The sequence below is a fragment of the Populus trichocarpa genome, chromosome 8, assembly GCF_000002775.5.
Source record: "Populus trichocarpa isolate Nisqually-1 chromosome 8, P.trichocarpa_v4.1, whole genome shotgun sequence".
Classification (NCBI taxonomy): Eukaryota; Viridiplantae; Streptophyta; class Magnoliopsida; order Malpighiales; family Salicaceae; genus Populus; species Populus trichocarpa.
The window spans coordinates 7562506-7702812 of record NC_037292.2 but is presented as its reverse complement, the minus strand read 5'-3'; the positions used below and the strand labels follow the sequence as shown (position 1 = coordinate 7702812).

At 33.9% G+C, this 140307-nt stretch overlaps 15 protein-coding genes, 2 long non-coding RNA genes and 1 pseudogene across 41 annotated transcripts; 10 read left to right on the top strand and 8 right to left on the bottom strand.

Moving 5' to 3' along the window:
* The first annotated feature begins 7353 nt into the window (after nt 1–7353).
* On the top strand, nt 7354–8347 carry LOC7488353 (uncharacterized). The gene has a single exon (XM_002312358.4). It carries the CDS (start codon nt 7470–7472, stop codon nt 8040–8042), a length of 573 nt encoding a protein of 190 aa, XP_002312394.2. The 5' UTR covers nt 7354–7469; the 3' UTR covers nt 8043–8347.
* Nucleotides 8348–15802: 7455 nt separating this feature from the next.
* LOC7488352 (ubiquitin receptor RAD23d) lies at nt 15803–19957 on the top strand. The gene is made up of 12 exons (XM_024607774.2): nt 15803–15989; nt 16472–16633; nt 17022–17075; nt 17306–17370; nt 17483–17530; nt 17704–17878; nt 18566–18715; nt 18805–18873; nt 18968–19015; nt 19088–19197; nt 19275–19353; nt 19550–19957. The coding sequence occupies exons 1-12, from the start codon at nt 15924–15926 to the stop codon at nt 19658–19660; spliced, it is 1137 nt and encodes a 378-aa protein (XP_024463542.2). The 5' UTR covers nt 15803–15923; the 3' UTR covers nt 19661–19957.
* Nucleotides 19958–22616: 2659 nt separating this feature from the next.
* On the top strand, nt 22617–25283 carry LOC7483948 (ACD11 homolog protein). Its single transcript, XM_002312356.4, has 4 exons — nt 22617–23159; nt 23273–23445; nt 23646–23791; nt 24581–25283. The coding sequence occupies exons 1-4, from the start codon at nt 22830–22832 to the stop codon at nt 24685–24687; spliced, it is 756 nt and encodes a 251-aa protein (XP_002312392.3). The 5' UTR covers nt 22617–22829; the 3' UTR covers nt 24688–25283.
* Nucleotides 25284–25537: 254 nt separating this feature from the next.
* Nucleotides 25538–29038, bottom strand: LOC7488351 (dihydrolipoyllysine-residue acetyltransferase component 4 of pyruvate dehydrogenase complex, chloroplastic). Its single transcript, XM_002311417.4, has 6 exons — nt 27807–29038; nt 27522–27713; nt 27308–27395; nt 27124–27194; nt 26944–27027; nt 25538–25873 (listed from the first exon to the last, which is right to left on the bottom strand). Exons 1-6 carry the CDS (start codon nt 28668–28670, stop codon nt 25769–25771), a joined length of 1404 nt encoding a protein of 467 aa, XP_002311453.1. The 5' UTR covers nt 28671–29038; the 3' UTR covers nt 25538–25768.
* Nucleotides 29039–31685: 2647 nt separating this feature from the next.
* Nucleotides 31686–38062, top strand: LOC7488350 (uncharacterized). Of its 11 annotated transcripts, XR_008059855.1 has the most exons (9): nt 31686–32248; nt 33798–33880; nt 33988–34110; nt 34208–35011; nt 35169–35385; nt 35508–36523; nt 36716–37057; nt 37169–37629; nt 37744–38062. XR_008059855.1 is itself a non-coding variant. In XM_052455094.1 (7 exons), exons 2-7 carry the CDS (start codon nt 33532–33534, stop codon nt 36047–36049), a joined length of 1788 nt encoding a protein of 595 aa, XP_052311054.1. In that variant the 5' UTR covers nt 32162–32248; nt 33456–33531; the 3' UTR covers nt 36050–36556. The 11 variants fall into 11 exon arrangements, 8 of the variants coding, with proteins under 8 accessions (XP_024462881.1, XP_024462880.1, XP_052311054.1 ...); XR_008059853.1 differs by having other exon boundaries at nt 36716–37629; XR_008059854.1 differs by having other exon boundaries at nt 36716–37632.
* Nucleotides 38063–44949: 6887 nt separating this feature from the next.
* Nucleotides 44950–56923, top strand: LOC18101498 (uncharacterized). 9 transcript variants are annotated; one of them, XR_002983402.2, is made up of 18 exons: nt 44950–45402; nt 46024–47159; nt 47282–47463; nt 48063–48262; nt 48425–48493; nt 48630–48695; nt 48831–48903; nt 49333–49489; nt 49593–49884; nt 49983–50097; nt 50287–50450; nt 50566–50640; nt 50748–50928; nt 51071–51160; nt 51581–51646; nt 52060–52111; nt 52228–52255; nt 56619–56923. XR_002983402.2 is itself a non-coding variant. In XM_024607366.2 (15 exons), the coding sequence occupies exons 2-15, from the start codon at nt 45709–45711 to the stop codon at nt 51208–51210; spliced, it is 3030 nt and encodes a 1009-aa protein (XP_024463134.2). In that variant the 5' UTR covers nt 45258–45402; nt 45698–45708; the 3' UTR covers nt 51211–51335. The 9 variants fall into 9 exon arrangements, 5 of the variants coding, with proteins under 5 accessions (XP_024463131.2, XP_024463130.2, XP_024463132.2 ...); XR_002983399.2 differs by having other exon boundaries at nt 52374–56923; XR_002983398.2 differs by having other exon boundaries at nt 52228–56923.
* A 3878-nt stretch (nt 56924–60801) lies between these two features.
* Nucleotides 60802–67811, top strand: LOC7483947 (glucose-6-phosphate isomerase, cytosolic). Of its 2 annotated transcripts, none has more exons than XM_002312351.4 (24): nt 60802–60956; nt 61132–61205; nt 61287–61363; nt 61457–61538; nt 61732–61779; nt 62086–62241; nt 62321–62417; nt 62572–62614; nt 63299–63366; nt 63484–63568; nt 63848–63896; nt 64099–64171; nt 64247–64307; nt 64565–64631; nt 64937–64993; nt 65089–65142; nt 65255–65383; nt 65820–65883; nt 65977–66050; nt 66217–66270; nt 66353–66421; nt 66885–66974; nt 67140–67247; nt 67426–67811. In XM_002312351.4, the coding sequence occupies exons 2-24, from the start codon at nt 61155–61157 to the stop codon at nt 67474–67476; spliced, it is 1707 nt and encodes a 568-aa protein (XP_002312387.3). In that variant the 5' UTR covers nt 60802–60956; nt 61132–61154; the 3' UTR covers nt 67477–67811. The 2 variants fall into 2 exon arrangements, with proteins under 2 accessions (XP_002312387.3, XP_024463317.2); XM_024607549.2 differs by having other exon boundaries at nt 60859–60956; nt 61144–61205.
* A 1499-nt stretch (nt 67812–69310) lies between these two features.
* On the bottom strand, nt 69311–71176 carry LOC7488346 (homologous-pairing protein 2 homolog). Its single transcript, XM_002311416.4, has 6 exons — nt 71021–71176; nt 70835–70860; nt 70368–70635; nt 70046–70116; nt 69746–69934; nt 69311–69656 (listed from the first exon to the last, which is right to left on the bottom strand). Exons 1-6 carry the CDS (start codon nt 71046–71048, stop codon nt 69558–69560), a joined length of 681 nt encoding a protein of 226 aa, XP_002311452.1. The 5' UTR covers nt 71049–71176; the 3' UTR covers nt 69311–69557.
* A 1798-nt stretch (nt 71177–72974) lies between these two features.
* LOC112328308 (uncharacterized) lies at nt 72975–75017 on the top strand. Its single transcript, XR_002983054.2, has 2 exons — nt 72975–73570; nt 73680–75017. It is a non-coding gene; the product is annotated as an uncharacterized LOC112328308 (long non-coding RNA).
* Nucleotides 75018–75745: 728 nt separating this feature from the next.
* On the bottom strand, nt 75746–76744 carry LOC7488345 (30S ribosomal protein 3-1, chloroplastic). The gene is made up of 2 exons (XM_002311415.4): nt 76318–76744; nt 75746–76227 (listed from the first exon to the last, which is right to left on the bottom strand). The coding sequence occupies exons 1-2, from the start codon at nt 76597–76599 to the stop codon at nt 75940–75942; spliced, it is 570 nt and encodes a 189-aa protein (XP_002311451.2). The 5' UTR covers nt 76600–76744; the 3' UTR covers nt 75746–75939.
* A 4878-nt stretch (nt 76745–81622) lies between these two features.
* Nucleotides 81623–85452, top strand: LOC7488344 (aluminum-activated malate transporter 4). 3 transcript variants are annotated; one of them, XM_024607877.2, is made up of 7 exons: nt 81623–81861; nt 82414–82788; nt 82867–83004; nt 83119–83385; nt 83490–83626; nt 83724–83870; nt 84660–85452. In XM_024607877.2, the coding sequence occupies exons 2-7, from the start codon at nt 82416–82418 to the stop codon at nt 85266–85268; spliced, it is 1671 nt and encodes a 556-aa protein (XP_024463645.1). In that variant the 5' UTR covers nt 81623–81861; nt 82414–82415; the 3' UTR covers nt 85269–85452. The 3 variants fall into 3 exon arrangements, with proteins under 3 accessions (XP_024463645.1, XP_024463646.1, XP_002312386.2); XM_024607878.2 differs by having other exon boundaries at nt 81624–81861; nt 82442–82788; XM_002312350.4 differs by lacking the exon at nt 81623–81861 and having other exon boundaries at nt 82305–82788.
* A 3426-nt stretch (nt 85453–88878) lies between these two features.
* Nucleotides 88879–95244, top strand: LOC7483945 (serine/threonine-protein phosphatase 2A 65 kDa regulatory subunit A beta isoform). 3 transcript variants are annotated; one of them, XM_024607356.2, is made up of 13 exons: nt 88879–89026; nt 89243–89672; nt 90152–90398; nt 90691–90803; nt 91726–91805; nt 91956–92097; nt 92217–92297; nt 92756–92860; nt 93249–93431; nt 93921–94013; nt 94357–94496; nt 94589–94655; nt 94808–95244. In XM_024607356.2, exons 2-13 carry the CDS (start codon nt 89280–89282, stop codon nt 94922–94924), a joined length of 1761 nt encoding a protein of 586 aa, XP_024463124.1. In that variant the 5' UTR covers nt 88879–89026; nt 89243–89279; the 3' UTR covers nt 94925–95244. The 3 variants fall into 3 exon arrangements, with proteins under 3 accessions (XP_024463124.1, XP_024463126.1, XP_024463125.1); XM_024607358.2 differs by having other exon boundaries at nt 88905–89026; nt 89268–89672; XM_024607357.2 differs by having other exon boundaries at nt 88914–89026; nt 89256–89672.
* Nucleotides 95245–97603: 2359 nt separating this feature from the next.
* LOC112328342 (uncharacterized) lies at nt 97604–98777 on the top strand. The gene is made up of 2 exons (XR_002983118.2): nt 97604–97744; nt 98361–98777. It is a non-coding gene; the product is annotated as an uncharacterized LOC112328342 (long non-coding RNA).
* Nucleotides 98778–99649: 872 nt separating this feature from the next.
* LOC7483944 (probable carboxylesterase 6) lies at nt 99650–101406 on the bottom strand. The gene has a single exon (XM_002311414.4). It carries the CDS (start codon nt 101018–101020, stop codon nt 99971–99973), a length of 1050 nt encoding a protein of 349 aa, XP_002311450.2. The 5' UTR covers nt 101021–101406; the 3' UTR covers nt 99650–99970.
* A 6025-nt stretch (nt 101407–107431) lies between these two features.
* On the bottom strand, nt 107432–112623 carry LOC7483943 (transcription factor TGA2.2). 2 transcript variants are annotated; one of them, XM_002311413.4, is made up of 11 exons: nt 112244–112589; nt 111965–112071; nt 111751–111827; nt 111436–111633; nt 110699–110776; nt 110547–110606; nt 109996–110073; nt 109820–109877; nt 108494–108765; nt 108146–108391; nt 107432–108035 (listed from the first exon to the last, which is right to left on the bottom strand). In XM_002311413.4, exons 1-11 carry the CDS (start codon nt 112270–112272, stop codon nt 107889–107891), a joined length of 1350 nt encoding a protein of 449 aa, XP_002311449.2. In that variant the 5' UTR covers nt 112273–112589; the 3' UTR covers nt 107432–107888. The 2 variants fall into 2 exon arrangements, with proteins under 2 accessions (XP_002311449.2, XP_024462464.1); XM_024606696.2 differs by having other exon boundaries at nt 107919–108062; nt 112244–112623.
* A 3896-nt stretch (nt 112624–116519) lies between these two features.
* On the bottom strand, nt 116520–123529 carry LOC7483942 (uncharacterized). Its single transcript, XM_002311412.4, has 7 exons — nt 123169–123529; nt 122189–122658; nt 120912–121095; nt 120562–120786; nt 120339–120455; nt 118195–118431; nt 116520–117008 (listed from the first exon to the last, which is right to left on the bottom strand). The coding sequence occupies exons 1-7, from the start codon at nt 123223–123225 to the stop codon at nt 116793–116795; spliced, it is 1506 nt and encodes a 501-aa protein (XP_002311448.2). The 5' UTR covers nt 123226–123529; the 3' UTR covers nt 116520–116792.
* A 7204-nt stretch (nt 123530–130733) lies between these two features.
* On the bottom strand, nt 130734–132411 carry LOC18101497 (protein ASPARTIC PROTEASE IN GUARD CELL 1-like; annotated as a pseudogene).
* A 2980-nt stretch (nt 132412–135391) lies between these two features.
* LOC7488343 (lysine histidine transporter-like 6) lies at nt 135392–138794 on the bottom strand. Its single transcript, XM_024606579.2, has 8 exons — nt 138625–138794; nt 138378–138517; nt 137886–138269; nt 136369–136762; nt 136179–136284; nt 135972–136063; nt 135815–135883; nt 135392–135715 (listed from the first exon to the last, which is right to left on the bottom strand). Exons 1-8 carry the CDS (start codon nt 138646–138648, stop codon nt 135617–135619), a joined length of 1308 nt encoding a protein of 435 aa, XP_024462347.1. The 5' UTR covers nt 138649–138794; the 3' UTR covers nt 135392–135616.
* Between the last annotated feature and the right edge of the window lie 1513 nt (nt 138795–140307).

The window sequence follows — 140307 nt, the reverse complement described above, 5'->3', positions numbered from 1 at the left end:
CTTTTCTTTGTGTAGATATGTTTTAATCGTGCTCTTTATTTTCAAGATACATCTATCTATAACAACTTTAATAACAGTGAAGCCTCCATGAATTTTGAGGTAACGTTAATAGAATGTTACATGGGGCGTGATGGAAAGTTTTGTGGTGTTACTGAGCAGCGACTCTTAATAATTACATTTTAGATTTATCTTAAAAAAAAATAGCACAAAAAAATAAAACTTATAATCCTTAAAAAATGATAAAAATATTGTTCTTTAGTATTTTTTTAATTATATTTATTTTTTTCTTTAAAATAAACTTATAAAATATCATTAATTACATACCATAAAATTTATTGGATGTAATGATGCTATTTTATAGATGAAGTCCAACTCCACCCATTAAGTATAAATCAGGTAGTTTTTGAGATCTCTACATTTTGAATTGATTATTATTGATAAACCAAGCGAGTCAGTATTTTCTGCATTAAAGTCGGATAGTTTGCTCTTTATTAGCCTGACAAATGCAATAGCTCGACTCGAACTCTTTTCTTGAAGTTAATATGTCAGACTGGGCCAATTTTTTAAATTTGTCGTATAAATAAATTCAAGCGCCTGCATTTATCATTCATGAATCGTTCGAACAAGATTGAAATCTTAAAGATAAACCCCTTTTTTTCTGAGAAGGCAGGGGTGCCGTGCCATGACGTTGATAACATCAGGGGACACCATGGCTGATAGCCCTCTCATATCTATTGAATAGCAGCAAACTACGATGCCTGTTTTTAAAATTCACTCAATTAGGCTCCTGTGATTAGCTTACTCGTTATTTTTCAGTCCTGTGTCCTTCGTTTCACAACTATTTTTACCATCTGTATTTTTTCATGATGATCCCAAACATCGTCGCCGGCGGGCCTGGCCTGGCCACTCTCTAAAAGAGCAGCTGAACATCTTCTCGGTTTATAGAATTCAAACTATGGAAAATACGTGATGGAAAATAAAATTATACGGATAGCTATTCTTACTGTGCAGTTGGAGGTCTGGGGAAAAAAAAATTCAACGGTGAGCTTCATTTTTGTATGTCAAGGAAGTTCTGTGAATCTCTGATTTTTGCATGTCATTGACAAACCCACACACATGTATATACATTCATGAAGCAAATTTTATATTTATTTTATTTTATATTTTTTATTGTGTTTGAATTTCTTATTTTCTAATTGGTTTGTATTGTGGTAAAAAGAAAAGGGAGAGAAAGCTGAGACTCCTTTGTGGTCTCGATGGTCAATCAACAAGCTGGGAAAACTGTAACTTTATATTCTAGTTTTTATGTTTTAAAAATTAATATTTTTATTTTAAATTAATATTTTTTTAATATTTTTAGATTGATGATGTAAAAAATAATTTTTTAAAATTAAAAAATATTATTTTAATATATTTTAAAATAAATCTTAAAAAATAACTCAAACAAAAAAAAAAAACTCATAAACTCAGTCCTGCTTACACTTCCACTTTGACCGTATTGAAATTCGGTTGGGCTAAACTGTAGTCCTACAACTAACCAATACCAGGGTAGAAACGAGACTTTACCCTTTTGACGTGGGTTGTTTATCAGAGTTTTCGAGGGTTTTATATATATATATATTATCGTCAGTTAAGTACGAGAAAAATGAAAGAAAAAAATATTTTGTCAGAGAACATGTCATCTGCACTTCTGCAGTGATAGAAATTTGGATTTGACTAAGGCAGCGCAACCATTCCCATGGTAAATTTCCGATACATGTCCTACTCTTAGCTTTATCTAAGATGTCGACGAAAACAAAGTGTGCGTAACATGCATGCCGTGTAACCTTTCAATAACAAATGGTCCACCCATCAACCATGGAGGAATATCATTTATTTTCCTTCAAAATTGGAAAACACGAGGTTCGAAAATTATTAGAGATAAACAGGAAAAGAAAAGGTAAAATATAAGATGTATTAAGAAGTTCTGGGAGTGCTTTGCAATTTTCCTTTCCGAAAGAAGAGCAATAAGGGTTAAAGTGTCAGGAATAAAAACATTCGGATCGATATCCTGATTTTCTCTCTCTTATCCTATACAGAGGTTCTAGTTAAATTCGCTCACCTGCTTCCGGATGCGGCTGGGCTTGGCTTATTAGATTGTTTTTATCCTGTCGAGCTTGGATGTGCAAGGACGTGGTTACAATGATGATCATGATCATGATCATGATCATGCAGAACATGGACCAGGACTACGGTGGGGTCCAGGGTACTATCTCGATAGAAACTGAAGGATCAATTAAGTTTTGTCTCGGTTTTCGACAATTTGGAAGTGTCCGTGGATGGGTAATGAGAGAAGTTGGATCTGGTTGTCTACCACTCAGGGCAGATATTTTCTTAATAGGAGAAATTATGAACCCCAACAGGTAGTTGAGAACTGCAACTGGGTTCGTTTGTTTTGTAGTTTTAAATGGTTGCTTCCGAACTCGACGATCACTTTACAGTCACGTGATATACATGCCATCGTAAGGTAATTCTTCAAGATGCTTTTCACCCCTGACGCCCTCCTGCAACAGAATCAATGAGATGACGTGTCACCAACGATATTATTTTACCCCCAGCTTTTCTCCACGTGGTGCCCACATTCCACCACTTTAGTGCGTTCGGTGGGTCTGTGATTGACGAAAACGTTTTCGCCAAAACCACGTCTTTTGAGAATGTTTTTAGAAAAGAAATCAAATATACATTTATTGTGTTCATATGACTTTTTTATTTTATCGTCCCCATAGTCAAGATATATTTTATTATATCATTTTAAAAAAAAACCTTTGTATAGTACCACTTTTTATTCATGCTATTCTCTATGATCGTTTGTCAATTTCAACTTGTTTTTGTTTTGTAATATACCATTATATCATTTAATTTTGTATGTAGTTTTAATATAAATTAAGTATTTTTTATACTTTTTTTATTTTCCTCTTTTGAAGTAGACTTTTGCCTTTCTTTTGAAAAACAATTGATCAAACTTTGACTAAACATCTTACTCCTTAATCTTCTCGTATATTTAGTTCGGTGAGCACTAATATACTTGGAGAATTAACAACTGTAATAGTGGATGAATTTGTTTAGCGAAGAAGGAAAAATAAATTGGGCCAGGTTTGGACAGTGCGTACCCTATCGGCTATCGCTACTTCGCAAAATTTGCAGCTCTGTGCCCCCCCTCTCCTTGTAATTGCCGAGTTAACATTACAGGTTGTATATTGCCGATGCTCTTGGTTTTACATAGATCTTGGCAAAAAAAAAAAAAAAAAACACCCATTAATATCATTCTGATAAATTATGTTTCCAAAAGGGTAGCGATAAATTAGCTAGAAAACGAAATAATTTGATTCGATTCATGTAAATTTTGTTCATGGCTATGCATCGACAAGCCCATCAAAAAACAAGCTTCGATAAAAGAGAGGTTTTTTTTGTTTTAGCAGTAATATAAAAAAATCAAGGTTATTTAAATCATGGGTAATTTTATTTCAATGTTATAGTTGATATTTATTGTATTCCTAGTAAAATAATCAGTTTGATCTTAAATAAATTGACCTTATAGTTAGAGCATTTCTAGTACATGTTATTTAGAAAAGCTAAATTGATAATATAGTTTTTTAAATGATATAAATATAGTTTTTTTTTTGTTTTTATTCACTCTAATGGTAAAAAGTTATTCACGAGAAGTAATTGTATTTTAACATATTTGATACACGATTATTTTAACAATCAATGTGATTTGGTTGACTTGATGAGTCTAAAAATAACTTGGAAGATTTTTAATCAAACTATTATTAAATAATAAAATTAAAAAAAAATAACTAAAAATAATAAAATAATAGTTCGGATGAACTCCCCAAACTCATGACACATGTCATAATATTATAGTAATCTCATAAAAAAAACAAATAAAAAAACTAGTGAAAAAAAAATACAATTACAATAAATTAGTACTTTGGTATTTTTACAGGACATGCACAAATAATATTTTTGAAAGAAAAATAAAAAAGATAAAATAATATTTTATTTTATTTTTAGGTTTTCATTTAGCATCTCCACGGAGATGCTCTTCAAGAGGTATAATTCCTTCTTTTTATAAAAACCTTTTTAACCTTAAGCTTGTTATTTAAAAGAATTTACTCAATTTCTTTAAATACATCAAGTCTTGTCCGGGAGAGGAATTCAAATGAAAGTCGGAAAAAATTTAATTTTTTTAATGTTTGAAATTATTTTTTTATATTTTAAAATTATTTTGATGTGCTGATATTAATAATAAATTTTTTTAAAAAAAATATTATTTTAATGTTTTTATGAGAAAAAAATATTTTAAAAAGTAATTGTCACCACACTCTCAAATACCCTTAAATTAATACAATAATGCACCATTAAAATTATTTCAAAAAAATTATTTCAATTAACATCCGAGTAAGGATGGAGATATTCATTAACATCTTATGAAAAGAAATAAAAAGCGAGATAATCAGATTTTTTCCAGTTTGAAATCTATATTCTTGTATTCTACTTCAACCTAGTCCTCTTACTAGTTTCCTTAATAATTTAATAGTTTTTTTAAAAACAAAACATAGTTTATTTTAGCCATGTTTTCGAACACCACCAACTACAAAAGAAAACCTAAAGTGCACTTAAAAAAGCACCGACAATAACCATGATCAAGGGACTGGCTCATTATTTTTAAAACAAAATGGCTAGTTACAAAATCACGCTAAATATAGGGACTAGCATATAATTTACTCAAGTCTGGTGACTCCACTCTGGAAAGTAAACTGGACGCAAATCTACAACTCCCCAAAAAAAGCTAGCAGTGCGATGCCCGTTGGCTTTATAGTTGCCTATACAAGTGCTAAATAAAATTAGTAAGTATTTGAAAATATTTTTTTTATTCTACTATTTTTTCCCCAGATTGATATCACAAATATTTAAAATTTATTACTATTTAATTTTAAAAATAATTAAATCAAATATACATAAAAAAATATTTATTTTGATTCTCAAGTAAAAATACATTTTCAAGCCAAAAATCATTGTTTTATTCATATTATCTTTTTTAATAAAAACATGTTTTTTTTATTAGAAATGTAGTTTTTAAAATAAAAATTCATCGTGATTTGAAAAGTAATTTAAAATAATAAGAAAATCATATCTCCATAATCTTTACATGATTATATAAAACAAAATAAAAAAATAATTTGAGAAAATTATGTGAACAAATTACAATAAAAAATGTTATTTGATTCTTAACTAGTAACTTTTTTAAAAAAATTATGTATATTAGATTTCTTATATAATTATTTATAAAACAATTACTGTTATTGCCATTAAAAGCTATAGTTCTATTTAAAAAAATATGGCACGACCTTGTACTTGTTTAAATATAATTTTAATAATTTTATTTAAAGATAATTTTATTACAAAATAAAAGTAAAAACAAAAAAATTAATTAATTAATTAATTAAATAGAAAAGAAGTGCGGGGCCTTAAATAAACAACTCAAGTACTAACATACGTGGAATATAAAATCCAAACACCAGGCTGAAAAAAAAAAAAAACTGAGGCACGCAAAGGTTAGGCTCATGCTCTTAGTTTTTTTTTTCTTTTTTCTTTTAAATAAAATATAGTAGATGACATGTTATTCTTCTGAGTAAATAACATATTTTTAGAATATATTTTTCAGTTATTAATAGTGACCGAAAAAATTGTGTTCAAATTTTAGAATTCTTAAATTTTTTATTTATTTTCACTTTAAAACACACATGAAAATATAATAACATATTATAGATCTTTAGACAATCATTTCCAACCAAAAACATCTTCTAATCACCATAAAACATAGAAATTTAAAATCAAACCAAATATTTTTTTTTACTATCCCATCTTTACCTTTTCAAGATGATTAAAGGATAAGAACACATTCATCTCTCCTATTCACATGTAGATTGACATTTTCTTTTTTTTTGGCTAAAATACAGCAAGCCGAGAACTTTGTCTCTCTTTTCTACTTTTCGATAATCCTCTCTCTTTTATTTACATTGACAAAGCAAGAAGAAAACTTCAACTTAGCTTTTAACTCTTGACAGAAAAAAAATCATATTCCATTGCATTTTTTATATTATCCATTTTATACAGTTTAATTTAAAGAATTACCAGGCTTGTTTCATGGGAGAATCATTCTTCTTTCTCTAGGAAAGCTGTTGGTTTGTGTCATGTTTGAGACTGCTTATTATTCTAGTAGTTTTTGTTTTATGCTGGATGACATGGAAAAATTCATCAAGTTAGTTAAATAGCTTTCACTATTTGCACGGCATCTTATATAAAATTGCATTACAAATCTTGATTTTATATTTTATAATTATCTTGATATATCCAATTTAAAAATAAAAAAAATATTATTTTAAATTAAAAAAAACCTTTAAAAAACAACATTATCATCCGTATCAAACAATGAATACATGTTAAAGTTCTGATTGTTTATAGGTTCCACGAGGAAATATACCATCATGAAGAATAATGGGCAACAAAATATGAAAATAAAAGAAAAGAAAGGTGATGCGCAACAAAATTGTCCTTACAAATCTTTGAAGATTTACTAGACTTTTTCAAAAGTTTTTAAATGTGTAGTGTTCAATACACTTCATGTGATTCCTCTCTCTTTTTTACATGACAAATGTTTTTAAGGTGTAATGCTGCCTATCATCATCATATCATTGGTCCATATATACAAACTTTCCAGACAAATGCGCTATCATTACCTCCAACTTTCCTACACATCTAATCCTCCTTAAAGTTTAAATACAAAGTCCATGTCTTGGCCCAGTCAAATCCAGCCTCACAAAATGTTAATTATTCTCAACCATAATAAATCTAAATTGCAAGAGGTTCAAATGACTTGACCAAAATACCCCTCTCCAAAACTTAACCCCCAATTCAATTCCTCACCAAACAAACAAGCAAGCAACACCCCATCACCCACCAAGCAACAACCACCACCCTTTTAGAGCCGAGCCGAGCCGAAAACCACGAAGGGTCTGGAAAGCCACAAACATGCTGCGATTAATAGGCGCGTGGGTCCCATCGAGACCGGACTTCAAAACAGATTTCAAAGCAATTAGTTAATAAAATAAAATAAAGTGTAATAGTTGAAAAATGAAACCCCTGGACCGAATAAAAAAAGAGAAAAAAGAAAGAAAGCAAGACGTCCGTGATGGCCTCTGTATTTGCTCCCACCACGCGCCAGCCTTTCACATCATTACACACTCTCTGTCCGTTTCTTTCTTTCTCGCTCCTCTTTCTCTCTCTACATTGTCTCCTTATATAAGCTTCTCATTTGTTTGCCGCTTATCGCCACCTCTCACTGCATTATTATTCTCTCTTCTAAAAGCGAACCCTAGTCCTAGCGGTTTCTTTCTCTCTTTCATCTTTTAAGTTCCAACCTGTATATGGACGAACTGCTAAACCATAAAAAGCGAGTCAGGGATGGCTCGGACGAGTCGGATTTGGATTTTCCGGAGGTTAAGAAAATCAGGGACGATCTATTCGGTCTCCTCGATGACTCGGACCCCGACTCACTGGGTCAGGATCTAGACTCGGTCATGAAAAGTTTTGAACAAGAGATTTCCGCGTCTTCCTCATCCCCGGTGCCTGTCGTCGACCTGACCTCTGAATCCGGCGAGTCCCAGCCGGATCTTGGCTTTCTTCTAGAAGCTTCTGATGATGAACTCGGCTTGCCTCCTTCGTCAATCAATTTGTCGAGTGGGGAAGTCAAGGGTGGGGTAGAGACTGAGTTGGCCCGAGTTGACTCTGCCCAGTCGTCCGGGGTCGGCGGTGAGTTGTGGGGGTTTGAGGACCAGATCCCGACTTATGACTCGTTCGGGCTTGGAGTAGGAGACAGTAATTATAGCAGTGATTACGTGGGGTTCGATGACTCGTTGTTCGAGTACTCTAATGTTTGTTTCGACTCGTCCGATTTCTCGGATTTGTCGTGGCGGTTGGGTGGCATGCCGGCCGAGTAATTAAATTGGGAACTCGGTTGTCATTGATAAGAAACGATGCCGTCAACCCTTTATTTTTGTAAATTCTTTTTTCTGCTTTTTTTTATAAAAAAAACTAGAGAACAGGAATTAAATTTAAAGGATATATATTTAGGGGTAGAATTTTAAAATGAAAGATTCCGTTACTACGAGGCGAGGAATTTGTTCGTTTATTTTTTTTATGCTGCTGGGGATTATGATGTTTTCGTGAGTCTCTTGGATGCTTTTTGACGAACCTTGTTCCTATGAAGTGGCAAATAAACGGAATTCAACCACTCTTCGCTCAATCTCTTCCGTGGTTCAGAATATAAAAATCTATTCTCATTTATGCCCTCACTGTACAGGAGTTGCTTAATCTACTCTCTAGAAATCAAGAAAGATTCTTTAACAAGAAAATATTCGTTTGCATTTGGCGTGGCTGGCAATTGAAAGAAACGGTCGTTCAATTCAAATATTATTTTTCATATTGCAAATTATAATTTATTCGAAGAAAAAGAACCGACAGTTGGGTGTGGTGTTACCATTGTTACCTCTATGGTTATAAACTTTAAAAATATTACCGAGCTTTGCCTTTGAAAACGTTACCGAAACAACATTATGGAAATATGAATATTGATTTTTTTTTTCAATTTACCCTTTTATTTTTTTTCCATCTCTCTCTATTTTTTTTATATATTTCTTTTTAATTTCATTCCCAAACTATTTTCAACAAGCATTCGGGTTGTCTTGGGTTGGTAAAGTCCTTTCGTCCAAACTCTTCACTATTCTTCTTGCCTTTTTTAATCAAAAGCACCTCAGATCTATTCCAATGACTAAAAAAAACACAATCCCAATATCAATAGACATTTTCATTAAATTTGAAAAATAAATAAATAAAAACTCAATTTCACATTAAAGCATGAATCTATTTTTCACGGGCATTTCGAGACCCTAAGCTATCTTCAACAAGCTCTATAAAGATTGAAAGCTATTGTTTGAGGTAAAAATCGAATAAAAAAGTTGCTGGATTGTCGCGATTCCACGAGCTTCTCTCCCCTCGATTACACTTTATAACCCCCCCCCTCTGAAGGTGTGGTGCAAAATAGGCAATTCTGAAAATTCTGATTTTTATATGGAAGGTTCACAATTGACAACGTGATTATTGAAGGATCATAGTGAAACTTTGCTAGAAGAACTTCTTTTTGTGCACAACTTCTATTTGAAAGTGTGGTTGTGATTCTTTTTCAAAGTGTGTTTCACTCGAAAATGTATTAAAATAATATATTTTTATTTTTTAAAAATTATTTTTGATATCAACATATCAAAATGATTTAAAAACACCAAAAAATATTAATTTGAAGTAAAGAAAAAAATAAAAAAAATTTAAATTTTTTCAAAAGCGCTTTTGAAACGCAAAAATAAGGTTTTATAACCAATTTTAACAGTTCATTTGGGAGAAAATGTTTTGTGATCTGTACTTTCCATATTAGTTTTAACCAGTTATTTGACATGTCTAATTATAAAGTGAAAAGTTTATATATTTATTTAAATAAATCAATCAATAATTATTTGTTCCAATGAATAAAAAAAATGTTTATGTTTTATTTGAATCACGCTATGAGTTTAAATAATTATTTTTAACGCAAAAAAATAAATGTGTAGGTATTATTAATATATTTTTTAACTTTGATTAAAAAATATAATCGTGAATTAAAACATTAATACTTACATATAATAAAATCAAATGAAGATCACATGCATAAATAAAAACGTGTAAAATCTCAAAATAATTTTATTACAGTGCAAAAATAAGAAAATGTTGCAAGCTTTTAGTTCTGTGTAATAATTTTTGAAGAAAAAATATGTAAAGGAAAAAAGAGGAAGAAACATAAAAGAATGAATATGAAAACAAAAAAAAAATTAGTATAAACAGGTTAATTTTAAAGTGATAAATATTTTAAATATAAAAAATAAAAAATAATACTTTTTCTAAAAGACTAGTATCAAGATAATAAAGAAAAACTAAAAAATTATTAAAAAACAATAAAGATAAAAAAATAATAATAAACAAACCAAGTATAAAGTAATAAATATTTATATTATTGATTTGTAAGAATATAGTCGATGCTGAGAAAATTTCACAATGCACAGAGTGATTGGTCATGTCCTATTAAAAAATAAAATCACCGACACATAAAAAGTGAAAATGATATTTTTATCTAATCCATCTTTTTCTTTGAAATGGATCTCATGGTGTAATTAATAGCGTGCTACATGTTATTCTTTCAATACCGTTAAACTTCTTAATACCAATCCCAATTCCCTTTAATATTTTTTAAATATCTATATATTTTTTATTTTAAAATAAAAACATTTAGATTTGGTGTTTGGAAAAACAAAATAGAAAGGGATGTTCTTTTCTATTTTTTTATTCACAAAAAATGAATATTTAGAAAGAAATCATGCTATATTGTATTTGATTTATAAGGAGTTGTTGGTATGAGTTGATGGAAATGTACTTAAATTGAAATTCAATTTCTAGATATAAATGAGATCAATTCTTGTAAAAAAAAAAAAGGAATTAAAATACCATTTAACTTGTATGCCACCACGTACCTTTTTCAGTAGTTGAATGTATCTCAAGATGAAGCATTGTTTATTTTTGTATTTTAAAAATATTTTAAATAAAATTTAATTTTTTTATTTTAAATTAATATTTTTTAGTATTTTCAGATTATTTTGATATATTAATGTTAAAAATATTATTTTAAAATAAAAATAATTTATTTTAATATATTTTTCAAGTAAAATACACTTTAAAAAATAATTATTATTACACTCTCAAATACCCTTTAAACATATCTGAGACCATTCCTCTAGCTTCTTTTTTTTCCTTTTCTTTTCCTTGAATGTTCAAAAATCAAACAAGGGCTTTCATTGAAAACAATCAGCAACGAATATTTTATCAGAAAATCTCATTCAACGTTTTCTTCCCGGAAGCTTCTCTTGATGTGAAATAAAGTTGTCATGGTAGTATACACGTTGAAGGGGGAAAAAATGGATATTTGTAAAGTACATGGCCCTTTCCGGTCTGGATAACTTGAAAGCAAAGACGACTGGACTAGCATGAAAGATGATTTCTAACTAGCTTAAGAAAAATTCTCTCGAGGGAGAGGAGTGAGAGAGGGAAAGACTAGGACCCAGGAGATCGATGAGAGAACAACTGATAGAGGTTGAGTGCCAAGTTTCGTTTTGTTCGGCTTGTTTGATCAACTTAATTAGGTATAAGATTCTATATATAACATCAGCAATGACGTGTGATATTAATGGCTGAGTATGTTACACATTAATTAGTGCAAAAGGTTGGATTGTTGTGTAATCAAAGAACTTCATAGCGTTAAAATAAAAGCATAAGAATGGGCTGTGAAAGATCTTGGAAAAGGACACGCATAGAGCGTCTAACAGGACTGGCACGATAGGCTATCGTGGATGCTTCCGCAGCTGGCGAAGACGAAGAAACAGGAAAATTAAAAGCCACCCCCATGGATAGCTAGCTGATATGTTTTCGTAAGCCTCCGATAATGGTCAAGCTTTGTAGCTGAAGCTACCTCCCTCTAATTCTCCGAGCTAGGCGTCACATGACTCGTATGAATGTATTGATTATTTGAAGGTTTTTTTCTCTGGGTGATCATGCTAGGCTAGCCAGGTTTTTCTGACCAAATTGCATGTGTGAAGAGAATCCCGAAATTTAAATTTCACGTGTTTCATACTCGAAATACTTGGAAAACTAGAAGTCTCGGAAGGGATCCAGAAAGACTCGTAAGGGAAATTTAAATACTAGAAGATTATTTCTAGGCACACAAAATGAGTGTACAAATAAACTAACCAAACATCCCATGTAAGACATTAACCTAAGATGCATGATGCTTTTATAGATAAGGTTAATTATATATATAATTAAGCTAATTCTTTAAGAAATCAGTGACGACTAAAATCTAATATCTCAAACTAGATGAGTTTCTCTTCTCATCTTCCGAACCAATTACCTGAAGGCAGGGGCGGAGCTAAGATTATTTGTTATGGGGGGCCAAAATTAATATAATAAGATATAATATTTATTTTAATTTATTATACATGAGTTGTAAAACAAAACCTACATAATTTAGTTTTATTCAAATAACTTACTACAAATATATAATAACCTTTGTATAAGGTAAAAGGTTTGGAGCAATACCAAATTGAGTCAAAGCAATGAAGTTAATTTCATCTTCATAATATATCCATCACTTTAATATTGTTGGTCTTTATACCTATCAAATATAAACATACAAAGTATATAAGAATCATTAGCTAAAACAAAATATTATTTATGTTTGATAAACTTTGAAATAAAGCAAAAAATAATAAAGAATGATTCTTACATATTTATTTTAATTGTGCTCGTCGTTCTTTCATATAATAGAATTCATCGATTATCATATCAATTGTGAATCTTTTAGCAATTTTTTTTTCTATATAGACAATCAAATAATTTGCAAGAAAATCATCCTCCATCCGATTACGAAGTCTTGTTTTAACAATCTTCATCGCTGAAAAAGCTCGTTCAGTAGGCTGTGAGTTATCAATATTTTTTCTTTTTTTTTTGAAAAAAAAATTAATTCTTCTTATTTTGTTCATGGTTCAACCTAAAATCAAAACATATATTGTAAGAAAAAATTGATAATTTTAGCGGTTCTGCTAAATACAAAACATAAAAAAAATCAAAGCATAATCAAAACAAACCAATAAAATATATCTAATTAATTAAAAAAAATCAATATAACAAGAATTCAAAAAACAATTGATAGAACTAGCAGATCTAAGAAAAAAAAGAGCAAAAATGATAGAATTATTAAAAAAACCTCATCAAATTATTAACAAACATCTCAAAACAAAACAAAAATATATTTTAAATTTAAATTACCTTATTTTGTTTGATGAAAGATAAATTAATTAGTAGCTCTGCTTCAATTTTTTTGTAGAAAATATTTACTCGCGATTTATGTTTTTGATTGGCTGCAGGATTTATATTAGGGTAAATTGGTGGCTCTGTTTTTTATTTCATAAAATAATACCTTTATATTTTTTTCTTTTCCATGTAGGTCAAGAGTAAATTCAAAGAAAATCAAAAATAAAATCACACTTAATTTAGGAGGACCACCTTTTTAAAATAAAAAATATAACACTTCCTCTTATTTAATTACCTAATACAGAAAAAAAAAAAAAGTATTGTAGGGGAGGCCCGGGCCCCTGCTTGCCCCCCTTGCTTCCGCGCCTGCCTGAAGGTACTCGTACGTTTGATGAACGATCAAACACTCAATAAAAAATAACAGAGCAAGAGCAAGAGAAAGAGAGATAAATTTTTTTAAAAAATAATCATAAATAGGATATACCAATGTCTCCGTTTTTACTGGGCTTAGGGAAGCATCGGGCTCTGTTGCAACAGGCCCGTAAATCATTGTTGCTCTGCTAATAAAAAGGTGGGCTAAAATGGGCCCATTAAAGAATAGTTGCCCTGCAAATGAAAAAGGTGGGCTGCCGGTTCCCCTGATCACAAAGCTGAAGATCTGGGCCTTTTGTGATCTGATGACTGGGGAAAACTTTTCGTTGAACTTGAAATTTTAACACTCATCCTGTCTAACACGCATCATCAAAACAAACTTGATACACCTGTCTATTGATACCTCATACCCGTGTCGCAGCAAATTATTTTTCTCTTCTACGTTCAAGCATCTTTGAAAATTAAATTTACTTTCTTGGAGTAGGTTTACTTCCAATGCTATGCTTTTATGTACCATTCAAATCCCAAAAAAAAATAAAAAAATAATTTATTAAGAATGTTCTAATTAGAGTGTCGATGAGCTACCCTACAACTCGTGTTTTTTTTAGACAGTGATGAGAATAGCTTAATTTGGTTTTTTGCATTTTTATTTGGTTTAAATAATTTTTACATTTAAACTTTTTTGACATTTTGAGTGCATGAATCTAACTTAAAAACCATGTTTAAAAAAGTAATAGAAATTGAAGTTGAGGTTAGGTATAATCTAATAATATCCAAATCTTGCCCACTAAAGCTAGTTTTCATATGTTTTTTTTTTTTTTCACTCTATACACAAACTTCTTCCTTAATTACATTACTAGTTTTAGTTTTAATCAAACATATATTTTTAAAAAATCACAATTATTTTTTATTCTTAAATATATTTTTTAAAATTATAGTAATAAAAACCACTATAATACCAAACACACTTGAAATACATAATATTATCTTAAATAATTAAATAAATTACAAAACTACTTGTCTGACAATCTTAGAAGAGTTTATCTTGAGATCTTTTGGTGTTGGGACAAATTTTGTTGTCTCTCCAATCGCATAGAAAAAACTATTTGGTTAGTTAAGTTTTGTATTTTACAATAATCTATACATAATTACATTTTAAATATTAATTTTGCAGAAATTAAAATAATTTATTTTTCATTAACAAAATATACTCTTTATTTATTTTGTATATAAAATTCTATCTTCAAAATATTATTAACAAAACATATATTTTTTAAATTTTATTTTTTTTAAATCACAGTTTGTTTTTTAATATTTGTTTTTAACCATAAGCTACCAAATGCCAGACACAAAGTTAAGTTTTTCATAACGACTACACATCCTCGAAATTCCAAAACTCCGAAAAATTCAGATCCTAAACACTACTCTACTATCCTGAACACAAGCTGCTTCCATATGCTCCATCCTTACTTGCCACTTGGCAAATCTTCGCCTGTCCGATCTAATCATACCCCCACGTGTCGCCCCAGATCTTTCCCAACCCCTCACCGAAAAATATAAGAAAAGAAAGAAAATCCACACGACAACAAATTGCCAGAAATACCCTCATATATTCTTAACTTGTTTGATTTCGTGCGCCCACCTTTAGAGTGTGTTTGGTATTGCGGTAGCTGTTATGGTTGTGGTTTGAAAAAAATTGTTTTAAAAAAAGTACTTTTAGTTGTGGTTGGTTTGAAAAAATAGGTGTTTGGTTAAAACTGTGGTTGAAATTGAGGTTGAATAAAAAGTAGTTTAATGTGTTCGGTTAAGAATGATTTTGAAATTAAGGTTATAAAATAATTTTAAAAAATATATATTAATATTGATGGTTTTAAATTTAAATATTGTAGAATTAATTACTCCTATTACATCATGAAATAAATAATACTTTATATAAAATATTTTTTATTATTCCATTAAACTATTTATAATTCCATTACGTACAAAATTTATCCGATAAGAACTACAATTTTTATAATATTTTGAGCGTGTAATAAAATTAGATAAAATATTACCAGGTATAAAATTGATATTATAGTGCGAGTAAATTTAATTCACTATATACTAGTTTTTCAGGAAAAAAAATATTATTCACATCATAGTGCGAATGAATTTAATTTACTCTAAAACTAATTTTTTTTTTAAATGTAAAAAAAAAAAAAAGTGTGTGAACAGTGCAATTCACTCTTGAACAGTGTGTGCTACACTGTTCATGCTAATTAAATTTAGCGTGAACAGTGTCCACAAAGCAGCAAAATGCTGCTTTTTCCTTTCCTGCGTCTCGGACGCGAAAAAACGTGGGGCCCATACACAGTAAAATGTGTTTTTTTGGTTACCAAACGGGTTGCATCTGCGTTTTAAACAAAACGCAGACGCAACCTCGTTACCAAACAGGTTCTTAATATCGAACATCGCTCTTTTGGGTACAGTAGCAGCATATACATATATATATAAAACCCTTGCGGATCGGAGAGTAGAAACTCGAAGTCGAGAGTGGAGATCGCGAATAAGACAAAGAAAGAAGGATGAAGATTTTTGTTAAGACCCTGAAAGGCAGTACTTTTGACATCGAAGTTAAACCTGAAGACACGGTTCGCATTTCTTTTTTAGCTATTCCAATTCAATACGCTAGGGTTTTTTTAACTGCGTTTGTCTTTCTGCTTATGTCCTGTAATCGAATAGCCTAATTGTAGAATTGAATTAAGATTTTTTCTTTATTTTAATTATGATTTTTTTATGTGTACCAGTTGTTAGTTTAAATTTAAGCTGCTGTTTGAGCTAGTGTTTTTAGTAGCGACTTTGGGAATTATGTGAACTGATGCTCCCATTGTGTGAATTTAGGTTTTCTTTTCATAGTTTATGTCGGAATTATACAATCTACGTTGTTTTAGTTTCTCCTAAAAAATAACTGATTGAACGCTTCTTTTTAGAGTTAGAACGGGGTATGGGTCAATTGTATGAAGTGGTCCAATTTACTGAATCACTGATAACATTATAATTTGAATTTTTTTTCCTGTTTGTTCGGTTTTATTCCTGCTATTTGGTTTGTCATATGTATTGCTGTTGTGTTCAGGTTGCTGATGTCAAAAAGAAAATAGAAACAGCTCAAGGGGTAGCCGTTTATCCTGCTGAGCAGCAAATGCTTATTCACCAGGCGAAAGTTCTTAAAGATAACACCACTTTGGATGAAAATAAAATTGTTGAAAATAGTTTTGTTGTTATCATGTTATCGAAGGTGAGATTTGCTTCTCTTGTGCTCTCTTTTGAATCCTGTTCTCTCCACATTTAATCCGAACTTGCAAGACATGCACACACAACGCCAGCAAAGTACTTACCATGTTTTTACTTGTAGATTGATTTTTAGCTTGGAGAATAGCCATGTATCTTGTTATGTTGTACTCCTCCTGCGTAAAACTATTTATTTCATGCGTGCATTGTCCATGCTTTATATTGTAGCGAGTGGTTTAGAGTTATGTTTTTGCTTTGTATGTGTCTAAACTATTTATTTCAATGCTTTCCTTTTGCTACATTCTCCAAATATCATTGATGTGTTATATTGTGATGTTTATATTTTCAGGTTTCTTACTTGGTTTTGTTCTAATTGTTTGCTTTAAAAATATTAGACTAAGAGCTCATCCGGTGATGGTTCAACTGCACCAACTGCCCCTACCACTAAGGTAATAACATTGCAGTTGTTGTTTGTGATGCTTTTGCAACTTGCACCAAACAGCTAGTACGAGGGCTTAAATAGCACAATCGCTGCTGTGAAAAGCCCTTGTCAATTCATATATAAAGTTCTTGCTACAGGCACACTGATCATAATATTTTATTGGTCTCAATTAGAAATGTAAAAGGCTCCCTTCTACCACTCTTTTCACCGTCTTGAATTAAACTGGTGCTTATGCAGGCACCTACAACAAGTACCCCGGCATCAACAACAGCACCTCAAGCTCCCACATTGACCTCTGCACCGTGAGTCTAAGGGCTCGATGCCATTTGCTGTCTGCAAAGTTGTTGGCTTCTCTAAGATATCAATGTCTTGCATTCTGTTGTCTGCTCATTTTTATATGTTCTTACTTAACAGGCCAGCATCTGCTCCTGCTCCTGCTCTGGTTTCTTCAGTTGCTGCTGCGTACGTATTCTATTCCATCTTTAGTTAGTGGTTTGTCTTGTTTGAACCATGCAACGTGCCTTCAATCCTTTTGTTCTCTTTGAGACCTCTCTCTCCCATTTTATCTCTTCAACACAGTTTCCTTATTCTTGTTTTTTTTTCTTTTGAAAGTTTGGAATTATTTGTTGAATCAGGTCAGACTATGTTTATGGCCAAGCGGCATCTAGTCTGGTTGCTGGAAGTAACTTGGAGGTAGCAGTCCAGCAAATTCTTGACATGGGTGGAGGGACTTGGGATAGAGATACTGTTGTTCGTGCTCTTCGGGCTGCTTACAATAATCCAGAGAGAGCCATTGAATATTTATATTCTGTAAGTTGTCTATTTATGAGATTCTTTTAAAAAAAAAATTACCGAGGAGGGATAGTGGATTTATTATTTTGTTATTGGAGAATATATTGAACCATTGCTGGCTAATTATTTCTTGAAAGTGCATGGTGGGTTTTGCTTGTGCTACAAGAAGATTCAGGAGTGGGCCTAATATTGCCCTGAAGAATAGTTTGGTGCATGTTCATGTGATATTTATTTCACTGAAGGATATAACTAAAGAACTATATATGTAGATTATGTAAGTTAATTGCACGTATTCTTGCCAATGAAGAACTTTATGTGTGATGTATTTGATGCTGCTCTCTAGATCTAATTATATGAATTGCGACATGTTCCATTGCATAATATCTTAGAAGAAAGGAGCTGCTTGGACTTGCATGACTTAAACTGTTCTTTGGAATAATTTTGAATTTTCAGGAAGTGATTGAGCAGCAGTTGTTAATAAGAACAATTATTTGTTATTGATTTCTTTCTGAAATTCCTGTTGATCAACTTTTTTCTGTCCAGTCTCTTCATTGCTTTTGCTCAAACATCCAAGCCAAGGAGGGTCTCTTAAGTATGCCATTTATGTGTTCTTTTTAAACATTCTGCATGTTTGGAGTGCTCCCTTATCTTTGTGTGTGTAATTTTCATTTTGTTGTTCCCAACTTTGGTAATTGCAAATAACAGGGTATCCCAGAACAAGCAGAAGCTCCACCAGTGGCTCACATGCCTTTAGGTGGGCAAGCTCCTGCAGCCCAGCCCCAGCAGCATCCAACACAAACTGCTGCAGTTCCTTCTGGTGGACCAAATGCGAATCCTTTAGATCTTTTCCCACAGGTAGTTGTTATGTAACCAATTACTGGTCAATTATGTGAGATTTTCTGGGTGTTTTGACTCTAAAAGTGATAATTTTTTCCCGCTCATAGGGCCTTCCCAACGTGGGTTCAGGTGCTGGTGGAGCAGGAACTCTTGATTTTTTGCGGAACAGTCAACAGGTCTCTCTTTCTCCTCTCTGTCTGTTTCTTACTGATGCCTTTTGACTGATGCATAACCGATGGCAATGAAATTTTATCCTGTGATTATTGCCAGTTCCAAGCCTTGCGAGCTATGGTGCAGGCTAACCCGCAGATACTGCAGGTTCTTTTCTTACCTCTTGTTATTTAATTTTCCCTCTTAATAGGTTGTGTGTTAATTCCTTCTGTTTGTCAGCCTATGCTTCAAGAGCTGGGAAAACAAAATCCTCACTTAATGAGGCTTATTCAAGAGCACCAAGATGATTTTCTCCGCTTGATCAATGAACCTGTTGAAAGTGGAGAGGGGTAAGATTATTATTTTTGTTCTTTCCATACTAGTTATGCTATTTTGTTTCGCTAATTTGTTTTTCATATGCCTATAGGAATGTGTTGGGGCAGCTTGCTGCAGCAATGCCACAAGCTGTAACAGTCACTCCTGAGGAGCGCGAGGCAATAGAACGTGTAAATTCTGCATCATTTTTACAGTAAATTTAATCTTGTGAACCATGCTTTTTAAGATTTTAATGACTTTACCTTTAAACTGTTTTTTTATTTATTTATTTTCATTAAATTATGTCTAGTTTTTAAAGTTGCATGGATGCTTTTGTCCGCCTGAATGATTATTAATAACCTTTTTTTGACATCGTTACCATTTCAGCTTGAAGCTATGGGTTTTGATCGTGCACTTGTATTGGAGGTATTCTTTGCCTGCAACAAGAACGAGGAGCTGGCTGCCAACTACCTCTTAGATCACATGCATGAGTTTTGAGGATTGATTTGGTGGAAGTGGAGTCAATCCTTATGTCCTCTGGAAAAATGTTTCTTTTTATTTACTATTTTAACCCTTTTTATATTCCCCCAACTTTATTTTAATATCAAGTTTGGAGCTCTATGATGTGAAGTGTCTGGACAGGAACAAGATGTAACGTTCCTACCCCGCTCTCTCCTTGGTTAGGTTCTTACATCTATATTGATGGTTGTCTTGGTAAATTTGATTTTTCCATGTAAATTTCGGTTCTGTCTGGACTCTGATGCCATCTAACAAATTCACCGAGAATTCTCCGAACAGTGGGCCTAAGCAGTCCTATGACACTGCTTCCTAACGTCTATTTTGTTCTGCATGTTCAGTATTTTGCTGTGCTTGAACAGTGATGGTGTTTTTCTGTAATTTGTATTCTCCTTCCTGGGAAGCTGATGAGGGATGGTCGTGGCTAGCTATCTTGGGTTGGAAATATATTCTGCATCAAAGGATGAAAAAGCACTGTTCAACCTGTATGTTATGCTCAAGGTACCTGTAGAAAGGCTACTACTTCTGGCCATTGACAGTCTCAAAGAGCCTATCTGAGAGGTATTTTTGTGACTGCAAGGGCGAGGTATCACTTTTATAACTTGTGTACATCGATCTTGAATTGGAGTTTCTGAAGCAAGCTTCTTCAAAGGTACCTACTATTATTTATATGAAAGCTCCAACCGGAAATTAGAGTCATACTTCAGGTTCGTCGGCTCACAAACGGACTTTCTGAGGTGATATTTATATTATATTTGGTGGGGTACTTCACACAGCAGAAGAGAAGATAAGCCCACCGTATTTCTAACTTACAAGACGAGATTCTTTAGTAGGTGGACATTACCTTCGGGGCGCCATTTGAAGCTTCAACTCAGTACGTATCATCAATTTATTATGCATGATGAGTCGAGTTGAGGGTCCCAATACTGCAGTGTCCATAGTAGAAAGAACCACGCAGAAAGAGGAGCGTCCCTCGCAGGTTTTCGGTGTCTGTTACGGTATTAAGCATTCATGGGGTATTTGAGGGCTTCCATGGACATGGTCCGGCTGGAAGCTAGAAGTCTATTCTTTTGGTGTCTCTCTAATGCATAAGGTGAACGCTAGCTCTCTGCCGAGTGAAATAAATTGGTATTTTTAGAAGGAGATTTTCTAGTAGATGCAGTGATAGCAATGTTTTGAATAGCTCAACACATTATTGGATAAATACCAGTTTTTTTATGGGTTATATTCTCATGTAAAAGTTTGTGTATTGAATTAGATTATGGATTTGGTATTATTTTCATATCTTTTACACAACATATAAATTTATGTGTTGGCTTTATTCAAGCTATTTCAAGGAAGGTATCATGTATGTAAACTTCCGATCCGATGACCATGAAAATCGAAAGCCTTTCTTTTCTAGATAATGTTACGTAAACCTCAAAATTGCAAGACAAATCAGATGATTCTCTCGTAAGAACAAAATCAATCAAGACCTGGGAATTGTCCAGTTGGTTGCAGTACATTCAAGTTTTTTAAAGAACACCTTATAATAATTATTTTATAGCCAATTAATTGCCCAAACACATATTGGGTATGGACAAATAATTATTTAGTTATCGAACCAAAAATCTTGCCCTGTTGGCTTAGGATTTGTATAATTCAGTTCCGGTATGTTTTATAAAAATTACATATAAGTTGTTGTTAGATGATTGTTTTATAAAAATAAGATAACGCATCTATTGAATCAAAAATTAGATGTGAAATTGAGATTTTCTTGGCAGACACATTGGTGAAATGACGGGCTAAGCTTTATATAGACCGGTTTTAGATCAAAGTTTGCTATCACCACCTTTTTATATGTAAAAATTAATATTTTAATTTAGTCGTAATGGTTTATTTTATTCTGGAAAATTCTCAGTTAGTATAGAATAATAATTAAAATATCTTTCTAGATAATCTATTAGAGTGAGATGGAAATTTTTTTAAAAAAGAGTTTCAATTTGCTGTTGCATTAAAAAAGAGTCCCCATGTAACCAGCAAAGCTAGTGGACAAAGAGCATATTAAATAAATATTGGAGGTGTAGTTGTTTTTCAAAATGATATTTATTTATAAAAATATTTAAATAGTATTTGTTTAAAAAATATATATTTAAATAATATAGTTTTAAAAAATTTATTCTTAATATCATTATATCAAAATAATCTGAAAAAAAAACTAATTCAAAGCAAAAAAAAAATTAAATTTTTTTGAAAAATTACTTTTAGATATAAAAACAAACAGGTTAAGGTTAAAGCGATAAAAAATTGACATTTATATGAGAAGAGACAATGTGGTGGAAAATGACATGTCGGTCGGGTTGTTGATTGGCAAACAAAACCGTCTCACCTGTTTCCTATCTGTTCAGGACTTCGGAAACTTCTGATGGAATTGGAATCCCAAACACCATTCTTGGAATTTTCTTTTCCCCGTTAAAGACTCCGAGGTCCCTTGACTGAAGCTTCCCAGCACGGTGCCTTCCCATAAATGAAAAATAAAATTCCTAAAACCAAGTTTGTCGAAAAAAGGAGGGAAGAAATTAAGAGCTCGAGGGCCCATTAGGCTTTTGAAGGGGCCGTCTTCAGTCTACTTTTTACCTATAACATAAACCCTTCAAGTTTTAGCTACAAGAAGACCATGGGCTGATAGCCCAATAAAACAAATTTTATCCAGAGCAGAGAAGAGCCACCTTCTGACGGACCTTAACCTTGCAAGAAAAAACAGAGTCTCAACGGCCCAAGAAAGAAAAAGATTTGAATAATCACAGCATGATTCTTCATGATCTCTCGATTCTCTCCTGCTAAAATAGAATATTTATTATTACTGTTATTTTTTTTTTCCCTAGGCAGACCGCAACTCAAGCAGAACCTTCCCAGTTTCTCAAGCCACTGGCCTCACAATTCCACGCTTTTATTCCCTTTCCAATTGACAGAAACAGAACGAGTGAGAGAGAACCAACAAAGAAACCTCACGCAACTTTCATTTATGTCGTTGCTTATTATTCCAATTCTCCTTTAGTTTTCAACGAAAGAACTTTCTCATTCAACTCTTGACAAATTCAAAAGGCAAAATAACACCGTGTGAAAGAATAGGAATCGATCATTTATAAAAGGAAACCCACCACCATCAACAATGATGCCTCCTCCACCACGCTCTTCCACAACATTATACAGCCAACAACAACACGAAGCACAAGACGAATTTGTTGTTGAAGAGGAGGCTACGGAAGCCAACATGACGACAACGACAACAACAAGAGCAAAAACACCCTTATCGGAGATTGTAGAGGCGTTTGAGGAGCTAGCAAAATCTCTGAATTCTCGGAGGATCAGAAATTCAGACAAAGGAGCTGGAGGAGAGCTTAGATTGGATGCGTTCTCTAAAACATGCTCTTTGGTCTCTGTTCTTTTCAGCTGCCTCGGTCTTGCCTTTCGATTCGCCGAGTCCGAGTACGTTGCCAAGGTTCTTCCATTCTCCTTCATTTCTCTCCTCAAATCTTCCGTTTCTTTTTTTTAAAAAAACATTTACTTTATTTACTCTTTTTTTTTTGCCTGACACTTGATGCATAAATTCAGGTGCGTGATCTTGTGGAAGCATCGAAGGAGTATAACACTTTACAAACTATACTCGATCTAGATGTTGCAAATGGCACAGTAAGAACATCAGGCAGTCATTCACGTAATTTACGTCGAGTCAGGCAGGGTCTTGACCTTATCAGGGCTTTGTTTGAACAGTTTCTGTCTACAAAGTACGTCCATCCCCTTTCAATTTTTCTTTTCCCTTTCTTTTTTTTTCACATCCATAGCATGTTTTTCTGGTAAAATGGATTAGTTATTTTGCGTTAATGCTTTATGCAATGGATTGAATCGCATGTCATGTGTCAGCAGTTTAATATTTCCTAAGGCTCTGCGTTTGTGCATTCTAACATTTAGGTTGTTACTTTTATAGTGATTACTCTTTAAGAGAAGCAGCAACAACAGCTTATTCACAAGTTTGTGCACCATACCATACATGGGCTGTCAGGACAGCGGTTTATGCTGGCATGTATACTCTTCCAACTAGGGACCAACTTCTACTGAATCTCAATGAAACTGGTGAGTACATTTTAATTATCGTAAACCTTTGTATAGGCTAGGAACTATAAGGGATATGGTTGCGGTGATGGTTTAATTAGAAATATGAACCTTGAGGTTCCTTAAAATCTCTAGAATCTTAACATCGGGCAACATTTTCTTAAGGAAGGAAGGAAGTTTATGGACAAAATTTCGTGAACTTCTGTCTGTTTGCAAACCAATGGGAATAGGGAATAAAGTAAGCTGTGGTCAGAATGTCTGTTTCCATGAATGTAGAGCAATGCATCCAATACAGGAAAGAGAAAGAGGGCAGTATCTAAATTTATATGTTATGCAACCCCTAAATTTTCTGTAAAATCTCATTTACTCGTAAAAGAGAGAGATTGGTTGTTTACTAAAAGTGCAGTTTCTCTTTCGACTAATTCAATCAACTTGGTTACCATTTATGACTGTTGAATGCATATAAATTTGTATGGAGAACTGGAGAAGAGAGGAAGTATTTTTACTCTTCGGCTAGTCTCACTAAATAGGTCCCATGGACTCAAGAATTGTTGGCATCTTAGTTTTCAGTTCACTAAATGGACAGGTAAAATTTTTGAAAGCAATCAATCAAAATAAAAAATTATATGCTACCGAGTCGGAGAAGTTCGCATCGCGGTGCCCTTTTATGCTAAATGGCATTCTTCTATTTTCTTCACAAATGAGCTTTTTTATTGTAGCTTCAATTGAAAACATGTTACCACTGAGATCGGCTGAATTCAAATTTAGCCTCCTTGGGGAGATCTAACTTCTGTTGTAATTTTGATGCAGAACATTCAGCAGAGAAGAACATGAGAAGGTATATCAATGCTTCACTTCCAGTCATCGAGTATATTGATAGGCTTTACATTTCCAGGAATATCCGCTTGGACTGGTAATTTTGACCTGTTACGGGAATGTCACCTAATGCAAGGGTTTTCTGACTTGGCTGCATTCCTATGGCAGCTATTTCGAGTCAGTCGTTCTGACTTACTCAGGCAGTTGCTAAGCATTCTCCGGTTGACAGCAGCTGTAGTCGATATCTATTTTTTAATGGAGAAAGAACATCACATGATTTGTAAATAAATAGCTGTCTCGAAACAATAATTTTATGTGCCGGGCAATGCGATGGCCAGTGCAACACAATCGTATTGTTGACGGAATGTCTGTTGGTTATTAATCACCAACAAAATCATAAGATTATGTAATATCATAGTTAGCAATAGATCAAACACTACTTGAATCCTTCAGCAATATGTTAGATTGTCTGGTGGCTTAACCTTGAACCACCATAAAATCGAGGGAAGGCTTTGTTAAGGATGTTAAGGACACAGTCGTAGGGAAGGCTTTGTCTTCGCTTGCGTTGTCTGGTGAATCAGAAAAGCTCAATGCAAATGACCTCTTGACTGGGATTCAGAACGTAGCAAATGACTTCTTTAAGTTTCTGTCCAAGAGATGTAGTTCTGGTAGTGAATGTGAATTTTTTTTTCTCGAAGGGACGAAATCTAGTAGTTCTGAAAGTCGTATATCATGAAAACTTATAATCCAAATTGCATGCATAGGCTACTTGTGGTACCAACCTCTGAATCACATTCAGGTTTTACCGTTTCTTTTTTCCAATTGTTGTTGTGGGGGAAAATGCTTAATTGTCTTGAGTATGCCTCATAACCAATCTAAAAGAACAAATTAACTCAGGATACCCACAGTTTATCCAAATTTATACCTCAAAAGATCGATGCAAATGCTACGTTTGTGGCAAAACTTTCAACAACTAGCTTGTTATTTTCATCTTTAAAATTATACTCGACAGTATTTGTAATGAAATGCGTAGAAAATCACGACAAAAGGAAACTAAGGCACTGCAAAACCATCTTCCAGTGCCCAGTGTTCTGCTCAATAGACATGCCATCATCTCATCGAAGACCAAAGCATTGAAGCCAAAATCAACAGCATTCTTTCTATAAAAATTCATCACAGCATTTATAATGTCAGGCTCTCTGGGTTCTCCACAATCCTAGCAAAGGTCTGAAGGAAGGCAGCCAAGTCAGCGCCATAGACGATTCGGTGATCGGCTGTCACATTCACCTGCAGAGAACCAAATAATTTAGTTGGAGTATCCTACAGAATCATTTGCTAGGAAGGAAATCTGAAAGGCACTTCCACTAAAATCCATGGAGCTCTACTGTGTTTGATGTTTGACTTCATCAAACAACCAAATATGAAATAGCAATATATTTCGATTTTCAAGAATATCAAATAACATATAACCTACAAAGGGAAAGCAAAGGGACCTAATACATGACAATCTCATCAGAAATAAGATATAGTAATCTATACGGAGGATAGGTGCCAGGGACCGTAAATAATCAGAGCAACATCAAAGCAGGGCTTTTGTTCCCCTCCAGAGAGCACCCGAGCCTTTGAGATTCACTTATATGACTTTTCCCTTGATATTTCCCCCCTTAAAGAAGATCTATTGACTTGCAAGAACAAACAGCTATTTATTGATAAGTATGATGTGAAGCTATTACCTTGATTACAAGATGATAGAAAGCAAACTTAGTAAAAGGCTTAGAACACTTTGCTTGCCTTTCAAGTTAAAATCTAGTAGAAATATCATTTTCCAGTGACTATTGTTTCAACTAGCAACTGGTGAGTTTTTTCAAGAACAGTATTCCAAGAAAAAGAAACATTATGATCTCTAATACGCTATTCATGTAAATTGCTTCCTATGCCTATAATTTCAAAATTAATTCTATTTTGCATACTCTGATGATATAGTCACAAAATAATTTCAAGGAGACAACAAGGCCAACCGTTTGAACATGTGAGAACCATACAGGTATTGCACAATCCCCAATGAAGATTGAAACTAAATAATTATGAAACAAGGGTCACTTAAAATCATTTAACTAACCCAATGCCCCTGCTCCTCTGTGCACAAACTCAGACAGACCCCATGGGAAAATAGATATATCGACCACAAAAAAGAAGATTGAGAAACTTTCCAGTGCACTTTAAGTGGAAAAAAGTGGATTCCTTCTTGTAAGATAATTCAAAGATGTAAGAAAAATGTTCTGCTGTGATCTACAATTTTGTCATCCGTTTGTTTGTTTTCAGACAGAAACTTATAAGAGAATGGAAATCGCACTCACCAGCATTTTATTTTTAACGCTGAAGAATCCATCTTTATCAGCCAACACAGTTGGTTTTGATGCTCCAACAGCCATGATAGCCCCCTGAACATTGTTTCAAATTTTTTAGCAAATCTCTAAAAAAATCAGGAGGGAGTTCCCCAACTAACAGAAATAAAAAGCCTATCTATCACCACTCACGTGGCCTGGAGGAAGGATGGCATCAAATCTGTCTACTCCAAACATTCCTAAATTGGATACAGTGAAAGTCCCTGCGTACATACAGAGTTAGAATTATTGCTCCAAAAAGATTTTTAACCCGGATTCAAGCCCTTAATAGGGTAAGGAGAGACACAGACACGGAGAAATAACTCATGATAAAAACCTGAATTATACTCGTGGGGCTGAAGTTGTTTTGCTCGGGCCTTCTCCACCAACTCTTTCCATTTTTTAGATAACAAGTACAGATCCAACTACAACAACAAAGCATTTTACCCATTTGAACTGAAAATAGTCATGTGCCAGAAACCGATACAAAATCAATCATCCATGAATAAAAAGAAAATCATAATATCATATGCATTTAATAATCAGACTACCTTATCAGCGTCCTGAAGAACAGGGGTTATCAACCCACCATTGATTGCCACTGCCACTGCAATGTTAATGCTACTGTTGTACGTAAAGCTCTTGCCATCTTTACAGCTTGCATTGACAACTGGATGCTGAACAAGTGCCATCGCTGCAGCTTTTGCCAACAATGCAGTCATTGTCACACCCTTGGGTTTAACCTGAAAATAACCATAAACTCACACATTTCAAATCATCAAAAGCCAAATTCAGTAAAATTATCGTTCCAGACAAAATTAACAAAATCATTTTACCTTGTCGTGAAATGCATCAAGAGCATCAGTTATCACTGGATACCCAACCCTAAAAGTCGGAACGGAAAGACTCTCCACCATATTTTTTGAAACAGCCGCTTGCATTGTCGTGAATGGCACAATATTTGACCCCGGTAGAGGAGGAGGGACTGATGAACTCGCTGCAGCCTTAACCGTGGCAGCAAGACTCTCACTCGGCTTCGAAACAGCAATCCCCGCAGCTGCCTCCACGTCAGCAGGAGTAACCCTCCCATACGGGCCAGTTCCAACCACTTTACTAATATCCACCTTATGCTGCTTCGCCAATTTCTTCGCAAACGGGGTCACAGTCGTCTTCCTTGGCCCCTCAGGTGCAGCCGGTGTTTGCGAGATTGCAGGAGCAGGAGTGGAAGTGGCCGGAGGAGGAGGAGTGGGAGTAACAGTTTCTGCTACAGGTGGAGTTGAACCACTTGCTTTCGAGGCAGCTTTCGCCTTGGCTTCCGCAATTTCCTCTTCAGTTTCAGCTAAAAGTCCAATTGGAGCGCCAACAGGAGCGGTTTCGCCCTCGGGGACTACGATTGCGGCGAGAATGCCATCGTAGAAGGTCTCGACATCCATGTCGGCTTTATCCGATTCGACGACTACGACGCTTTCGCCTTTGGAGAGAAGGTCGCCTTCGGATTTAATCCAGGAGACGATCTTTCCCTCGGTCATGGTAGAGCTGAGAGCAGGCATGAAGATCTCACGGATCTTGGCATTGACTCTGAAGGAATTGGGATTTGTTTTGCGGTGGGAGAGAGTGGACGGGAGGAGAGGGAGGGAAGGGGAGAGGGAGGAGGAGAAGTTGTTGATTGGGGTTTTGGAGAGGAATGGAGTGGAAGCCATTGGTGGACTGAGAGAGATTGGATAGTGTGTGTTAATGGAAAAGAGATGAAAACGAAATGAAGGGAAATAGTGGAAGAAGGAAAAAGGAAGAGCTAAAGAGAGGGAGGGGGCGGAGATGACGAGGTGATGAAGTTGGTTGGATGGAAGATTTGAGCTACAAGACAGCAACCCCAGCCCCCTACTGTGTTTACCATCGCCCCCGAGCTTTTTTTCCCTTTGATTTTATTGAAGGAGATGCTGGATTGTATGGAGAATGCTTGTCATGTGATCTTATTTTCTATTTTTCCCAGTGGTAGCTTCATCTGTATAGTAACAAACCAGTAGGCAAGCATCACCCGCAATGCTCTGGGAACTGCTCCTGGAATATGGTTCTCATTTTTTATTGATTATTAATATAATTAAATATTAAAATTAAAGTCGGTCAAAATTAGGTGGATTTTTAATGATTAAGTGATGATCAATTTAAAATCTAACAAATTAAAATTCTTAAGTTTCAAAAATTAAAAATTTTAGTTCGAAAATTCAAAAACTCTATTGTTTTATTTGAAAAAACTAATTCAATGGTTGGTTTTCTTAACCCTGGAGTTAGATGGCTCCATGGATTTTCAAATAGAGTTTTGGCAATGGCATGGACGAACTATTTATATTTTCAAATATTCATCGCACACGTGGTTGTGAGTGCGTGAGAATTTATCTTTAAAATACAATATATTATTTTTTTCATAAATAACAGCAATTGGATTTTGTATTTTAGATTAACATTCATCTATTTAAGAATTGAAAAATTCTCAATTTTTAGATTTACCGCAGGTTTGAAAAACTCGTTGAATATGTTTTTCATGGCATTCTTCACGAGCTGTCCAGTGTGTTTTTTATATAAAAAAAAAATTATAGACAAATTAAAGTTTTTTGCGGAATTTTATTAACAATGGTATTTTTTTTACACGGTTAATAATACCATGAAAAAATAATAATTTTATACAGTTAAATAAATCTTAAAAACTTTTAATTTTAAGACATCATTTAGTGCAGCGGTATAATCACTGATTAGCTAAATTTTAAGATTTATTTACTTTAAATTATTTTAATATAACATGTCAAAAATGAATTTTATAAGATAAAAAAATATTTTAATATATTTTTAAATAAAAAATATTTTAAAATAAAATCTCTTAATTTCCCAAATACCCCCTCAGCTCTTAAAACAAGGCAATCCAATCGGTCGATGTCTAGGATTTAGCCCAATGCAAAGAGGCCGTACCATGGAATATTAGATGTGTGAACATGGGCCCAGCAGCAGCCATGACAACGAGTCGAGTTCAAACAGGAACATCTTTCGGGCCAGGCTTAGGTTGGTTGCATTTTGATAAAAACCCAGAACGTACACACCCGCACACAAGTTAGTGCAAGTCATACGCATTCAAATTAACACGTTTCTTAAAAAACATATATTTTGAATTAACGCATCCATCAAAAGTTTTTTTAAAAAAAATTAAATTATAATAGAGGACAGTATTTATTCATCAATCAATGTAACACATAGCGTGTTTGGGCGGCCCCTCGTAGGTTCTTAGCGTTTGGCATAAATTCGGATCCATTTTCATCTCTCGTTCGTGGGTTTGGGTTGACATGTTCAAATTCAGCGTGTTTGAATCTGGGCAATGTATTTAGTAGGATCAAATATCATGCTCGAGCCCAGCATTTGCTGTGAAATTTTTTTGGGACTCCATGTACGTCTCTTATTGTTTTGTACTAAATAAATACTTATTATTATTTTGAGTATAATACAACTTAAAATATCACAATAATAAAATTACATTCAAGACTCTTATTTTCATAAAATGACAAGATTCGTGGATTTTAAATACACTATGAGATCTTCAAAATAAAAGTTCACAATCTCTTTATTTTCTACTACCTATATATTTTCATGACATCTTTCTCTAAAATATTATTGTATATCTCTTTATAAAGTACTATTGTATTTCTCTTTCTGTATAGTTATTGATTTTACCATTGGAAAGTCTCCATGTCTATAAAAAAAATATTTTACAAGTATTAGTTACCGGTCACCTAATTTATGATATATCACTTGCTACGAATTACTAATCATTTAAACTTTTCATACTAAGTCATTAAATACATTAACTATAAAAAAACAAATCAAATTATTTAAATTAAAAAATTAATTAATTATCTAACACGTTAATCTTAATTTTCATGACGCATCAAGTACCGTACAAATTGGATCAAGGCATCGTGTTTTTTCTGTTTCCCTGTAGTTGGGTACCTATCATTAGGGGTGTGCAAAAAAACCAAAAAACCGATTAAACCGAGAAAACCAAAAAAAATCAAACCGGAAAAAAAATTGATTAAACCGATTATAATTTTTTTAAAAAAAGGAAGTGTAGTTCCAGTAATTTTTTAAAATATTTTTTTATTTAAAAATATATTAAAAAAATAAAAAAATATTAATTTAAAATAAAATAAAATAATTATTTTTTTAAAAAAATAATTTTAAAATATAAAAATAAACAGATGAAAACCGGATTTGTTATCAAATAATTACAAAAATATATTAAGATGTTTTTCTGTCAGACTTATAACATGATTCAACTGATTAACTCTGAAACGCGTGTGCTCTCATCTTCACGCACGTCAACCAACAAAGCCAAGGTGTGATTTTGTTTTTATCTCATTAAAAAAAACCTTAGTTATTTTAGTGTATTTTGATAAAAATATAATTATAATTATAATTGAGATTAATTATATTATAATTATAACGTAACACACACACACACACATAGCAGTAATAGTTTCAATAAATAAGTTATCCTCTGACAACTGGCACATAGATAGAGCAACCTTTCATTATAAAAAAACGGAAATTGCGGGCATCACTTCCTTATCTCCCTCTCTCTCAACTTGTTGCTTGTCCGTTGCTTGAAGACACAGTTCACGAATAAAGAAATAAAATACAAAAAAATAACAAGGGTATGTTAGGAAACCCATTTTCCCTCCATATCAATCCACGCAGTTCCAACCTCCACTCCTTCGTGGCACCCTCGTGGACGCAATCGTAACCGTCTATCTTCCCTCAAAATGCCTACACTACGAAACCCTTGCACCCCTCCCTTTTCAAATCTCCTTTCAAATAAACAGATAGGGAGAGAAAATATAAACAGACGAGGTGATAACTGAGAGAGCCCAAGGAGAGAAATCCTAATTCTCTTATTTCTGCGTTCTTCCTTTGAATTCCATTTCTTTTTGTTTTTGTTTCTGAGTAATTATGGTGGAGAGGTTGGTGATTTGGTCGCCGGCGGAAATGGCGTTGGTGGGGTACGTGAGCTGGGAGGAGGTGAATGTGTCGAGCGATAAAGGAAGGAGAGAGGTGAAGTATTACCTGAAGAAAAACGACGGTGGAATAGATCTGGCTATTATAGGGAAAGAAAAGAGCTTGAGGCACATGTCTTATTATTTTGCAATTAGTATTCGGTCGAATTTTTATTCCATGACCCCCCCTGTGAAGCTCAAGTCCAGAAGAGAGGTTATTGATTGGCTCAATTCAATTGTTTCAGGTACATAAGAAAAAACCTAATTGAAACGCTTTTGGTTCCTAGTTTTCTTAAATTATGAAAGCTTTGTTATTAATATTCAAAATTTCCAAGCTTTTGGTTTTTTTTTTCTGGTTTCTTTCGGTGTTATGATAGATCTCGTGGTATAGTTGTATGCGTGTTTCTTGGTTTTGTATCGCTCTTTTTCTTAATTCAATCCAAAATTCAATATTTTTCCTGATTTGCACCAGGAGGTCATGAATCTTCCCATTGTCCGTGTTTTTTTTTTTGAAGTTTTAATTCGTTAAAAAATAAGTCTGGCAGTTCAGTTTCTCTTTGCTTCCCTTGCTGCACGGTCTCTTTTTGAGCCATGTGATTTTATTTTATTTTTTTCTGAAGATGTCTACCCCTCGCCTAGGTTTGTGATTTATTTTTGCTTGGTAGAATTCTACTTGTTACTCTACCGATGTGGAGGATCGGAAATTTGCATAGATGTTTCTCCTTCCTCTATAAATTCTCTGGGATACATGGAAAATTTGTGTTTTAGAATTTCCCTAAGGATGACCTTATTATATCAAATTTTAAAGTTTACATCTTTAAGGATCTGTTACGAATCCGCAGTGGTGGATACATGTCTGTAGATGCCCTAATTAGGGCTGTTGTCAATGATGTGATGAGGTTTAATGTCTATGGTCTTTTTCTTCTTGAAGATGAGTCATATCTATTCTTAAGTATTTTCTTTCCTTAGATAGTTCACCCCCTCATGTGCTGTGCTGATCTGAGGAATGGGTGAAACTCACCTCTTACGTTTTTTCTTCTTTCCTGAATTTGGGAATTTTGCTCTTGTAGTAATCCAAAAACTTTATTTTGTTTCAAGAATCTCCGGAAATGTAAATATTTCTTTACAATTCTAAACAACAAATTCATAATTCCTTTTTTACAGTAAATATTGGAATTTTTGCCTTGTGTTTTTGTCATATCTGTATTGGAGCAAGAATTTCTATAGGCCGTGCAAAATATCTGTTTAACAGGCCAGCAGCCTTTTATTTTCATATTCATTTTCTTTTAGCTCTTTACACTTTTCTTCTTGAGGGTTGGCTGCCCTCCTTCACCTTTTTTCATGTCTGCTCCCCATGATGTGTTTTACTGCCCCAACTGTTAATTCTGTCCCAGTCATAATCACCTATTTCTGTGCTATGTTACTGCCAACTGACTATGATCTGGGCTGCAGGAATACTCATTCAATTATAAAGAGCTGGTTAGAGCATCGGATGCTTATGCTTTCAATATCTAGGTTATGATCTTTCATGGCCATGTCTATCATATTTTACACAAGCAACTGTCCTGATCATGGTACCCTCTTGTGTTGTCATATTGAAACTGAAACCCTCCTGTAAAAGTGCTAAGGGCTCATGTTTGTGTAAATGCATCTGTAACCTGGGTTTTTCTCTGATGGTATGCCAATAAATATTCCTCCTTTGATTGTCAATGCTCCTCTTTGCATCAGCGTTGTTCTTTCATTCTTTTCTTTCTTTCGTCCTCCATTGAGTTTTGATTTTCTATCAAATTTCAGGTTCACTTCCTCATGAACCCTCCATCCAAGCAGGTTCCTTGGATAACAGTGATGCTTCTCGGTTGGATATGGAAACGTTTAAGGTAAGAATGATGCTATTGACCCTTTGGAATCTTTACATATTGTCAAACTGGGATGTTTAGTACACGGAATATTTTTTTTGATTCTAACATATTTACATTCTTACTAGGATAATCAGTCGCAGAAGCTGGGGCATTATTATTCAGAATTTTTGTGGTTAGGTTCTCCATGGACTTGCAGGAAAAGAAAGAAGCATTATGAGTCTTTTTGCAGGAACGGTGTCAAAATTTCAGTGAGTGTGTTTGTGTTTTTTTTTTGTCTTTTTTATGGACACCAGATTTTTTTTGCCTTTATCTAAATTCTTTAGTGCTTTCTGTAAAAACATTCAGGTTCATGACTTTGTTTATGTCTTAGCTGAGGAGTCTAAACGACTAGTTGCTTACCTGGAAGACCTGTATGAGGATTCAAAAGGGAACAAAATGGTTATGGTACGCTGGTTTCACAAAATTGATGAGGTTGGTATTGTTTTGCCTCACAATTTTAATGACAGAGAGATTTTTTTTTCTCGTTGTCTTCAAGATCTCAGTATCGAATGCATAGATGGATTGGCCATCGTCCTGAGTCCTCAGCATTTCAAGAAGTTCCTAAATGAGGCCGTACGTACTAGGTTCAATCCCTTTGTTTGCTACAAGCAGTTTGACAATGAAGAAGTCACACCCTTTGATATTACTCAAGTTGAAGGATACTGGAGCCAGGAAATTCTTAGGTATTTGACCATTCCTACTTCAAATTATCTGGCAAATTCCCAGCATCCATTCAGTGGCTCGAGAGGGGAAGGAAATGATAATGATGCTAGTAGGATGAGACCTAAGAAGATGCTTCGCCGATCAAAAGACAATGATGGTGTTTGCACTGGCAGCAAAGAATTGTTGACTGCAAGGTATATAAACATGCAAAGCTTTCATACTAGTAGGGTTGATGGCAAAACTGGATATGCCTTTTTGTCCACAGCAGAGGTTATGCAAAATCCTCCTCAAAGTCTAAATGTTAGTTCTGAAGTTGAAGTGCTATCTCAGGACAGTGGGATTAGAGGTTGTTGGTTCAGAGCTTCAATAATTAAGAAGCACAAAGATAAGGTGAAGGTGAGATATCAAGATATTAGCGATGCAGCTAATGAAGCCCAGAAATTAGAGGTATGCATTCTTTGTCTATGTTTGGCTGTTTGCAACATTTTTGCTTTCCATATTGAAAAAGAGGGGATAGGAAGAATTCATACACTTGTAGTTATGACCTTTTAAGTTCATATTTTTACAAGTCAAGTCCTACATATGGTGTTGTTTTATGTTGTAGGAATGGGTTTTGGTTTCTAGGGTTGCTGCTCCTGACCAATTGGCTATCCGGATTAGTGGAAGGACTGTTGTCCGGCCCACGCCCCAGTTCAATAAAGGCCAAATGGCATCAGTTGCTGATGTTGGGACTGCTGTAGATGCTTGGTGGAACGATGCTTGGTGGGAAGGCATTGTTGTCCATAAGGAAACTGAAGATAGAATTCATGTTTTCTTCCCAGGTTTGAAAATTCCTTCCTTGAAATTAGATTGTAAAACTGTGTTAAGTCCTGTGTCATAGCAATATTTTGTTGTAAACTTTAACTTTTCAACTTCAATGTCTTTACTTATTTTTATTTTTCAGGAGTAAAGAAGGAATCAGTTTTTTGCTGTTCTGACCTGAGACTTTCCCTAGAATGGTTGGGAAATGCGTGGAAACATATCAAGGAAAGGCCAGATATTCTGTCACATTTATCATCCTGCTTGGAAAGAAAGCAAGTAACTTTCATATCTGATGAGAGCAAATTGGCCGAAGTTGCCATTCCTGGTTCCAGGCAGTCAGGAAAGGCCAACCCTGAATGTGGCGATTATCCTTTCGAAAGTAGACTTGATATGAGAAAAGAGGTGAAGGCGCTTCCAGATCTTTCGAAGGATAAGTTGCTTGCCCAATTGAGGTGGAGCTCAATAAAGAAGAGAAGACGTGGTAGTGGGAGTTCTGGCCATAAGATGCATCACAACAATAACGGTGGTCTAAGGTTATCAGAAGTTGTTGGATCCAATGCAGGTGAAAGATTTCTGATTCCAACTTCCTTGAAAGTTGATCACGAGAACTGCAAGTACATGGGGGATTCTCTGTTTACTTGTGCTGTTGTGCAGCCTCTAACAGGCTTGGTTATGTCTAGATGATCGATTCTTTGTTATTAGGACATCTCAAGCAGATGTTACGTTTCAGTCTTTTACAGAGGTATATGTCTAGATAATAGGGTTCAATGCCTATGATAGATTTCTAATGTTGATGACCTCGAAAGTGGATTAAGAGAGCTGCTATACATCTGGGGTTTTTCTCTATTAAGAGCCTCTAAACAATACTGGTTATAAATCTATAGGATAGGCTTCGTATTGTTGGGATGTGGAAGAGTTGACATCCATCTCTCGAAGTGGAACATATTTCCATGGTGCTTCCTGTTCTTGAGAAGAGATGGCATCCAAGCTCTTCTTCACCGGAGCTATGTATTTGTATCTAACAGTATCTGCTGGGGACCGTGAATATCAGGCAGCAACATTGGATGGCCTTATAGAGTTTTAACCCCTGCATGCACTTGTACCTTTCAAAGACTTGCAGGATGATTTCTGCTTTTGATCTGTAATCTATTATCTCTGGTAATAAAATTATCCCATTTCACCCTTTCTTCATGCTAAAGTTTTTTAGACTTTGATCAATTTCCATTTATATGCGTGGTTCAAGTTGAATGGATTGCTTGTGCCGCCTCTTTAGAATTTGGAAAAGCATCAGTTCCCTTTCGTGTGATCATAGATAGACAATCTGTTCTTTATTAATATCCTCCGTATTAGGTTTGATCTTTCTGTTAATTTCATCATCAATACTTTGGATGGGGTAACAACATCTGTTAAAGAGTGCAAGGCTGCAAGCTGTTGAGCCCAGGGCGGTAAATTCTGGGCAATTGGAATATATTTGCTCGGTCGATCTATGGAAAACCACAAGCCACTTGCTTGATTTGGCCAATCCAGTTGTGTAGCATCAAAGTTGCCGAACAATCAAATCAAGTCGGTAAAAACTTTCATATGTTTAGCCGTTAAATGTTTGACTGTTTTGGTAAAGAACATAAACTTTACTGGCTTTACTAGCGGAGCAGTGACAAGCTCGAGCAGGAGACCCATCGAACCTTATATGAGGTCTCACTCTGTCTAAAAACTCAGCTTCTAATGGCTCGCTGCAGCTTGCCAAGTTCTTCATTGACACGACTCTTTAATTGAGCTTAATAAAAGATTATAGTACTAATGCAGGTGTTTGGTCTCATAAGCAAGCTACAAAGAATAATTCAAGAGGAGAAAGTTTAGAAACAGTGTTTTGTGTGGGCCTGCCTCAGTGAATGAAACATCTTTGTCAACTAAGCCCTCAAGGCCCCCTTTCACTTCACTAGGCTTTGCAACCTGTTCCATCTTCATTCCTTGTTCTCTCTTCATTCCTTGTTCTCCGACAATTGAAGCATCTTACAAGTCGGGCTCGCTCTATCAGTACAGCAGAAGCTGTTACTAGATCTTTTTCAGATCATTTTCTATCTCCATCTTTCTTTCTTTCTCAGTGCAAGATGGGATTGAACTTGTTACCTTACTTTCCTATATGAGTATCTTTGCTGCACGGCCTCAGTAGGAGATGCCCGGAATTGGAGTCAAGAAGTCAAATAACATGCTATATTCTGGAACTGGCCTTGCCTCTGTTGAATCCTTAACCTTGCCTCTTGTTTGTAGTCTCTCTCTCTCTTCCCACTTTGATATGCTGATCTTACATTTTTTACTATTCCATTTACAATCAAACACTTATGCAAGTTCTTATGATTTGTGGTGGGTGGTTATTGAAGGTTCAGGAAATTGTTCTTTCAGCAGATATTCGATGTGCAGAATGTCAAAGGAGACTAGCTGACATCATGTCAAGAACGAACGGTAAGTAAGATTTCTTGAAACTTGGCCATTGAGATGTTGAGCACCCAAAAAAATGTAACAAATTCTTAGGGATCTTCCTGACTTCTAAATAATTGCTTTGGATGTCCTTGCTTCTTTGGGAGCGCTTTCAAGGAATTTTCTTGGAGTTACAGCGATGGCTGAACTAATGTTCGGACATTGATATTGCTTTGTAAAAGTTGCTTCCGAATATATTGTAATCAGATAGATAATTGGGCCTCTCTAGCTGCGATGCATGAGTTTCATCCAATGTTCAGTGACTTAAAATGTTCATAAAAGCTGGTACAAAAATGTCGAGGAATTAAAACATGAAACATCCTCTTTGAAAGGGCACAAAAAGTTTTTCCTGCCACTGTTAAGAAATAAATATCTTTCTTGCTAATCCAGCATCTGTTGCTTTGCGGGGTGGAGCTTCAAACTCTGTTCATAATTTTGATACAGCAATGGTCAAATTATCAATTGAAATATACACTTCCATTTATCTTGTTACCACATTTAATTTTAGGTTTTTGATGACTCTGATTGTTGGAATATTCAACTAGGGTATCTTCCCTGCGTATTTTTGTGTCCTTCTGCAATGATGGGTCCCTATCCATTTGTGCTCCAATTTACTGGGTCATTTGCCCGTTGGAGTTAGCCATTTGCCCGTTGGAATACAATGACAATGTCTTCTTATTCTCTATAAGCACAACAGGCATCTTTACTTCACTCTTTATTTTTTTATGCAGAGATAGAATCTGTATTGATCAATGTATTGGAAAAGAAGGTAACTCTCACTTGTAGGTATCCTGGTATGAAAGTAACCACAGGACAAGTCGCCGCTGTGTACAGAAATCCTCTAGGCAAAATAGCAACGATCAAGCGAATTTTTCGTTCTTACTCCCGTTGATGACATGTAAATGTTTCGACAAAGCACACAATTCTGTCATCAAAAGATCGTGACCGCGTGAATTAGCCATGTATATAATTGCAATATTGCGTTGAGAAACTGAAATAGAATATCAGATACTTCTTACGAGTATGCTTGAATTTGTAAGGGAAACAGATAAGAAAGGCAGATCATTTTGAAGAACATCAAAATTCTGAGTTTTTGCTAGATATGTGCAGAGCTTGATTCCCAATTTGAAGGAAAAGAGCACCTTCCTAGGAGGGAGTTAAACAATTAGTTATCGTGAATGTATAATCTTCTATTGTCACCTTCTCTATCTTCAGGGAAGTGAAGTCAGGGCAGGCTAACGTGAAGGTGGCTTAAATTTTGCGTAACATAAACCTTTGCAAACAAGAAAGAGATGCTTCGTATATTGTTTCATGGAGTAAAACGAAGCATGGGACAAGAGGGAAAGATACGATTCCTCTTGTACTTGTGAGGTAGATAAACAAAGCACAAAAGTGAAGTTAGGGATAACAAGCCAGGCGTGCCAAACAAAACCCCCTTCCTCAGCTCAAGTAGAATCAGATTCCAAAATGAACGCAAATAATTCCCAGCAGACAATCCAAAAGCCGAAACAACAGTTGGTCTATTATTCTTCAAATTCTCAAAAGCAAACATTCCTTGTTTTCTCTGGATGTTCCGCGCCATCAGATCAACCCATCATTGATTTCGTACCATGTCTTTTAGCAACTACATACCTGCAAAGGTAAATTGCAAACAGCGTCTTCAAAAGGATTCGTGTTTGTGTTTTCTTTTCCTTTTCATACTGATTGAAAATTAAACAGGCCTCTTCTTTTGATGTATGATTGTAGACTTGCTGCATGGTGCTAAGAATCAACCTTGATTGTAATGCTTGTTGCAAAAAAGCTAGGAGGATCATTCTCAACATGAAAGGTAAAACAGTCATTTATTTTAGTATTCATTTAATAACAAATTAACCTGTTATTTTCCTTTTCCTTTTCCTTTATACATATTGAAGAGGTAGAGACACACATGATCGAGAAGCAGCAATGCAGGATTAGTGTGTGTGGAATATTTCGACCATCTGATGTGGCCATAAAGCTAAGGAAAAAGATGAACCGTAGAGTTGAAATATTGGAAATTCAGGAATTCGGCGGCGGCAATGAGCAGGAAGAACAGTCGGCAAACGTGGATGGCTAACATATGCTCCTACTCCTTGTGATGTTGCTATACAAAATTCCTCGTGCCATCATAATACGCGTGACCAAACCACACGTCTTGCACTTGGCATCTGATGGAAAGGAAACTCAAAATTCAAGCAGAGATGTGGTAGATTGAAGAAAAAAGGAGTATGATGTCTGTAGAGATGTAAAAATGTAATTCACACAATTTTTAGTATGTACTTAGAAAAAGCATGGGTAGCGGAAACCGCAAAACACTTCATTTGTATTTAATTCGTAAAAAACAGAAATTAATCGCCTTCTAGTTCATGTGGGACTGTGCTGCCTCCATTCAAATGGCGTGTGTTGGGATTTACATGGACTGACCCCTGCAGACATGTAGGCTTCCCCTCACAGCCTATTTGGATTGATCTTTACTAGAAATGGAGCTTCAAATGCTGATGATCCTGCAAAGCAAGTCCAGTTTAAAAGTTACGATTCTTCTTCGATAATTAAGTTAGTGACAAAAATGACAATGAGCAAGTCTGAAAAGGTTGTATAACGTGTGGCAAAGTGTGTGTAGAAAAAGAGGAAGAAAAGGTTGATAAAGATGAAGTATATTGAAACAGTGTTATTAAACCCGGCCCGGCCCGGCGGGTTGACCCGGGACCCGGCCGACCCGGGACCTGGACCGGTCCGAGTTTGTAAAAAGACCGGTCAATGCAAGGACCCGGTCAAACCCGGTCGACTCGACGGGTCAACCCGTGACCTGGGTGAGAACCGGCCAAGACCCTGTTTTTTTTTTTTAATGTGGGATTTGAAACTCATTAGTATATATACTCTATGTTCCCAAGAAAAAAATTATGTTTTTTCAATGTGGGATAAAAAACTTTTTGATTTAAATACTTCAACTTAAAAGCTTAACATAATATCTTTTTAATATAGGATAAAAAACTTTTTAAAATATTCTTTTAAACTTTATTAGTTACAATATGTATAGTCTATATTTACATGGATTTTTTCTTAATTTTTTTATATAAAATATTAAAACTTTAATTTTTTAAAATTTTTCCGGGTTGATCTGAGTTGACTAGGGTCGACCCATGAAACCTGAGACCTGATCTTTTAACCGGATCAACCTCGGACCGGGTTTCATAACTATGTATTGAAATCTTTTATCTAGGGTTCATGCCTTCATGGATGTATAAAGAGCCATGAACCTTACCAGCTTGTATGAAGCGTCGGTAAAATGTTCCATCTCCTTGCTCTCTACAATTAGAAATCATTATTTGAAATACCATGGAGATTGGTGGATCACTGTTGAGATTAAAAACTGGGGTAATAAGATTTTTCACCTTTTTACATTTCAAAAAAAAATTAATTTTTTTTTTCAGATTAATATTTTTTAATATATTTATGTGTTTATGTAAAAAGTAATTTTAAAAAAATAAAAAATATTATTTTAATATATTTTTAAATAAAAAATAATCATGACAACATTTCTAAACAGCTAAAAATCAAATATTAACTTCATTCCATGAATGCCACATGCTTCAGAAACGTGCACGTATTTAATTCATGTAAATCTTTCTTTATATGTGACGAGATTCCTTGTCGGCTAGGACCTAACTGGGTCTCTGTCGCTTACCCAGAGCTAGAGGACAATTACCTAGCCAGAGTTTTTTTTTCCAGCAGCGTCAATTATGATTCCCTGTCTACTGAATTTGGAAACGAGGTTAAAATTTGAAGAAGAAAAAAATTAAATTTTATTTTTATATATTTTTAGATAGTTTGAACATGCTACTATTAAAAATAATTTTTAAAAAATTAAAAAATATATATTTTTATATATTTTCAAGTAAAATATATTTTTAAAAATGACCGTTATTATATTATCAAATACCCTCATAATCAACTTAAGACTTCAAGATGCCAACTATAAACCATTTGATAACTAAATTTTTAAAATGGGTTGAATTATTTTTTTTAATCTTAAAAAAATGTAATTATTTTAGAAAATCAAAACTTTAATACATATTGACTAAAATTCTTTTAAAGTACTCACATAGGGACATATTTTGATGATATAGTTTTTTTAAAAAAACCTATTAAGACTACAATATATTAGATCAACTATGATTAATATATGAAATTTGTGATATAGTTTTTTTAAAAATATATTTGATAATGCAATATATATCAATTGAAATTGTATCAAAATTATATTTTTTATATAATTTTTTATATCAACACGTCAAAACTAATAGAAAACATCTAAAAAGCATTAATTTTAAGGAGTATAGGATAATGGTAGATGTTATTTTTCAAAGTATTTATTATTTAAAAATATATTAAAATAATATTTATTTTTTTAATATTTATTTTTAATATTAATATATCAAAAGTAGTTAGAAACATCAAAAAAATTATTTTTGAAACATAACAATTTAAAACTTATTTTTTTCAATAAAAAACAATTTAAAAAATAAGTTGAGTCACGCTAGCAAAATATATCACTTGTCTTGAATTTCCTTTGGGTGTTGTCCGTCCTTAGGGTGTGTGGATGCCATTATGATACACGTGTACCCCTATCATGCCATTTAGATAATAAAACTGAGTTTTTTTAAAAAATATCACAACTGTTAAAAAATAACATAATAACATACTTGAAAATTTATCCTTGAAAAGAACACAGTTTGTTAAGATATGCTGGTCTCACACAGGTGACTTGAGATCTGCATGTCTCACATCACATGTGCCGCCATATCATGTCTAGTATTTATTTGTGTCTGGCGCGAGTGATGCACACGTTAACAAACGAGTATGCTGTTATATTTTAGAAGTATAGTTATTTTTTATTTTAAAAATATATTAATTTTTTTATTTTAAAAATATATTAATTTTTTTATTTTTTAAAAATTAATTTTGATATTAGTATATTAAAATTATCTGAAAATATTTAAAAAAATAAATAAATAATTCTAATTTTTTTAAAAGCACTTACAAAACCTAAAAACAAGGTGTTGGACAATACGCAGTAGCAGCTTCAAGGCTCATCTTTCTTTCATATTCTTTTTTATCTTCCCTCTCCTGCTTTGGCTATTGTGTCAGCCCATTTATTTTCCTTTCTTGTTTACCGATAGATCTTCTCCTTTTCTTTTGGGCTGTTAGATCTAATTACCAGCCTAGTCGTTGAATCTTTTTGCTTCTTCCTTAGCTGTTGGATTTATCTACATATATTTTCTTACCATGCAAAGATTTTCATTACTCTGGGAGGAGAATCGCATTTGCAACATGCTTCTTGTTAAAATTGAATTGGACATGCATGTGAGACATGCCCCTCCTTCAAAATGAATTAAACAAATGATACACGCTTGTCTTTACAAATTATACTATTTTCTACACTAAATTTGGTTAAATTTTTTAGCCACTGTTCTATTTTTCAAAAAACTCAAATAAAATATTATCTTGCTGGGCATTTGGTATATATTGTCCCCGTAAAAACAATTGTGCAATGCCTCTGTTGGGAATTTATATAATATGCACGATTACTTTTATGCATGTGTTTTTAAAATTGTGGTTATAGTGCTTTTTAAAATATTTTTTTAATTTAAAAATATATTAAAATAATTTTTTTAATATTTTAAAATTGTTTATATTAACACATCGAAATCATTAAAAAAATTAACCTATTTTATAATAGTCAATAGTTATTAACTGTAATAATTACAGTAAAGTTAAGTGAGAAAGTAATATAACTTTTTTTATAAAACATTATGAATTGTTATCTCCATATTGTTTTTTTTATATATTTTTTTTTATTTTTTTAAAATTATCTTTATTTATTTTATTTTTTAATATTGAGTTGGTTGAAAATTTAGTTTTGTAAATTTTTTTTAAAACACTGTGGATTATTACAGTGTTTCCCCACGTGATATTTTGTTATGATATTTTTTCAAAATTATCTTTGTCGATTTTATTTTTTTAATATCGAGCTGGTTAAGAATTTAGCCTTGTATTTTTTTTACAAGTAAAGTTAAATCATGTGGGGAAAGTACTATAACTTTCTTCATAAAACACTATGGATTGCTACAATGTTTCCCCGTATGTCTTTTTTTATGTTTTTTTTAAATTATCTTTGTCCATTTTATTGGAGAAAACACTGTAACTTTTCTCATAAAACACCGTGGAATGTGGATTGCTATAGTGTTTTTCCACGTGGGTTTTTTTGTTATGATTTTTTTAAAAATTATCTTTTTTTTATTTTATTTTTTCAATTACAATTACAAGCAAAGCTAAATCATGTGGGAAAAACATTGTAGTTTTCCTTAAAAAACACTATGGATTGTTACAATGTTTTCTTATATGTTTTTTTTTGTTATGATTTTTTCTAAAATTATCCTTGTCGATTTTATTTTTTTAATATTAAGATAATTGAGAATTTAACTTTATAAATTTTTTTTTATTAACAAAAAAGCTAAATCATGTAGAGAAAATACTGTAGTTTTTTTCATAAAACATTATAAATTACTACAACTTATTTAATTCAGTTTCTAAATTTTTGATCACCAACATAACCTTTTTCCTCTCATGAAATATTAGCTTTATTATAACTTTAATTTTTATTATTTATCTAGGTTTGTAATTATAACAACTTGAAGTATATTTGTTTTATATACTCGTATGCGGACATGCCATCTAGTTTTATCATGAAAACACATTAAGTGGGTTCGTTGGGCTATGGGGATATGGGCTTATTCTGTTACTGGAGCGTGTGAATATCCAATTACATGTAATGTTGTTTAGGAGTCAGTTGCATCGCAAATTTTCAATTTTTCTTAATTTTAAATTAATATTTTAATATTCTAATACTAAAAATAAAATAAAAAAATATTATTTAAATATATTTTTAAATAAAAATGAGAAATCCAAAATCTTAATCACAAAACAGCCGGCGCCACCCAGACGCTCTTCAAGGCACGCGCGCGAGTCATCGTTCCAAATCTGGAAAGGATAGTCAGCCAGCGCAATACGACGACCTCTCCTCCCCTTCAAATTACTTACACAATCAAGTCACTGTATTTCCAAAATCACCCTCTTACCATCCTAGAGAAAGAAAAATCCCTAATAAAAAAAAATCCTTAACCCTAGATTTGTTTCCCCGTCGCTATTACCAAACAATGGCGAGCGACTCCGATGCCTCACGTCGCAAGCACCGAGGATCTTCCTCCGATGACGAGGTGGAGAAGTCCTCGAAGCGCCAGAAACATCGTCACCATCATCACCGACATCACCGCCATCGTAGCAAGAAGCACGGAGGGGATACCAAGCAAGGCGGTGAAGAAATCGCTCCTCCTACTCTTCCTCCTCCGGTTCCTGTTGCGCATAGTAATAGAGCTGATAACGATGACGTGGAGGAAGGGGAAATTCTTGAGGAGGAAGGTTTTGGTGGTGTCGATATCAAGGCCAATGAATTACGTGAGGAAATAACTGATTCTCAAAATCTGGTGTGTTCTGTTTGCCCTCTTTTATCCCTATTTTTTTTAACGCAAACTGTTACTTTTTTTTTGCCTTGATTTGCTTCTTGTTTGGTCGCTGAGAAATTTAATAAAACGTGGAATCTTGAATCTCAATTCTTTTAGTATACTGCTTTTCAGAGCTACAAAATCTCATAAATTGCTTACTCTTGGGACTTTCCTTTAAAAGAGTAACGTGAAAGGTGATTTTTAATTTGAAAATCTGAGTGTCTGAATGGAAATGTTTTCTCTATGATTTTCTCCTTTTGTTACCAACTTCCCTCAGCGGCCAAACGGATGCTTGTTTTGATTTTTGGAACATGTGATGAATTTTTGGCTGGTGAGAGTCTTATCGAGTATGTTCCATACACCTATGTAAGAACCTGCTTGCACCTACAAACACGAACATGTGTGAATTGCAAAAAGAAAGACGTTTCCTCTAGGCCTTTCAATGGAGAACTGATGGCTTTATATTCATTCGTAAGAAGCTGTTATTCTGAATATTTCTGTTTTTTTTCCTGCGTACTCACATGTGTTTCTTCCTTTGATAATCACCCACACTGTTTGTCATGTTTCAAAGTTTGTCACTTATTTTTCTTATATATTTTATAGCAGGGATTTGACAAGAAAGACAATGGTTTCGTGAGTAATCAACTAGTTGTTGATAAGTTTGACAATGATGTCAGCTTTCAAAGAGATTCTAAGGCTGAGCTTCAAGATGAGTTAGTTTCTAAAATTGACTCAGAGGATCTTATCAAAGGTAGTTTGGGTCACAAAAACCATACAGATGACAAGAAGAGGCATGGGGAATCTAGATACCCTTCAAAAGGAAGTAAGCGAAAGAATAACCGGGATATTGACCCAACTGAGGGTGATGATAGCAAATTAAAGGATTGGAAGAAGTCACCATCATCTGAAAGCAGCGAGGACAAGCATAAGAGGGCACGTTCACCATCACATGATAAGTATCATGATGAGATTCATGCTAGAAGTAGATCAATGTCACGAGATATAGTTAGGGAGAGATCTCGTTCCCGTAGTGTAATTGAAGATGAGGCTCTTTTGAGAAGAAAAAGACACCATGACAGGATTGAGAATGACTCTTATGATGAAAGAATGTCTAGATACAGCAGGAATTTGCGGCACAACATTGGAGATTCAGTGAGAAATGTGGATAGGGAATGGAGTGTTAGTTACATCAAGTCTTTTGATGGAGAAGAATGGCATCACAATAAGGATGCACCGGACGGAGAGAGGAGCAGGGAGAGGGAGAGGGAACGGAGAAGAGAGAAGGAACAAGAGAGAAGCAGGGAGAGAGAGGTTGACAGGGATAGGAGAAGGGAGATGGAAAATGAGAGGAGCAAGGAAAGCGATTGGAGAAGGGAGAAGGAACAAGATAGGGAGCTAGATGGGGAAAGGAGGAGGGAGAAAGGACAGGAGAGGAGTAGGGACAGGGTGGAGGAGATAGATAGAAAAAAACGGATGGAAACAGATATGACCAAACACAAAAATATGCAAAGGGCTAGCAACAGAGATAGAGATAAGGAGAGAGAAAGGGAGAATGGTAGAGATAGGTACAGAGAAAGGGATAGAGCTAGGGACCATGACAGTGGAAAAGAACGGGACAGGGAGAGGCGAAATGACAGGGATAGGGATAGGGAGAAATCTAGGGTTATTAAGAGCAATTCAGAGAAATTTTATAATTCCAACAGTAATTTGTTAGGACAGGGAAGAGACAATCTAAACAGGTATTCTTTATTGATAAAATTGAAATGCTTATTTTAATTGAAAACAGCTTTTTTACTTCAAGAAAATTTATATCCCCAGAGCACCTTTTTGACCCAACTTTATGTTTTATATTTTCCTTCAGAGATGAAGATGACCAAGATGATTTTGAAGAAAGGATTGCACTGAAATTAGCTGAACAGGAAGAGGATAATCTTGATAGAATAAAGGAGGAGAGTAGAAAGCGAAGGGATGCCATTCTTGAAAAATATAGAAATCAGCAGTTGCAGCAGCTGAAAGAGTCTGGATCAGAAGATGCAGACAAAAGTACTTTTCCATTCCTTCAGCTTCATTTTTACACTGTACTGTGATATTTACTCTTAAGCTCAGGATCAACATCCAACTGCATGGTTTGTTGTGTCATAGATGAACATGATTTTCAAGTTGTACATGCTTGCTTGATGAGTCTCATTTGTATTTGACAACTTGCTTATTAAAGTTTCATGCTGTTTTCAAGAAACGTGATTCAGAATTGCTGTTTTATTAGATGTCCAAGTTCCACTAGTACATGCAATATTTGCAACTTAAACAACAAGAATGTTGTTTTATATGGTGTGTTAATACTCATCCAAGGGCTAGAAAAGTCTTGTTTATGTTGCAAAATGCTTAAGTTCTTAGTCTGAGTTACATTTAGGTAATAATTTTGCTGCCATCTCACAAGTTGGAATGGTGGATGGATGATTTGTGTGTTAGTTGAAAATCCTAAAAGAAAAATCTGCTCCCATTGTTGATTCATACAATAGATATTGAGCAGGGTTAGGTGCTGATGGATGTTTACACCATTCATTTTTATCTGTTTTCTCCGTATTATTACGTGTTGCTCATGCTAATTTCTTCTCACAAGAAGATTGTTTTGTGTGGAGCAGACAAGGAGCCTATAGAAGGTTCTGGCCAATCAGCAGCAGCTGACAATGTTGCTCCAGAAACTCTTGATGGTAGGACTGATGGTGCTGATGTTTATGTTATCGAGACATCATTTTCTGTGGGGAAATCACCTTTACAAAATGGAATACAAGCTTCCAAGAGGACTTCAGGAACTACAGGGCTTGGAGAGGGTTCGCCAAAGGTCTGTCCATTTGTTCCCTAATGTCATATGTTTCTACTTGGTTAGTCAAGCTTAATAATCATATAGGTGGGAACTGTATACACATTTTCTACTGAATCCACAATGGAGTTCACCATTGATTCGCTTTGCTGATGTTTTCTTTTTGGTTACTATTATGCACAGAGTGAGAGATCAGATGAAAAATTATGTGATGATATTTTTGGAGAGACTCCTGTTGGAGTTTGTAAATCGGTAAGATCCACAGTTTTGTGCATCTTGTTTATCTGTTGTTTGTGTTGTTAAACTTTCTCTGTTAGATGTGTAATGCAGTTCTTTAAAATATTCACAAGCAATTATGCTAACGATTTGTGCTTTGAATGTGTTGCAGGGTAAAGGAGATGAAAAATATTGTGATGATATTTTTGGAGAGACTCCTGTTGGAGTTCGTAAAACGGTAAGATCCACAGTTTTGTGCATCTTGTTTATCTGTCTTTTGTGTTGTCATACTTCCTTGTTAGTTGCACAATGCTGTTCTTTAAACTATTCATGAGCAATTATGATAAGGATTTGTGCTTTGAATGTGTTGCAGGGTAAAGGAGAGGGTTTGCCAATCGTGAGGAGTGGTCTTCATGACAATTGGGATGATCCTGTAGGATATTATAGTAAGTATTCTGAGATGTGATAATCTCCTCCATTGTCATTTCTATTTTCCTTTCCCCCTAGTTTTTATCTTGAGCACTGCCTAAAACATACTTCTTTTGCCTTTTGAAGATAAGACCTAATATAGAAACATGTTTTTTTTTAAGAGATGGATGTTTTTGAACTTGACTCTTCATGGTAAAAGCTATTTTATTAATCCATTTTGAAAGTGTTTATTTTCCTTTTTTTCCACCAGAACATGTGTTCTTGTTCTGGAGGATGAGACTTCACTTTACATCATTTCAGAGGCAATGATAGGAAGTATAAGCTTGTCTTCAATTTGTCACAAGCATTTATTGATCTTGAAAATTCGTGAATGTGGTAGATCAATATGTTGTTTTTGCTCTTCAAATAGTTATTTTGATTTTTTATATTATTATTTTGGTATGTAGGCCACCGATTTGGAGAAGTACTTGATGGTCGATATGAGATTGTTGCTGCTCATGGAAAAGGTGTCTTTTCTACAGTAGTTCGCGCAAGGGATCTGAACGCTGGCATTGATGAACCTGAAGAAGTGGCTATAAAAATTATACGCAACAATGAAACAATGTTAGTATTCATTTTTTTAATAATACTGTGTTCTCTCTTTTCTTATCCTTGTTCTTTTTGTCAACTTATTTTATTGTCTGCTGATTCTACATCTATGGTGCAGGCGTAAGGCTGGTGATACAGAGGTTTCAATATTGAAGAAATTAGCAGGTCAAGATCCAGAGAACAAGCGTCACTGTGTTCGTTTTCTTTCAAGTTTCAAGTATAGAAACCATCTTTGTTTAGTTTTTGAATCTCTTCATATGAACCTGCGTGAGGTCCTAAAAAAGTTTGGTCGAGATATTGGCCTTAAACTAACTGCTGTTAGGGCATATGCGAAGCAGCTTTTTATTGCTCTGAAGCATCTAAGGAACTGTGGTGTTCTTCACAGTGATATAAAGCCTGATAATATGCTTGTAAGTTTCAGTGCCACAATTATGTTATGTTACTTTAGTTAATTATCCATTGATTACCCGCTATTTAATTCACCTTTTCCTCCTCTCTTTTCCCACAGGTAAATGAGGCAAAAAATGTGCTGAAGCTTTGTGATTTCGGTAATGCGATGTTTTCTGGTAAAAATGAAATTACACCGTACCTTGTAAGCCGATTTTATCGTGCTCCTGAAATAAGTAAGTTCCATTGTTGAACAACTATTTTGGGTACTCTTGTTAAATAAATTGTTACTGACACGCTTTCTCCAGAAAGATAAATTGATATTGACACACTTTCGCCAGAAAAAAGAAGCTGATATTTCATAATATTTATAACAGTAAATTGTTTCCAAATAGGGAAAAAGTAATTATGCACTTCTGTTGCAGTTCTTGGTTTGCCGTATGATCATCCGATGGATATGTGGTCTGTTGGTTGCTGCTTGTATGAACTTTATTCTGGAAAAGTTCTTTTTCCAGGTTCTACAAACAATGACATGCTACGACTTCACATGGAATTGAAGGGCCCTTTCCCAAAGAAGATGCTTAAGAAGGTAAAATCACTCCCACCCCTCCCGATAATCATTGTTGATGGTTCTCCATGGAGGTTTGCAACTCTGTTCCTGAATTTGGCTTTCCTTCTTTATCTGATTTGACTTCTACATGCAGGGTGCATTTGTTGACCAGCATTTTGATAATGATTTGAATTTTCATGCTACAGAGGAAGATCCTGTTACTAAAAAGGTATTTTGTATGCGTAGGTCCCATTCACAGACTTGTTCGTAACATTTGTACCTTGTGGTGGTCCAATTTCAAATTGATTGATTTGATTTTTTTTTCTTTCTCTGCAGATTATGAAAAAGATTATTGTGAACATAAAGGCAAAGGATGTTGGGTCTATTATTTCTGGCTCTCCTGGTGAGGATCCAAAGATGCTAGCAAACTTTAAAGATCTTCTAGAAAAAATCTTTGTGTTGGATCCTGAGAAGAGGATGACAGTTTATCAAGCACTAGCTCACCCATTCATCACGGGCAAGTGAACCATGTTGCTGCTTTTCTGACTCCAGACATGCTGTTGCACTAGAATTTGTACATTATGACCTAACCCATTCAGATATCTAATCATTGCACATTATCTTTATATTCTGAGTTCTGGCCTCTGAGCTTTGGACAGTTTTTCGCATGGCTGAAGTCAAAACTGGTGATATGTGGTCAGCAGTACTCTTTACAGGCGGTTCATTCAGTGGAATGTACTGGTTCTATTGTAAGACAACTTGCCAAAGGCGTTTTTTCTCCTCTTGTAATCATTTTTAATTGGGCCATTGTGAAATTTCATCAAATTTGCACTTATTTCTCTGCTACAATTTTTTTTGTACTTTGGACATGGTTGCTGCAATTGGATTTGTGGGATACATAATAAGGAAAGAAGTATTCTGGAACCCACGAGTTAGTAATTGTATATGTTCTTTGAGATCCATTGCTGAAGCAGGCAGGAAGAATCTCGTTTTCTGCTGTTTTAACCTGTATTTTCTACTCATATAGTTGTATATAGCGCTGAATATCAAAACGTTTGTCATTCTAAGTGCTGCAATTATTTCACTTTTATATTTGCAGTCTGTATTTTCTCTTACCCTTTTATTTGATTTTTCTGGTCCTTGAGTGTCTAATTAAATTTTTCATCCAGGATAATCTTCCCCTGGTTTGAGGCATCCTTCCAGTGCTTAGTTGCTTAAAAGGCACCCAGGAGAAGGTACCTTGGTTTGTTTATTAGGAGCTCATTTAATAACCCGTCGAAAGTGCTGGAAATTTTATTCTTCTTTTCCTGTCATGAGCTTGAACTAGAATTCCTAGGGTTTCTTATATTTCTTTTTATGATAGTTTTTTTTTGTGCCTCTTTTGTTTGTTTGGATCTTGATGTTGCTTTCAAAGAACACGTCTGCTGTTTAATATGCTTCTTACATTTCAGTGTTGCTACATCTGGCACCCTTTTTTGTTTTGCAATATGCATTTGTGTTTCAGACATTTCAGGACTGCTTAAGCAGTCAATGTCTATATTTTTTATGTGGTCATTATCAATGGTTGTAGTTATTATTTTGTTTACCTTTACTATCTATATGCGCTAACATAGTGCATGCATCTGATCCATGGCCTGTCATTCTGGAGGCACTTGCTCCTGAGATTTGCCGCTACAAACTTGAAGTGATAGTGCATTTTGGTAAGTAATTCAGGTTTTAGATTTGGCACTTCTCTCCTTAAATAGGCTACTGGGAAGGTGTTGTATTTCCACTGGAAATGCTAATGTATCAATATTGTTTCCTGTCTTTTTTCCAGGGCATTGTGTCATCCATTTGCCGCTCCGGTAAGTATCTGAAAACTAATTGGTTATTTTGAGCTTTGTGTAATTTTTAATAACATGAAATGTTTAATTTTAGGTTTTCTTGAATTTTGGTCTCTGATGTTGCCATAGTTTGTTACAGATACTTCATAGGAACCATGCATTGCCTTCCATATGTAGTCAGTGCTCCTCATACAAAAGCTTTATCTATAACTTGGATACAAAACACAGGATGTGACAAAATACTATTGTGAAGCATAAGCTTCAGTCAAAATTGCATCTGGATAAGATATAGAAACATGTTTGAAGTATAAAATCTAGTTGAACTTGCTCATACGTTCTTTTAGGTCTGCCCTAGCAAATATTAAATTATACTTTTAATTAAGCTCAATGAACATGTTTCGAAGATATGATCTGTGTTAATCCTGAATTCATTTGTTTGAAACCCTTGTGTCTTGGATTTGGGTGATCACTGGAACCCGTGAGTTAGTATCTGGTCAAATTTGTTGTTTGGGATGATGTGTTAAAGCATCAGTCCAACTTATGTGGCATTGGACCTGAATATTTTTCTCATTATGCCTCAACCTTGACTGCTTGCTTTGGATTGGAATAAGTTGAATTAATAGTCTTTCATAGCCTACTCTAGCATCATGTTTCAATAATTACTGTTACAACAATATAAATGACAAGCAAGAGAGCGTTCCGTGTTTGGTCATGTGGTGAGGAAAGGAGGTTGTTTGGAGAAGTATTGCACAAGCTACCAGCCTTAAAGTATATTGATCTTTAATCTTGCAAGAATTGTGCACAAAAGGTCCTATAGTATTCCAAGTTCCAAGGCTTCCCTTCTACCCGCATGATATCTGACCTTAACCACCTGAGCTCTGTATTTTCCACTGTCAGTTTCCCAATTGGGTATGGGTGCAAGTACTGTTCTAGGTTTGGGTGTAGAAGGGATATGCGGGGAAGAAGGGGAAAAGAGAAGGGAATGAATGATACAGAGATAAAAACATGGATTTGAATATTGTTGATAACAAAAAGGATGCTGCTGCTATTCTTCCCCGTGTTTCATTCAGATTAAATAATTTCTATTTCCTTTTCAATTATACAGAGAAATGAGATGGTCTTTTCATTTGAACTTTTTGTCGAATTAAAATTGTTCTCTGATAATGCCTAGTCATTGTATTCTGGCAAGTGGAATGACAGGACACAAAATATGATTTAATAAAAGGCAAGTTGGATTGTTCTATTAAAACATCAGGGTCTGTTATTGATAGTAATGTACAATGGGACTAAGAATGCACAAGATGGAAGTAGAGGGATTCATTGTGTTTAATTTTTTGCACCGGGCTTGGTTTTCCATTCAAGGCAAAGTTGAGGGACATGTATGGAGCCAAGCTTGTTAAAGTAAATATTCTCTATATTTAGTGTAACTATCTTGATAAAAAAAAGGTGTGCGACATGCATTTCTGGTTTGATGTCAGCCGCTATATAGGCTGGTGGTTTTTGACAGAAGTATTACAAACATATACACTCCTTATCATATCTGTCTGTCCATGTGAATTGAATGCAAATGTTGCCATGCTTCATTCAGTGCAACCTCTAATTGGCCTTATGGTTCGAGTTATTTCTTATTTTTCTGATTTGATTTAGAGCCTAGTGTAAAAAAATTGCTTGTGGTTAATATCATTGGATCTAAGACTTTTGTTTTGAGTGAAGGAAAATTCCTTCTAAGTAGAACTAGTTTACTGCACTTTTATGCATATAGGTCATTGGAGAAACAAAACATGGCTAAGAAGAGAAAATAACTTGACATACAGATATGCTATATTTTAATTGATTTGGTGTAAAAGTTGAAATGAAGAACTTGTTCTTCCACTTCCCCTGATAATTACTCCACAGGAGCTTCCATAATGAAACTAAATTTGTTGGTGAACAGGAAATTTGATTTCTTTTGAGATTATTTTCACAAATGTTTGTTGTTATGCAAAGTACATTAGCTTTTGCCCTCGTTGCATTTTTTCCAGAATACTGGGATTTCATTTTTCTTTAATTTATATAAGTTGCATAGTTAAGTGCTTGTGTTGTATGATTTCCCTGCAAATATATTAATGCGAAGTTGTTCTCCCCATTCCACTGTCAAATTGGTTTCATTGATGATTTGCTGAATTCACGAGTGTAATTATCCAAATGCTGGATCGATGATTATTGTGCTTCAATTCCTATTTGGTTGTTCCCTGTCAAATCATTGTTTGAAAAAAGATTAATTAGCCTATATTAGAATTATTTATAATTGGTTGCCACCGAGTTTTGTGGTGCTCAGTTTGGTTGGGCATGTTGGTTCTGAATGTTTTTGTTGGACATTTGTATGTTAGATTTAGTTCTTGCTGCTTCTTTTGAGGGTTGAAAGGAGCATTTGTTTTCTGCTTTCTACATGTAACATTGGGTGATTTAAGGAATAATTCCAAGTTCAAACTCAAACTCAAACTCAAACTCAAAATCAGAAGATAAGAGGATGTTGTTGAGTCATTTTATTAGACTAGTAAAACAGGAGGGGGGAAAAAGAATTAGCAAGCAACCTTCTACATTGTTTTAGATTTGTGTTTATATTTCTCAAGCTTTATGATCTTCTTATGTTTTGTCTTTGGCATACGTAAGCTTAAAAGATGATATTTTTCTAGGTATGCAACCTTCTTGAGTATGGCAGTGTGAATTAAGGTTCATTTCATATCTATTCATATCTCTTCATCTTTTACCATTGCTGACTTCCTATTTTGGTTCTTAAAATGATATTCTAATCCATTTTTGTGTGTGGGTGTGTAGTTTATTGCTTCTCACACTGCTTTTGAATTGTGTTTGACTTAACTGGCAATTACTGTGAGTTCTATATATATTTTTTGGAATGCAGTGGAAGATAATATGATATTATCTAAGGAAAAATGAGGTTTGAAAATCTTCCACTGTTTTGCTAACGTGTCCTAGTTTTGGCTTGCCTTTTTATTAGTTGCCAAAAATGGAATGCTTTTGAATTCAGAAGTTCTTTTCCATAGGTTAGAAAAGGATGACATGGCCAAGAAAAAAGACCGAGCAGGCTTAGATTTTAACAAACTTGTTCTAGCGACTCTTTTACTAACTTTGTTTTATCATGTGATCCAAAACCTGTTAGTTGGTGTCCCCTTTCTTTTCTATTCTTTTTTTTATTGGTTTGGAGGTGGGGGATGGCTGGAGTGGCAAAAAGGTTTTCTTGCCTTGTCTTGGGAACATTATCTATGCAGGAGGTGTGTGGATGTATGTTCTATGATGCTTTTGATATCAGTTTGTTTGAGTGCTGTTTTGATCTAGTGTTATGAAATTATATGTGATAGTATCTTCACAGCAATTATACTTCTATCATGCACCATGTTTCGGTATATGCAGTGTGTTATTTCATGATACACATCAAAATTCGTTTCTGTTTGTTGAAAAGTTTTTGTAGACCAATTATTTGGCTATCGAGTCATCTGGGATTTTCCCTAATAGTTTTTTTCTGTTTTTTTTCAATAGTTTGGTAAATGGTCCTAGAAAATGTGGCGGGAATTCTTTTCTTTTTTTTTATGAATTATATCAGTTGCCTTTTTGGTTGCATATAAACACAAAGGGGTGATCAATGTGATTTATACTATTTATGTCTCAGTTTTTAATTGATGAGTTTTCTGATTCCATTGACGGCTCCTTTCATTCAATGCGCACTTATTAACGTGCGCTCAAGGGCGCTGTGGAGTTTTGTTAATTATTCAATTCTTTGGTTCAGCGATTCTTAGGTACAAGTGGAAACTGAACAATATTACCTCTTTTAACTTTTATGGCCTTGCTTAACTTGCTATGATCAAGACTTGCTTTTATTGACCTTGAAAAAGGTCTTGCCAGTAGGTGGTGTTATTCAGACAATCATCCTACCAGTGTTTGGTAGAAATGCTACTGACAGTTATCTTTCAACTGGTTGAGCGAGGTTCTTTTTATGTTTTTTTATCCTGAATTGATTGGTATTGCTTTTAATGATGAGTTATTGTTGAACTATCAAAATAAGGCGCCAAGAAATTTTGGAATTTGCTTGTATTTCAATGTTTTATTGGAAGGAACATTAGAATTGCTAATGACATTTTGCACTAAGCTATTTATGCCTAAAATACCTCCAGCTCGAAGGTCAAGTATGGTTTGGAAAATATAGGATTTGAAGTTATAGGAATGAGATTTTGAGATTCACAATCCTGTGCATTGATAAATTGTCCATTTTGGTCGATCCAGCCTCGCATTTAAAATTTTCTTAGTTAAGAGTGGTATGTTCAATCGGGAAATGGAAATAATCGTTGTAATATGTGGGTGTGCTTGAGAGGTGAGAGTTGATGTGCAGGGAAATGCTTCGATTGTTAAGAAGTATGAAGGCCTGGATTTGTCGGGGTTCTTAGTGGCTTTGGTAGAGGAACTGGATTGAATAGCAATGCGTAGAATGGTGTGACCGGTTTTATTCAAACTTGCTATCTGTCACAAGTTGACAACTGAGGGTGGGACTTGGGGTCGCTATGGCTGAAATCTTCGTTTTCTTGCAAAATACATTTGTGGTTGATTATACAAAGTAGGTATAATCAACCTCTTCCCTCTGTAAACTATAATATAGTATTAAAAAAATAAATAAGCTAACTATGCTTGTTCCTTTTATATTTTCCTTTTTGTGCAAGCTTGGAAAAATGTATCCTAGGTTTCATGAACCAGCAAATTTGGTCCATGAGAACAATCAGAGGGTCATAAACATTGTCAAAAAAATAGAACAATGATGTGTTGTCGTTATAATATGAAAACAAAACATTAAAATATGTTTTATTTGATATTTTATCGAATAATATCTTAGTATTTTGTGTCCGATGTTCATGCAAGACATTTTAAACTTAATAATAAACACTAAATTTGTATTGTTTGCGTCTATCCAGAAATGAGTTGACTGTTTCAAAGTTTTATCACATCGTGATTTTTTATTGTATTTTTTTACCATCGTGTTCATACCCACCTTCAAGGCTTCAACTAGTTGCATGTTCTTTCCTCGCCATGAAGCGTGTGAAAGAACTTTCCTCTTTTTTTAAAGCAACACTGGTTATGAATTAACTATTTTGCATCATCTTATTTGTTGATTTTTTTCTCTCTTTTCTTTGATGCAATTAATGAAAATACATATGCTTACAACCCAGCTTCGCCTTTATCTATTTGTTGCACAAACATTGTATGATTAAATACAATTATTGGTGTTTATAACCACAAACTACACATTCTTTGTATGTGTGTGTTTGTGTGTTGTACCCTTTTCTGTGTTTGATAGAAACAACATCTCTTATAACTTTTCACACGTTTTATATGAAGAGGGGCTCTTAAAACATCTCGAATGATAGTATTGTCCTTTGAAACACAGTGTAGCTATCCATTTTATATTTTTGAAAAGCTATTGTTTGACCCACAGCATACATGTAAATTACCAGTTTATTATTTACATGTCGAGCATTGATGGTTCGTTTTGACGAGCTCACTATAAGATTCTCGTGTGTATAGAAAAAATATCATTTGACTTGAACTTGATTTTGCGCAATATTAGAACTTTAGGGACTATAATTGACAATTGGGAAAAAAATCAATCTCTTGGAAAAAGAAAAAAACAAAAAACAAAAAGATGTGGAATTTAAAGAGATGAGGGGTAAAAAAGAAAGATAAGAAAAACATTAAAATATGATTTTGCGCAATATTAGGCTACCTTCGTACATTTTGAGATACAACTGGTAATGAAATTATTGGCACCACAAATCTATATTTCCCATGGAAGTAGTATATATTACGATAATAACTATCAACTTGCAAGTTTTCCGTAATATCATACTATTACTCACTGCTATATTTTTGTAATTATTCTATAACCATCGTCGTCATTATCCTTGTAATGTCATATCGCTATGCAACAACTATTCTTTTAAAAGTGTTTTTTTAAAATTGTGTTTGGTATTGTGGTAATTTTTATGGATGTGATTTGAAAAAAAGTTATTTTATAAAAAGTATTTTTAGTAAAAGTTAGTTTGGAAAAATATATATTTGGTTAAAACTATGGTTGAAATTAAGGTTGAACTAAAAATAGTTTAATGTGTTTGGTTAATAATGTTTTCCATGACTTCCCGAGCATGCAACAATATCAAGTAAAATATAATCATGAATAAAATTAGGATTGTGATTAAATTCTGTAAATGCTACATCATCATGAAATTTTCTTTTAATATTAGTGTCATTGAATAATGTTAAACGCTAGTTTTTTTGAATAAAACACAATGCTTGAGAAATTTTGTTGGATTTCTTTTAGTTTACCGTGTCGGACTCAGTCCAATGCATTTAAGTTAGGGTCGGAACCCGTCTAGGTCATGAACAGTGAAGACGCTCTTCAATGTTTATGTGAACCTCCACCTCCTCATTGTTCATGTGAATAGTGCAGCAGCTAAATTAATTCACGTGAACAGTATACACATGAGCATAAAAATTTCGTAGCGGTAACAGCCGCAATTTAAGTGGGTCCCACCAAAACAAAACTTAGTTTTTAACTTAACCAAACACTAATATTTATGGCTGGTTGTTAACTTCAGTAGCAACTTTAATACCAAATAGTCACTTAGCACATTAAACTTATACTCGATATTAGTCTATCATTATCTCTTTACCATCATAATATTACTAAATTGACCATCATATTTTATACTCCCTCCAACAAAAACGGGCACCTAGCACATCATACTTGTACTCGATATTGGTCTGTCAATATCTCTTTACCAACATAAGAATTCATAATATTACTAAATTGACCATCATATTTTATACTCCCTCCAACAATGAAAACTATATAAATTATTTGCTCATAAAACATGTTCCACCTGCAACGTAACAATATTTTGATGAATAATGAGTTCTTATACATTAGTTTTGAATTAGCATCATCGAGGCGAGAGCTCGCCAGTCATGAGAAGAAGAAGAAAAGACCTCGTTGCCATTTCTACTCGAAGTTTTGTGTCTGATCATTATATTATTATAATTATAGAAAACATTAAAATATTTAATTTGGAAACATTGTATATATGAACAGTTAACCATCTTAAATATATATTTTTTATTTGGATTTTTTATTGGGTTCTCTTCTTTTCATTTGCATCATTCTTTTGTCTACCAGGTATTTTTCGCTTTCCATTTAAACCACGACATGGTGTTTGGACTATTAACAATTTTGACCATGTTCCTTTTTTTTACCTTTTCAACTCGCATCCTTTTCATAACCGAGTTTTTTTCGCTTTTCATTGAACAATTGTAGTTTGGTTGTGTAAAGTTATATCCGATAAATTCTGAAATGGTATTTGGAACCATGAACATACAAGATAGAAAAAATATTAAAAAATAATAAAAATACAACATTAAAAAAAACATAATTTATTGTGGATTGCATATAGTTACCTACCTTTTTTTTTTATTTTATTTTTCTATTTTCATTTGATTTTTTTATTTCTAATTTAATTCTTTTAAGTTAAGTTGACTTGGAACCATGTTTGATATTTTGTTTTGGTTGGTTTTATATAGATTACTTATTATGTTAAAAATACATTTTTATGTTAAATTAATATTTAATTTGACAAAATAAAATTCAGTTTTATTGATTCAAACCATATAAAACTTAAAAACAAATATTTAAGTTTTTTTCTCAATAAATAATATCTTTAAAAAACCTTTCTACTCAATATTTGATTTAAATTAATAAATTTAATAATATATATAATTTTTTATTTATTTTATAAATAATCTGCCAGCTGGGCAGCATGCGTTACCTCGTCCCCTGAAATCACAAGCAAAGTCAAAATCCACGGCTGTTGATACATAAAGCAACACCAAAGGAGTACAAAACAGACACTTCACTTGATCCGTGCATCGTTTGGAAAGGTAGATGCTCCCTGTAATCTCTACTGGGTAGTTTAATATGAAATCGTTGGATATTGAAATGATTTAAACGAATTGAATAAATGAATATTTTTTTTAGATTTAATGAATAATATATAGAATATAAATATTATAAAATTTAACTTGAATTCACAAGAACTTAAACTAAGATATATATTTATATTATATAAATATATTTATAGAATATTTATATTTTTAACACAATATATATATATATTAATTATTTTATTTTTTATTGATTAATAAATAACATAAGATAATGAATACCATTGAATACTTGAAATCTAATGAATAATTTATAAATATTTAAATTTGTTATGTGATATATAATAATTAGGACATAAATATCAAGAAAAGAAATTCAATTCAATCATGGATATCGTGATCTTTAATTTCTAATAAAAAGTGTTTTACTGTAATTTTAAAAATTTTTGAATTTTTTTATTTTAAATTAATTTTTTATATATATTTTTATGTGATTTTGATGTATTAATATTAAAAATTAATTTTTTAAAAAATTATTATTTTAGACTATTTGTTTTTTCACTGATAAACACCCCTTAGCCGACACCTGGCTCATACTTTCACGTGACCACACTCCTTAGCCAACATCTGGCTCATACTTTCACGAGACCACACCACCATTGCCTCTTCATTTCTCTATTCTTCTCTTTGCAGCTATCCTCTCTTTTTCCCTAGCTTTATATAATCCCTCTCTCCCTCTTCTCAGGTATCGTCTATTGTTTTTCCTTTTTCTTCCTCTTGTGATTGCTGCTGATTACTTCTTTTGTTTAACTTGTATTAACCATCGATTCGATAATCGAGTTCTCGATCATTTAAGTGACTGTTTATTACACGATTTTGACTATAGCCACTATAAATTTATTGCCTACTTTTTTTTTAAGCGTCTGCTCCAGAAAAATTTCAGATGGCTTCATCGACTTTAATTTGCGAAACCCAGCCATGGAAGGACTTGAAGGTAAAGTGCTTATTACTTTCTGTATGATATAAAAGATACTTATAAAGGCATTATTAATAAATCGGGCTTTTGTTTTTGCAGTCTCATGTTGAGGACATTAAGAAGACTCATTTACGCGAGTTGTTGAGTGACACCGACCGATGCAAGTCAATGGTGGTGTAAGTTTGTTTAATGTTTTTTCTGTTTCGATTTTTTTATCTTACTGTATTGTTGTGGATTGGGTTTGTAATGTGTGCGCGCAATTTCGATAGTGATTTTGATGGAATAACGCTTGACTACTCACGCCAACGAGCCACCCCTGGTACCATGGATAACCTTTATAATCTGGCAGAGGTAAATTTTGAGTGGTTCTTTTTTTTTTGGAATTTTTGCTGCCAGCGCACGGCAGCCTCTCAAACCACCATGTGTGGGACGTAATAATTTGTCCACCAACTTTTTCTTACCACTCTCCGCACCTCATTAATGTTAGTTTGAAAGGATTCTTTGCAATGTAACTATCTAATGCAAGTCACTTTCCATTACACAGGCAGCTCATCTCAAGGAAAAGATTGATCGCATGTTCAATGGGGAGCATGTGAGTCACATTTTATTTTTGTAATCTTATTCATGCGTAAGCTTATGTGAAATTGGTGTGCTGTACTTTTTTCTGTCAAGAAATTCGCTGTCCTTTATGAATTCCTGATCTGTGATCCTGCGTTTTGTCTTTATAATGCCTTATTTAAAGACCCCTTTTGTTAGAGCAGAGGGTGTCCAACTCTCTCGATTTTACTTATTAACACTCATATCACTGATGTTTGCTAAGTTTTGTATTTGTATTTGTGTATTTTTGACAATATGGTTGTATGAACATGCTGTCTGATGTTAGTGTGGATCTGTTCAGATAAACAGCACTGAGAATAGGTCAGTGCTTCATGTAGCTCTTCGTGCTCCAAGGGATGCAGTTATGCAAAGTGATGGCAAGAATGTTGTACCAGATGTCTGGAATGTTCTGGACAAGATCAAGGATTTCTCTGAGAGGGTCCGCAATGGTTCTTGGGTAATCTTCAGTTCCTTTCTGAATTTCAGTTGATATACATGATGCTGAAGCTGTACAGTAATGAATTGAATGTTGGTAGGTTGGAGCCACAGGAAAAGCACTTACTGATGTTATTTCAGTCGGCATTGGTGGCAGCTTCCTGGGTCCTCTTTTTGTGCATACCGCTCTTCAAACAGGTTATCTGATGCTTTATTTACTAAAGCTGCACCATTCTGTTTTATTATATTATTCTAATTGCATCATGGTTGTGTTTTCTTAATAAAACCTGTTGACCTTGTTTTACGGCAAAATCTTGCTTAAATTTTATTGTTTACTGATTGCAATTTACAGATCCAGAGGCCAGCAAATGTGCTACAGGACGCCAATTGCGATTGTAAGCACTTACTGTAACTTCAAACTTCATTATTTTCCGTGTTAGTGTTATACAAGCTTCTCATCCTAAACTTGCAGAGATAGGCTTCAATGTTCAAATTGTTTTAGCAAAGGTCCACTTGCTTTCAACAATGATTATTGAGCTTTTGAAATAAATTTTAGAACTCATTGCTTCTGACCTTAATAAATAGAAGAGGGGAATAAGCCCACGAGATACTATCTAAAATCTCGACCATTTCATGTGTGAAATTATATTTAGGAGTCAGAGAAATTATGTTTCATACAGGTATTGTGTATTGCAGGGGATGAAGCTGACAAGAGCTAGCAATATGCCTTTTCTTTTCCTTTCCTTTCCTTTTGTTTTGAGAGGAGGGGGAAAAGGGAACATTCAAATGCTAGATGTATCCTAAAAGTGACATTATTGCTCATAGCGCATATCAGGGGAATGGTGCATCATTTAACTGGCCGCCCTTGAGTTGCAATACACATTATGACATCCTCTCAGAAGTGATGTAAACACACAAACGACATACTTAATGTGCGGACAACTAGTTGTAGGTGCATTCATGGTTTAAGGGGTCATCATATATGATTTTTATGATTATGTCTATGCTTACAAGGCAATTGTATCATTAGATTGTTTTACAATGCAAAATGATGTTCTTGTTTTTTTGGCATTTGCCAGTCTTGCAAATGTAGATCCTATTGATGTTGCTAGAAATACTGCAGGCCTCAAACCTGAGACTACTCTCGGTAAATAATATTTTTTCATTATTCATGTCACTAGTTTGTTGTATACCTTTTACTTAAGCACCCTTTTCTTACTTCAAATTCTAAATCCTATTTTTTTTTTTTTGTAATTACATGCAGTTGTTGTGGTTTCAAAGACTTTTACCACAGCTGAAACTATGCTGAATGCTCGAACACTAAGGGCATGGATTTCAAAAGAACTCGGGTTAGTGCAAAAATCTTCTTATTTAATTATTCTATAAGTATGCAGTATTGGGTGATCCAGGAATTAAGTTTAGATCATTTTGGCAATAAAGAAAAGCGGAGGATTGATTTCAGAGTTAGAAAAGCATGCTTGCTAAGATTGAGAGAGTAGTGCTTATAAATAGTTTGCATAAATGCTCCATGTCTGTCTCGTAGTTTTTAAAATGCATTTATAAGTCTTGTAATTGCTCCATATCTCTCTCTGACTATAACTTGGGACCCTTCTGCAACTTATTTTCAGACCATCTGCAGTTGCCAAGCATATGGTTGCAGTTAGCACTAATCTTACGGTAAAGTGACTTTATGTTGTTTGCACTCTCTCATTCTTTAGATTTTAGGATGATTGAAGTTCTATGGTATTTTAAAAAATCATTTTCACCACCCCCTTTATATCATTTTCTATAAATGGCTCTTCTTTCTTCTTTCTTTTAGAGATGCCCTTTTTTGGTATTTGGCTACCTTTTTACTCCATTTTTCTTCTTTCTAATGCAGCTTGTGGAAAAGTTTGGCATTGATCCTAACAATGCTTTTGCATTCTGGGACTGGGTTGGTGGAAGATATAGTGGTAGGTTTTATCTCTTTTTATGGATGGAATTATGGTGAACTTCATGCAGAATGCTAATTGTGTCATTGCTTGCAGTCTGTAGTGCTGTTGGCGTGTTACCTTTGTCTCTCCAATATGGTTTCACAGTTGTTGATAAGTATGGTAACTTCTGATTGTTTTAATTCACGCATTAGATTTTTCCTTCACCATTATTTTAGGGTTCGCAAGAAACAATGTCAAAAGTGCCAAGGATTCTCAATCTGTGGCATACAAAGATTTATACATAATGTACACTTATCACTTTTTTGTCCTCCATAGTTTCCCACACATCTCCTAGTTACTTGCCTAGTCTTTTTTGCTATTTTGTTAGGATTTGTTATGTAGTTGATAAAAACTTCTACTTTTCTACTCAAGGTTCTTGAAAGGAGCATCAAGCATTGATCAGCATTTCTATTCTGCACCATTTGAGAAAAATCTACCTGTAAGTGCTCCAACATCATGAAATTCTATCAAATCTATTATTTTTTTATCCCAAAAAATAGCGTATGATTTTCTACTAGTGGTGCTTAATCGCTGTTAACATGGGTAGGCTCTGGATTAAACAGTTGGTATGATATATGATTACAGTCTTTGAGGTCCTCTTAGATTTGAAGCAGTTAGTATGGTGCTATATGTCATTTGCCTTGTGACTATCTATTTGGGGGATTATCTCGACAGGCATGAGTCCTGGATGTGCTTTATGAGATTCTAAAGACATGTTGATAACTTTCTGACTTTCTCCTGCAGGTACTTCTAGGTATGTTGAGCGTGTGGAATGTTTCATTTTTTGGATATCCTGCAAGAGTGAGTGTTTCTTCACTAGATCTATTTGAGTTACCACTCATTTAGAATTCTTAACTTTACCAGTGGTCCTATAACTTGTTCTACTACTCCTTTAGGCCATCTTACCTTATTCTCAAGCCCTGGAGAAATTTGCACCGCACATCCAGCAGGCAAACCTACTTGAGCTCTAACTTTCCTTTCCCTTTTAGTATTAAATATGTAAAAAGAGAGAAAATCTGCTTATTAAAGTACTCAAGGCTTGTTTATTTTACTTAAATCTAGGTCAGCATGGAAAGTAATGGCAAGGGGGTATCTATTGATGGTAAACCACTTCCCTTTGAAACTGGTGAAATTGATTTTGGTGAACCAGGAACAAATGGTCAGCATAGCTTTTATCAACTAATTCACCAGGTAATTTTCTTGTTACGCCATACATTTGGTAGAAGTAAAATTAGGTCAAGGGATAACTAAGTTGGTTTTCTTAAATTCAATTCTGAAATTCAAATAATTTCCTAGTTCTACGAATTTATTTTTTTGAAGAAATCCCTGCATAACGTTGCTTCTGTGGGATAAACTGTTTCTGGATACATTTATTTCTAATCTTGATTTCTTTATGCAAGGTTTTGCCTTTTTTTCCTGCACATACCCTGTCATGGTAAACTTAACATCTCGATACTCATGTATATGCACCTCCACAGCCTGTCTTTTTAAATGGAGCATGAAATTTAGTTCTGCATTTTGGATGGTTTCTAATTGAACAGTGGCATGCTTTTTTTCAATGTGTGTGGCACCAACTTCAATTCCCATTTGCTGTATATTTGTTAACTCGTCCTCTTAAAATTTTCAGGGACGTGTGATTCCCTGTGACTTTATTGGTGTTGTGAAGAGTCAGCAACCGGTATACCTAGAAGGTATTTTGTCAAGATTAAGATTTACAAGGTCAACTTTTTAAGCTTTGAATTTTTAGTTATGCTTTATCTGATTTCAAATCAATTTGTTCACAGGAGAGGTTGTAAATAACCATGATGAACTCATGTCCAACTTTTTCGCCCAGCCAGATGCCCTTGCATACGGGAAGGTAGGTTTAAGCATTTATATATCTACTAAGAGGATAAGAAAAAAGATACAAGAAACTATATTTGCATGCTATAAGGGCCAAGGTATCTTACTGCTGTATCTGATTCATAGTGCAGGGGTTGTCTGCAGTGACGTCTAATTATTAATTTATTTATATTTTTTTGCAGACACCAGAAGAGTTGCAAAAAGAGAATGTTCTGCAGCATCTCATACCTCACAAGGTGAATCCTCAGACTTACTACAGCATAGCTTTACCAATTACCACTGGATGATTAATCTTAACCATTGCTTTGTCTTGCCCAGACCTTCTCTGGCAATAGGCCTTCTCTCAGCCTTCTGCTCTCTTCATTGGATGCTTACAAAATTGGACAGGTTTGTGGCTTCTGCTTGTTAATGAGGTAGTTGTGCTAATAGAGTTTTTGAATGCAAATTTACTATTTAGAAATCCTATGTTTGAGTTTGATGCTTTGGTTAGTGATTCTACTTCCTGTGGGAATTCTGCTTGCTACATGTTGTCCTATTTTTTGTAATCCAGAAAAGATTTCCCATGATATAGCAACAGCAGCGACATGTAATCCATTATTGGGAATGTCTGTAGCTGAATGTCATGTGAAAAAAAAAGTCATGTCCCACCTAGTTTTAAGGTTGACCACTCTTCCAGTGCTTATGCTTACTTGAACCTGGTATCCCTCGCTCTCCACGTTCCATTCCATGTACTCAATTCAGGTTGCCCTTTCCTACAATGCATTTGTCGGTGATTGTGTCTGTTCTTTTATTGCTTTACTGTCTATATAAACTCCTTGTGGTCTAATAGCAGAAAATCTGTCCTTTTCAGTTGTTGGCGATCTATGAACACAGAGTTGCTGTGCAAGGCTTCATATGGGGCATCAATTCTTTTGACCAGTGGGGAGTTGAGTTAGGAAAGGTATGAATTACCTCAGGAACTAGTTGTTTGATCCTTACGAAACAAACATGTTGTCCAAGAGTTATGCTCTCTTCTGAACTAAATGTTGCCTTTCCTGTTCTTGCTTTTGTGATTTTCCTTTTGGTATTCCTTGGTCCAAGTGTCTCTTTCATTTTCTTAATACAGTCGTTGGCTACTCAAGTTAGAAAGCAACTTCATGCATCTCGTGTGAAGGGAGAACCAGTTGAGGGTTTTAATTTCAGCACTACAACAATGCTAACAAAATATCTGAAGGTATGCGGAAATACTATACAGCTGACAGCAGAAACATGTTACTTTAGGAACAAACTGCTGTAAAAAAATATTCACTGTAGCCAAAGCGCTATTCTATCTGAACAGCTGTAGCAAGTTAAAGAAACATAAAATTAACCCTAATTATGGTAATGCCACTGAAATTGAGTTTTACTTGCAGGAAAGTTTGGAAGTTCCAGCCAATCCTCCAACAATTCTTCCTCGGATATAACTTTGTTCCATGACCTGGAGGTTTCAGCTTTGCTATACAACTTCTTGGAATCCTAAAGATAACATATGCAGAGACACTTTTCGCTATTTTCTGAAATTTTCCTACTGTTAAAAGGTTCCTTTCCAATACGAACAAGGCTATAATGATACCTGCAGTTATACTAGCAGGTTCTCTCATGACTCATATGGAGGCCGAAAAATGAAATTTTTGGCCCCGAATTTTCTTATTCTAATGCTCGGTGCTCCTGCGAACCTCATTGTTGCGTTTGAGCTTTGTGTTACCACATTATTGTGTATTTACAATAATATGACACTTGCCAGGTCCAGCAATTTTAATTTTTGAGGGCTTGAAAGCCAACTGATATATTCTTGAACCCACCTCCAAAACTCAAGAAAGAGGAGAAAAGGATGAATTGCTTCGAATTCCAGTAACTGCTCGAGATTAATAATTTTTCTACGATTCAATTCATTTTTTGAACTCGTAAGCTACTTTGTTTAATCAAATCAAATTTTGTTTAACCTACCCTTCGGTTCTTATTCGTGCATACAATATTGATGTTTAAAAATATGAGATTTCAAGAATCAAACACCTAACTACTTGAACAGAAAAAAAAAATTATCATTTCAAAATTTTCTTGATTTATGTCATGTTCTCTAATAGTCTAGTGTCGATTCCACCAGAGTCATGGGAGTTTTCAGCCTGTAGGGAGCCACAGTTTATTGATTGGGTTCGGCCTGCATATGTTTATACTATACATATTTGATTTATCATGTCCTTACAATATGTTTGTATTTTCTTTGAGTTACGAACTTGGTTGGCACGTGTAAATATTTTTCTTTCACACTTCTTCCTCTCCATTCTATTTCCTTTCTCTTTTTGGGATTTTTTTAATGACTCGATCAGCAAAAAAAATTACACAGAAGCATAGATAGAGAAAAAAAAATTACGAGAATTAACATATTTTTGTTGGTTATGAAAGTAGAACAAGTTAAAATAATAATAAAAAATAAAATTAAACGGTTATACTGTTTGCACCGGTGCAACCCATAAAACAAGATTTAAAGAGTCACGTTGATCCCATTAGCGCAACAAGAAAATCCCTCGGGTCATTCAAAGTGGCCCGAAGGTGAATTCAAGACATGGATATTCCACAGCACGTGCTACAGAAGGACCTGGTATTCAAAGTTCACAGCGCTTAAACATAGAGAAGGGGCTTATCTCTGTCAGCACCAGACGAGTTCGAGGATTCCAAGAATCATGATTCATGAGCATATCGCATCTGTCGTTAAGCTTGGTCAGTTCTGCTAATAGGAAGGCTTGATTATAGGTTGCATCTGTTCATTCTTCACAGTAAATTTTGGGGACCATTTGGCTGCGTGCGCGTTGTATATTTACTGAATTCTGTTAAAAACAGAGGAACCTATTAAGTGTGTATGTTTGTATTGAAGAGGATTCTTAACATGAAATGTGAAGAGAGTGCAAAGCATCCTCCATGTGGAAAACCAAGGACTCCCTGGAACCAGATGGGCACACTTCTTATTACCAATTAAACAAAAAAACAAAAAGCATGAAGACCTTCAGAACTCCTGAAGAGTGTGCTGCCTAGAAGCACTGGAGGTAAATGCCTCAGCTGCCTTGTGTTCATCAATGTCGAGACAAAATCAATCATCACTCATTTGTCCAAACACACCAATGGGAAAACATCAATAATTCATCCAGTTATGTAAAGGCAGTCACACTCATGGCAAGCTGAGATCGCTTTGTAAAAGATGCACCATTTGAGAAACATATCTTATGGATTCCCAAAAACTATTTAAACGAGAACTGGACATCCTTTCCTATGAATAGGTCCTCCATGTAAATTGCATTAATTCATATATAAAAAGTTAAAAACACTTAAACTGGAATACCATGCACCTTTTTGAAACAGCGGTCCAACATGCAATTGGTCAGAAGCGACAAATCTACTTCTTACAAGATAACAGGATCTACAAATTTTATAACCGGCTAACCCCTTAAGAAAGAAAATACCAACAACTTGTGCCTAATGCTTCATCAAATATGCAGTTCCTCCTATAAAGTTACTGGTCTCTGGTTCGCTTCTTGCCATGTTGCAGCAGGCCACTGAAAGACTGCAAGCTCACACCAACATCTTCGTCATATTCAAGTCCAAGTTCTTCCTGCAAAAACATAAATATATTTATAAAACCCAATTCCTGCAAACCAAATTGCAAATTGCTGGCAATACATGAAAACATATAAATATGACCTTAAATTCTTTTAGATCCTTTGGTAAGTTCTCAGTTATAGCATCCCACACATCCTTGAACATCCTTTTCCGCTTTCTCCACTGACTTAATTTCTCTGAATACATTTCCGCAATTGCCTTCCGCTCTTCTGGCCTGACCAAGGTAACTCCTTTGCGCAATTTTACCAATTTATCTTCCATTTCTTTAACCTGATACAGAATTCAAAAATCCTTAGCTCAGTCCATTCTTCTTCTCGGAATCAACTTCAAGGGACTCCACTAAACAATCACTTCGAAAACACGCGCCCATGCACAATTTACCTCCTTCTGCAGCTTGGCTTCTTTGTGACGTATCTGTTCAAGCGTCAGATTCGACTGCAAGTTTTTAATTTCTGCAATAGTGTACATCAACCCTCCCAATAGATTACTAACTTTTCTTAATAGTTCACAAAGAAGCTGAGACCCATGTTAGCTTCGGGTAAATCAGATCATATTGAACAGTTGAGATATGTTAAAATAGTAGTTGTTGTAACACGGAAATTCATCAGATCCAACCATGAAATATTCAATATTCAATATTCAATATTCAATTTCATTTAACAAAAACTATAAACACACTTGTTGGGTTGTGTATAGAACATACCTCCCTCAACCTCACTAATTGCTCTCTTCTGCTCATCCAGCTGTTGCTGAACTTGTGCATTTTCTTCTTTCATCTGATTAAGCTCTTCGCTGGTGGGAATATCAAACTGGTCTTGCCGGGCAAGGTATATCTTCTGCTTACCATACTCCTTAAACGAAATCTTCCCGTTATCCGCAAGATTATCTAGTGCTTTCTGTATCCCTGCCTTCTTTAGGTTAAACTTTTGCAATGAATCGGCCACGTTTTGAGAGTTCAATGGCTTATTTTGCTACACAAAGTGAATTTTCAGATTATAAAACTAAATTAAATTTGAAGTCAGATTTCTTCTAATTTACACTTGTAATTGTTATTTTCTGAAAAAATAAATAAATCAAATTGAGAACACAAGTTAAAATGTTACTTTGTTTTCTCTGCAATAGCAGCAACCGAACAAATTGAAATCTCTGAAGAGAGAAAGGGTTATTTACCTCATTCACGAAGTTCAGCACGATAGCTGCCAATTCAACAACAAAGCGAGAGAGAGAAGAGAGATGTTAGCATTAATCAGATATAATAATGGTGGTTGAGAAGCGAGTAAGGACGATGTAAGTTGAAATTCATTATGGATACTCCAGAATATATGTATCTGTTTTTAATATACAGAGGAGATTTACCTTCGGCGCTATCGGATTTCGGGGCCATTTTCGATCGGAAAATGAGAGAAAATGCGCGGGAGATGTGTTTCTGAAAGAAACCCCCCAAAAGAAAAAAGTAGTGTTGTGTTTGGCTCGGTGAGGAGGAAATCGAATAACTTTCTGGATACAAAGATAATTTGGCTTCCTTTTATTTTAAAGAGAACATCGGTTCATACGCCACCGTATGCTGCACTCTTTTAATTTTTCTATAATATGATCTCGTTTTATTTGTAGTTTTTATTTTTCTTTTTTGTGAGAAAAGGGACATCTACTAAGGTATTTGCGCATATTTCAATCAAGTTTTCAAGAATTTTTATTTTTTTGTTTTAAACTATTTTTATTTTTATTTTTTAAATTATTTTGATACAATAATATTATTTTAACATATTTTAAAAAAACAAATACTTTAAAAAATAACTACTATTATTATTACAAAACACCCGTAAATTTCCCCCATCAAAGGCTCGTAGAGAGCATGATTCTGGTTATCACAATTCTTCACCAAAATTTGTAACAGTCTTAGAGCCTGTTTGGCTCTGCGGTTGAACCTGCGTTTGATCAAATTTTAATTTTTTTTTTGTTAAAATTGAGTGCGGTTTGTACCTTTTGGATCGTTTTGATGTGCTGATGTCAAAAATAATTTTTAAAAAATGAAAAAACATCATTGACATGTATTTCGGCACGAAAAGCTATTTGAAAAGTAACCACTATCACACTACCAAACACGCTCTTATTATCCATCTTCTCCTCCAGGAATCCTTCAATTGTCTTTTAATTTATATTTGTAATTTTATTTTTCAAATTAATCATCACTCACATATTTTACGTTAATTGTCGTCTTGTAATTTTTTAAAACGTGATGATGCCAATTTAGCTAATAAGATGACAAGATTGAAAAAGGGAAAACCAACACACCGGATGCTTGGAAAAAAATCAAGAAGTTCTATCTATAGAAAAATTAAGTTTGAATTGTTTTTTTAAATGAGAACAACGTTGTTTTATTTTTTTAAATAATTAAAAAAATATAATTTGAGTTAAATTGTTTATCCATCATAAAATATTAGTTTTATCGTACTTTTAGTTTTTATTACTTATCTAGCATTGATTTATAATTATAACACTATCAAGTACATTTGTTTTATAAATCCACGGTAACACGTGAATATATCATCTCGTATCATTTTAAATTAACTCGAAATAATATATTTTAACTAATATAACCCATAAATAAATCAAATCTTTTAATTATATCATGGGCTGGTGGCTTTACAGGGGTGACTCAAACGAGCATTAAGTACATTTGTTTTATAAATCCATGGTAAAACGCGAATATATCATCTCGTATCATTTTAAATTAACTCGAAATAATATATTTTAACCAATATAACCCATAAATAAATCAAATCTTTTAATTATATCATGGGCTGGTGGTTTTACAGGTGTGACTCAAACGAACATTTTTGATTGTTTTGTTTTTTATTGAAAAAAAACACAACCAGACCCCAAACCCCTGAGAGAGCAAGCTTGATTTAGCCGAAAATTAACTCAAACCCTATAATATTAGCTCGGTTCAATTCAATTTGGTTTTTTAAAAGAAAAACCAACAAAACTTGTCATTTTTAGTGGTTTATTTTGGACTTTTATGGCCAAATATAATTTATTTTTTTATAAAACAAATGATAAAATTAAAATAAATTCATAAAATAGATCGATATCTATAAATATTCGATAACACATGTAAATATAATAATAAAAATAGAAAAACAAAATTAGAAGAACATATGCAATTATTCAAACAATATATATAATTACAATCACAAAAATTTATTATAAGTAAAACATATCCGGACTTGTTTTCTTTTATACATTAGAAACAATATAAACTTCATGTTCTAACACAAAGATGCAAATCTGAGGATGGGTTGCGGGTGAAGTCATGGAGGAGAACGAGAGATGAGGGTGGAGAGGGAAAGGAGTGTGAAGATAATTTTATATTTATACCCTTGTCAAGTTAGCACAATTTCTTATTTTTTTAGTTAAATTGGTTTAGTTTAGTTTGGTTCAATTAGTTCCAGAAACTTGACACCAAAACTGAACCAAATCCTTTTTTTTTTCCTGGTTTTTCCGGTTAATATTTTTTCAGTTTTCTAGATTTAATCAGTTTTTTTATTTTATTATTATTCCCAGACCAAAAGCGTGCAAACAATGGCAACAACATTAGCTGTAGCGCTGCTCTGCAACAACCAAAACACAGTTCGATTGAAAAAGAGCACCTTCAACCTCTCCCCATCACAAATAGCAACAAATAAGAGCTCTTAATTCCAAAATCCAATGCCCTGCAACAACAACACTTTTGTTCTCCAAAATTTCCAATTTCCTTAGCCAAGCAAACCACCCATCGTCCCAAACGCCAACACCGTCTCCTTCGCCTAAGAGAGAACCGATAACGTACGGAAAGCGGTTCAGATTATTCCGTGGGTTGTTGAAGGAGTTTACATTTTGTGGCTCTTTCTACTTCCTTATGCCCCTGTAAGTAAACTCCTCCCCCTCTTCTTCTCCTTTTTTAAAACAATGTCCCATGTCATTAAAACAATGCAATTTGTGAAATCATATACTTCAGTGTGTTTGATTAATACAGGGAGATTTTGTGGGCTGTCAGTTCGGAGACTGTAAATTCTCTCGTTGGACTTTCTCTCAATTTCTTCTTCATCTTGCCTTTCATCGATTCTGATATGTCCTTTTGGAACTCACATCTGATTGCTAGTTAGTACTTGTTGAGTATATTTTAAGCTTGATGGGTTCGGAAATGGACTTTCTGGCTAGTAGTCGGCATAAGTTATGTTGACGCCCCAGTTCTTCACCCGGTAAGAATGGTTGCCACTCGGTTCTGTACCCTTTTTTCAGTCTAACGTTGGCGTCGGTGATTTTTCTTTCATTTACCCGATGTCTGAAGGATTATTCAACTCTGCTCTTGGGTGGATTTTCATGCTCGCTCCTTCGCTGTTCACCGATTGCAAGAGGGATAGGTACTGATGTTTATTGGATGTTTTATGGGGCTTCCAGATGTTCCTTACGAACAGTATCCTTCATTCCTTTCACAATCTTGATCCTTTTTCCATTCCCTTTAAAACACCACTCCAAGATTACAAGATCTTCTAGGATGATCACTTGATTCGGCTGGATGGCTTTTAATAGCTATTGGCGGGGCTGCATGCCTGATATCAGTACTGTGGGCTCTTTACGGTCGAATGGATGGTAATTTTGGGAGCTTAACAGACAGATGTGGTTTTTTGGTTTGTTATTTAGAATCAGAGAGGTGGTTTATACTTTCATTTGGGATATGTATCTCAACATAATTTTCCAGCCGTGGCTGGGGTAGGTGAATATTTGCAAAATGCTCAGAAAAGCAAGGTTGATGTGGTGAGATATCTTATAGAGTTGTTCCAGTGGTGGGCTTGGTTGCCTATCTTCTCTGTTTGAATCTTGATGAGGACCTGTGGCCAAATGTAGTTCTTTGCTAGATTTGAGCTGGAGTCAACTTTACAGGTTTCAAACTAGTTTAAATGCGTGCATTTTTTTTCAGCATCTGAAATTTAAGGGAACTTTGTATCTCTATTTGGCGTACAGTAAAATGTACTAGTGATTCGTGTGATTATTACAACGAAGCTCAATAGTGAGTTGGAGATGCTTTGCCTGTATATTGCTCCTTCTGTTGTTGAAATGGTCAAATCTAGAAACAATATATGAAAGAACTTTCTATATTGTACGAGAGGAAGCTATGTATGATCACCCCTTTCGTTTTCTTATCATTTTTTGTTCAATGATGAGTGTTATGTTTTCAAGTTATATGAGCAGAAGTCATATGTGATCGCTCGTCTGTTACATTGTGTTATCTTTTCCTCTTTTATTGGGATGTTTTTACAGCTGAAACAAAGTTACAATTGGTGTAATGCTCAGTTTCAGAGAAATTATCTCAGTTTTTCATTTCTTGTCATGTTTTAGATTCCCTTGTGTGTGCTTCCCCTGCTCAAGGGAATTTGTTAATATTGAGTGTTGAGCGATGATAATTCTATGGAATTTTGTTGGAGCATATACATCAATTTGCGGAACATCGGATATTGCGGGACAGAACAAAACTGGGTGTCATGAGACAACCCTCCCCCAACGACACTGTTCAGTTCCCGAGGCAGGAATTCAATGCCGTGAGTTCAGATTGCACTGCAGTTTTTCCAAACATTGTTTCATTAGCTGAATCTCTTTCCAAGCACCGGTCTTTCAAATTAGGTACCGTTCCTTTAGTTCCACTTAAGCTGAAGGCAGCTAGATTTCACAATTTCTCCTGGTCACATTCAGTAATACAATGATGTAGAGTTCACCATGAAGATTAAAGATCTTGGCTGCAAATTCATTTATATTTCAAGACGAAGCATCAGTAATGTTTTGCGATGTTATAATTACAAGTCCCAAGCTCAAATAGAGTCAACAATTTCTACCAATGCAGACCTCCTTGCGTATGCATAGAGCTTAGAGAAGAGAGTTTCCTAATAGCAGCACTCCTATCAGAAAGTCTCTCCTAATCAGCTAGCAGCAGAGACAACTGGACTTTCTGCTAATATTGTACTGCAGTCCAAGTGGAATGAGGCGGAAAACGTACACCTATTACCAAACATTTGCAAATAATTTTTAAACATTTGCAATCCGACATAATTCAACTTCAACTGGGAAAAATACCATAACAAACCATAAAACGTGAATACAGTTAGCACGAACATATCTCAACTTTCAATCATACCAGAAAGAAAGATCCAAAAGGATGTAAACGAGCTACAACCTAAACACAACAGCAAACTGCAAAACAAACCCCAATTCCGCACCCCAAAAAAACGTGACCATCAATTTCATTGTGCGGTAAGATTACCACCACTTTGCTGCCACAAATTGATGATATCCGTGGCCTGATTGAGAAGTATGATCATCTTCTTCTGGGATATCCATGGCTTACTCTCTAGAGTAGCTTTAAGCTCTTCCCATGCATCCTTCCTAGGCCAAAAAAAGTAAGGACTCAATGGGACAGTGCCATGTCCAGGTATCACCTGATCAAGAGCCAGCCCGATGTTCTTCTCCATCCATACAAACTTCAGCACCAGCCTTGGCTTCTCCACTCGCTTCACCACCAACTCCGCTTTCTGAAAAAAATCAAGAAAATCAGCTGACGGAAACAGTGTAAAACACATATAAACACTCATTAGTAGAAAAAGAAAGAGAAGAATCTGGACCTCAGTTTCTTGGATGGGGATGGATTCTCCTGCTGCATTGGATGGTGGAGCATCAGCGGGTGTTTCAGCTGCGAGAGCTTCTGGGACTGCAAAAGTTGTGTATCTTTGGTTTCTTGAAACGTGTCTCCTTTCCCGGTCAAAAAATGTTGAAGAGCGTATCGGATTTGGTTTGGGATTGACAGAGATTGTGGCTTTGAATGTTTTGCAACTAGGGGTTCGGCAAGGCAATGAATAATAAGTGAACACGTTATTTACACCAGATTGAAATGCCATGGATAACATCTTCTCTGTGTTTTAGAGAGATAAACCGTCTGGAGAAGGAGAGAGAAAGACAGAGATTGGTTATGTCCTGACCAAAACCATGGCGGTCTTTCTCTCCACCAGACGAGAACCACCTGGGTTAGGATAAGGCATTTGGGATTTTAGTTCAGAGTCAGATGGGATAAAGTTTGGTGTGCAAGAGAATGGGTTGGGCTTATGGACTTGTCTTGAATTAATAACACATCTATGGAAGTTGGCCCATATAACATCAGAGCCCAGATATGGAACCAGCAACTTCAAGCTATCACTGTATACCAGATTTGGAAAAAAAAAAAACAGATGAATATATAAAATCCAAAACTTCGAAAAACATTAATGTACAGGGCTGAATTTGGACGTAATTTATGAGAGTGGAAACCTGTATGAATACTCTAATGCGTATATATATATATATATATATATATATAGTAACGTAATTGGATGAACAGTGTAAAAAATGTGTTTTTTTTGTTTTCAACGTTTGGTATTGCGTTTGTACCTGCGTTTCGTCCAAATTTGAATTTTTTTTTTTGCTAAAATTGAGTGCGGTTTGTACTTTTTGGATCGTTTTGATGTGCTGATGTCAAAAATGATTTTTAAAAAATAAAAAAACATCATTGGCATGTATTTCGGCACGAAAAGCTATTTGAAAAGCACTCACAATCACACTGCCAAATACGCTCAGCTAGCAACAAAATAACATTCGATTTTTTTTTTTACGATGATTAAATTGCATCTGCACGATCTCGAAGGTACAGACATAGTTGTATGACCACGCACCTCAGTAATAAATGTGGAAAAGCAGTGCATTCTATTTGTAGAGGTGTTTAGAAATCATTATTTTTTAAGTGTTTTATATTTAAAATTTTTTAAAATAATATTTTTTTTATTTTTAAAAAAACTATTTTTGACATTAGCATATTAAAATAATCAAAAATATTTAAAGAAATTTTTTTTTAAAAAAAAACACCTAGTTGAAATGTTGTTCCAAACGAATACTTGGTATGTGTTTGGTAATATCTTGCAAGCTTTTTAATTAAAAATACATTAAAATAATATATATATATATATATATATATATATATATATATATATATATATATCACCACATCAAAATTATTTTAAAATATTTTTTAAAAATTATCAATTTAATTTATTTATTTCAAATAAAAATAGTTTGAAAAATTTGGACCGGAGTGATTTTTTATGGTCACCGTGAAATAAAGAGGGTGGAATTAGCTCTCATAACTTTAGTTTCTAACTCAAGATTAAATGAACTCACAGGAGAAACATGACTTCGCATGAGGTAAAGGTAATGCAGATCTTAGCCACAGTTTACTTCATGCTCCGCTCGTGATTGGATTTTACCCTTTTCCGTGCTTGACAACACGGGCGGGCGGTGGAAATTTATGATAGAAAGTCGATTTTTCTAATAAATTTTCGTAATCACACAACGTATGTGGTGGGCGCCATGCAACGAGACTGGATTGTGGCAGCTTGTGCTAAAGGAACGTGATAGAAAGAAAAGGTGTCAAGTTAGAGATAGCTGGGGACAACCTTGCACAATTTTATATTTTACGGATTGATTTAGGAATGGCTACTAGGCTCGGGATTGATCTATAACTATCTATTTTTGCATTGGATAGTTTCATTGAGTATTTTATAGTTTAAAAAGTTTTTCACTTTACCTCAATTATTTTAAAAATTACACTTTGTATTCTACATTAATTAAAATTTCCAAAACAGACAAAATGATTAAATTACCCTAATATATCAGAAATTCTTTTTCTTCAAACACGATCTCTCTTCTTTTTTAACCAAGATCAAAACATGACTTAGTTTAACCAAAAAAAAAAAATCATGATTCTTTTTCTCTTTACTCTGCTATCAACCAAATATACAAATAATAAATACAAGATAAGAAATGTGCAATAAGTATATCGAATCTCTAAGATTAATGTTGTTAAAATCGTGAATTGAATTGTAAGATCGTATGATTTTACAAATGAATATATATTTATCATGCAAAATCGTTTTAAAACTCAAAACTAATAAAATCAGACTGAAAACGGCTAAAATCTGGTAAACTTGTTATTTTACTTTTGTTTTTATGTAAAATATATATAGATACTACCTCGTTTTTAAAACAAAAGAAACAAACCCTATCTCTTTAAAACTTGCAGTTGCAGCCCCTCATCTATCTCTTCTTAAGTTTTAATTTTTTAATGGAATTGTCCCTCTTACAGCTGTAATTTCTCTTTTACTTTTCAGAAGTTCACATATAAGATTAGAGAATACTATTTCCACGCATGAATAAAAAGTAAAAAGTATATGCTATGAAATTAGAGAATACTATTTCCATTATAAGATTGTTATCCCCCTTTTTTTTTTATTGCACCTTATTAATAGATAGCTTAAATTTATTCTCTTTTAAAATAATATCAATTGTTCCATATCTTACCTTGGTCACTTCTCAAATTTTGATGACTAAATTTATACTTTCCTGTCAATCTATAGAACAAAAACTTAAAAACTGCCGAGTTTGGTTGGATATGTTAGCAAATAAGCTTTCGATGGAACAATCACAAGGTGTCAAATTGTTGTATTTAGTCTTGCTCTCCATATTAAACACCCTAAATTCTGCTCCTAACTTTACTCAGATTATAATTGTATGAAGGACCAAACATATTAGATACTTGTCATGCTATATATATGTTCTTATACTTTTGAATGTGATGAGGTGAAACTTGTGTGCTGTTACTAATATTTTTTTTTTTAGTTTAACATGGGTGTCCGGGTCAGCTTGCGCGCACCTTGACTAATATTTAATGCTTATTGTGATGGAAAAATTTTCTTTCATCTCACTAGTGTTCCAATTCAATAAAATAAACATGGATGATGGGTAACTATTTATGTGCTTATAAGTGTTCTATTGTTGAATATTTTCAAGACCCTACTTGGACTTGCAATTATGTTACATGAATCCCTTAAAAAAAAACTAGTCACGATTTTATGATTTTACTATCCGAGTTTACATTGTATTTTTTGTGTCGTGTCAAAAAAATATTTTTAATAACCTTGACTAAGATTAATGCTCTCTTTAATGACCTCTCGATCATTGCGAGAAACCATGGTCACCTTTATTTTGGAGATCAAGTGATATAGTTTGATAAGTGTTCATGGCTAGTTCAAGGTTGGGGCGGTGCTTGGTTGAAGACTTGATTAATTAGGTCTATTTAATCATGAAGATGTGCGAAGAATATTTAACTTTAAAGGTGATGAGATTTAGGTTGTTTCTAATTAATAGGTATGATATTTTTTTGTGTTGTAGCATTAATACTTAATAGCCAGATTCATCTTAAAGAAAAAGACTTGAAGGTTTTTTTTTAATACTCTCTAATTGATGGGTCCAAACTTAACGGACCCAAAAAAACCTATTAAAAGCCTAAAAAAGCTCAAAGAAAACACCCAAAAAGCATGGGCTTGGGCGCGCACCCCGAGCCCAACATGCTTGGGTCAAGGTAGAGTGTCTGGATCCATGTTTCACCTCTAATAGGCTCGGATATTTTGTCGGAGCCCAACACTCATTTCAGATTTTTCCTAAAACCCTACACGGGTCCTTCAATATTTTTTATTGATTCTATACATATTATTTTGAGTAGAATATAACTTCAAATATTATAAGAGTGAAATTACACTTCAGCTCATTTTCTTAACAAAAGGACAAGATTTATGAGTTATAAATGTACAATGAATCCTTCAAACTCAAGGTTCACAATCTTTTCATTCTCAACATTTTTAGCATACATATTTTTTAGAGTTTATTTCTCTAAAATATCATTGTATTTTCTCTGCCTGCAAAGTTACTGACTTTACCTTCGAGAGTTCTCACGTCCATCAAATGAGACCTTTTGCATGTGGTAGTTACTAGTTACCTTGGCATATCAGGCACCACCTGCTACTTCCACAACTATCAGTCACCTTGGATTACTAGACATTACTTGCTACTATCTACTAATCACCTGAGCTTTCCATGTAGAACTCATCAAGCTGAACTTTCCATATCAAACTGTCAAATACCTTGACTATGAAAAATGAATTAAATTATTTAAACTGAGAGATTAGTCAATTATCCAACACATCAACCTCATTCCTAAATATTTTAGCTTTCGGAACTCATCGCAACATGATTAATTTTGGAATGAATTTTGATTGAGATGAATAAGTCGTAAGGCCATCAACTACAATTTTTAAGTTTTTATTATTCCATTTCTGCACTTAACCCTCAGTGCGTTTCAGAAATCTGAGTTGAAAAATTCCTTTTGTCATTAATTTTATTTGCAGTGAGTGTTGCTCGACGCATATGATTATTGTCCATTTTGTTTATTCTTGTTTATAAGATTCACGCCTTCAATCTAATCGTGTTGTGTATGAGTTCTGTCGTCATGTTTATGTTTTTTTTTTTTTTTTTAAATATGGAAATCTAATAAGAAATCATATCAATCTTCTAGAAATTCAAGAAAAAATGATAAGGGTGGTTGTTGTTGTTGTTATTATTATTATAACAATGACAAAGTTAAGTCATTTAATAAAATATAATGACAATTTTATAAATAATTTAATATTTTTTTGAAGTATAATTTTTTAAAAAATAAAAAAAAGTGAAAAAAAGTAAACTTGATAATATTGAATATAATTATCCTTTTTTCTTTTTACTATATATCAAGCATACCCCCTTGCTTTTTTCCCTTTTTTTTACTATTTATTAGCAGGCAGCATATACCCCCGCCCTTCTGCTTATTTTCAATTGCGTAGACAATTTATACACGTTAGGATATTGCGAATCAACTCACAGAATGACTGGTGATGAACAGGACTGGTAGTTGATAAGTAGGGATTCGAAACCGACCAGATCAAGAGATTTGAACCTTACGCTAAAGATACGGGTTTGAATCCACCCTTCAACAATAATATTATTTAATTTAACTTATGCCTCATTTATTTCTATTTTACTTTTTAGTATCTAGAAAGTCTATCCATCCTTAAAAAAAAAAAACCAGAGAGAAGAAAAGAAAGGAAAGGAAAGGGGCTATCCTCGTTTTCAGCTGTTGCTTGGATGATCCTTGCACTCTTGATCTTGCCAAGATCCTGTCAAATGAGAGATGGTCTTTATCGGGGAATTATGACAAACGTCAAAACTCAACCGCATAATATTCAAGATAGAGTTTAAAATTCGCTCCAATGGTATGCTTTCTGTCAATTTTATTTATTTATTTGATGATATTCCATTTGTCTTTAAATCATCATCAGTGATGCTTTATTTATACCAATCAAATATATAAACTTTATTTTTTTTTTTATTTTGATATACCAACAATTTTTATTGTTTTAATCAAGTAATTTAGTCAATTTTTTATTTTCTAACGTGAGCTTTTTGTTAATATTTTTTTTTATCTAAAACAAGATTTTTTTTAAATAAATAAAATGTTTTAAATTAAAATAAGTGCTCTTAAGAAAATTACTGGATGGAATTATGACAGAGAGACCATATTAACAAAATTATTTGAATAAAACAACCAGTTCCATTTAAAAAAGGATAGAGGTTAGAGGTGTCACGTGAAGATAATAACAATAATTAATTATAAAGTACTTTTAAATATTTATATAAATGACTTAAACATCGACAGAAAGAATTGATGTGTCAGCAGGGTCTCATCTCTGCTCTATATTGATCCTTTGAATTTTGTTCTATACACGTCTAATTGTCATTTCTTTTGTTTTTTTTTCCTGACTAAGAAATGGCTGCCAAAATCGGATCTCTTAGGCACAGCTTTGAAGAAAGGAGCAAGGAGAGGTTGATTTCTAGAAAAGAATATCCCGACTTTGGCCTGAACCGCTCCGAGAATGATATTGAAGAAGCTGGCAAATGCCGGTGCTTTGGATCACTATCTGATAGGATCGTCAGCTTCTGGAATGGTGTAAGAAATTCTGCTATTGAATTATATAAGATGGGCCAAGCAGATCCTCGAAAATATCTTTTCGCTGTCAAGATGGGCCTGTCTCTAGCTCTTGTTTCCCTAGTCATATTCTTAAAAGAGCCTCTCAAGGACGTTAGCCAGTACTCAATCTGGGCAATTCTGACAGTTGTCGTCGTTTTTGAATTCAGTGTAGGTCTGTCATTTTCTTTTTGACGTGGTTTATATTTTTAAGATATTGAGGTGGTTTTGATTGTGATTTCATCTTTTCCAGGAGCAACGCTTAACAAAGGATTCAATCGTGCTTTAGGGACATTTTCTGCTGGTGCTCTGGCTATTGGCATTGCAGAGCTCTCTTTGCATGTTGGAGCTTTGGGAGAAGTTCTTCTCGTAGTCAGTATTTTCATCGCAGGTTAAAGCTTTAGACCTATATTGGAAAAGAAATTTCACCTTATAAGAACTTATTTCCTATCACATTTAATCCCTTAATTTCTTGGATCATTGTTCTTGTATCTGTGATGTTTAGGATTTTTTGCAAGCTATATAAAACTGTACCCTACCATGAAGCCTTATGAATACGGATTCAGGGTATTCTTGCTGACATACTGCATAGTAACGGTGTCTGGGAGCTCATCGTCATTTTTCCACACAGCTGTTTATAGACTGTTGCTCATTGCTGTTGGGGCTGCGATATGCTTGGCTGTAAATATTTGTATATTTCCCATATGGGCAGGGGAGGATCTTCACAAATTAGTGGTGAAAAACTTCAACGGTGTTGCTAATTCTTTGGAAGGTTGGATCAAGCTTGGATATATATATTTTTCTTACTGCTGTTTAGTTTGATTCTTCAATATTATTGCAAATAATTTTCTTTTAAGAGAGTTTAACCTTCTTCAGGTTGTGTAAATGGATATTTGCAATGTGTGGAATATGAGAGAATCCCTTCAAAGATTTTAACATACGAAGCTTCTGATGACCCATTGTATAGCGGCTATAGATCTGCTGTGCAATCTACCAGCCAAGAGGAATCTCTAGTATATATGTTCACATCACAATCATACATTCCTGTTCTTTCAGAAGATCACAAAGTGAAGGAATTACTGATTTCAACTTTCTCCTGTTTTTCTCCAGTTGAGCTTTGCAATTTGGGAGCCTCCTCATGGTCCTTATAGATCCTTCAACTATCCTTGGAAAAACTATGTAAAATTAAGCGGATCATTGAGGCACTGTGCATTTATGGTCATGGCAATGCATGGATCCATACTTTCTGAAATTCAGGTAAACAATGTTGTTGTTGCTGTTGTTATAAGTATTTGGCATTTTCTCAATGTCATGCAACCAAGGACTCTGTTACGTTTTCATGCTTGGGTTGTGAATGATGCGGGGTGGGATTTGGGAGGCTGCTGATGTGAGTCAAGAACCTGCAAAATATTTCTGCGTTCTCAGTTTTTCATATTAATCCTCCTATTCTTATAAATTCTGTACCTCATAATGTTAAAATATTATGAGAAGGAAATAGCTGATAAGTGATAACACTCCTAGACGATCTGTCTGGTTCTGTGAAAAATTGTTGAAATTGCCACAATACAAGTTTATTATTAGCAACTGGTGATGTTTATAGATAAATACACATTGAGTTTAGCCCTTAACTAAGTTTCCATGGAATATCATTGGTTGCTTTGCATCCTTTTCTTTCTGGAGAGAAGAGGGCTAAACACTAGTCATTGATTGTATATGCTCGGATATTGCGGGCATGCCAGCCATTTGCTTTAACTGCATTCATTCAATGCATAAATTATACAGAGGAACAAATCGAATCGAATCTAATCTATTTTTATTTTAATGAAATTAATTAACCCTCTGACAATTTCCAGACATCTAAGATTTTACTTGAAATCTTTTCAAGTTCATTATAAAGCAACTAGTTTTCAGTTTTGTTGATGTTTTCTTGTCTTGATGCTTTATGCGACCAAGGATCTTTAGCTTGCATGCTGCAGATTGGATGAGAGTTTTCATGTTCTCTTACGCTAGTCAGTTATACCAGATTCTATAAATTTGATTGTGTAGGCACCGCCTGAAAAGAGACAAGTTTTCAGTAGTGAGCTTCAAAGAGTTGGCAATGAAGGAGCGAAAGTGTTGCGTGAACTTGGAAAAAAAGTAGAGAAGATGGAAAAGTTAGGTCCCGGAGTAGACGTGCTGCTAGAAGTGCACGAGGCAGCAGAAGAGCTGCAAATGAAGATAGATCAAAATTCCTACCTACTGGTCAATTCAGAAAGCTGGGCAGCTGGAAGACCAGCCAAGGAATTTGAAGATCCGCAGAACCTCTTGGAAGACGAAAGTAAACTAATTAGCTACCTTAGCGAAACATGGGATGTTAAGAATCAAAATATAAGCACCAGTCCTTCCATGCCAGAATTGAAAGCCTCGGATAGCGTGTTCAATCAGCCAGTATCGTGGCCCCGTCTCTCATTTACAGGTGGTTCCATGATCGTTGAACAAGAATCGAAAGTATACGAGAGTGCAAGCTCCTTGTCCTTGGCAACATTCGCATCATTGCTGATAGAGTTTGTAGCAAGGCTACAAAATCTTGCGGATGAATTTCAAGAGCTTAGCGAGAAAGCAAATTTCAAGGAACCCAGATACGGATTGGTGGAAAAAATGGCAGTTGGAGTTTAATTTGGCCCAGGTTGAGAAGCTGCTTTCAGTATTAGAAGCAAATATACTGAAAAATTGGTTGAAGATCATTGTTCTTTTCGTTCTATAACCGGGAAATTCCTTGGTGGTGCCTTTAATATGTTATGGTTTTGACAAATTGATTTCGTTTTGGTCGGTTTGATAAAAAGGACCGATGTTACTCACAGTCTCATGGCACAGTAGAATGTTTGTCCTGTAACCTATTTTGTCTCATTCATTATTACACTTCAGCCTAAGGCTATGATGCTGGATTTCAAAACAATCTCTATAATAATTTTGACAACTCAGTCCATAAAGTAAGTTTTTTTTTCTTTTTAAATTTAAAATCCGAGCACTCATAAACATGTATCAAGACACCAATGTCAAAATCATGAATAGGTTGATCATAATTGATTTCTTGATTAATTTTTACTAACTTGGCCCTACTAGAAATATTGAAAAGTCTCTAATTCACTACAAAATTCAACCCTTTCTCTATTGCATCTTCTTCTTTAAAAAAAAAAAAACGAGTCCACATTTCTCACAACTATTTCTTCAACAATACTGTTTTTTTTCTTTTTTTTTCTTGAGAAACACAATCTATTAATCTCTTTTTCTCGAAACCTTTATAGTAATTTTATTTTTGATATGAAAAATATAATCTATTTGACTTATAAGTCTGATAATTTGATTCTAAATATTAGTAATATAGTTGTTCATTTATATAATATATATTTTTTGGACATAAGAATAGTAAAAGGGTTATTTTAAAACTTTTTCAAGTTATGAAAAGATATTATAAACAATCAATAAAAAATATCATTCACATTTTATATTGAGTTTAATTTTCTGATCATGAAAAGGTGGATGTTGAAGTTTATTTTTTTATTTCATTTAAAAATTTTATGCATAATTTTATTAATAAATGTTTAAATTGTAATTTTCACCTGGAAGTATATAGTGATCGATCAAGATGAAAAAAAAAAACCAAGTCCTTCCACTAGGGGGCAAACACAATAGAAAGATAGGATGACTTTAATACTTGGTTGGTTTAGGACCTAATCATACAACCATAAAGTTCTAGAACCTAAATATAAAGTGGCGTTTATGTGCTACGTGTCATGAATGTGTGTTGCTTGTCTTTTTCTTTCATAAAAAAATGTTTAGTACCAAGGTCGGAAAGCTTCTCTAGATTGGAGTCTCCAACCTTCGATGAGAAATGGAGCCACCTTTGAATTGTTGATTGATTTTTGTTCTGACCTCTGAGATAACACAAAATATCGCAGCATAATTATAAAGGAATATATTATTTGTGGTAGCTGATGATGCATCTCCACATTTGTATATGGTAGGTTGTCTACGGTATTGTTCTAATTGAAGGATTGAAGTTATGTAATGATTCTTGTTATTGAAAAGATATCTTATAAGAAAAGAGAAGATTATGATATTGTATAAGAGATTAAGAGTTTTATTTTATTAGTTGATATGGGATAATGATATTATCATAACCTTCTAAGCGAGGAAGCTTGAATGACATAACATAATTGAAATCTTTACAAATAACATCAATAATAATACGTGTTTATATTCACATATGATATACATCTCAAAAGTATTATTTCAAATGACAAAACAGAGTCACGTAGTGTTTTATCTTTAAAGAAATGTTTCTTAAAAATAAAAAAATTATTATGTTATATAAACGATTAGAGCTCTCGTCTTCTAACTAATATGAGATAATAACATCATTCTTGTAAAGCAAATGAAAAAAAGTTTAGCGAACAAGAAGATGAATAGTAGCATTATATCACCATCTTGTTGCTTTATTGTGCATTTCGAGTGAGCCTTAATATGAGCACAAGAAATCATAAATTCAGGGAGTATAAATCATTAATTCAGGAAGTATTTAATGGTGTTTTATTAGTTATTTTTATTTTATTTTAAAAAATTAGAGAAATATAATTACGAGAGAAATCTTGAATGGATATTTTTTTTCACTTTTAGTGGATAATAGATTTCATTTTTTCTCTTCTTATTGTATTTATTTCTTTTTTTTTAGAAAAATAAATCATTTTATTCTAAAGAATAACTAATAAGATTACAATTATAGTTATTAACTATCATGGAGGCAGAGAAATAGGCATTGATCTATCTGTGCTGAAGAGGGAATTAATTCACGACTAATAGAATATTGAATTATGACATTTTCCGAGACCAGAATGACATATTTCATAAAAGACACCCCTACAAGCTACAACCTAAACTGACCTATCTGTGCTTGTATATTTGGCCAAGTCAAGAGTATCCAAACTTAAACCTGAATGTGTTATGATAATGGAAGAATTAAAAAGTGGGGGAAAATACACAGTGAGAAGCTCTCGACGGCCGAAGCTGCGTTTTCCTTGCATAGAAAGGCACAGGGAAAATCCTTGCTGACAGAAGTCCGTTATGAAATCTCCAGCTTGCTCAAGTTCCTGAGCTGAAGCATCAACTAGGTGACTTCATAAGCCAGAATTTCGAAGCCCATTAACTCCCAACACTTGCCGATTTGGGTTCCCTGGCCCAGGTTTTCAAACTTGTTTGTTGATCTTTCTCGCATCAATTTCAATTTTCAGCTTTTCCCATCAAAACACAAGAACCTTGTGATTTACGAAATAGCTTACGAGAAAAAAGAAAGAAAAAGCAGCTCAATATCTGGCAACACTTGGAGATGTGGGCGGTCTTAATTCTTGTTTGTCATCGGCCATCATTGTCACTCCTATTAATTCTGGTTTGTCATCGGCCATCATGGTCACTAATAAGAGTGATTATTTTCAGTTTAGTTTTTATTTAAAAAAATAATTAAATTGAATTTTTTTAAAAAAAAAAACTGAGTCGAAACCGAGTCAAACCGACTGGTTTCGATTCTGTTTTTAGGAAAAAAACCAGTTCAAACTAGTTTGGCTCGGTTTTCTTGGTTTTTTCTGATTTTTGGCTCGGTTTTTTTCGGTTTGGGTTCGGTTTTTTTGGTTTTTTGCTTATAAAACCGAACCGGCCGGTTTTTTCAAAATTTTAATCGGTTTAATCGGTTTTTTTTACGGTTCAGTTTTTTCAGTTATTTTTTTTTCAATTTTCTCAGTTTAATCAATTTTTCAATTTTTTTTCTCACCTCTAATCACTAATCACACTAATCAATAATTGCTACCACTGTTTGTAGTTCTTTTTAGTATCTTTGGTTTTGTTTATCTTTGAAATAATCACGTGTATTAAACCAAGAGTTTAAAATTTTTAAAATTCACATTGAAAGATATCAGGTTTAAATTCAAGAAGATATGATTTTATAATAGAAAACAGTTGCATCTCAATGCATGAGCTATAGCTTAAAGCTCATCAAATTTCTTTATAAATAAGAAAAATATATCAAATTTATGTGATAATTTTATTGTTGTATTATATGATTTTGAATTGTATTACATGTAAAATAATATTTTTTTATGTAGAATGACAGAATTAAAATTTTTAGCGCTAACAATAATAATTCTTTAATATCTCGCCAGCCTAAAAGAAGAATAAGAGCCCAGGCCCATAATATACATACAAAATTGGGCCTGACTTTAAGATCGCTTCAAATAAACAATAGCAATAAATAAATACAGTACAAAAAAAAGAGAGCAAAGAAATATAGTACAAAAATCAAATAAAAAGAGATTCATAAATTCTTTCTATCCCTCTCTAAGCTTCTGCAACTAATCAGAGGCACGGCGGGAACGCATTTCAGATCGGTAAGAGCACACAACACTTCTATCAAATTTATTTATTTATTTATTTTAAAAAAAGAACTGCCATAAACCATAACAAATTGAATTCTTTTTCCACGGTTTCATTCTTGCTATTATAAGTTGAAAAATTAGGTTGTTTCCTTTTTAGCTAATCTAATCTAATCTCATATCAAATTGGCTTTCTTTTTACTAATTATTAATGTGTTCATGAATCGTTAGATTTGAATTCTAGGGTTCGTTACAGATCTTGGATACAATGTCTACGGTGGAAGAACCGCTCTATCCAATAGCCGTTTTAATAGACGAGTTAAAGAATGATGACATTCAGCTAAGGTTAAACTCAATCCGTAGACTCTCGACCATAGCACGTGCTCTCGGGGAGGAACGAACGCGGAAGGAGTTAATTCCATTTCTGAGTGAAAACAATGATGATGATGATGAGGTACTCCTTGCGATGGCGGAGGAATTGGGTGTGTTTATTCCGTTTGTTGGGGGAGTTGACTATGCTCATGTTTTGCTCCCACCTCTGGAGACTCTTTGCACTGTCGAGGAAACCTGTGTGAGAGATAAAGCTGTGGAGTCGTTGTGTAGGATTGGATCTCAGATGAGGGAGACCGACTTAGTTGAATGGTTCATTCCTCTTGTCAAGGTGAGAGAACGTTTATATATATCTGAGTTACTAGATAATGCTAATTCCTTATAATTTAAATGAAGATTTAGCTGCACCTACCTGCCTGGAATAATGATTTTTCATTTATGTACTGTTTGAGGAGACTCATTATGTTCTTCAATGTCTTGAAAAACGCTGTTGTTCTTTGCTAGATTGTTATGTATTTAATTTGGTTGCTTATGCCTGTTCTATTTATTCAACTTATACTAAAAATATGCATGGACTCTGTATGTGCAAGATTTATCCCTTACTGAATTAGAGATATGTGTTCATGTGTGAGATGTTATGGCCTTCTATTTCACTTATTTGTGTTTGTATGTATGTCTGGGAAAGGGAGATGTTTTGCATGTTTTTCGAACCCCTGAGTAGTAAAACATGTCACACTTTTGGTTGTGTCATATTTGTGTTAACTACTAATTTACTTTATTCTCTTGCACCTGCTTAAATTTTATCTTCAGAGACTAGCAGCTGGAGAATGGTTTACAGCTCGAGTTTCTGCGTGTGGGCTATTTCATATTGCCTACCCTAGTGCCCCAGACACGTTGAAGACAGAATTGCGGTCAATATACAGCCAGCTGTGTCAAGATGACATGCCCATGGTTAGGAGGTCTGCTGCCTCTAATTTGGGGAAATTTGCTGCCACTGTTGAACCTGCACATTTGAAGACTGACATCATGTCAATTTTCGAGGATCTTACCCAAGATGGTAATTGAACTTTTAATATATAGAAGAAGTGTGCTTTTATTTAGTTATTTTGAAAATGGAATAGGTTAAGATAACTACTATTACATGTTTGATTGCACATGTAACTCATACAGTTTTGACTTGAAACTGTGGAATGGTCAACAATGCATGAGAAATGAATTTGATATCACAAATTATAGGTTTATAATGTAATATTCTTATATATGCAATACCTTAATTTGTAGTTATTTGAATTTGCTTTTTTAGTTTGATATGTTTGGAATTCTTCACGTGCGTTTTTCTTATACCTCAGATCAAGATTCTGTTCGTCTATTGGCTGTTGAGGGCTGTGCTGCTCTTGGGAAATTATTGGAGCCTCAGAATTGCGTTGCACATATTCTTCCTGTTATTGTTAATTTCTCTCAGGTACTAATGAAGTTCGTAAATCCAACAAAAGTAACAATTTACTTTATGATTTGTTGTGTTCTGAGTATTTTGCTGGCACTATCTTGGTATTTCGTTGTTGTTTGGTCTAGACCCATTAACGCTTAACTAGAGTTAAATTAGATTGTTATAGAACATCCATTTCAGTAATCAATATTAAATAAAGATATTTTCTTCTTTTGGTTTTATTAAATTATGGATAAGGTGATTTAAACAGAGTTACAGGATAATGCTACCTCCCTGGAACCGTGATCCAGATCACATGTCCTGATTCATGGTAAATTTGCATTCCAGCCTGACTTGGCAAACTTTCCCAATTCTTTGTTCTAGGGCAAGGGGAAAATGTAATGGCATCTTTCTATGCATTTCTTTTCCCTTGCTTTTTTAACAGGCACCACGCTTGTTCTATTGTCCTAGGCATTATGCTTGAGAAATAATTATAGATAAACCTGATAACTTACCTTGTCACTGATTCAACCCTTATGAACAGCCCAAATAAGCAGAAACACACAACATAACACTCTACCTTCATACCACAAATTAACGTGTGTACCATGTCTCCAAAGTCGCAGCACAACCCAGAACACTCCACATTCTTGGTAACACTGATTGAGACCTATCGGCCTAGATATAAGCTTGCAGAAATTAACAACTTGGAAGATAATGTATAATTTTTCCTGGATGAGGAATGGAATTTTATACTGGATCATGTCTAATGTTTTGAAAGCTTTAAGAGTGTCTGGATAAAATTTTGTTACCAATATGATACCACAGGGGAAGAAAAATTGTTTATGGTGCTTGGTGGCATCAGTAATATGATATTTGTTTGCTGATTCTGCAAGCTTTTAGCTTTTTTCTTTCGATTTGTTTCATATTTAAATCAAGTGTTATTGCCTCCGAGCAGGACAAGTCTTGGCGTGTACGCTACATGGTTGCAAATCAATTATATGAACTTTGTGAGGCTGTGGGACCTGAGCCTACCAGGTGTATATCTAACTTGAAACTGCTGGGTTAAATGCATATGTACTTTTTCTTGTTTTAAGTTCCAATCCAATTCTGTGTTTGATAGTGATCTGTTGATGGATTCTGTCATATTGTAATCAAGATTTTTGATTTATGGTAATTGTTTCTAAGGATGGACTTGGTCCCTGCATATGTGCGGTTACTTCGTGATAATGAGGCTGAAGTACGTATAGCTGCTGCTGGAAAAGTAACTAAATTCTGCCGCATTTTAAGTCCAGAACTTGCTATTCAACATATTCTCCCCTGTGTGAAGGTGCATATCCATTTCAAACTTTAAAATTCTTCAGTTGACTATTGTTTCTTGTTAGAGCATGAATTGATTTTTGCCTGATCTTTTTTTTTAATTGTAGCGTTCTCACTTATTTTTTTCAGGAACTGTCATCAGATTCTTCCCAGCATGTCCGCTCTGCTTTGGCTTCAGTTATAATGGGAATGGCTCCTGTCTTGGGGAAGGTGAGAATGTACAGTATGGGTTGTCTAATGCTTGCACAGTAAGATGTGCTATTCATTTAATTGCTCCTGTCCTGATCTGACTTTGAACTATATAAAGCTTTCAAACCACATGTACTTCAATTTTTGAATGATATTTGCAAATTTCTGATATATAGAGAGATAAATACCTTCTGGGGCCAAGTTTGTTAGCTTTAGCCCATATATTTTACATGTTCTTGTAGATGCCATATTATTGGCCATTACCTGTCATCATTTCAAAGTTCTCGTTTCTGTAAATGTATATGGTTCATTAGCTGCATGGTTTTCTCTTTCATTAAGAAGTGCTTTTTTTTTTCATGATGTTGTCAAATATCATTGGTTATTTTATCTATGTCACTGTTCTTCCTGTTTCAATTCCTAGTGCATGAATTGAATTGCTGGAAATGGATTTCTAAACTTTATTTTGTTTGTCAATGCAGGATGCCACAATCGAACAGCTTCTTCCAATTTTTCTATCCCTCTTGAAGGATGAATTTCCTGATGTGCGTCTGAACATAATCAGCAAGCTTGATCAAGTGAATCAGGTTTGCAACAACTTAAGACAACTCAAGAGGTTTCAGTCTTCTGTATCCCGGGAGCCAGCTCAACCATCTCTCCATTTTGGTTTAGTCTAATATATTGCAATTTTTACCAAGCAAATGAGTACTGTGATAACATTCCTTAAAATATGCCTCACAATAATTATCCATTTGGAGATTTTGTCTGATAGAAATTACTTGGGCTCACTAATATAAACAAGTAGGCTAATGCTAAAATCACTGTCACAACACATGATGTAGTTTGACCTTTCTTTTGATTTTGTGGGGTCTTAGAGATGTTACTCGGCATGCTCTTAGCACATCATAAAAATGTACCTGAAATGCAATATTTTCCTCCTTGCCTATGATATCATGGGAATAAACATTACTGCAGGTTATTGGAATCGATCTACTGTCCCAATCACTATTGCCAGCAATTGTTGAGCTCGCAGAGGATAGACATTGGAGGGTTCGGCTTGCAATTATAGAGTACATACCTTTATTGGCAAGTCAACTGGGTGTTGGGTTCTTTGATGAAAAACTTGGTGCTCTTTGCATGCAGTGGTTGCAGGATAAGGTTTGTATTTCCACATCATGTGTGCCAGCAGTTAAAAGCTCACTTTTGCTTGTGCATCGCACCTGAAAATTTTTGAATCTCGGTTTTTCTCTGTTTGCTTGTTTGACGTGTCTCTGTTCAATGATTAAAATTTCTCAAGTAGATTAAGATTTTCAGTCTTCATTTATGAAGATATAGAAAAGATTTGGGAGTCATAGGACTTGAAAATACAAGTCTTTATGAGGATTTCTGCTCTTCTTGGAATTGGTGTTCAAACCTTTAAATGAAATTCATTCAAGTAGTATGCTAGCCTTTGTATACTACTGGCTTTGCTGTTTTTTCTATCATTATTTTATTAAGTTTTTTCTTGTAAAAATAATGGAAAAGTGAGCTTTGAATTTCTATATAATACTTTACTAACTTTTGGAACTGAGCTCCTTTCTGCCAATCACGTTGTCATGAAGATTAACTGGTTTATTTTGAACAATCTTGTCTGGGTATTTTCTTCAGGTCTACTCGATTCGTGATGCTGCTGCAAACAATTTGAAGCGCCTCGCTGAAGAATTCGGTCCTGAGTGGGCAGTGCAACACATAATTCCACAGGTTTGTGTTGCACTGGTTTGTTTGAATTTCACCACTGTCTAATAATTCTGACTTTTCGTTGCTATTAATTTCCCAATGGTGGGGTTGGATGTGTTGAATAGAACACAATAGTTTAGGATCAATAGGAAATTATGTCTTCTTAACTATTAGAAAGAAATCCCTGGATTGATGGTTTGGCCTCTTTCAATAGTTGATTGTTTTTTCTGCTTCAATTTGACAAGCCAACTATGTAGCCTTCCCCCCCTGTTTCTGGCTTGATTATTGTTTTCGTATTTCTTTCACATTTTATGTCTGTTCCTATCTTCTAAAGAACTGGATATTGAAATGTCACATTTTATTGCAGGTTTTGGAGATGAGCACCAATCCCCATTATTTGTATCGGATGACAATTCTACGTGCTGTCTCGTTGCTTGCTCCTGTGATGGGTTCGGAAATTACATGTTCCAAACTGTTGCCAGTGGTCATCAATGCATCAAAAGACAGGTATTGGATGCGTGGATTGTCAATCTGGTTTGTAAAATTGTTTCATTCTAACCCGGCAGTTTCTGAATGCTGGATTTGATTTCACTAAGCAGGGTACCCAACATCAAGTTCAATGCGGCGAAGGTGCTGCAATCGCTCATTCCCATAGTTGATCAGTCTGTAAGTCGCTCTTGTTTTTAGCAAAGACTAAACCTTTTTTTTTCTTTTATACCTTTTTTTCCTGCTTGTCATCTTATTGAAGTATTGTTTATTTTGTTCATGGGTGCCTTTTCACTTTCTTAACCTCAATGGGCCATAAATTATATCTGCAGGTCGTAGAGAAGACTATCTGTCCCTGTTTGTTTGAGCTAGGTGAGGATCCAGATGTTGATGTCCGTTTTTTTGCCAACCAAGCTCTTCAGACTATTGCCAGCGTCATGATGTCCTAGACAGACTCCCTTTTAATATTGGAATCTCGTTGTGAGCCCATGTACTGAAGACCCTCTGTTGAAGTTGCCATAATTTCGGGTCATCAACCCCTTTAATATTGGAATCTCGTAGTGAGCCGTGTTGTACTGAAGACCTACTGTTGAAGTTGCCATAATTTCTGGTAATCAAACCAGTTTCTTCTTTGCCGACATTTTGAGTGGGTAGGCAATTGTATCACTGTGAGATGTGACCGCCATGTAAAAATCCGTTTTTCTGGCTCCTGAACGAATGCGCGCTCTCATTTTTCCTCATGATAAACGTTGTTTTTGCTTTGTTTGTATCCCGTGTCTTCCAATAGGACTTTCTTCGTATCCTTTTTTCATTAGAAAGATAATTTCAACAAACTACTACCGTTTAAGTTGTGGAGAATTGGCGTTTATCCTATACAGTGAACTGAATATAGGACATGATCTCAAACCATTCAAGCTTCAAGTAGCAGTCGCACTTGCACAGAGCACAACAGGGGATTCCCTCGAAGACTCAAGTGAGTTCAACTTCATGGTCTCTTTATGTTCCTTAAACTTGTTCTTTTTATGTATGAAATCAGCTGTTTCTGCTGTCGCCAAAGCAACCAAGGAAATTGTTGGCAGTTTGGCACTGCTGCTGGCTTGTTGGGGTGGATATATTGCAAGTTGGAAAAAGAAACGAAAAGTCTTCGGCTTTTTATATGATCCGTATTGATCAAGAAATGCACACCCTTTGGCTCCCATGAACTGAATTATGAGTGTCCTGAATCAACTGAATTGAAGGAATCAGTTTCAGTAAAAAAAATGCAAGTTTTCATTTGGTAGAAACAAAAACCTGTTTTTTTTCTTGAACTTCCAATAGAAAAGTGAGAGCATGAATTTGTTTTCACTGGAATTATTTACTTTCTGTGATAGTAAAATTAATGTCATTGTTTTTATCCATGGACTGAATGGTAAATCATGTAGATTATTGGCAATTTGTAGTGCGTGCGGATATGTCGCGTTAAATTTAGAAACCCGAGTTAGAAATTGCACCCACCACCACGTGAAATTAAACTTTGTTTTGCTTGGCGTTTGAAAGTCAGTTGGTGAAGTATGGAGTCTTCCATTTCCCTTCTTAATTATAAAGGAAAAATTACCTTTGAAATTGCAGTGCTCTTGTCGAGAGTTGAAAAATTATAATTTATATTTTAAGTTAATACAAATTTTTTAATTGGATGAAAAGGCTGAACTATATAATATATCAAAAACTGAAACAAAAAAATCAGAAGTTTAATGACCATATGCAATTTCTTTCTTTTCAAATATCATTTTCTCTCTCTTTTCATAACAATCTGAACCCAAATCAAGAACAAAATCTAGTGTTTTTAATTGATTCTTCTCTTCTTGCCTGGTTGAAATCTCTCTCTTTTCTTGAAAAACAATTTGCTATGTTTTTTCAAAAGCCATGGAAAACCCCAAATTTCAAAAACAAATATATGATTCAATAATCAGACTTTATTAAAGAAAAATAAGTGTTGGTGTGGTAGAGACCAAAGTGCCACAAGAGAGTTCTAGCGTACACAATTGAAGAAGGTGAGGATGTGGGTTTATGGTTGGAGATAGTAGCTGCTGGTCATTTTGAACATAATTTCCCATCAATTAGTAAAGGATGACAAAAAGCTCATAGATCAGATAATTGTCCTGAACTACTTTACTTCATCTCTTGCCTAGGATCCCTGACCTTCTAAGAAGACTTTCTTACAAGCATTAAAATCATGTCATCATGTACTCCAAGGACATTCATCCTCGTCAGCCTCGAAGAAGAGTTAGTTTCATCTTCATTAAAGGGTCTTAATTAACCTCATCATCTCTAATTTGTAAAATACGTACAATTCCTATTTTTTACTAAATTGTTTTAGAAACTTATACAAATGCATTTATCAATTAAACATATGGATTTTTTTAATTGTATGTTTACTTTTTCTCTAGATTTCTAGAAAGTAAGAGAAATTCTAAAAATTTAACTCAATTTCTTTATTATTTAAAAGCAAGCCAAACGAAATCCAATTTTCTATTTTGAAAACATGTTTTTCTAATCTTTTATGAAGGTAATGTTAAAGTAAATAAGAGGTGGAAACTAGAAAAAATAATATTTTCTAAAGTAAACATAACCTTAATCTTTTGGTTGTTTATAATATTATATTTGGTTGTGTATGATACTTTTAATAAACCCTTATATAAATGCTCGACAAGCCATAAATGTTTTTTATATATATAAAATGCAGGAATGAGATATTTAATTTTTGAAATTCATAAGAACTAATTAATTAATGTCATTAAATTACAATGACACAATTATAATTAACTATACGCTTGATTGTAACTATACTAGACTGAGGAATGATAATCTCGGTATGCTAAAACTGACTAAAAACAAATCCAGACCATTAAAAGAAAAAAAAAAGGTGTTGAAAATGGTAGCACAAACAGATTTGTTACAAGTTCGATGGAAACTATTTGTGATGGGAAAGCTGCTACGTAATACAAAAATACTAGTCAGCAGATGTGGGGGTTGAGGCATTGTTTCGTCGACCGGTGGCTCGCCCCCAATTGAAAACTTCAACTACCATAGACACCAACAAACGTTATAGGTAATTCGTGTCTCAGCTGGCCATTTTTTCCTATAAATAGAACCTACAAATTTGACAAGAAATCATGAGCTTCTTACAATTCCATCTTAACCCTTAGGAAGTTCATCTTGTACATTGTCTTATGGAAATAGCCAAACTCGAAGAAGATGATAAAGGAACCAGCCTGCACTCTATGAATGAGGTACGTACTTATACTCCATGAAAATTTCGATTTTTGTAGCAGTTACCCATATAGCTAGGGCAACTCATGAAGAAATATGAGTATTAATTTTAAACAAAGCCAAATAATTACATACCCCGATACATTGTTGTTGTTGTTACTGTTGTTTTATAACTGATAAACCAAAAAAAAAAAGCATAGTATATATATACCCGTAATTAAGTCGAATGATATATATATAGTTATGTTCTTGCCGATGATTTTGTTTTAATTAGCTTTTGATCACTATGGTTTGTAAGGCTGCTTAGTGATAAATTAGGTCAATTGCTTAAAAATCACCGAGTCGGTGAAAGTTTTGATCACGAATAATAATATTCACTCTCTTATTTCGTTTTCTGTTATGCAGCACGTCCAGTTCTACTTGATTAATACTGGCAGAACTGATACATAACATGCATGCACAAGAAAATGAGAAATACTGCGCTAAGCACTATATCTGGAACAACCTTTTCCAATGTATCAAAATATATAAAACGACAACGTTTTAATTAATTCATCTTCCACCTCAACTTCACTTGTACGTAACGGTGTGCATGGATCATATATATTCTTACGAATGCCGTCTATATATTTGCAGGAAAGAACCAAATAGGTTCCTTTGGAATCTTCATTTGAGCAAGATTTATAACTCTATTATTTTACTGAGGAACGCCATGGTCGAGCACTGAAAAGAAGCCTCGACCTCGAAACTTCATGGGAGGCTGTGTCGTGAGTTGGATTCCTTTATTAACTACAAGTTGATTGATTGTGTTTCTCTATCGTCCATTCAAGAAGAAGAAGAAGAAGAAAAAGGGACAATTTGGTTACTGCTTTACTTCAATTTCCTAACTTTGTCACAAAACTGCCTTGAGGATAAAATGTTGAGCTGCTAGGCAGCAGGTGAGTAAGTAGCTTAGGGCTGAAACCTGAAAACGCTACAATCTTGCAATGTACGTACTCTGTATAAATAGCTAGTGTGCTAAGCAATATCAATAAAGAGATCTTCTTCCACATATATCTGCTACACTCGAGTAATTGCTGGCAACATTGCATCTATCCAGGGATGCACCTCAGCAGTTAAAAATTGAATTTTTACTTGGAGTTCTCAACCACTAATTTTTAGTGGAACTTAAGAATTAGAAAGGGACATATATATATTATATACATTTCATCCTTCTATTCTTGACATTTTCTTAATTCTTGTTTGAATTGATTGGGTCCCTTTACTGAAAAGCATTAATGAGGTCCTTCTATCAATATGGTTCCATCGAGTTTTCTATTAAGTATATATGGACACAGGTGATATATATATAATTTTACACTCAGAATCTTTAAAATAAGAAATTAATATCAACGGAAAAAATGAAAAATATTAGAAAAAAATAAATTATACATTTTTGAGAATTTATAAAAAAATTGAAAACAAATATTAGATTTAAAAGTGGAAAAATAAAAAATAAAAAATAAAAGCCTTTAGAAAAAAAGGAGTGTATTTTAAATATATAATGGGCCGAGGAGTTAATAAAGGCAGGCCCATATCATATTGACTGCCGAACTTTGATTATGCGTTCAATGGACTTGAGTGGCCACTTGATGCAACCTCTCCAACTCAGGCCTCGTTCTTTACTCTTACCGATGAACTTTTTCTCTTTGGTTTTCATATTTAGATTTTAGATTTATTTATTTATTTATAGATTTGGAGTGGCCACTTCCCTAAGATTTTCTAATCGTAAATTAAAAGTGTAACCAGACATTTATTTAGCTCATAACCTTCTTTTCCATTTTTCACTCTACGTCACTCATTTGAAAATACAGTACAGAGTTTTTTTAAAATAAATTTCCACTTAAAATAAATTTTTATTTTTAACATCAACCTATTAAAAATCATTAAAACACATTAAAAAAATCAATTTAATAACTTTTCAAATCAAACCATCTATAAATAATAATAATAAAAAAAAGAAACACAGCTTCTTTTCCATCTCATGGTCTGTTCCATTTTTGCCCAAATACAATGTGCCATCATCCCTAAGATTTCTTTCCTTTTCCTCTCTCCTTCGTTGACCAACATGTGTAGCAGATGGGTTATACGTGAATATCTATTTGCAGCACTAAAAGCATTGAATTTTGCATCATATAAAATTGAGAATTGATTTCCTTGGTTACCTAAATAAAATTCTGAGTATATATAGTTCTTGAGAGAGGAGATCATATTCCACTAATGAAGTCCTTGATTTGTGACATCATTTCCAATGTTCGAGTTCGTGAGAGCTGGGACTTGCTTAGAATCTGAAATGCGTGCCCTACCCCTTTATGAACGACATGCTCCACCATTTTACCAGCTCTATCCAAAGAAGCAACAAACTCCAAGCTCCTGTCTTTCAAGATATCCATCTCTGATATGCACACCATTATTGGAAATCTCAACAAATCCTCCAATTCCACGTCTAACCCCTTGGCTAGAGGGTTGCACCATGGATGGTCCCGGTTAGATCCACAAGGCAAAGCTAATCGCCAATATGTATCAGAGGCTGCCAAGCTAAGCGCCGAGCGAGGTGATTGTACGAGGTATTTTTCTGAATTAGTGCGTGCCTCTCCTCCGAAAAATGGCTGTATCAAGACAATGCCTCTGAGACTTAATGGCTTCATGGCTGCAGCGGCTTGTCCTGCATTAAAGGAACCAGGTCTCGTGATGATGTTATAGGCTATGTTGGCGCCAGCACTATCTCCAGCTAGAAAGATGTTAGAGAAATTGCACTGACTAGTCCACCAATTATCAGCACCAACACTTAGAGCTTGCTGTTTTAACCACATCAGAGCCTTTATTCCATCATCATAAGCTGCTGGGAGAGGACTTTCAGGCGCTAAACGATAATTAACCGACATGATTATGGAACTGGTCTCAGCAGCTAGCCTTGCTAGGAAGTCATGGTAGCAACTCCAAGCAGCTGAGCCTACACAGAACCCACCTCCATGGAAATATACAAGTAAAGGCAGCTTACCATGGCACTTTATTGAGACATAAAAACGTGCCCAAATGTTTGTGAACTTGTCAATGACTACGTCCCGTGAGGTCACACCGAGCTCGTGAGGTAAATCACTTGTGACACACGGAACAATCTTTGGTCTCTCCACATGCTCATCTTCGTACACTTTGATTAGCCCATCAATTTCCTCGGTCACTGCTCCATGTTGGTGACAATCTTTATCGATTTGCAGGCTTAAATTTAAACCATCTTTAACATTTCTGGTTCCCATGGGAGGTGAGAAATCAAAATGAAGAGCAAAAGCCCAACGAATTTCAGTGGTTATACTAGTGCTCTGTCCCTGGCACTTCCTTGTGTGTGTGTGTATATATATATAGGAGGCAAAAAAGACAAGGGCTGAGTTATCCCGTTATTTCTAGGCAAGTGGGCAATTGGAACTGGACACGTTCTTCACGGGATCCAGGTACGGGGTTGGTTGGGGACTGTGCTCTAAGGTTCCTCGTTCTCAAGTTAAGATTGAGCTCCTCATCTTAATTAATAAGTTTGATTACGTTAATCACAATATCATGTTGTCTTGCACCTTCGTATCAGTGATTTGGTGTGTATGGAAGAATAAGAAAATGCCATTTCATGCTGTGATATTACAATATTTATATTTATATTTTATTTGTTCGAGGGAAATTGGTTTTTTTATAGAAAGTAGATTGACAAAAAATATATATTTTTCAATATTTGATATATATATATATATATATATAAAAGTTAGAAAACACTTTCTTAACTTAGCTATGCCATGAAAAGTAATATGGAAAATTACTTATTAATATTTTAATTTTTTTCAAGTTTATCAAATATATAGAGTTATTTGACCACTTACAATAAAAATAATAATATATAAAAAGTATAATGGTGAAAAAAATTATTATATCGTATATTTTATATATAGTTTATTTTATAAAATATAACAATACATATAATATAAATATTTTAAATATAATATTATTGACATATAGCATTGTTAAGTATTTTTTAAGTAATTAAATAATGAAAAATGAGTTGAAAATTATTTTCTGGTCTTATGACGTATAAAAAAAATAAAATAAGTTGAAAATGATATATTTTGAGTTATTAACTTTTTGAAAATAGTAAAATATTTATTTTTATCAAACATTTTTTAGTTTTTGGAGAACATTAAAAATATTTTTTCATAGTATCCTAATTTTATAACTCAATTTATATGATTTAAAATATATGATTATTGTATAATATAACATGTCTTAATTGAAAGTTTAATGCCTTAATTAAGAATTTAAGAATTATAATATTATACACAAGCCCTTATAAGAAGGCCTGATGAATATTTTCTTTTCATCATGATTATATTTGAATTTTGTACATATTTTTGTTATTTTAGATACGGTTGGTTATAAAAATATATGACCGGAGTTAAATAATATTTAAGCAATTATAAATAATTGATATGAGAAGACCATCAAACTAACTTTTTTTGTCTGGTACACGTGTGACGAGAACTATTTATAACAACAATGTCAACGGTCAGAATTTATAGTTCAAGTTTAAATATGTTATTGTATAAAACATGTGTTATATAACACTATGGCCCATAAATTCTGACCCTTGACTTTGTGTCAAATTTAAATATGAACTATAAATTCTGACCGTTGACATTGTTGTAACAAATAGTTCTCGTCACACGTGTACCAGACAAAATGTGATTTTAAACCAGAGGTGACCTAAAAATCAGCGTGTATTTATCATGGTAAGCCAAATAGAATAGTGGATGGATATTTGGCTATGCAAACATTTTCACAAGGTTAGCACTTCGAAAGATCCCCTGGTGCGTGGCATGACATTGTTGACGTTTTGAGAAACAAGGGCATACTGGATGTGTAGTGTCATGACCATCCGTAATCTACGGGGAACGCGGTACAAACCGTGTTTTTAAAAAATTGAATTTTTTTTTATTAAAATTTAATATGTTTTGTATGTTTTGGATCGTTTTGATATGCTGATGTCAAAAATAATTTTTAAAAAATAAAAAAAATCATTGGAATGCATTTTGGCGCGAAAAGTTATTTGAAAAGCAACCGCAACCACACTGCCAAGCAGTATAATCCAACAGGGTTAGATAAAATTTTCAAGAAAGCAACTAATAAAAAAGTATTAGAAAAATAACACAATTTAAAAATAATTGTTGTTGAAAATAGTAATTGAACATGATCACTGTTGAGAACAACAAAAGCATATCTCTCTAGATTTAATTAATATTATAAAAAATCAATCTAAAATTTTATGAAAATTCAATGGCAAAGAAAAAAATGGGTTACCAAGAACACAGTAGAGCTTCATTTTTTTACATACCTAGTTTCATTGGAAAAATCTCAACGAGACGACTCTAACCATACATTAAAAGACCTCCAAACATGGTTGTAGTTTGTTAGGAATTTTGTTCAAGATTAATTTAGGATTGCTTATGATCTCATTTGGTGTTTTTTCAATGTGTAGTTAGAATCGTTTTATCGATATCATTCTAACAGTATTGAATGTGTAAAAAATGGAGTCCCGAGATGTTCCTAGTGACCTATTTTTTCTTTTGTTTTTTTTTAATTCCCTTATTTTTCTCTCATGTCATATCACATTATCTTCTCTTTCTTTCTTAGTCATTAGATCTTGAATTACATCTTTTGATTATTGGGTATTCGTAAAATTTTGGGTTGACTTTTGTTTAGATTAATTAATTTGCAAAAAGAACATGTCTTGAAACATGTCTAAACAACCGCTATTTGAAATTGCGGTTGTGTATAAAAATAATGTTCTTAAATGCATTTGTGTTTGAATTATGTTATTTTTCAAATACTTTTTAGATCTACAATGCATTGCCACTCTAAATTAAGATATTGGGTTGGAATTGTCAGTCAATTCATCAACTTTCGAACAACATCTTAGATATGTCGATTATGTTATTGTCGAAGTTCTACTCATAGCGACTTGGTGGAATTGAGAGAAGTTGTAGGTGTTATTGTAGGTCAATCCATTGGAGATTTGGGTACTCAAATAACATTATGTTATTTTTTAAAAAATCCCCAAGTTGTAATGGAACATAATTATCAGACACGATCGACAGGTTGACTCGACTATGGGTTAACCTGGGGTCCTAGCCGGGTATGAAGAAGATGAAAACTGAGATTACAGTTGGCCTGTGGAGACTCGCGTGACTTGCTGCAACTCATCATCAACCTGATATTTTTTTTAATAAATCAAAAATCAGTTTTCAAATACCTATTTGATTATAAACCAAACCAAGAAATTAATGTACAAACACGTAGCACCTAGCCTTACATATATTTTTTGGTGGGTGCTCCCCAAAACAAAGCATCTTAAATGGAGTAGTTTCATTTTAAGGGTAAATAATAAATTACTACGGAAGAAAAAAGGGAGGTGTTGCCTTGCGTGTACAAGGCAATCAGAAATTTTTCTCTTGTTCGGCCTAACATTATGCATGCAAACTTACTCTTTTTATTTTATTTTATTGGTTACTAGTTCATATCAAAATTCACTATATAAACACTATAAGAAAGTTTTATGTTTTTTTAACGTGGGATTGAAAACATATATATATATATATATATATATATATATATAAAATTGTGTTTTTTTAATGTAGGATAAAAAATTTTTTTATTTAAATACTCAACTTAAAATAAGAAGATAATATCTTTTCAATGAAGAATAAAAAATCTTTTTAAACTTTATTATTTATAATATATATAACTTATATTCACATGAATTATTTAATAACTTTTATATGTAAGATATTAATTTTTTTTTTTTTTTTTTATCTAAGTTAACTTGTGTAAGCTGAAATTCAGTCCTTTATCTGGTCCACTCGAAGCCGGTTATAATAACTATAAAGCGGAGTATTCTGGTTTTTCTCACCCACTTAAACCAAGAGTACGTGTCAGGTGTGGCCTTGGATGGAGAATGTCGACTATAAAGTTGCCTTTGAACCTAACTTTTTGAAAGAAGCCCTTCCCTCTTTTTAGGACGGCCACGGAACATGCTTTCATATTTCGGGTCCGTAACCATACTTATTTGGTCAAAGGCATTGGTTTGTCGATTTTTAAATCATTCACATTCAATGCATAATGCATAGGTTTGTCGATTTTTAAATCATTCACATTCAATGCATAATGCATAGGTTTGAGGGTAATATTGGACGAAAGCTTGGCACGTACAGGTGTAAACTGTTATTTATCAGCGCGTGTATTTGTTTTTTTTTTAATAAAAACGTATTTTTTTATATTAATAACATGTTTTTTTAATAAAAAGATAGAAAATTGTAAAATTTTTTAATCATTTGAAATTTGTTAAATAATATATTTCTTCAATATAAAATTTATTTTTTAATTGATACATTTTTTGTTTTAAGAAGAATATTTTTTAATGAATAGCTTTTCTAATAAAACATTATCATGATTTAAAAGCAAGTTTTAATAAAATCATGTAAAAAATATATTAAAACCATAAAGAAGAAATATTATTTTCATTAAATATTCATGAACACATTCTTAACTTTTTCTTTTTTGAATATTTGATATATAATAATTAAAAAAATAATTATCAATATTACCATAAAAACTTATAATATTATTTAAAAATCATGGCATAATTGAATAATAATTTAAATATTATTTTAACCGAGTGCATTTTTAAATCAAAATCTTAAAAAAAATTAACAAAATTAACAAAAAAGCTATAAAAAAAAAAATTTAACCGAATAAGACTAAGAGGTTAAGCTTGTGCACTTGATCCCATAGAAATAAGGTCATACCATGTGGGCCTTTAAATTTAGACTTGCACTTGATCCATAGAAATAAGTCATTTTTTTTTCACTTTTTATTAGGCTTGGTCTTTAACATTTTAATTGAAATCAATTCCTTGTTTAGTTTCATTTCAAAATTAATTTGAATTAAATTTTGAATTATTAATTTTTATATCAATCTATCAAATCATACAAGTTTGAAATTATGAATTTTTCAATAAATAACTTTATAAATATTTAATCAAGAACACGTGTTTTGGTGTGAACATATATAAAATAAATTTAACACAATAAAAACATTATAAATAGATATGGACGCCCATTTTTTATTCTAGTATTAGTAGAGTTAAAATTTGAGGTTATTATTTTTCGAACATAACATATGATATTGTCTATATTTACACCTAATAAAAACAATACAAATAAATACATAGACCAAGTATTACAGAATAGTGATCCAGTAAGATTATTGATATGTAAAATCACTAAAACCCTTTTAATTTACAATTAACCCAACCGTTAAAACTGGAGCATCCACGTCACCGAACTAGAGGTGGTGAATGTAGATTGTAAAATGACAACCCTCGCTTAAGACGATTAGGACGACAGACAACAGGATAAACAATTGAAAATCGACAGATTATTTCTAGCTATGAAATTGTGTTGTTTCTGTGTTTTTTTTAAAAAACAAAATTGAAAAAAAATTATTTTTTTATTTTAAATTATTTTTTTTAATATTTTCAAATTATTTTGATTGGCTAACATAAAAAATAAAATTTAAAAAATAAAAAAAATATTATTTTAAGATATTTTTAAAGAAAAAATACCTCAGTACTAAACCTTTGATTTTTTAACCTCTCATATAACAACACCACGCGTCTAAGAATCATGGTCTGAACATATGACTACTAAAGTACTACTAGCTGCCATGGTCAACAAGCCTTTCGATTTTTCAACCAAAAAAAAACAAGCCTTTTGATTCCTCTAATCGAGTTTACATATCCCCTGATCGCTTAAAAAACGTGCTGAGTGAATCCTAACATTCAATATTGGACCCCAGAGGCGTACACACTCATTCACATGGCCTGCACTAACAGGGGTGTTAAAAATACCGGCTAATATTTGTATCATCTATTAAATTAAAAGCAGATAATATAGATATTATCAATAATAAAAAATTAAATATCTAAAAATTAAATATCGCGGTTGAATAGTAAATAAAGATTTTTAAAACCCTGTCCAAACGGTATACCGTTACATGCCCTGTTATTTGTTTTGGCAATTGATTCTTCCATTCTAGATTTTGCTTTTGACGGCAGATGATGATGAAGAATTTTCCCCCATTCGAGGCTGATAATATTCGAAGCAAACAGGAGTCGAGCAGTTTAACCAGCAGCTTTCCAACAACATTGCATCCAGGAAGCTACTTCAACTGGTGGGAGAGGCAGAAAACTGATTCAGTTCCGCCTTGGCTGGAGAACTTGTGGAGAAATGCGAACGTAAATGGGGTGTTCATCCCTCAAATTGTGAAATCTAGAAGATACAAGCATGTTATGTCTTTTGCATGATATACTCTGAAGTCTAAACAGCCAAGTAGATGACCCTGTTTCAAAGTAATTCCTTTCTTCTCAACTGATGACTTTGTGTGGATTGAAAGAAGAATGAGCAACGGGAAGGGACAATTACACAAGCCAGTGGAGTACTGCAGATAGCTAAATTTGACTCTTTCAAAATCCTAAGCATACTATGGATAGCAGTTTTGTCGTGGACTGTTATGTCTGAAGAATCAATAGCTGTAACAGTCGGTTAACCATAAGAGATGAGCTTTGCCAACATACATGTGCAAACTGATAGAAAACTTGTGACAATGATGCCATATGAATTCCTAACATTACCCCAGCTTCGAGTGCATCACACCCAAAAGATGGATTTCTGGCTGCCAATTATACAACAGAGTCTTCTATCAGTAGCTATATTTTATCGCTACAATGGCAATTCGCAACATTAGGTGACAATTTTGTCCATCCATGGCTAGAAGGCTTGCCTAGTTACACAAGATAAATCTACTCACGACCACCCGACCTAATCAGTATTGTATGTACTTCTCAATACCGATACTTCTATATCATGCAGAGGACCTTCTACATCAGGAAAAAAAAAACAGAAAATTGTACTGGCTTGGCACAATGTGCAAAACGCTTTCTCAACTTCATAGTCCAAACATATCCGATGGGCACTCCTCGTTGGAAGTGACATATAGCACGCTTTTTACAGCACCATTGTGAACGGGTTTGTGTCAATCTCTGGGCCGTGCTAACCATAAAGAGCTGAGTGCCCGGAGACGTGAAGTGTAGTCACTGATAACAAGAAGGGCACGGGCAGCCTGACGAGTCGTCAAAATTCGATGCATTTGTTGCAAAGTTTGTTGTCTTAATAGGTCTGCCTAACAAAAATAACAAGGCATAACCACCTAAGTCAATATACAACGTTAGCAATGCCAAAGATTTTCAAGGGAAGGACAGGTATTCATAATTAGACTAGAAATTATATTACTTGGTGAAGGAAGTTCTCTAGTGTTGCGAGCTTCCCCATGGCAATTGCCATTTGGCCCATGTAATCAGCAACATTTCCAGAACCAGCAGGGCCCAGAGAGGTGGATGATAGTGTGTCTACAAGTGATTGTTGCAAAGCTTCCATTCCTTGAGACAAGGCATCTTCAGCTTGTTGGGATGATTGCTGCAGATTGCATATGCCCATCAACTGTTGATCTGTCAAGGGTTCAAGGTGGTTCCCGAGAATCTATATTACAATGATAAAGAAAATGCCATTAACTGAAACCATCAGCCATTTTCTTAGAAGAGGAAATAAAGTGCATGACCAAAACCATCAATGGTCATCTACCTTGAGAAGTTCAGAAGATTTAAATCCACCCAACCACATGAAGCATCTTTCTGCAGGTGTCTTCCACATGCCTGAAAGCATATGAAATACATCCGCTTTTGCACCAATGCTCTTCAGTCGGAATATTTCATCATAGTGTGCCATTACACCATCAACAAGAAGCCGTAACTCGTCATCACTCATATGAGAATTCATGGCTGATCTTAGGTCGTTGATCAGTCGATGATGTTCATCCAGCCAGCGTGAATAGTCCAAGTCAAACGCAAAGGCCTCTAAAGTATAATAAATCACATGAATCAAAACCATCAGGAGATTAACTTTTAGGTTATTAAGTTCTTTCAAAAGTTGTATTTAGTAGAATACAAAATAAAAGAAACAATACTATCAGCGTATTAAATTAAAATTTAGACCATAAGGATTTTCCATGTGTCGCATCTAATAGTCCACAAAATAATCTTCGATCGAATACTCCACTGAATACCAAGAAAGATTACCAAATTGTGTAGGTGACCAGAAAATGGTTAGGACAGTATAAAAAACATAAAGGCAGGCCATTCTACTGTTCACAATGATCATTAACAGTGCTTTTACTTAGACTTCTATCCCTTCTATCGAGCCTTCATCTACAGTCACTTTGCTGAGCATTTCACAAACCAAATAAAAGAAACAGTCGATGCCATGAAAGTTTGTCCTAGCAGCAATTTTCTGCCAGTTCTCTACAGATTGTCTTCCACAAACCTCTTAAACTGAGTCCAGGATTCTAGGATACAGAAATTCTGGAACTCAGATTGAAAACACTACTCCTAAACTTCACAAATCAAACCTTCATGGAAACTGGTCAAGGTTAACCAGAACTTTCTCATCAAGTTTCCAACCTCTCACCCATCTTTAATGCTTTGATCCTATATGACTCCATCACTTAGCTCTTCACCGGAAACAATCAAAGAGATCAAGGAGAAACAATGTGACATGCTTAGTTTACTGATGTCATCTTTTAAGGTAGGCATCACACCTTAGAATTTACTGCCGGAATGATGTCACTTGGTCCATAAAGTAACTTCTTCATAAGTAAAACGCAAAACTAACTTCAAACTACAAGATCCACGCATCCAATGTCGATCGACATGAAATACAGCTGTTTAGAATATCAATAGTGAATTGAAAATAATTTAATACTGATGCTTTATGCATACACGAAAATCTAATTGACTTGTAACTAACTTGTTAAACCATTTCACAATCTATTTAAAACTTTGGAGGAACAGACACTCAGCTGTGCTTAACACTAGGACCTGAATCTATTATGGCATATCCAAAATCCCTTACCATTTCCAGCTATTGAATGGCCATGATCCCCAGAAAATCCAGATGCAATAAAAAATCCCTGCGGAAAAATTTGCAAAACACAGAATGAAAGAAATTTAGTCTTCTATGCAATCAAGTAGAAAAGGCACACTTTCAAACATATTGCACTAGAGGATAAAAAAAAAAACTTCCTGTACCTGCTGGCGTGCTCGTTGAAGCTCTTGCTCTAGTTGTGTAAGCCTGAGTCGACTACTCTCGAGCTGCTGGACATATGCCTATCCAAAACCAAAACCTATAAATGATCCAAATATGTTTCATTCATCAACTTAAGACATCGAAATTGATATAGCAAGCCAACTAGATGGCAATGCTAATTAATTTCAGGCACAAAACTAGATGTCTCCAAATCCCAGGGTAAACTGTTGTTCATGGCAGAAGAAATATGGAAAACTTTTAACCGATCCACAACAAGATATAATTTAAGGGACACCTTAATCACAATATGGACAGGTAAGATGGCATGGATGAACAGCAAAATCTTTCTAATAAAAACGCTCTCACACAAGCTTTTTTGGGTGTCTGGTCATATATTCACGAGTTTCAACCATGTTTTCCTACAAGGGGGGAACTCAAAGGGGAATTGAAAGATAGAGAACTAAGAGTTGGGAAAACCAGATTCTTAAAATAGATTAAGAATCCCAATCATCCATGTGAAGAAACAATATAACATAACTAGCAAAGACATTACTTTCTTCCTAAGCCGACTTTTCCTTGCAGCCTCGCGGTTCTGAGCCAGCCTTCGAAGAGTCTGCAAGGAGTAAACAAAGAACTTGAAAACTTAACCATCAAAAATCAAACTAAACAGCAACACAATTACTAAAGCAACATCATGTCAAAAACCTTTTGGTCACCAGTTTTTCCCTTTGATTGATCCACAGATTCTACAACCACAACTGTACCATGCTGAACTCCATAAAGCTACATAATTATAACAAACCACAATCAGAAGCTGACATCTATCGAAAAGTCAGGTAGAATGTAATTACTAGTTACCAAATAATGTAGCTAGCCATGTCCAAATTGTTAACTGGGCATACCAAGTAACAATTTTAATGTTCAATGGAATAAACCACAAGAGGGGGCTCGATGGTAAAACTTGGGATCTTATATTCATGAGCTCTCAGCTTCAACACTCCTCAGCGCCCTCCTGTGGCCAACACAAGGGCAGAGGCCCGCTTCCCCAGCTATCTAGTTTAGGTTTAGAGCAATATCAACCAAAGGTGGTTGAGGTACGGACTGGTTACTTGTTTATCAAAGCAAAAGAAATATGTTTGATATGATTGGAAAGTTCAAGCATCATGAGTTAGTTAAACAGAATGTAAGTTAACCCTGCAGTAAAAATTAAAGTCACAATCACGAAGATCTAACTAAAGCATATTATTCTACAAAATCAAGCAAAAGTATAACACGAAATACGATGCAAGTACACAGTGTCCGATTCCTCAATTCCGAAGCAGACCCACCATTAAGCACCCACACAAAAAAGATTCCTATTGTAGCAAACCAAATAAAAAAAAACATATCATAACATTCAGAAAAAAAACAGAGCGTATTAACAGAGAAAGATGCACAAAAACCTGGTTTTTGTCATCAGCATCTACATCTGTTGAAGTGTCAGTCTGTTGGCTATTATCTGCCATCCCTGAGTCTCCCCAAGTCTCAATACTCTGCCAGTTTCCCAACGAGGAACCAAACCCTGTTCCCTTCTGGTACATGTATTGCCCTGTGTCCAAACACCCTGCTCCAGTAGTTGCTATCTCTACCGGCCCAATACTCTGAACAATTGTTGAAACAAAAACATAATACATCAGCAGCATTAGTCAATAAATACCAATAAGTCAGGTATTTAACAAAAGAAAGAGGCGGGTGAGGAAGGTGGAGATGTACTGTACCGTGTTCAAGGCAGTAGCATAAGGTAAGTTAGGGGACACAACAGTGACATTGCCTGATTTTAGACTGAACATGGAGCCTACGAAGTTGGTATGTTTTAAAAGAAAAAAAATCACTAGTTGTTAGAGAAGCTGAATTCTATATGGACAAAGAACACATGCTTTTATAATTAATATACCAAGACAGCAAGAGAAAGAAAGAGAAGGTAATGGATACTTGAGCTTAAATCAACAGCATCGTCGTGAGGAAAAACAGGAGCTGGTTGATGAAGCTCTCCAAGATCCGCAAAACGCGTCTGGTTTCTGCTATTAATATCTTCTCCTCTGTTTTTTTTCCCACCCAACATAAAAACAAACAGAAAAGGAGAAACAAAACAACAAATGCATAAATAAACATACGTATGATTATCTTTTACCACACAAATCATTCCTTAAAAACCCAGTAAGCAACAAAATACAAGAGCTGAAAATAAGGAGAGAAGAAGAAAGTGAGTACCGGGGAAGGAAGGAAGAGTGGCAGTACATTTCAGGGTGAGGAACAGAAGAACTAAGAGGAGCTGCTGCTTTGAAGCTTTGTATGTGTTGCTAACTTTTAATACTGCCACTCCAAATAAGTTTCTTTCCCTAATAAAGTACTGTGTAGCTATGAGAGTAAGAAAGCTAAAGCAACTACTAGGTAAGGATCATAAAAAGGGTACTGTAAGGTTCGACAATAGAGGGGGGGAAGAAGAAGGAAATGCTCAAGGAGAAAATCTTGTCGTGATCTTAATGAAGAGGACAGCGTATCAGTACGGCTCCTTTTCTTCTGAGTTTAGTAATAGAAAAAAAAAAGAAAAACTAGTATTATCATGCTTTTGATTGTTGCCTTCTGACTTAGGATTTTAGTTTCCCAACACTCCCACACATTTCTATACCTTTCTCACTCGCCTTCAATAGCACGTTCATATCACCGCCCCTAATGTGTTCGCGTAAGCATCATTTTAATTGAAAATGCTTTTCAAAATTTTGTGGTTTTGATCAAGGTATAATAAATTATGTTTCATATGGTCATCACGGTTTTAGCCTCGGACAAATGGTTGGAATTTAAATACTCGTACATTCCTTTAATTCTATAATGTAACCAACTTACTAAGGTTGGTAATCAAACAAAAATTCAAAAATTGTTTGGTTATAATATTTTAAAATGTTAATTAATATGAAATTATTTTTAATTTTATTTTGTAAAAAATAAAAAAAATGAGTTTTACTATAAAGCCCGTCTTTTAAATTTATACGCGTGGTAAAAGAAAAAGGATATTTAAGAGAAAACAAAATTGAATAATTGCTAAGAATGGTGATTTGTTATGTGTAAAAGACAAAGTACTTCGTAGGGCATCAAATTTGTTTGCATACTTAGGTAATTTTAGAGTTTTAAATAGAGGTGTTTAGGAGTTGATTGAAATTGAAAATATATTAAAATAATATTTTTATAAAATATATAAAAATAAAAACTAAAACTATTGCATTTTATTACGAGATTATTGTCATGCACGATAAGAAAGGCGCGTGGGACTACAGAGTCCACTCCCCAAGACAAAAAAACGCCCTTCTTTCTCTTACCTCAGTTGATTCTTTGTTTGTTTTTGTTTCCACAATCTTTCTCACTCTAGACTGTCTCTTGCAACTTGCTGATCTTTCTTGTTTGTTTCTCTCTCCACAGGATGTCGATGTCCGTTGTATCCTCTAGAGCTAATGCCAGGGCTCGATCCTCTCCCTCTCTCTAGATTAGAATCAGAGAAAACTTTTGCTAGGAAAGAGTGTCCTGCAACTCCAGAGATGATGTGATGGTGATGAGATGTGATGAAATGAAACCCTAAGAGAAAAACAAGAAACAGTAGTGATTCTTTCATGTCCCACTGTTTTTATTTATTTTTAAGTAGTTTTAAATAAATTCCTCGTACTTCTGATTGTTAGATTTTAATTATTGCGTTATTTTTCCCGGTGAGAATATATTCGAGTATCCAGGTTCGAACTCATGTATTCCCCCACACACACCCAAAAAAACAAAACAAAAAAACCCTTGTTTTTGGAATCTGAATGATAATTAATGTAGGAAGCATATCTATCTTAATATTAATTCTTTAATTGAATAAGTAAATTATGAGGAATTTCTCAGTTTAATATTCATGGATGATTTGGCCTGTTCTTGTTTCTGTATACTGAGACTAGAATATCTCTCAGGTCGTGGGAGATCTACCATTTCACTCCTTATTTCGATGGTTAACGAGAAATCACACGTCTCTTAATTATAACAATAGCAAGAACAAATCTTAATATAATATTCAGATTTGTAAGGGTCAGGAGGGTTCATTTAAAAGAGAGCTTTGCTTGAAAGAAACAACTTGGGTTTGATTGCAAAGAAGCTAAGCGGCTACAATGGGGATGTGAGCTTGCTTTTCCTTTAGGCCACCGTGTCGCAGGAGCTCTGGATTGCATTTATCGATAAAAAGGGCAAAAAATATTATGACGCATCTGATACGGCAATTCGTACATTTATAGTTGATGACGTGTCACTTTCCTTCTGGTTATCTCTGAGGTTTATGTGGGATTGGCTCCTTGTGTTTCTTCTGTCTCTAGCTTTGCTTATCCTGGCTCGATGATGTCACGTGAACTCTTTTGCAAGGGGGCCCCCCTCTTATCAGTTGATTTCTTAAAAATATATATTTGTTCTGGCTCTTGAAGTTCGAGGTTTGTAGAAAACGATTGCTCTTCTTCATTCGTCTTATAATTCGATCCAGGGAAGGCAAGAGGGAGCCTTGATCTGGTAATATTGATGTTCACGTGTTCGTCTTGTAATAGAAGTTTGTTGATGATTGTTTCATAACCTCAGAGGAGACCAGGCCCACAAGAGATTAACTGTCTTTTTTAAAATAAAATAAAATAAAATTTATAATGAATCAATGAGGTTTAAAATGGTTTTAAAATATTTATACCACGATTCTAAGGTATTTTAAGATGAAAATGGTGTACAGATTGGGTGTGGGGAGCCAAAACCAACACCTCTTGATTTTCCAACAGTAAAATGGAGAAATAAAATGGTGTCCGAAACGATCGCCTCTCTTTTTTTAATCACAAGAAAATGTGCGGGCCTGCCACACGTTTTGGCCCGACTTTCTTTCTATCATTTTTTTCTTTTTTTATATACCTTTTTTTTCTCTATTTTTTTTTATTTGTTCAAATTCCTGGTTATTTTAGAATCTCTCCGTATTAGGGATGATTATTTTCGATTCGGTTCGATTTTTATCAAAAAAAAGTAACCAAACTGAAAAAAAAAAATTTAAAAAAACTGAAACCGGATCAAACCGGTTTGGCTCGGTTTTAGCTCAGTTTTTTTCGGTTTGAATTTGGTTTTTTCGGTTATTTTTTTTCTGGTTTTCTCGATTTTCTCAGTTTTTTGATTTTTTTACTCACCCCTACTCCGTATAACCTCACTGAAAATTAATTATTATCTTCACATTTTTTTCCTTTTTGTCTATTTTACAAAAAATATTATTAGAAGTAATCATCATTGTCAAAAATCTCCTTGCAACCTTGAAAAAATAATGATTAATTATCAAATTTTTGAGACATAAGAAAGGTTTAATAATTAATCAATTTAAGATGCATGGTTTTCAAAAAAATTGACAACAGTAACACTCAAAGGGAATGATGTAACAAAAAAACCAGCACAGTTGATAGATTAGAATTTAGAAGAAAAAAAAAAGGTCTGAATAAAAAGAAATTGGTGATTAATAATTTCCATCTTTTAGTTTATATTAATTCTTGATTGATTAAATCTCATTTAAGAATTTATCTTGGTTTTTAACATGTCTTAAAAATATGACTCCTCATTCTTTTAAAATGGCATAGACACACTAAATAATTCATCATTTGATCTCATCATATTTTTATGTAAATTAATAGTTAAATTTCAGATGATGGAAATTGGTGTTCAAAATCATGTCAATATGAAATATAAAAAAAAAAATAGAGAATAATCAGGTTTTTTCAATCAATATTATGAACTCATCAACTAAAATTAGACACCCTTCCAATATAGATTGCTCTGAATCTCTTTGGATGTCAATTCTTACCTTATGACTCTTCAAATTAGATTTTTATATGATATAAAAAGTTAATTACATGTTTATTTTTATTTTTATTTTTATTTATCAAAATCAAATATATTCATAAAATGCATTTAAACTAACAAGACACGTGATATAATTACTATAGAACATATATTAAATTACAAAAATCTCAACATATATGTTAATTAATTATGATCTGGCTCGCCTAGATTTATTAAAATATTAGAAGTGATTTTATAAGATTATCCTAGTGCATTCCGAAAACAAAACAAAAATCTTTCTAAAGCACAGTGGTTGAGCCGAGACCGAGAGGGTTCCGTTAGCGAACAACTGTCTACCATGTCTTGAAAACGACATAAACAAGCAAGAATGCGCTTTCGAATACTGGATTGCATAACTTCAATTCTATACAAGAAAATATCAATGAGGAAATTGGTATTTTTAGCAATCTGCCAGCGGGATCAGATCAGAAAATGGTGATGCAAGCGACCTCCACTTCTTGTATCCCATAAGCAATGCTTTGAAAAAATGGCGATTCACGTTAGTAAATGCCCACAGGAGAGCTTGCAGTTTATCTGCCCACCAAGTTTTTAACTCTAAAATATAAACAGATACCTAAAAAACAAAGAAATTATACGGTCCCTCGCTAGACAACCAATACAATTCCTCCAACCTAAAGAATCATTTAACTGTGACCACATGGGGAATCTACACAACCGTTTTTCAGCCATGCAGCTGAACGTCATTCCATGCACCAAAAATAAACAAAAAGAGAGAAGCTATATCTGAATTAATGCAGCTTCCGAACAGATTTTTGACCTATGCTCTTCATTTCCGTGTAATCAAGGTCCCAAACTAAACTAAAAACAAATTCAAAAACATGGATCAATAAAATACAGCACAATGAATTACAGCGCCTATTCCGGGCAAAGTTTGTCAGACAGGGACAGTTTCCTGTATGCCAGCATTGAATCGATTGTGGGTCAATACTTCCCTTGCCCGGGAACTTCTATGTTGAAGACGCTGGTGTAGTGCCTCGGACAATTGGTTGAAGAATTCAGCATCCCATCTATGTATTAACAAGGGGTCTTCAGCATAACAGATATATATGGATGTCACGGCGCTTTCAACAGCCACCATAGCCAGTCCAACCTGGAGCAAACAATAGTTTTAACCTCCAACGGAAAAATATGGCATTTCACTACAGATGTACTTGCACTGTTGCACACCATCAAAATGAAATAAATGCCAGTCATGGAGGATTGAGAGCATGTTTAATGGTTCGTGATTCAGATTAAAAGCAATTCATTGTTGATCAGCAGTGTTTTTGCAGAAGCACCACCACCCAGTGTTGTGGTTGACAAATGGTTGGCTTTCATTCACATGTTTCCAGCATAACATGGAACTGAAGCCAGCCTTTAATTGATGCAACCCAACAACCGCAGAGGAGTTTTGCTGTGTAGCGATAATGGAAATTACTGTGTGTAATATATACATAATGAAATAAAAGAGGGGAAAGCTAATGGGATACTACTTAAAATGTACTTTTAATTCATTTGAGATTTAATCTCAACTTCCAATTTTGGGTTTGACTTCCCTAAACTATATATTTCATTCATAATCAAGTACTCCCATTAGTTTTTGCACAATTTCATCCATAAGTTAACGAATTCTGTATTTAAAAAGCATGGGCTTGCTAAGAAAATGCTATTTTATCCAATAAAGAATGAATAATAGCAAAAATACATATAATAAAGGAAAAAAATTCTAGTGTTCACTTGACTTTCTCACATACAACAATTTGCTATCTTATAGACGGAACTCCACCAAAAACTAACAGAAAGATTTGGTTTCAAATGAAACATAATTCATAGAGATCAAATCTGAAATTGGATGTTAAGGAATTGATTCTCAAATGTGTTAAATTAGGGGAGGTGGCACCCATTTTCCCATTTTGCCAAGCATGTGCTTATCTAGCTGAAATATCCACAACTGATTAAACACTTCTGCTTTATAAAAGAGATGAATGCTTGATTTCAAAATAGGAACAGATAGAGAGAGAAAGAGAGAGAAGCTCTACATTGATACTTCATGTTAGGGAAACGTTTTACGATATCAAAGTTGGAAAGAAATATATGTGCAAATCAGTGATATACTCTAAGTAGAGGTGGACTAGATAGGACAAGTTGCCACATTATAATTCTGAAACCCCACTTCTTAAATAACCAAGAAGGTAAAAAACTCCCAACTCCACATCCATTAAACGACACAAGCAGTTTTAGATCATAAATAGGTTATCAATTCCAAAAGAGAAAAGTCACTGAAAGACGGAACTTACCAAGACCATTCCCATCAACATTGCAGTGGATCCCACCATGGTCACTCTATCATCATTCCATTTGACATGAGTCCAAACACCCGAGCAAGTTCCACTGATGAGCCCTCCCAAAAGTGTAACCATCAGTAGAACTGCACCTGAACAATCATAGGCGACTAGTGCTTCAACTCCAGTTGATTGAAATAGTTCCCAGGCATCCCTAGCTGAACGGTTAAAACTTTTCCCATGAACAGCTATCTAGAGGAGCACAACAAATACGTGAATTGTTGTATAAATATGCAAGAATTGGCTCGTGAATGATGACAAATCAACAAAGTTTTAATGAACTTAAAAAGAAAAAGGTAGTAATAAAATTCCAGAAAAACAAAACGCTTTTATATTGAATGATGTGTCATCCAACACTGAAGCCATAAAAGTAGAAACTTATGCCACCTTGAATGCTCAGGGCATGTTTAATGGAAATCTTGTAAACAACAAAACATAAGTTAAGGACAATCAAACAGGACATAGATCAGTCATCAGTCAATCCGTAACACAACATGCCAGCCACCACTCCCTCCCCTCTAGACCAGAGAAGAAATGAAAGAAAAGGAATATGAAGGCCATCAAATGCCCTTGAAAGATAACAGGTCTGTATGTATAGTTGTATATTGAAAGATAAAGATGCAGCATGGGACAACGGCCTCAGAAAAAATTAGGAGGTAATGTTTCAGCTACTTCAGTGGAAACCCCCCACTTAAACCCATTCCCTTGAAACTACTTCATGTGTGTTTAGTATTGTGGTGCAAAGTGTTTTTTGCTTGAAAATGCATCAAAATGATTATTTCAGATTTATTTTTCATTTTCGACTAAGCACGTCAAAATCATCGGAAAGCACTAAAAACAACATTAATTTGATACTTTTTCAAACCAAATGCACTTTTGAAATGCACCCAAACACAATTTCAAACGTAAAAATAAATGGTGCCTTCAACAGGTAAATAGAAGTAAAATTCATTGACTGAGACATATGAATCCCACATCTAAAAAAGCAATCTACTGCTTCCTTACTATTTATCATCTTCCCATACTTTTCTTCTATCACTTGCAATTGAAACTAGTTCTGAGATATTGACACGATTCCAATACAATGCTTACCCCTTTTATTTTCATGTACACCAAATCTATTCTGCTCCAGTGGGAAAATCAATTAGTGATGATATAACCATTGCTAGTCTCACCCAAACCAAGTAGGGTCTTATAAGGCTGTTCATGTAATATTCTCACGTGTCTCCATTCTCAACACTAAACCTGCATAATAGCTTTTGGGTGGTCTAAGGCCTCCTTCACTTTCCACAAGTTTCATCAATCAAACAAACTGCCAAAGTCCAAATAGCTAAAGCCTGCACTTTTTTTTTTATTCCATTCACAGTGACTCTTCTTATGTCTTTTTGATGTGGTCTTCACTAATAAAGCCTTAAGCCTTCATTCAACATGCACCAAATTTTTTTCTTTTTCTAGTGAAAATTCATGATTTCTTTATGATCACCAGGGAGGTCACCAAGATGCTCGTCACGTCTAAATTTCCATACCCTGTCAACCCTCCTCTGAACAGCCTAATATTCCGCTCCAAAAACCATTATAGCAGAGATCTGGTACTAAACATTTTGATATTTGGTTTCGATGAAGGATTTTACTTAGAATTTTATATTATTTCCTACTAGGATTTAGTTTTCAAGTTTATTGGGCATAAAGCGGAAATCAATTAAGAATTTAATTTTATTTCCTATCTATTACTTCACTAAGATGTCTCAGTGTAATTCACCATCCTCTTTTAATAACTCATATCTCCTCCATCCTTCCTTGTCCCTGATCATTCTCTTTTAAAATTCATGACTTCAGCCTCCATTTCCTGGTCCTAAAATTTCCAAGTAATTCTTTTTCTTCCATAGAGTATAATTTAGAGGCACCAATGTCGAAAAAATTCACTGGAACACAACTGAAAAAATTGAGAATGTTTCAGTTTTCAAAAAATTTCTCTGTGCTGGCAATGGTCATGATTAATGTACCACAAGATCATCATAAATGAAAGGTTATGAAGAATAATAGACAGTTAATTTGATAATAAAATTATGTACAGGTGACAAATCATTGGCAGAAAGTACCTGGACATATGCATACTTGTTGAAAAAGCGGACAAGAGTCTCTACAAGATGGAATAGAAAATCAACACAGCAAAGCAAGCACTCGTTCTTGCCTATCTTTGACCGCAATCCCCTGATCTGAAAATTACTTTGAAGTTAAAAAAAATGGACAAACAGAAACAAGATCAACGTTGGAAACAAGCTAGTTAACCAGTTAGAGAAAAGGAAATGTTGGCGTCCCGACCTCCCACCGTAGTGTCCTAATTGCAGCAGTGAAGAGTGATCCATAGCAAATGCTGCCAAAAGATTTCGTCACAGAATACCTAAGAGACTTCATCAATGGGTTGGCAGGCATTGACGCTGCTTCCCGACCGCCATGGATAAGAACGAGGAACACCATCCCAGACACTATAACATGTACAGTATTACAGAGTACTGCACCCGTCCAAAATAAGCTCAGTGACAGAACCTGGGTGTGCAATTAACAACATTAAAAAGATATACCTATAGATAAGGGATGTTTTAGTAGAACATTGTCGCAGTTCTCATCCCAGTAGCAGAAGATGGAATAAAGCGCAAAACTTGCCAGCTCACCACAAGAAGCCACCAGCGTCCATTGAGATTAATGTTTGAAGCCACAACACCAGCTGCTCCAAAAGACCACAATCCCATCCACAAAAGCATGACTAGCATGAATGCATATGAAACTCTCATAACTTCAGGAAGGCTCCATACCATTTTCACAGCTTTTTGAAGCACCAGCATGGTAAATGGGAGTCTGAAAAATCAGCAAATGGTCAGAGGGAGATCTTGATATCCAAGTTTTCAATTAGAAAAAGAACCCTTAAATGATACTAAATATTGCATCTACTTTGGCATTAAGGAAAAGTTCATGTACTGTATAACTGCACATACATAGTTTTCTAAATTGTCACTCCAGGAAAGTCCTATCGGTTGTTTAATTACAAAATCACAAATTGAAAAGTAAATTGGGAGAAAAAAATTAAGAGAAACAACCTTAGTGAAACTCTATGTAAATATACAAGTTAAAAAGAAGACGAAAAAAAAATAAAGAGCTTTGATTCTGGACACTTGTGATCCACGCCAACGCGCTTGACTCCAGACACTTATGATCCACACCGCCACCTAAGATGCATATGCTATAATCATTAAAACTACAACGCATAATGACTACCACATTTGCTTTTAAGATATGGATGGTGAAGTATAAACTTGACACTGTAAATTGACATGTTCCAGACCTTACCCGGGAAGAAATCTATCTTAGCTCTCACAGGATAAATTTAACAGAGGCTGACCAAAACTATTTTTCATATGGCTATGCTTCTTTTTACAGTCCAAGCCTCCTAGTAACCATTTTATGAGAATTGAAAACCAAAATATGTAGAGCTATGGATAAAAACTAAATGAAAAGGACGAAAAGAATAAGTAAAATTTTAGCCTGTTTCGGCGATAAAATCATTCTTCTAGAGATCACACCTTCTAAAGCTATGGATAATCAACTGCATTTCAAATTTACTAAGGATTACAATAAAGTAAAATCTTTTGATCTCACTAAATTAGAAGATTTAAAGTTTTTCATATAATGATTTGCATGCAATGCTCATTATAAAAGACTAGTACAACAAAATGTTCAATCGTTAAAAAGCGAGCACGGTGACAAGAAGTAAAAGGAACACTTCAAACTCAAACTTAAGTGCTCAACTTATAGGATGCACTCTCTCTTCTAGATTTTTTCAACCTTGTTCACTAAACTAATGAAATTGCGAGCCAGAAGAAACTCCTTTACAAGCACCAGACACTTGCACAATAACATTTAAATGCAAAACCATATCATTTCAAGCTCGTACCTGTCTATAACAGATATGACATACAAAAACTGCAAAGCAGCGCCAGTTGCAAAAGTGACACCCCAAAAAATCTGCTCGCTCCAGAAACACAAAACACTAACCACGGCAAGATAAGTAGTCAAAATATGCACCGAGATCTTCATCATATGATTCGCCTGAGAACCAAGCAGCAGCAACCAAGCCCACCCAAGTAGAGTCCCAACTCCACCACCAAGACCATACATTGGCCAATAATCCTCCGTAAGTCCATGACTATTTTCCACCGTGACAGTCATATTACTAGTGTATCTATCAAAATTAAATCTATCCGATTTCTTAAACCTATTGAGCCCAAGAACTGCAAGAGCAAGTGCTAATCCCATCAAATGAAATAAAAAGACTCCTAACCAGAAAATATCATGCCAATGGCGTGGTATATCGGTCGCCAATGTTTGATCACCGCTCCCGCTTCTTCGACTCCTCCCTACATTCTAAAACCACAATAAAACATAGAAAAAAAAATTCCGAATTCAGCATACTCAATCACTGCAACGGTAAAAATGATGATAAAAAAAAATTGTCCGGTAAGCAACTGTGAAATTAAATCAACGTAACAAGAAAATTATATATATATATATATATATATATAATAAAAAAACTCGTCAAACTTAATTGTTCCTTAATCCAAACATTTGTGTCGGCATATACTAAAAATGACCACTGAACTGAAAAAATCCGGTACGAACGTTGTACATATACGTGGCGGTCCCACGCAGTGGTTATGGGACCCACACAAATACAGAAATGACTCGAAACCAAAACATAAACATTGGAAGATTTCTAAATTTGAAAAGAAAAAACATAAGAAACATCGAAGATCAGTTAAACATGAATTTTGAAATCACTGCCTCGTAATTTGAAATCAAAAAATTGAAAAGATTAGCGAATAATTAAACTGTTGTAGAGCGAGTGGAAATTGAAGAATTGGATAAAAGGAGAACCTGATCGATGGCAGCCATGGAGGCAGAATCAGAGGAAGAACTGTGAGAGTCGTTCATGGGGGTTGCTGATAGAGAGATTGGTTTGAAGGAGGAAGTGGATTAGTTGAATGATTAAAGCATTTTTAACTAGCGGTCAAATTGAATACAAAATTTTCAAAGTAAATGGAGAGAGAGAAACTGGAAACGTGAAGAACGGGGGGAGGGGGGAGGGTCAATGGAGAGGGTATGAGATTAAATAATGGCAGTGTGTTGATTTTGAGGAACGTTGCGCGAAAGGGAGGAGAAACTGAAACTCAACGGCTAGAGTGAGAGAGAGTTTTGAAGAGAGAACAGAGATGTTGAAGTATAGCTTTGATTCGCCAACGTGGGCTTGTTGTCTTCCGAAAAGGAAATGAACTGCACTGTACTGCCGCCACGCGCTGTTCTTTTCTCTTTCTTTTGTTTTTTTTGAAAAAACTCTTTTCATTTTTAACCATGATTACACCATATGCTTACATGTCCAATCTGTTTTGCTTTATGGAGATAAGTCAAGAAAAATAATTGCGGTGTGTTTGGAAGCATGGTTTAACTTTGTTTTCATGGGTTATTAATTTTTTTATTTAAAATTATTTTTTATATTGTTTTGAAATACTGATATAAAAGAAATTAAAAATATATATATTATTTTAATATATTTTTAACAAAAACACGCCTCAAAAAAACAAAACTCTACTACACTTCCTTTTACATATATTTCATCACTTGTTCAAAAACGATTTAAAAAAAAAATCAACTTTCATTTAATTTGTCTTGCCATTTTGCCTTTGTCTTGCCATTTTGCCTTACAAAAACCTTGTATGTAGATTGATTAGATGATCAACGAGATTTTAATTTTAATTATGAAATGTGTGATTAAGTAGGCTGGAAAATCAATTTAAACTAGATCTTCTTTCAGGATTGGAATGCATCTTGTGTATCGGCTCCCTGTGTATCCATCGAATATTATTTCTAATGTTCGAACTCGTAAAGTCGAGGGAGGGAATAAATTTTCTCGGTCCCTAAACTGATCATTGAATTTGAAATAAAAAAAACCATGAATTATACTCCTTTATTTACGTTGATGAAAAATAATTTCTAGATAAAATATTTGCGGCTATGTCTAGGATTCTATATTGAGATTAAACTATATATATCGTTGTGGAATTTCTGTAATGCATCGGCGTGAACGATCTGACCATATCCTTTGTTTTAAAATGATTAGTGGGAGTACGTAGTTCTGACCTTGTCGATAAAATCATCCAGACAAACACAATGACTGCACGACCATATAAATGGTGATGTCACACACTATACACGGAACCAGTAAGATAAGAGGCCGTGCTATGCCGCTGTCAAGTAAATTTTTTTTCAACATAAGAGATTATTCATGCCGACGACAATGTTTTAAAAAAAACAATAAAAGTTTAAGAATTAATTTATTGATTTAACTTAGATTTAATAATTTTAATAATATAATTAAAAAATATTAACAATAAATAAAGCGAATAAAAAAAACTATCAATAATTAACTATAAAAAAAAATTATCAATATCATACTTGAAAAAAAAAAAGTTTGTTGGGGGCTCACTCTTGCTTTGCCGTTATTACTGCCCTACCATCAGAAAAAATTTGTCGAGACGATTTTAACATCACTGTAAAATACTATACGACAACATTGAAATAAGTTGCATAAATCATGAAATAAGCTGCATGAATCAGCAATGTCAAGGGAGATCGTCTTTGACTATTAGAACTCGTAGCACGTGCTGCTTGAATACAACAAGGTAGTTAACACGTTTGCCGCATGCAATACACGAGGCAACCAATTTTATTTTTTAATTAATATTTATAGAAATAAAAATATCAAATTGTTTATCAGTTAACTTGGTTATAACTAAAGAACCAAGATTAAAATACAAAAAAATCCTTAGACACTAGTTGAATAAACTTTGTCTTCAAGGGTAATTTAGCAATTTTCTTTGTTTTAAAAAAATAAAAATCCAAAAAAGCTTATAGACACAGTTAAATGAATTTTGATTTTAAATGTAACTTAGTCATTTTATTATTTTTAAAAAATATTAAAAAACCAAGTTGGTTTAGATTAGTGTGATAATAACCCATATATCTTGCAAACAAATCCGTATTGCCTCCAATAATTAGTTTTAAAAACAATTATAAAATAAAAAAAATTAATTTTAAATAAAAAAATTAAATTTCTATTAAAAACAGTTTCTTATCAAGTACTGCCGTATATATGCTCAAAGTGAGAGGAAAGTAGATGGTGACCAGTGAAAATACCATAAGGATTATTTGAAAAGGAAAACAAACCAAACCATGTCCCTATTCCAACGTCTAACATCCTCTTTCATCAAATAATTAGGTTATCTGAGATTCTCTTGCATCACTGACAAGATTACTTGCAATGAAACAAATCGATACTCACAGTTTAACCATGTTTCATAAGAGATGATTGGATGACAAAATCTAGGATTTCCTTTTCATAAAATTCTAGTCTACAAACACTTTTGATGGCCAGTACACAGCCAACAAGGGAAAAGAAAAGGAAAAAAGATTGATGCTCTGCAGGTGTCATGAACTCGTTGAACGCTCCCTTGTGATAGATGGAATTAAATTCACATCATTCTGGAAAATTACGATTCTGCCTGCAGGGTGTGGATTTTTCGTTTTTCCTTTTTTATATAATTAATAGTCTTTCATCCATATCCACGTGACTCTCCATTTTACCCGGTCCTCACCTGCCGCTTTACCGAGAGGGACTTTTATTTAATTCAAAGAAAAGAAAGCCTATTATTTGATGCAACCATACGAATTGATTAAAATCAATTAAATATAACCACCTTGCTGTCACCAACACAACCTCCATCTTTCAGCATTTTTGCCTCGTGTCATGAACTGGCTGGTCCGTGGACCTTGCCAAGGACATTCCCCGTGTTGCTTGCCCCTTCGAGAGAGTTCTATCCTCTGGATTGCTTTCTTAGTAATCCTAAACATTGCATTTTAGACAACAAACAAAGGTTGGACCAATCGGGCTAGACAAGATTCATTTATATGTTTGTTTTCGCTGCTGCTGTGTTTGTTTTTAGTGTTGATATTTATTATTAAAAGTAAAAAAAAAACAGTAGTAAAAACATGTATTTATTGTTTTTATCTTATATTTTTTACTGTAAAAAGTTATGTTATATGGAGGAATTGATAGGAAAAAATTTTAATTACTTTATTTTTCAATTAACATGAGATTGTTATTTTATCCCGGTTGAGGGGTTGTTACAATATCGATTCAGATTCGATTATAGATGAATTATATTCCACAAAACATCGAAAGATGTAACTTTAATAGTGAATTTATTTTTACTTTTACTTTAATTTTATATACTTTAAAATTTATTTTTTAATATTTTAGGTAGTGCATTTCAATTAAAACTTTATTGTTAACTTTAAAAATTTATGTACATGAATTAATAATTTATTTTTAAAAAAAATTATTTAATAACATAGATCAGAAAAAATTCCCAGCTCTGCCCCTAATTATACCCTGCAACATAAACAAAAACAAACACAACATTGTTTGAATCCACTCACTATTAAAGTTAAGTTTGAATTGTAATGCAAGACCAGTTAAGTTAAGCCTCAACTATGCTGGGCTCAACAAGTCGATAAAGTGACAGCAAATTGCCAACTGACAACAAACCTAGCCCAATAAATTGTCTCGTTAGCTTACTGCCTGGCAGCTGCTCCGAGTCCACCACGTGTTTATCTGTTTCGGGTTTTCAAGGCATGATAGGGGTAGTTATCATGTATCAATCGCGCGTGTTGGAGTATATTGCTGCATGATCATCAATGAACTTTTTTTTTTAAAAAAAATCAATTAAAGAGGGTAAGCCTCATGTTCAGTGTTCTTAACGGTTAAAACAAATGACTAATCCATGCTGGCTATAGATCTGACTCAGCTAATAATTTTGAAAAGGACACCTCTCAAATTTAGGAAAATATGGTATTAAGTGTATACAAAGTACAAACCATTGATATTAATTTGATTTTTCTTATATAAAAAAAACAACAATCAGTTTATTTAAAAAAAATATAATAACCCATTTATGAGGTAAAATTAACTCCTGATCATTGAAATTCAAAATCAATAATCCATATTTCTAACGTAACACCTTGACTTCAAAGTTTCTCTATTTAAAAAGTACATTACGACATGACGGGAAATCTTCAAAGTGACAGCGTGTCCAACAACTCACCAAACACACACACACACACACACACACACACACATATATATATATATATATATATATATATATATATATATATATATATATTTTATCCCGTTTGTTTATTAAAAAATAATTTCATTTTAAAAAATAAAATCCAGAAAAATAAATTATTTTTTGATATTTGGTAGTGTAATGAAAAATAAGTTGGAAAATACTTTCTAGTGTTTGGTTATATCTTGAAAAATGAGCTGGAAAATAAGTTATTAATATTTTATTTTTCTCAAGTTTATTAAAATAATGAGGAACAAATCTTATAAATTAAAAAGTTGAATGAGAATGAAATTGAAAAAAAAAAAATTTCATAAATTATCTCAAATAAAATAAATAATAATCAAAATAATAGAGATCAAATCTAAAAAATAAAAAAACATGAAAGATGAAGAAATTAAAATAATAATAATAAACATTTCATAAATTATTTCAAATAAAATAAGTAACAATCTAAAGAATGAGAATCAAATTTGATAGATAAAAAATTTCAATAAAAAAATAATAAGGGAAAAGCAAATAACAATTATAAAAATAAGGATCAAAGTTAATATAAAAATTAAATTTTAAGAGATGAAATTGAAAAATAAATATTCAAAACAAAATATATATATAGCAATCAAAAGTTTGAGGATCAAATTTGATATAATCAGCAAATAATATGACATTTCTAAATTTTTCACAACTTCCGGAAAGTGTTTTCCATCCAAATTTTTCAGGAAAACATTTTCCTGGAAACCAAGCCAAATTTTCCTTTGACTGTAAAGTGTTTTCCGTTGATCAACTTTTCTAATGACAAACAAACACAAAAAAATTTAAAGAGTGATTTTTCAAAAACCACTTTCCACGAAACAAACATATCCTTTATTTAAAGCTAAAATCGTATACTTTGAATTAAAAGAGCATGCCTTGGAATATCATGGATTGGCAATGTCAATACTGGTTGAACAGGCCCTGGTTCTTTCAAAGGACACCGATGAGATTCTGAGAAGAAATCCAGGTCTGCTCAGTCAACCATGCATGGAATGCTTCAAGCAATAAGACTTGAATAAACTTTAGCCGTGATCAACTCTTGATCTTGACATGAAAAGACTGGATCAACCGTCAAACTTGCCCTTTTCGCGAGGAAAAGAGTGTCATGGCTCGCCAGCTGATGCTCATCTAATGACACATAAGAAAAAACCTCCTATTCCCAAGGCCAAAGACTCAAAATTCTGTGTCATCCAAGGGACAAATACCATGGCGTGGACCGTTCCCCGCCCAAATAACGTTACCCAGTATTACACTATATAAACAATCCCTGAAAGCTGAGAAGAAACGAAAAAATCTCCTGCGCCAAGAGAAAAGGGCAAATACAAGTGGAACAGCATATTTCAATGAAACACGAATCCCGGCATCGGGTTCAAAAATATATATACATAGCCAACATTTGCTTCAGGTCATATAATCTTTTTACAACACAAAAAATAAATATTCAGACCTTTTCAATATATTTTTTTATATGTAAAAAAACCTAATTGTAAATTTAAAGGTGTGAGCGTACTTTTAATTTAGTAAATTAAGAATTATATATATCTATATCTATATTTATATCTATATCTATTAATAAATAAATCGTTAATAATAACTAAAAACTATACAAAAAAAATTAAAAGATTGATATAAATCAATATATTTGATCTCGCAACACAGGTCATGTATCCAATTGTGTTTAATAATTTTATTTATAAGAATCAATTTTTTATTTAGTTAATCGATAATAGAAATAGACACACACACAAAAACAGTTGAATAAAATCAAAGAAAAAAAATATCATGCAAGGTTGCATATATTAAAACAAAACATTATCATTTTTCATGAAAACCAAGTAAAACTAAACAATATTTAACCAAGGAAAAAATTAGAAAATTGAGAGATAGATTTGGATATAGATACTTGATCTCGAAACACGAGTTATTGATTCAATTGTATTTATTAACTTTGTTTCTCGAAACTAATGTTTTATTTAATAAAAAAATAAAAATAAATATACGTATGAAAAAACAATGAGAAGTTTAAAGAAAAAAAATTCATGGCTACACAAAAAAAAGCTCATAATATAAAAAAAAAAATGTTGAGATATTACTCATAACCTAAATAAAAAGTATATTGTATCACATTAAAAAAAATCATAAAGATTTATTGAAATGAAAATAAAAAAATAAAGAAAGAAAAATTCAAAATTAAAGAATAAAGAAAAAAAATAGAAAAAAATAAAAGGATTGAAAAAAACAAAGAAAAAAAGGGCTAAAACACATAAGCCTTGCCTATGTAGCCAAGCGCACTTAAGATAACTTTTATTTTTTTAAGAGTTCACCTCCTTTTTTTTTAAGAAAAGAAATATGCACGCAAGGCTAACATGCTTCCCTCTACAATCTAACTATTAATAGTGGTTGAAAAATCTAGTAGATTTTTGAACTAGAAATATATTTTCCAATCTAAATTCAACTAAAAATAATTAATAAAAATATCTCTAAAACCACAAAAAACCAATGTTACAACCTTAAAAACTCAAAATATAGCTAAAAACACGAAATCAACCTAAAAAAATTGCCTTTCAACTTCGACATGTTTCTTTAGGTAAAATTAAAATTTTGAACGACCACAATTAAACTTTCTTTATCTCATGAAACCTATGAACACCGATAACAAAGAGTTTATTGTTGAAAGGTTACGAAAATGACTACCTTTTCTCCCATTTTCATTCTCAATCACTTTATCATTTCTCAAATTTAAAGAATAAAATTACTACTTTAAAATTAAAATTTCAAACGATCAAAATCTAACTCTTTTCATCTTATGAAACCTATGAATATCGATAACAAAGAGTTTATTAATGAAAGGTTATTAAACTGACTATTTTTTCTCCCCTTTTCATTCTCAATTACTTTATTATTTCTCTAATTTAGAGATTAAAATTAAAGAAAATAAATTTTTAAACAAAAAAAAAAATATTTAAAGGCCACAAGGACAATGAAGGAAAAAAAATGAAAAGTACAAGGAATACAAAAACTTATCTTCTTAATTTTAGATTGGCCATTAATTTTCTATTTGTCTTACCCCTTTTGTTTCAAATCTGCCTCCCCTGAGTAATTTTTGATAAATGAGTTATTAATTTGAATATAAAAAATATAACTAAAAAAAGAATTAAAGAATAAAATTAAAAAAAAAGAATTAAATACTGTGATTCTGTGAATTACTAGACTAACTACCCCATATATATGAACTTTTCCCTTATCTTCAAAGTGGTAAAACTTCGCTTTTCATTTCTTTCTTAACATGGGTAAACTAAAACAGTTTTTTTTTTTTAAAAAAAAACTGAACAATAAAAACTGGTCAACACATACATTATCATGACCACTTTCATTCAATTCAACCTTCCCTAGCGGTTAATTACATGGTTCCACTTGACTCGGAACCGAACAAAAGGGTCCACGAGATCATAACCGACACGTGTTCCCCGCTGCTGGACGTTCCCAATAATGGACAAAGATGAAGCCGTTGGTGCAAAAGCAAAACAAAACGTTCCTTCCGAGTCAAGCGGAACCATGTAACGGTAACAACTTCCCATCAGGAAAGTGAAACGATACCGTTGGCACCTCCACGTTCCCTCTAGAAGACAAATTATAACACGCGTCAAACAACGATATCCCGTTAGTTGACGGCAAGTCCTTCGTTCCCCTAACAACGCACCACTCAGGGAGTTATAAACGTCCGTTTGCAGCTAAGTAATGGCCGTTCCCGAGTCAGCTATTACCCCTCCATTTCCTGATTCATCGATTTGAAACGCCGACACGGGAATCGATACCAGCTCACCACCTACACTCAGTCCCGTTAATCCAACGTAATAAAAGGTATCGAGCTGGTGGTTCCTGATTAACGGAGCAGTGACGGTGAGTTAAACTCGAGAGTTGAAGCCGACTCGGAATCACGATCCACGAGGCAATAAGAAAATGACGTCGTAATGATCTGAGAAGGGAAAGACAACGAGCCTCCTCCGAGTCCAAGCAAGCCAGCAGCTCCAATAAACAAACCTTCATTATTATGTCCACAGCCGATACCCACATTATCAACTGAAGCCGAGCCGAGAGTGATAGTCCCAGTAACAAAATCACTAACGGTATAAGACCCATCCCCGTACGAAACCTCGTAGAGACACGTGTCGTTCCGGCATTCTGACACGTCGAGGGACCTGCATTGCTTGGTGTTGCAGGTTAAAGGAGAGAAGGAAGCCGAGGTAGCCGGCTCGAAGATGGGGTCGGCTTGCTGGTAACAATCAGCGCAGGTGCGCCCTGTACCCAGTTATACGTCACTGCCAGTGTCGAGTATAAGATAGGCTTGACTAACTGGTTTTCCGATTCCAACTCGGGAGAAGTACTCACCACTTGTAGAGCCTTGACTCGTACCAGATATAACCGGGCTTTGTAGAGCCTCAGATTTGAATTCCGAATCAGTCTCAAGTGGTTTAAGATTTGAAGTGGAAAAGGAATTGATGGCTAGATCTAAACGAGTTAAGAGAGACTTGACTCGGGCTGAGTCACGCTGGAGCCGAGATAAGGTTAGTGATTTGTAGTCAGTGTGCGTGGTTTTTTGAAGGGAAGTTCTAGAATGCAGCTCTACCGTTAGTTCTGACGAGGTGGTTTCTTTCTCTTGTTGGTTAAACATTGACGTTTTAGTGTTAGAAGAGAAAATGTTTTTGGTTTTTTGGATGGAAGAAGCGACGTCAAGGAATGTCGTTTTGGAGGGCTGTGGTGTTAGCGTTCGAGAGGAGGAAACAAATGGAGAAATGAAAAACAGGGAGAAGAGAGCGTAAAGGAGAAGCCCCATTTTAGCCAATGAGAGAGAGAGGGAGAACAAGACAGGGTGAAAGTGAGAGGAAGGGAATGCTTGTGCTTGTGTAATATATAGAAGGGAAGTAAGAAAGAGAGAAGTCCTGGGTAAGTGGGGCTTTTAATAGCCTATTTGTTTATTATGCATTTTAAGAATATATTTCAAAGAATTTTATTTTTTATTTTAAATTAATTTTTTTATATTTTCAAATTATTTTTTATGTGTTAATATTACAAATAAATAAAAATATTATCTTAATATATTTTTTAAAAAATATATTAAAAAAAATTAATACAACGTTATCGAATTTGCTTTAAAGGATAAATTTTAAAGAATCTTTATTGCATGAAAGAAACATGTCTTTAAATCCTGTCCGTGTGCGAGTTTGAGTTTTTAATTAATTAGTGTTTCATTGCGATTAGTTATTGTCCGTGACTAATCTATATAGTGATGAATGATGATGCTTTTTGTGGAGTCCACTCTTTACTCTTTTGACCGCTAATGGGCTCTATGATTTTATCTGTTGGATCGCACTATTAGCTGGAAGCTTTATGGCTAGAAGGGAAACGTTTTGGGCCCACGTTGTCACTTTTGTGGATCAAAAGATTGTCTTCAAGTCGTCTCTCTCGAAAAGCGTGTCCTGAAGTTTTGCACTACCTTAATATCATCATTACAAGCGTATCAGTGAGAGGTAAGATGCATATCGGTTCAATCATTCTGTCTCGCTTAATTATTCTTTAGTAACCTGGTGATGATAGATATTTGAAAGTAAGTTAATAATTTTAAAAATATTTTTTATTTAAAAATGTATTAATTTTTTTTTAATTTTTTTTTATAAAAATTACCTTGATTTTCTTAACATTAAAAAATGGTAATACTTTGTCTTCTTTTAAAAAATTTATAATTTAAGATTTAAATTCTAATAAAAATATCTCTATATTTTTTTTTCCTACCCTTTTCTCTCCTCTCCTCCTGCCTCTTTCACCTCTCTCCTTTCTTTCTCTCTTCACCCTGGCCGACCAAACTAAGGTGAATGTAGCACCGTCCATCTTCTTCTCCTTCCTCTTATTTCCTTTCTTCATTACCAAGACCATCAAACCCACATTGTTAAAATTAAAATCAAACCACAAACCCTCGTTTAAAATTAAAATCTCTAATTTATTAATTCAACTACTTTTCAGGGCCTTTTCTTGTTCATTTTTATGTCGATTTTTCTTTGGTTTCCTAGTTTAGTGAGATTTGGATTTTAGGGTTGATGAGTTAATTCAACACCTGAACTAGATAGTCCTTTAAATCTAAGGTACTTAGACTTGACAACAGGGTCCAAGATATTGTATGTCTTACTAATAAACATGCCAGAACTAAGACACATAAACTTAGCAGTCAGTTAAATCCAAATTTCAAGATAACATGGGCCTGACAAATATGTCAGACTCAAAGAACTTAGATATTACTAAATTTTAAGACTTTATGCTTGATCTTAGACAATCCTTTACATTATAAGTGTTAAAGACATAATAAACTGTCATGTCTCTCCATCTAGAATAATTGTTTATATTAAAGTAATGATTTCCTTATACTTATAGGTATATAAGGTCTCTTAAGAGATTTACCATACTTACTATCTCATTAATGGTATGTAATAGATATTTGTCTCCCATTGATATTGCCGAAAGCAGAGGATTTTTCAGTTTTTTTTTTCAAACGACAAGGTTCAGATGATATAAATGCCCCCTGAACCATCCAGGTAAAGGGTTCACAACTTTTTATCTCTTAAAATAAAAATAGTTAGATTTCAGAGCATTAACAAACTTAAAACTCAAGAATAAACATCTTTATTCTTGGAATTTAAGACTAGTTATTTAATACATTTTTTTATAAAGATATTAACTTTATCATCAGAGGATCTTTGAGTTCTCCCAATTGAGATTGTTTTTATTGGTATTCAAAACTTTTATTATAAGCAGGAGTTTCTTAGATTAAAAAGAAGAAGTCCAAGCACGTGAACATATTGATTAATTACTATCTCAAACACTAAATAATCTTTTATTTATATATCTTGGATTTTGAAAAATATTAATAATGATTGAGATTAAATACTTTTGAAGGTTGTGTTAGAATTGTTTGGATAAGATCTAGATTTTTCAAGACCTGGGCTTTTTGATTTAAACCATGATATGAGTTATTTTATACAATGATGCTGTTTTTTTTCAAGATTTGAGAAATTCCATTTGAATTGCACCATGAATTTTCTTACACGATGGGAGCTGTGGAAATTACGGTTTCAAGATCTGGCAAGACAAAATGGTAGTTCGCCATTAGTGATAAAAGGTGAACCTTCTGATAATATTGGGTGGTCTTAATAGTGATTATCATTTTTGTAGCAAACAAGGCATGCATGATGATGAAACTTTTGGTGTCGGTATTTATACAGTACTGTCTACTGTTATTTTTCATTGCTCTGGTTTTGGAAAAGAATAGATGTGTAGAAACCATTGGATGGTTGAGTTCTATAACAACTTATGGAGTTAACATAAATGTTTGTTTTTGTGGTTGAGGTTAAGGTTTGTATATAGAATTCATTAAAAAAACTAGAAAAAAACAAAAAAAAAATTAATTTTTATAGTAAAGTTTTATATATAATTAGATTGTAATTAATCTCAAACTTAATTTAACCACAAAAACAAACATAGTAACACTGGTTCAACAGCTAGTTAAAAGCAGGATCGGGGAAGAAGCAGATGTAAAAATTATAATGATACTTTGGGTATGAAATCAATTATAATAACAAAACTATAATATTTCAGACATCTGTTTTCAAGTATTATTAACTATATAAAAAATTAGATATAAAGTGTAATATTTAAAGTATTGTGTGTTGAAATATAAAAAAAACAAGGGTAATTTTCTCATTTTTATATCATTTCTTGCTTTGCTTAAGCTATGCACAATATTCGCTAAAGTGATCACAAAATGACTTGGCTTAATTAGTGCAATTCATTTCCACAACAAACATGACACTATTTATAGTTGGACAAGCACAATCTTTTCAAATGTTGGTCTCGCTGAAAGTTACGACAATCCAAACATAATAGTTAAGATTTATGACGATGTTAACATGAAATCAGTCTGTTTGCTGAATATGACAACACAAAGCAGAACAGGATTATGCCGGACTGTTCTATTTAAATAGTTGCTTGCTTAATATAACAACAGAGGCATATCAATAAAAAGAAGTCTTGCAAACTCGATCAGTTACATTTTGCCATTATTATGTGTAGAACCTATACGAGGAGGCATCGGTAACGATATTCCGGAACCCACCAATGGTGGATGCCATCATGATGAACACTCCAACGAATATGCATGCCTGAAAGAAAAAAATAGATACTGTTGTTAATAAGTAATTCACTGGTCAAAACTGTTGCTTTAAATAGGAAAGACATGGTAGTTAGATTTTTCTGTTTACCCAGTTTATAAACCATTTGGTGCTGAATCTTTTAGGCTTCTTGATTATTAGCCACATTACGCAAGGGAGCTGCAAGAAAACCCAACATGGATCAATTAGCTTGATCGATCCAGTAAGTCATTTACCGACTACTGTAGACACCATATGAGAGGCTTACGAAGTATGAAGTGGGGGCAAAACCAAACCCGCCAAAGAAACCAAGAAGATCTCCGAAGAATGGGAAGGTGACTCCAACGAAAAGGGTAAATGCTGCAAGGTTTCAGGGACATAAATAACTTGTAATTCAATAGGTAACAAGATTAAGAGTCGAGCAGCTGCAAACTTGATGTTAGAAGACGTTTAATGCCGAAGAGAATAATCTCACCAACATAAGTAGAGCGAGTTACGAGCCTAAGTGCAAGTCCTGGTGGAAAACTGAATCTTTTCATCATCATCCTCTCTAGCATGTCAAAAACAGGCATGGCATAGACCTACAAAGGTTCCTGTTAGGTCCAGTAGAAAAAACATATGTATATGGCTAAATATTGCATGAATAATGTAGTCTCTTGTTATACCTGGTAGCTACCAATGACATGAACTACCACCATTAAATTAGCAGAGGCAATGAGCCATGCGGGTCTTTTCAGCTCCATAAGGACATTATCATCAACATCTTGTCCAAATGCCCAATACCCTATAAGGGCAACGGGGAAATAGCAAATTGCATTGATAAAGTAAGCACCCAGTGCACCTTTCCACATTGGGATTTTGGAAGGCTTCTCAGTAGTTGATGGAATTGTAGCCTGAATCTCAAGGACAACTGCATGGCCAGCGAACGCGAAAGAAATTTCTCCCAGTGCATTGAAGACACGAAACATGTAGTCAGCTGCGCTGGTGTTTTTGTAAGCATAGCTCACGTTATCAATCTGGCCATGAGCCAAGGAACCTGCCCAGGCTATGGTTGAATAACTGCAACCAGAAACTCAATGGAGTAAGACAACACTGCACGATGTTATATCAATCAGGCACCTCTAGCTTTTGCATGACTGGTGCCCTTATGAGCAGAAAATAAAACCGTCCAAATTCAACATAAGAATAACAGGAATCAAAAGGTATACAAAGTTAATGTCTTGGTGTCTTTAAGCATGTTTGGATTCACCTTTTGATTTGGTACTATTTGTATTTACAAGGCTAAATCTTGAGTGACTTAGCCATTTATAAAATTCACTTTAAAGTGTCTACTTCACTAAAATCATGATGAATTAGCTTGGCTCCCCCTTGCCATTTTTTAGTTTCACCAAAAGCATAAAGGAGCGGCCTCCAAGTCTAAAGTGATCTCATCCGATTTTCTTCCACAAGATTAATTTAACTTATCCCATATTGGCTGCGCGCCACTCATAGTGTAATGGGTGATCAGGATATATTCGGTCTAAAAAAGTAACCCGAATCACCCTCGCAAAAGCAATAGCTTTTAAGCAGCGGCCCGTTTGGATGATAAAGACCGGGATTCTTTCTACTAGTCATCGGTCCATAGTAAATCTGTAAACTCTGATACAATCGCGAGTGCTTTACGACTTTCATGATATGATGCAAGTGAGTTTGATAAAGCATGACCAGAATCGTCACAATTGTGCAAAGTCATGTTCTGCGAGTAAACCATGCAAGGAATAATGGATCTCCTAGTCCTATCTTGTGTATAGTTTACAACGGAAGTGTATCAAAAGTTTTAATCTAAAAGAAACTAGAACAAATATAATTTTTATTACGATTATTAAATATATCCCATTCTACATACTTGTTTTTTTTAGTAGTTTGTTGGCTATAACCAGCTAAATCGAGAACATGCTCAAATTAGATCTAAAATATGTTGTTCAATATGAAATTGCACCAAAATGTTCACCAAAATACGACAGGGTGGGTTAGCATGGCTACTGTGCACCAAAATGTTCTATTAGTCGTGATAAAATTGCAGCTTGATGTCAAAGTACCTTACCAAGCATATTCTCATTTGGGACACAAACCACCACAACTAATCATGTACTTAATCATAAGTAATTGGGCATAACGAGGTTAAAAGTATAAAACCAAGTACCCGAGTGACATGACTGCTGCAGCTAGTGAAACGCCAGCAACAGAATTGAAATTCGGAAGCTGAGACAAGAAGAAATGGATGCCACCGAAGATCAAAATCCAGTAAGACTGCCTTATTGGGGTGCAAGAGGCGCAAGTCATCTCCATGAACTTCTTTAAACTCTTTCCACCCGTAACCATGTACACGATATCACAACCAACTTGAACAATCAGCTGCTGAGGTAGGACAATCCATGGTCCCAATTTCGGGCCGAAAGCATGTCGACCTAGGTCGATGTAGCGATCAAAGCGAGTCCCAGGAACACATTCATGGAGTTCGATCATTTGCCACATTGTGTTCAGGGTCATGCACCAAGATAACACCAGAACCGTTATCCCTGGACCCCTGAAGAAAATAAACAGTTATTTTCTAGTAGTTTTGGTTCTAATTCATTACTGCATATACATATTGAATACGAATTTTTGAGCTGTGTTACAGTACTGACTAACATACCAGCCTAAGTAAGCCATGGCATAGGGCAGACTTAGAACACCTGCACCGATCATGGCTGTGACTGTGTGGAAAGTTGAGTACCACCATTTGGCTCGGCGAGCGGGATCGCCTTCGGTCCATTTGCCAATGGACTGGTCTTCCTGTTTAGATTTCAAGAATAGAAAAGAACAACGGTTACATTTTTTCGTAGCAATAGGCATGCAAGTATAAATGTAAAATTAACAAGGGTATAGCTGGCTGTGCTCACCTTAGAAGGAGAAGCTGAAACCATTGTCACAGCCAAGGACAGGAAACCCTTCAGTGTGGGAGATGAGTGATCATAATCATCAGCTATATGTAGTGGTTTGGTGTCTAAATTTTTTGTTTTCGGTTTTATATGATTAAAGCATTTTTATATCAGCTTATATTTCAATTAAAACAAAATTTTTTAGATAATTTTAAAAATACATCCCTTATCAATTTAGCGATCAGCATGTTAAACTCACAAAATATTGATTTTAAAATTTAAAGTAATAATATTAAGAGATAGAGTAGATATTTTTAATCATCAAACTATAGGTAAGGAAAAGAATCTGTTTGTATATTTAAAGTGACGCTGGAGCCCACCACCTACTGATTAAAGTTTAAGTGCCATCTTCGAGAGTAACATGCCTAATTTACACATTGAGTTCGTAATCATGAAGAGACTTTTTTCTTTTTTTTTTCCTGAGTACATCAAGTGCTGCGAAATGTATAGTATTGTAGTGAATTCTTCTCTTCTTTTTTTTGAAATATATTAAAATTATTTTATATATTAATACATTAAAAAATATTAAAAAATATTAAATTGATTTTTTCGAAGCTAAATAAATTTTTAAAATATATATACATGTAATTCCAAACACATTGGTACTCCAGAAATAAGAGAAGTTAATTATATTTGCACACCCTGGCCAGTAACTTTTCTTATCTCTTTGAAAAGTTAATTATAAATTTTTGGTCCATCTCAAGGATTGTGGGATTTGTAGGCTTGGAGCCAATAAAAGGGAGTTTTTGCTGGTTAGTAATTTAGATCTATCCAAAAATCATTGCCTTTGAAGCAGTTCTATGTGAGACGGCCATAGTTTCAAATGCAATGATTAAAGGGAGAAGGCTACTTGTTATGTAAAGGCGGTCCGGTGTCATGTTCTTCCCCTGTGAACTGTCTCCGTTGCTTACATGTACATGCATGTACATGGTGTTTGACAGTGCAGTTAAATATTATTTGTTTAAAATTTAAAAAATATTTTTCATTTAAAGTTAATGTTTTATTGTTTTGATATGTAGATGTTAATAATAAAATTTTAAAAATAAAAATAAATTATTTTAATATATTTGCAAGAAAAAATAACCTTAGATACAGAACAATATTTTGCATATTTACATACCATTTAAATGAAAAAATAAGATGAAAGAACACAGTAGAAATTAGTTTTCAATTTCATCAATTAAAAATGGCCCTAAGGTGGAGAACAGATAAAGATTATAAGGACCAGCTAAGGCCGAAAGTGAATAGTTAACCCATGCTAAAATTAAACCCAATTAAAAGCCGATCAAGAACAGAAAACACTAGAGAGAAATGTTTGGTATTGTATATTGATTATTTTATAAAAAACATTTATTTAGAAATATATTAAGATAATATTTTTTCAAAAAATATTATTAATATCAAAATGATTTTAAATTTTTTTAAAAATAATTTAAAACAAAAAAATTAAAAATTTTAAAAATACAATTTAATCACAAAAACAAATATTACCTTAGTATCATCGGCCAGCTTTTATATTTCCTTTTGATTTCAGAGGAAACAGAACAGTTCTTGAACTGTACAATGACAGGTGATTTTTTCATACCTAATTCTCTATCATATTGTTTTAGGATCTTAACACAGTACTTGTTAATGGAATTTCGA

Coding starts and splice junctions, on each gene's coding strand:
- LOC7488353 (XM_002312358.4), top strand. CDS start 7,470: ATGGACGAACTGCTAAACCATAAAAAGCGAGTCAGGGATGGCTCGGAC.
- LOC7488352 (XM_024607774.2), top strand. CDS start 15,924: ATGAAGATTTTTGTTAAGACCCTGAAAGGCAGTACTTTTGACATCGAA. Junction 17,879..18,565: donor CCATTGAATATTTATATTCT/GTAAGTTGTCTA, acceptor TGCAAATAACAG/GGTATCCCAGAACAAGCAGA. Junction 19,198..19,274: donor CCTGTTGAAAGTGGAGAGGG/GTAAGATTATTA, acceptor ATATGCCTATAG/GAATGTGTTGGGGCAGCTTG.
- LOC7483948 (XM_002312356.4), top strand. CDS start 22,830: ATGATGCCTCCTCCACCACGCTCTTCCACAACATTATACAGCCAACAA. Junction 23,160..23,272: donor AGTCCGAGTACGTTGCCAAG/GTTCTTCCATTC, acceptor GCATAAATTCAG/GTGCGTGATCTTGTGGAAGC. Junction 23,446..23,645: donor GAACAGTTTCTGTCTACAAA/GTACGTCCATCC, acceptor TTACTTTTATAG/TGATTACTCTTTAAGAGAAG.
- LOC7488351 (XM_002311417.4), bottom strand. CDS start 28,670: ATGGCTTCCACTCCATTCCTCTCCAAAACCCCAATCAACAACTTCTCC. Junction 27,396..27,521: donor TTCTTCAGGACGCTGATAAG/GTAGTCTGATTA, acceptor TTGTTGTTGTAG/TTGGATCTGTACTTGTTATC. Junction 25,874..26,943: donor GCGTTAAAAATAAAATGCTG/GTGAGTGCGATT, acceptor GGTTCTCTGCAG/GTGAATGTGACAGCCGATCA.
- LOC7488350 (XM_024607112.1), top strand. CDS start 31,960: ATGGTGGAGAGGTTGGTGATTTGGTCGCCGGCGGAAATGGCGTTGGTG. Junction 34,111..34,207: donor GGAACGGTGTCAAAATTTCA/GTGAGTGTGTTT, acceptor AAAAACATTCAG/GTTCATGACTTTGTTTATGT. Junction 35,386..35,507: donor AATTCATGTTTTCTTCCCAG/GTTTGAAAATTC, acceptor TTTATTTTTCAG/GAGTAAAGAAGGAATCAGTT.
- LOC18101498 (XM_024607362.2), top strand. CDS start 45,076: ATGGCGAGCGACTCCGATGCCTCACGTCGCAAGCACCGAGGATCTTCC. Junction 48,263..48,424: donor TTGGAGAGGGTTCGCCAAAG/GTCTGTCCATTT, acceptor TATTATGCACAG/AGTGAGAGATCAGATGAAAA. Junction 48,494..48,629: donor CTGTTGGAGTTTGTAAATCG/GTAAGATCCACA, acceptor AATGTGTTGCAG/GGTAAAGGAGATGAAAAATA.
- LOC7483947 (XM_002312351.4), top strand. CDS start 61,155: ATGGCTTCATCGACTTTAATTTGCGAAACCCAGCCATGGAAGGACTTG. Junction 62,242..62,320: donor GGGTCCGCAATGGTTCTTGG/GTAATCTTCAGT, acceptor GAATGTTGGTAG/GTTGGAGCCACAGGAAAAGC. Junction 66,975..67,139: donor GGGGAGTTGAGTTAGGAAAG/GTATGAATTACC, acceptor TTCTTAATACAG/TCGTTGGCTACTCAAGTTAG.
- LOC7488346 (XM_002311416.4), bottom strand. CDS start 71,048: ATGGCCCCGAAATCCGATAGCGCCGAAG. Junction 70,861..71,020: donor GAAATCCGATAGCGCCGAAG/GTAAATCTCCTC, acceptor TTGAATTGGCAG/CTATCGTGCTGAACTTCGTG. Junction 70,636..70,834: donor TGCTGAACTTCGTGAATGAG/GTAAATAACCCT, acceptor CACTTTGTGTAG/CAAAATAAGCCATTGAACTC.
- LOC7488345 (XM_002311415.4), bottom strand. CDS start 76,599: ATGTTATCCATGGCATTTCAATCTGGTGTAAATAACGTGTTCACTTAT. Junction 76,228..76,317: donor TCCCCATCCAAGAAACTGAG/GTCCAGATTCTT, acceptor GATTTTTTTCAG/AAAGCGGAGTTGGTGGTGAA.
- LOC7488344 (XM_024607877.2), top strand. CDS start 82,416: ATGGCTGCCAAAATCGGATCTCTTAGGCACAGCTTTGAAGAAAGGAGC. Junction 83,005..83,118: donor AGTCAGTATTTTCATCGCAG/GTTAAAGCTTTA, acceptor TGTGATGTTTAG/GATTTTTTGCAAGCTATATA. Junction 83,627..83,723: donor CCAGCCAAGAGGAATCTCTA/GTATATATGTTC, acceptor GTTTTTCTCCAG/TTGAGCTTTGCAATTTGGGA.
- LOC7483945 (XM_024607356.2), top strand. CDS start 89,280: ATGTCTACGGTGGAAGAACCGCTCTATCCAATAGCCGTTTTAATAGAC. Junction 90,804..91,725: donor TTATTGTTAATTTCTCTCAG/GTACTAATGAAG, acceptor GCCTCCGAGCAG/GACAAGTCTTGGCGTGTACG. Junction 94,656..94,807: donor TTCCCATAGTTGATCAGTCT/GTAAGTCGCTCT, acceptor TTATATCTGCAG/GTCGTAGAGAAGACTATCTG.
- LOC7483944 (XM_002311414.4), bottom strand. CDS start 101,020: ATGGGAACCAGAAATGTTAAAGATGGTTTAAATTTAAGCCTGCAAATC.
- LOC7483943 (XM_002311413.4), bottom strand. CDS start 112,272: ATGTACTGCCACTCTTCCTTCCTTCCCCG. Junction 111,634..111,750: donor ATGCTACTGCCTTGAACACG/GTACAGTACATC, acceptor ACAATTGTTCAG/AGTATTGGGCCGGTAGAGAT. Junction 110,607..110,698: donor GAAAAACTGGTGACCAAAAG/GTTTTTGACATG, acceptor TACTCCTTGCAG/ACTCTTCGAAGGCTGGCTCA.
- LOC7483942 (XM_002311412.4), bottom strand. CDS start 123,225: ATGAACGACTCTCACAGTTCTTCCTCTGATTCTGCCTCCATGGCTGCC. Junction 120,787..120,911: donor GACGCTGGTGGCTTCTTGTG/GTGAGCTGGCAA, acceptor TTGCACACCCAG/GTTCTGTCACTGAGCTTATT. Junction 118,432..120,338: donor ACAAGTATGCATATGTCCAG/GTACTTTCTGCC, acceptor GTGCTCCTCTAG/ATAGCTGTTCATGGGAAAAG.
- LOC7488343 (XM_024606579.2), bottom strand. CDS start 138,648: ATGGTTTCAGCTTCTCCTTCTAAG. Junction 136,763..137,885: donor GCAGCAGTCATGTCACTCGG/GTACTTGGTTTT, acceptor TTCTGGTTGCAG/TTATTCAACCATAGCCTGGG. Junction 136,064..136,178: donor AACTCGCTCTACTTATGTTG/GTGAGATTATTC, acceptor GAAACCTTGCAG/CATTTACCCTTTTCGTTGGA.